The sequence below is a fragment of the Pristiophorus japonicus genome, chromosome 15 (genome assembly GCF_044704955.1).
Source record: "Pristiophorus japonicus isolate sPriJap1 chromosome 15, sPriJap1.hap1, whole genome shotgun sequence".
NCBI classification, from domain to species: domain Eukaryota; kingdom Metazoa; phylum Chordata; class Chondrichthyes; family Pristiophoridae; genus Pristiophorus; species Pristiophorus japonicus.
Genome location: NC_091991.1, coordinates 57546845 through 57691023, shown reverse-complemented (window position 1 = coordinate 57691023; position 144179 = coordinate 57546845). Strand labels below are relative to the sequence as shown.

The 144179-nt window shown below is 46.0% G+C and overlaps 1 protein-coding gene and 1 long non-coding RNA gene across 4 annotated transcripts; one reads left to right on the top strand and one right to left on the bottom strand.

Annotated features, from left to right (window-relative positions):
- Positions 1-33495: 33495 nt before the first annotated feature.
- On the bottom strand, positions 33496-128307 carry ttc38 (tetratricopeptide repeat domain 38). Of its 3 annotated transcripts, XM_070900498.1 has the most exons (14): positions 128182-128307; positions 124495-124572; positions 121201-121282; positions 109366-109537; positions 94458-94631; positions 79411-79486; positions 74473-74592; positions 73773-73832; positions 71417-71455; positions 69983-70064; positions 60556-60721; positions 58161-58320; positions 48741-48814; positions 33496-33794 (listed from the first exon to the last, which is right to left on the bottom strand). In XM_070900498.1, exons 1-14 carry the CDS (start codon positions 128209-128211, stop codon positions 33701-33703), a joined length of 1407 nt encoding a protein of 468 aa, XP_070756599.1. In that variant the 5' UTR covers positions 128212-128307; the 3' UTR covers positions 33496-33700. The 3 variants fall into 3 exon arrangements, with proteins under 3 accessions (XP_070756599.1, XP_070756601.1, XP_070756600.1); XM_070900500.1 differs by lacking the exon at positions 48741-48814; XM_070900499.1 differs by lacking the exon at positions 74473-74592.
- On the top strand, positions 43474-79774 carry LOC139280798 (uncharacterized). The gene is made up of 4 exons (XR_011596768.1): positions 43474-43594; positions 43749-43881; positions 79435-79505; positions 79632-79774. It is a non-coding gene; the product is annotated as an uncharacterized lncRNA (long non-coding RNA).
- Positions 128308-144179: the final 15872 nt, after the last annotated feature.

Below are 144179 nucleotides of genomic sequence, written 5' to 3'. Positions count from 1 at the left end.
ACCAACAGTAGATCTGCAGGTTGAGGCGTCTCCACTTCAGGTGTGGGCAACAGCAGACGACTCACTGCATTGGCACAATTCTCAGTGCCAGGTCTATGACGAATAAAATAATCATAGGCAGACAATGTCAATGCCCATCTCTAGATATGGGACGATGCATTGGTATTAATACCTTTGATTTCTGAAAAGAATAAAAGGAGTGGCTTGTGATCCGTTTCGAGTTCAAAACGAAGATCAAACAGGTACTGATGCATCTTTTTGACCCCATACATGTAGGCCAAAGCTTCTTTTTCTACCATGCTGTAAGCTCTTTCCGCCGATGACAAATTTTTCGAAGCATATGCAACAGGTTGTAGCTTACCCGACTCATTTGCTTGCTGTAGTACACAGCCAACCCCATATAATGAAGCATCACAGGCCAATACAAGATGCTTACACGGATCATAGTGAACAAACAACTTGTTCGTACAGAGCAGATTCTTGGCTTTCTCAAAAGCTCTATCTTGAGATACACCCCAGACCCCGTTGTCACCTTTTCTGAGCAGCATGTGCAGTGGCTCTAATAAAGTGCTCAATCTGGGTAAGAAATTATCGAAGTAGTTGAGTAGCCTAAGGAATGAATGCAGTTCCATCACATTCTGAGGTCTGGGTGCATTTTTGATGGCCTTGGTTTTCGAATCAGTAGGCCTGATACCATCATCAGCAATCTTCCTCCCCAGGAATTCAACTTTAGGTGCCATGAAGACACACTTCCAATGTTTCAGCCTGAGTCCCAGACGATGTAGGACTTCTTCAAGATTGTTCAGATGTTCAGCAGTGTCGCGGCCTGTGACCAGAATGTCATCTTGAAACACGACGATTCTAGGAACGGACTTCAGTAGACTCTCTATGTTCCTCTGAAATATGGCTGCAGCCGAACGGATTCCAAAAGGATACCTGTTGTAGATAAACAGTCCTTTATGGGTGTTGATGCAGTTGAGTTTCTTCGAAGTGTCAACAAGCTCCTCTGTCATATAGGCCGACGTCAGATCCAGTTTAGTGAACGACTTTCCACCAGCTAGCATGGCGAACAGGTCATCAGCCTTCGGTAGCGGATACTGATCATGTTTCAAAAATCGGTTAATCATAACCTTGTAGTCTCCACAGATCCTGACAGTGCCATCACTCTTTAACACAGGAACGATAGGACTGGCCCATTCGTTAAATTTGATTGGTGATATGACCCCTTCATGTTGGAGTCTGGCAAGCTCAATTTCAACCTTCTCGCTCATCATGTACGGAACAGACTGAGCTTTATGATAGACAGGTCTTACATCAGAATCCAGGTGAATCTGCACCTTAGCTCCAGTAAAATTGCCAATGTCCAGTTCAAACAAAAAATAAACTTCTACAGCACTTGAGCACACAAAGTGTCATCCACCGAGGACAACGCTTTGATATCATTCCACTTCCATTTGATTTTCTTGAGCCAATTCCTGCCGATAAGCATTGGACCATTGCCTGGGATGATCCATAGTGGTAAGTCGTGAACTACAACATCATACGACAGCTTGACTTCTGCACTGCCAATCACCAGTATGAATTCCTTACTCAGCTTAGGCTTCACAGCCTCAATGTCCCACAGCTTGTCGAATGTCTTTTGGCTCATTATTGACTGACTCATACTCGTGTCCAGTTCCATTGCTACGGGCACGCCATTTAGCTTAACATTAATGATTATCGGCTGGCTCTTTCCCAAGAACGAATACAAACCATACACTTCCTCCTTGGGTTGTGTATCTGGGCTAGCACTGGATTGGTCATCATAAGCAATTTGATGAGCGGCAGCACGCTTGCTCAGTTGTGGGCACATTCTCTGAAGATGCCCCACTTTCGAACAGCCTTTACAGATGTACTGTTTAAACTGACTCTGATGAGGCTGATGATTGCCCCCACAACGCCAACAGGGTGAAATCGGATTCGTACCAGTTGGCAGACTTTGAGCAGCTACAGGTTTCACATAAGCAGTCGAGTCGGCCCTGCCATAAGCAGCTCTGCCAGACGACGACACGATCTTGATTACAGTACTTGCCGTGGAGCTCCGATTCTTTGATGATATCTGCCTTAAATTATCATCAGTCGCCATGCTTGCATGGGCAGTTGCGATGGCCTTGCTCAAATCCAGCATTTCTGCAGCCAATAATTTCCGAAGGATCACATCTTGGTTGATGCCTATCACGAAGAAATCTCGCAGCATGTCTTCCAACGCATTTCCGAACTTACACGGCTCAGCCAGACGTCTTTGGTCGGCGACGAATCCCGACACATCCTGGCCCTCAGCACGAACATGTGTGTAGAAGCGATAGCGTGAGATGATGATCCCCTCTTTTGACTTGAGATGTTCACACACCACAGTGCACAAATCCACATACTCTTTGTTCGTTGGACGTGCAGGCGAGAGAAGATTCTTTATGAGGCCATAAATTTTTTGACCACAAACGGTGAGGAAAACCACCCTGCACCTAACCGCGTTACCAGCTTCCTCCATTTTGTTGGCCACAAAATACTGATCCAGGCGATCGATAAAATCCAGCCAATCCTCGCCATCCACGAATCTCTCCAGAATTCCAATGGTGCCCATTGTGCATGCGAAGGTTCTTAAGTTACCTTGTCGTCAAATGTAATGTATATAATGACTCGAAAGATTTGTTACTGTAAACTCACTCAGGTGCAATCCTGGTTCAACTTTATTCGCACCCAAAGTGCCCACATGACATGGTACTTGCTCTTATATACCAGGGCCTGCGCACACGCGCGTACAGCCTGATGACCTCCGACAGTGGCGCCCCCTGGTGTCTAGTGACCCCAAGCATCAATACATAACATCCACCGAGATGGAAATGGAGCCTTATCCAGTGGAACAGTCCCCTGATTGCTATGATTAGCCAACAGTTTCATTAACATTGATCATGCAACTACCAAGATAATAGAAGGTGAACTAGATGGACCTTGGTCTTTTTCATCTAGCAATTCCTATGTTTCTATGTTGTCCCCTCTTCTTACCCACTTCTCACCCCTCCCTCCCCACTATGAAGAAAATGGACTCCTTCCTCGTTCCTCATTGCCTCCTCCTCCAGGAACAATTATCCCCACTCTCTAACCTTACCTGTCCTGAACACTGCATTTAGTCTTCACAGGACACATGCAGACACACCACTGCATCTCCCAAGGCATTTCATGTAGTAACTTGGAGTCTCCCTTACCAGTATCTGTTACCTTCATTTTCCTGTTTTTCTGTTTTTTTCGTCCTGTGTTTGTGTTTTCTCTTCTGTTCGCTTCTCTCTGTATTCTCACTCTCGTCTTCTGTTTCTGTCTTTTTCTTTGAGCTAGGATATATTATGACATGGTGGGAAAGGGAGACAGCAAGCAGCATCTTCTGGTGGCAGGAGCAGTGAAAACATTGGCTGTAGCTATTGGCAGCTCCATTTCCATTCACTGTCCCTGCCACTTGACCGTTCCTCACCATATTCTGTAATTTTATACAAGTTCATGAAAGTTCATCGCTGTAATCTTCACTATACAGAAATACACAGCTCCAGCTTCAGAAGGAATAGATTTTCTTTGACCAACTTAAGACTTTAAAAAATTTTTGCTGCATCCCAAATCAGTAGGGGTTACCGTAGGGCAAAATTGGGCTCATTAGCACCCGTTTTTTGGGTGCTATGGGTGCCTTTAGTGTTCCAAAATGGCGTCTGCAACATGCGCACACACTTCTGATGCAAAGCGTGCCAGACGACATCTTGGTAAAAGGGATAGCTCACGCGCACTTAATGTCTGCTGGAAGTATGCAAAGCAGACAGACCATGACATCAATCAGCATGCAATGCTGATTTGAAGCCACACTGCCATTTTGGAGCTCCACGCTCCAGCCAGCGCCTTCTCTTAACAACGCACAGCTGAACATATGTTAAGCAGCATGAAGGACCCACCCCCCACCAGCACTATTTAAAGGAATCATCAACTACTTACAGTTTAGTTGCTGGTTTATATTTTCTGGGTGTTGCTAAAATTCTACATATTTTTGGTGCTTTCCATGGTTGTTTCAAGTTTGAGAAGTATACCGGGTATGGCATGGCAGGTGCTGAAGTACTTTTTGCTGACATCAAGACTTCTGCACAGACCAGTTGCTCCCAGACATGGATACACTAATAGTTCTTCCTCTTGGAATCGAGCATGACTGGGAGAATGAGCAGTGGCCATGCAGAGCAGGACAAGCTGCTGCAGGAGGGAGAAGAAAGAGGGGAAGAATGGCTCTCAGCAGAATTCTTCTATCTTAACTTCAGCGACGACAAATGTTTGAGATGTCTGCGTTTCACTAAGGAGGTCATCACTGAAAACTGCTGCAATCACAACTGCAACCTCAGAGCAGGGCAAGGTATTGCCAGTGGCTGTGAAAATGGCCTTGGCTATGAACTTTTATACATCTGGTTTATTCCAGGCTGGTGCTTGAGATATTAACAACATGTCACAGTTTGCAGTGTACTGTTGTATAAGGGAGGTCACTAAGGCTCTGTATTCAAAGAGAGATAACGTAATTTCATTCCCTTTTGCCAGAGAGAAGCAAGCAGAGCAAGTACAAGGGTTTGCAAGGCTTGCAGGCTTCCCCATGGAGCAGGATGTCATTGAGTGCATGCACATTGCTTTGCGGGTGCCACTTGTCAACTCTGCCATGTACCGGAACCAAAAGGTATTCTACTCTCTTAAGGTGCAGCAGGTGTGTGACCATAGGCAGCACATCATACAGGTCAATGCCCAGTTTCCTGGCAACAGTCATTCTGTGCCAGCTGTATTTCAAACTAAAGGGTGCCTACTGTGCGATAAGGGATATCCGCTGACAACATGGCTCATCTTTCCGGTTTGCAACCCATGCACACGCGCGCAGCATATATACAATAAGAACCATGCTGTCACATAAAATGTGATGGAGCAGACCATTGGCCTGCTGAAGCAACGGTTCCACTCCCTGGACCGCTCTGGAGGAGCCATGCAGTACTCGGCTGAGCGGGTTTCAAGATTTGTGGTGGTATTCTGACAGATTCAGATTTCCACTACCCTTTGTGTGAAAATTCCAAAAGGTATTTAGAAAATGAATACTTAGAAGTGAATTTAGCATTGCCTGTACAATAAAATACCCAGTGTCTGACTGAAACTATGCCACTGCCTGAGATTGTCAGTGCTCTGTACTTTCAATATACCAATATTATTTTTCTACATCCACCTCCATAACATTGCCAACTCCGCCCCTTCCTCAGCTCATCTGCAGCTGAATGCCTCATCCATGCCTTTGTTACCTCTAGACTTGACTATTACAATGCTCTCCTGGTTGGTCTCCCATCATCATCCCTGCATAAACTTGAGCTCATCCAAAGCTCTGCTGCCCGTATGTTAACTCACATCAAGTCCTATTCACTTATCATCCCTGTGCTTGCTGACCTACATTGGCTCCCAGTCTGGCAATGCCTCAATTTTGAAATTCTCATCTATGTTTTGAAATCCCTCCATGGCCTCACCCCTCTCTATCTCTGTAACCTCCTCCAGCCTACAACCCTCCGAGATTTCTGCGCTCCTCCAATTCTGGCCTCTTGACAGCCGTGCCTTCAGCTGCCTTGGCCCTAGGCCTGGAATACCCTCCCTAAATCTCTCCATCTCTCTACCTCCTACTTTAAGATGCTCCTTAAAACCGACCTAATCTGTCCTAATATCTCCTTATGTGGCTCAGTATCAAATTTTGTTTGATAATGCTTCTGTAAAGTACCTTGAGACATTTTACTATATTAAAGGTGCTATGTAAATGCAAGTTGTAGTTGTTGTACTTATACATGACAAGATTACCTTCAAACAGCAGAAACAATGCCATCCTGGTGGATGACCCAATCAATATAAATAGTTTACTCCATTTTAGGAGGTCACTTTGACAATTATTTCCAGAGAGGGCAAAGAGACTGCCCCCGAGTTTGTGACCAGTATCATGATGTTAATGTTACGCAATGTTGTCCCACTGAAAAACTGTCACACAGGCACAAACTGAATTTGAGTAATGTCATAGATAATTCATGCAATGATGGTGATGCTGAAACATATTTATCTGAACAGATACATTGACAGATTGCTCTCAATTCTTTTCACGGAATAGAATGAAGCAAGAACCAAAGTCAGTGAGGATCCCTGCACACTTATTGTACCCGGCATCAAAATCACCATCTCCCTTGAGCACTGGTACAGCTACATGCACTCAGGAGGATCTATATTGAGAGGTTCAGGAGGAGCACAGTGTGAGTTAAAGTTTATATTTGAGGAACAGTAAATATTGTTGGCTAGACAATGCCTGCTGGTCAGAAGGCACATATGGTTACTGGTTCTGCAGCAATACCTGGGATTCAGTTCTCACAGAGCCTGTTTACAAAGTGAAATTGCTGCTTCAGCAGGATCAGGAGTTACTTGTGTTTGGAACATGGAGCTGGAACCACCACTTTTGTGCTCATCGCCCAAAAATGGGTGTTATTTCCGGCATGGTCGGTAAGAAAGGGTTTTCAGATCGCCGGCTTCTCGCCCATTCTCAAAGCACGTAGTCTCCATTTTTGAAAATGGCCGTTACCGCGAGTGATATGAAATGGGCGGTAGCGTTAAATTTTTGATGACCTTCTGCCGTAAAGTGTGGCCGTCCTTAGCAACTGCATGTCAACGTTCGATTCCCGCGATTCAGCATGTCAAAGGTCATCATGGCATGCACAGAAGAGGAGACAGAGAGAGAAGAAGCTCAGAGGCACTGAAAGCGTGTGTGGCTGTGGTGTGTGCTTCTCTGGCTGTTGTGGGAGGCACGAGCAAAAAGCCAAGAACATAGTTGGCACCGAATTTTTGTCCAACAAAGAAGATATAACATGGAAGGGATTGTAGGAAGCCCTGGAGCTGGTAGCCAGGAACACTGGTGGCAGAGGACCCCAAGGTGCCGTACCCCCATTGCCAACCACACATGAGAACCTGCAACAACATCTTGCATCTGGCTCGGAGCACATTCCCACCTCGGGACCGTCTTCTCTCATATCCATCCAAGCAGTGTTTCGGCCATCACCCCCACCCCCCCGCCACCCCAATGAAGCATCGCCTGAGGAGCTCCTCAGCCAGGCAGCTTGGAGTTATGAGGGGAAGGGGTAGAGATGGGGAGGAGAAGGGGGGGGGGTGTTGTTTTGTACAGAAATACTGATGATTTCAGACCAATGTTCGGTTTAAATGTTTTTTATTTAGCAAAACCTTGTAGCGCATTGGCTCAGATAGCTTCACCGTTACACGTTGATGATTCCTTAACATCAAAGGGTATAATGACACTTAACTTCAATCAATTTAAACTTTAACTGTCACCAAGGTGATGCCCACTATTGATATATCACCTGCACACCTAGCAGTGTGACAGCCTTGTAAATAACACCAACATTCTTTTAGGCAAAGCGATCATTGATGAGCTCCTGACGTAAATCTCTTGCAGCTATCAAGCCACCATGGACCCTTTCATGCGGTCTATAGAGGGGTGGGGGCAATGCTTCAGTGTTAGCCTGATTGTCTGGGCCAAAGTCAGCGTCCGCCTCCTCGACCTCCTCTTCCTCTCTCTGGTGAGGTGGACTGTCAGGCTCATCAGGCAATTCTTGTCCCCTCCTGATAGCCAAGTTGTGCAGCATGGAGCACACCATCACAAATTGAGCTACCTGCTCAGGGTGGTATTGGAGCTCGCCTCCTGAATGGTCCAGGCATCTAAAGCGCTGCGTCAGCACCCCAATGGTTTTCTCCACGATATTGCGAGTTGCTCTGTGGCTCTCATTGTATCGCCTCTCGGCTTCGGTGTGGGTGTCACGCAGGGGGGTCATCAGCCAGGTGGAGAGGCCATATTCTTTGTCACAAGCATCTAACATTGACCTTGTGGCTGATTGTTAAACAAATCAGATACAGTGCTCTCACGCAGGATGTGAGCATCATGGATGCTGCCCAGAAATTGAGCATTCACTGCCAGTATAATTTGCTGGTGGTCGACAACCAGTTGGACATTCAGGGAGTGGAATCCCTTGCAGTTCCTGAAAACCTCTGCATCTTGAAAAGGTGCCCGCATCGCGATGTGCTTACAGTCTATTGCTCCCTGCACCTTGGGGAAGTTTGCAATTCTGGAGAATCCTAGAGCCCTCTCACTCTGTGCTTCCCGGGTCATAGGGAAGCTGATCAAGTCCCTCCTGCGTGCGTACAGGGTTTCAGTGACCTGTCTAATGCAGCGATGTGTGGCATGCTGAAAAAGTCCGCAAATGTCTCCATCTGTGGCCTGAAAAGAACTTGAGGCATAGAACGACAGTGCCGCGGTGACTTTGACCTCAACGGACAATGCAGTACTGATGGTGCTGGCAGGCTGCAGATCTGTCCTTATCAGCTGGCATACCTTAGTGATAATCTCTTTGTGGAAGCGCAGTCTCTGAAGGCAGGAGGTGTCGGGCAAGTTGAGGTAAGAATGCTTCTCCTTGTACTTGCGGGGGGTGTAACGTCTGGTCCTCCTCATCAGTCTGTCACATCTTTCATTGGGCACATAATGCAGTGGAGCGTTCCTTCGGCGATGTCGAGTCTGCTGCATGTAATTGGTCACCAAGAGAGGGTGAGAAAGGACAGGCCCCATTGCAATAGTTCTCTGATTTCCACTGATTGGTCACAAACAAGGAATGTCCCGACTGTAGTGTATGAATAAAGAGTCTGACCAGATACTGTGAGCTCAAAGTAAAGTGTGACCATAGTGTTTTATTGCAGGTCTCCAGAGTGCCTCTCCAGCCTGTGAGGCCTCCATAAGTACAGGTGCTCCCAAGAGATTGTGGGATCCCTTGGGACTCCAGGGGATGAGCCATCTGGTGGTTAAACAAGGTATTTACAGATTTACATATATAACAACACTCCCCCCTAAAGTCAATCGTGTATCTATTTACAAGGTGAGTCGATCTGGGGCCTTTTTTTCCCTGGTTGATCGTCTCGGTGCAAATGCTGGTTTTGGTGAGTTGTTTGTTGGGCCCTCGCTGGGCTGCTGTGCAGCTGGCCTTGCTGGGCTGCCTGGTGTGGTGAGTCCCGCTGGGCTGCTGCGGGTGATGGGTTTTGCTTCGTGGGCAACCGCTGTGTTGGTTGCCACTGGTGTGTGTGTTGGGGGGTCAAAAAAGGTAGGCTCTAATGTGGGTTGCTCTGGATAGTCCGTGAATCTGAGTTTGGTTTGGTCCAAGTGGTTCCTGTAGATGAGTCCATTTGAAAGTTTGACCTGAAACACCCTACTCCCCTCTTTGGCCACGACAGTGCCGGGAAGCCCCTTGGGACCTTGTCCATGGTTCAACACAAATACAGGATCATTAATCTCAATTTTGCGTGACACATTTGCGCTATCGTGATATGTACTTTGTTGAAGCCGCCTGCTCTCTACCTGTTTGTGTAGATCAGGGTGGACTAACGAGAGCCTTGTCTTAAGTGCCCTTTCCATGAGCAGTTCAGCGGGTGGAATCCCAGTGAGCGAGTGGGGTCTCGTGCGGTAACTAAGCAGGACTTGGGATAGGTGAGTCTGCAATGAGCCTTCAGTTACCCACTTCAAGTTCTGCTTGATTGTTTGCACTGCTCTCTCTGCCTGACCATTGGATGCTGGCTTGAACAGGGCAGATGTGACATGTATGATCCCATTGCGGGTCATGAACTCTTTGAACTCGGCACTGGTGAAACACAGCCCATTGTCACTCACAAGGACATCAGGCAGGCCATGCGTGGCAAACATGGCCCGCAGGCTTTCAGTGGTGGCTGCGGATGTTCTTGCCGACATTATCTCACATTCAATCCATTTGGAGTACACATCTACAACCACTAGGAACATTTTTCCCAAGAACGGGTCTGCATAGTCGACATGGACCCTAGACCACGGTTTGGAGGGTCAAGACCATAAACTTAGTTGCGTCTCCCTGGGTGCATTGCTTAACTGTGAACATGTGTTACATTTGTGCGATACCGGGCCACCACACATGGGATCTGGCTATTGCTTTCATCATTACAATGCCTGGGTGGGTACTGTGGAGATCACTAATGAAAGTGTCCCTGCCCTTTTTTGGTACCACTACCCAATTACCCCACAGAAGGCAGTCTGCCTGTATAGACATTTCATCTCTGCGCCGCTGGTACGGCTTTATTTCTTCTTGCATTTCTAATGAGACACTGGACCAGCTCCCGTGAAGCACACAGTTTTTTACTAAGGACAGTAAGGGGTCCTGGCTCATCCAGGTTCTAATCTGTCAGGTCTCGAATGCTTCCATTACCATAACTAAATCTGCGGGCTGTGCCATTTCCAGCCCCGTGGTGGGCAATGGCAGCCTACTGAGATCATCGGCACAATTTTCTGTGCCTGCCCTGCGGCGGATGGCGTAGTTGTATGCGGACAATGTGAGCGTCCATCTCTGGATGCGGGCCGATGAATTCGTATTTATCCCCTTACTTTCAGAAATGAGGGATATCAGTGGCTTATGGTCAGTTTCCAATTCAAATTTGAGCCCAAACAGATATTAATGCATTTTCTTTACCCCATAAACACACGCTAACGCTTCTTTTTCAATTATGCTGTCGGCCCGCTCAGCCTTTGACAGACTTCTGGATGCATAAGCAACCGGTTGCAATTTCCCAGATTCATTAGCTTGTTGCAATACACACCCGACACCATATGACGACGCATCACATGCTAGTACCAAACGCTTACATGGATCATACAACACAAGCAATTAGAAACTAGGGTCCTGAACTTAAGGAAAGGTAACTTTGACGGTATGAGGCGCGAATTGGCTAAATTAGACTGGCAAATGATACTTAAAGGATTGACGGTGGATAGGCAATGGCAAACCTTTAAAGATCATATGGATGATCTTCAACAATTGTACATCCCTGTCTGGAGTAAAAATAAACCGGGAAAGGTGGCTCAACCATGGCTAACAAAGGAAATTAAGGATAGTGTCAAGTCCAAGGAAGAGGCATACAAATTAGCCAGAAAAAGCAGCAAACCGGAGGACTGGGAGAAATTTAGGATTCAGCAGAGGAGGACAAAGGGTTTAATTAAGAGGGGGAAAATAGAGTACGAGAGGAAGCTTGCCGGAAACATAAAAACTGACTGCAAAAGCTTCTATAGATATGTGAAGAGAAAAAGATTAGTGAAGACAAACGTAGGTCCCTTGCAGTCAGATTCGGGTGAATTTATAATGGGGAACAAAGAAATGGCAGACCAATTGAACAAGTACTTTGGTTCTGTCTTCACAAATGAAGACACAAATAACCTTCCGGATGTACTACGGGACCGAGGGTGTAGTGAGGAGGAGGAACTGAAGGATATCCTTATTAGGCGGGAAATTGTGTTAGGGAAATTAATGGGATTGAAGGCCGATAAATCCTCAGGGCCTGATAGTCTACATCCTAGGGTACTTAAGGAAGTGGCCCTAGAAATAGTGGATGCATTGGTGATAATTTTCCAGCAGTCTATCGACTCTGGATCAGTTCCCATGGACTGGAAGGTTGCTAATGCTAATGTAACACCACTGTTTAAAAAAGGAGGGAGAGAGAAAACAGGTAATTATAGACCGGTTAGCCTGACATTAGTAGTGGAGTAAATGTTGAAATCAATATTAAGGATGAAATAGCAGCGCATTTGGAAAGCAGTGATAGGATTGGTCCAAGTCAGCATGGATTTATGAAAGGGAAATCATGCATGACAAATCTTCTGGAATTTTTTGAGGATGTAACTAGCAGAGTGGACAAGGGAGAACCAGTGGTTGTGGTGTATTTGGACTTTCAAAAGGCTTTTCCCACACAAGAGATTGGTGTACAAAATCAAAGCATGTGGTATTGGGGGTAATATTCTGTCGTGGATAGAGAACTGGCTGGCAGATAGGAAGCAGAGATTCGGGATAAACGGGTCCTTTTCAGAATGGCAGGCAATGACTAGTGGAGTGCCGCAGGGCTCGGTGCTGGGACCCTAGTTCTTTACAATATATATTAATGATTTAGATGATGGAATTGAGTGTAATATCTCCAAGTTTTGCAGATGACACTAAACTGGGTGGCGGTGTGAGCTGTGAGGAGGACGCTAAGAGGCTGCAGGGTGACTTAGACAGGTTAGGCGAATGGGCAAATACATGGCAGATGCAGTATAATGTGGATAAATGTGAGGTTATCCACTTTGGGGGCAAAAACACGAAGACAGAATATTATCTGAATGGCGGCAGATTAGGAAAAGGGGAGGTGCAACGGGACCTGGGTGTCATGGTTCATCAGTCCTTGAAAGTTGGCATGCAGGTACAGCAGGCGGTGAAGAAGGCAAATGGTATGTTGGCCTTCATAGCAAGGGGATTTGAGTATAGGAGCAGGGAAGTCTTACTACAGTTGTATAGGGTCTTGGTGAGGCCCCACCTGGAATATTGTGTTCAGTTTTGGTCTCCTAATCTGAGGAAGGACGTTCTTGCTATTGAGGGAGTGCAGCTAAGGTTCACCAGACTGATTCCAGGGATGGCAGGACTGACATATGAGGAGAGACTGGAGCAACTGTGCCTTTATACACTGGAGTTTAGAAGGATGAGAGGGGATCTCATAGAAACATATAAAGTTCTGACGGGACTGGACAGGTTAGATGTGGGAAGAATGTTCCTGATGTTGGGGAAGTCCAGAACCAGGGGACACAGTCTTAGGATAAGGGGCAGGCCATTTAGGACTGAGATGAAGAGAAACTTCTTCACTCAAAGAGTTGTTAACCTGTGGAATTCCCTGCCGCAGAGCGTTGTTGATGCCAGTTCATTGGATATATTGAAGAGGGAGTTAGATATGGCTCTTACGGCTAAAGGGATCAAGGGGTATGGAGAGAAAGCAGGAAAGGGATACTGAAGGAACGATCAGCCATGATCTTATTGAATGGTGGTGCAGGCTCAAGGGCCGAATGGCCTATTCCTGCACCTATTTTCTATGTTTCTATGTTTGAACATAACAGTTTTCTAGCTTTTACAAAGGCATTTTCTGGGCTTTTACCTCATACCCATTCGTCTCCTTTACGCAGTAAAGAGTGCAGTGGTTCTAACAGTGTGCTGAGACCTGGTAAGAAGTTACCAAAGTAGTTCAGGAGTCCTAGAAACGACCGCAGCTTCGTCAGGTTCTGTGGCCTCGGTGCGTTCTCCATTGCCTCCGTCTTCGAATCGGTGAGCCTGATGCTGTCCGCCGCGATTCTTCTCTCCAGGAACTCCACTTCAGGCACTAGGAAAACGTACTTTGAGCATTTTAACCTGAGCCCCACGCGATTAAGCCGACTAAGAACCTCTTCCAGGTTCTGCAGATGCTCGACTGTGTCCCGACCTGTAACCAAGATGTTGTCCTGGAAGACCACCGTGTGTGGGACCGACTTCAGTAAGCTTTCCATGTTTCTCTGGAATATCGCCACAGCTGATCGAATCCCAAATGGGCATTTGTTGTAAATGAAGAGACCTTTGTATGTATTGGTGCAGGTGAGGCCCTTCGATGATTCCTCCAGCTCCTGCGTCATGTAGGCCGAGGTCAAATCCAGCTTCATGAGTGTCTTTCCTCCTGCCAGCAAAAAGGTAGTGGGTATTGATCCTGCAGGGAGAAACGATTGATAGTTACTTTGTAATCTCCACAGATTCTGACGTTGCCGTCTCCCTTGAGGACTGGAACAATCGGACTGGCCCACTTGTTAAATTCGATCGGCGAAATGATGTCCTCTCGTTGCAGCTGGTCCAGCTCGATCTCCACCCTCTCTCTCATCATGTACGATATGCTCTCGCCTTGTGATGGATGGGTCACACCCCCGGAATTAGATGGATCTGCACGTTTGCTCCTTGGAACTTCCCGATGCCTGGTTCGAACAGCAAGGGGAACTTGTTTAGGACCTGGGCACACGAAGTGTCGTCGATGGGCGAGAGTGCTCGGATGTCATCCCAGTTCCAGCATATCTTCCCCAGCCAGCTCCTGCCGAGCAGCGTGGGACCATCGCCCAGTACCACCCAAAATGGTAACTTGTGCACCGCTCCATCGTGGGAGACCTTTACAATAGCACTGCCGATTAAGGGAATCAGTTCCTTTGTGTAAGTTCTCAGTTTAGTGTGAATGGGAGTCAGGACTGGCCTTGAGGCCTTGCTGCACCACAATTTATCGGAAGTCTTTTTGCTCATAATGGACTGGCTCGTGTCCGTGTCCAGCTCCATTGACACCACGAATCCATTTAATTCAACCTTCAGCATTATCGGGGGACAATTTCTGGTAAATGTGTGCACCCCATATACCTCTGCCTTCTCGGTCTGAGGCTCTGGTTCATCATGATCTGCTGTGGATCTGTCCTCCTCTGCAACATGGTAGTTTGCAGGATTAGCACGGTTTGCAGCTCGCCTGCACATACGTTGGAGATGTCCCATTGTTCCACAGCCCTTGCAAACGTATCCTTTGAAGCAGCATGAATGGAAACGATGATCACCCTCGCAGCGGCAACAAGGTGTTAATGGCCTAGCATTCAGCACCCTTGATGGTGGACTCTGAGACATCTGCGGACATACAGCTGCAGGCATGTGAGGCCTGCCCTGTACGTTACGATTTGAAAACAACATTACTTTATTCACAGTATTTGTAGCAGCACTCGTGTGCTGAGAGATTTGCTTGGTATTGTCACTGGTGGCGATGAACACCTGGGCTATCGCTGTGGCTTTACTCAAGGTTGGGGGTCTCTACAGTCAAAAGTTTGCGAAGTATTACTTCATGGTCAATGCCAAGTACAAAGAAGTCCCTGAGCATGTGCTCCAAATGTCCTTCAAATTCATAATGTCCTGCAAGGCGTCTTAGCTCGGCAACATAGCTCGCCACTTCCTGGCCTTCAGACTTCTTGCACGTGTAGAACCGGTACCTCGCCATCAGAACGCTTTCCTTCGGGTTAAGATGCTCCCGGACCAGTGTGCACAAATCATCATACGATTTCTCTGTGGGTTTCGTTGGAGCAAGCATATTTTTCATGAGGCCATACGTTAGTGCCCCGCAAACGGTGAGGAGAATCGCCCTTTGTTTGGCAGCGTTCGCTTCTCCTTCCAGCTCATTGGCCATGAAGTATTGGTTGAGTCACTCCATGAAGGTTTCCCAATCATCTCCCTCCGAAAATTTCTCCAGGATGCCCACTGTTCTCTGCATCATTGCGGTGGGGTTCGTTATCTGTATCTCGTCGCCAGTTGTAGTGTATGAGTAAAGAATCTGACCAGATACTGTGAACTCAAAGTAAAGTGTGACTTTAGTCTCTTATTGCAGGGCTCCAGAGTGCCTCGCCAGCCTGTGAGGCCTCCTTATGTACAGGTGCTCCCAAGAGATTGTGGGATCCGTTGGGACTCCAGGGGATGAGCCTTCTGGTGGTTAAACAAGGAATTTACAGGTTTACATATATAACACTGACAAAGACACCTATTCAATTCCAATCGGTCACTGTATGGTCAAGATGTTTTTAGAGATGTTCACTTCAACTCCAATGACCTGCAGAGTACATCCGAACTCCGCCGAGGTTCGAAGCACAGCAGCCTTTTAAAGGATGCGACATGTGATCTAGAACATGGCGTCCATAACGCTGTGATTACTTCCGGTTACTTCCACTTTTTCTGGGCATTTTTTTGGGCGAGCGATATTGTGGGCGATATGTGCGCGAGGTGGTGAAATTGACGCTGGGCGATCTCATGGCCGCTAGTTTCAGTAAATATGCTCTTTACGACAAAAAAAAGTGGTCGGGCGTTAATATTGAATCTCGGCGTTAAATCAGTGCGGAAAGTAACGCTGGGCGATATTATGGGTGTTGATTTTGCCCATTCTGATGATTCCGCCCAAATAAAGTGGGCGGGCGGTAATATTTTTTCCCGGCGTTAAATACATGGGGAAAGTAACACTAAGTTTCCTAAAAATGCCCATCAGTTTCCATTTTGTGCCAAAATGGGTGATATATGGACGTTACACGTTATTTCAGTGGTAAAGTGGGCGTTAAGCATGCAAAAAAATTGGAGGTTCTAGCCCATACACTGCAACGTCTTGGGATAGCGTTTCTCTACATAGATCTGTGCAATCATGGATGAATAATTGTATGCATTGCTGTCCACCTTGAAGAGCATGGTAGCTCCACTTGTAGTGAAGACCATTGTAATGCCAATCTAAAGCACAAATGGAACATTAATGTTCTCACTGCTATTATAGAGGGGTTAAATGTTAACCTCAAAGATGTAGACCGAGAAATTGGCCTCCTTAACCTATCCCGTTACCGCCTTCGGGGGGGCGATAACAGTCGCCAACTGGGTTCTGACCAGGCACGGCGATGACAACAACTCCCTCCATATTCAGCAAGAGGTTTGCAGCGGAATTGCACCACGATCTCCTTCGCCCGGAGATCATATGAATATAAGAAATAGAAGCAGGAGTAGGCCGTTTGTCTCATCGTGCCTGCTCCCCATTCAATGAGATCATAGCTGATCTTCTACCTCAACTTGACTTGCCTGCACTATCCCCATATCCCTTGATTTCCTTAATATCCAAAAATCTATCAATCTCTGTCTTGAATATACACAATGACTAAACTTCCACAGCCCTCTGGGGTAGAGAATTCCAAAGATTCACAACCTTCTGAGTGAAGAAATTTCTACTCATCTCAGTCTTAAATGGCCGACACCTTATTCCAAGCCTGTGACCCCAGGTTCTAGACTCCCCAGCCAGGAGAAATATCCTCCCTGCATCAACCCTGTCAAGCCCTTTACAAATTTTATATGTTTTAATGAGATTACTTCTCATTCTTCTAAACAAGAGCGAATATAGGCCTAATCTACTCAATCTCTCATCATAGGACAATCCCCCCATCCCAGGAATCAGTCTGGTAAACCTTCGTTGCACTCTATCTATGGCAAGTATATCCTTCCTTAGGTAAGGAGACCAAAACTGTACACAATACTCCAGGTGTGGTCTCACCAGGCCTCTATATAAGTGCAGTAAGATGTCTTTACTAGCAAACTCAAATCCTCTTGTAATAAAGGTCAACATACCATTTGCTTTCTTAATTGCTTGCTGTATGTCATGTATTTCACCATCTTGCAATGACAATAGTTATGTAACTGTAACTCATGTACACCGTACCTGTACCCTTGTAATGCACACCCTGACCACAGGGGATGAGCTTGCAGGAGACACTCCTCACCTGGGCTCCCAGGTATAAAAGAGGAGGTCCCACCCAGGATCAACACTCTTTAGTCCTGGGAATAAAGTGAAGGTCACAGAGTGACCGTGTCTGATATATCCATGCCTCGTGTGAGTTTGTAACAAAGTGCAGAGACACTACATTTGCCGACGAGAAACGGAAATCACCGAACCACGAGGATGGCCACCGGCCGCACAGAGGAACGCTACTGTTTGGGTGAGGACTAGGATGACTTTGTGGAAAGACTCCAGCAGAGCTTTGTCACAAAGGACTGGCTGGAAGAGACAGCGGCTGATAAGCGGAGGGCGCATCTACTGACCAGCTGTGGTCCACAGACGTATGCGCTAATGAAAGACCTGCTCGCACCCCAAAAGCCAGCGGACAAGTCCTTCGAAGAGTTCAGCCAGCTAATCAGTGAGTATCTCAAGCCGGCAAGCAACGTACACGTGGCCCGGCACCGGTTCTACTCTCACTGGCGTCGGGAGGGTCAAAACATCTCGGACTTCGTGACAGAACTGCGGCGTTTGGCCAGTCTCTGTATGTTCTCCGATGCCTGCAGGGGGGAGATGTTAAGGGACTTTTTCATCGAAGGCATCAATCATGCCGGCATTTTCAGGAAGCCTCATAAAGACTAAGAACTTGACTTTAGAAGGGGCGGCGTTGATAGCTCAGACCTTTATGGCAGGGGAAGAGGAGACCAAGCTAATTTACGGCACACAGCCCTGGTTTCAACGTTGCGATGAACCAGGGAGTTAATGTTGTAAAAATGACACAGAATCCCATAGGCAGGCAAGGGCAATTCGACACCGTCCAGGCAGGCAGGCAAGGGCAAATTCAACACCGCCCAGGCAGCAACAAGCTCCAGGGTGGGCCCGCAACAGGGACAATGGAAAGGGGATCGGCAATTCACGCCATCACGAGGAACAATGCATCCTGTGATGGGACAATTAACACCCTCCATCAGAGTGCTTAGAAACAGCCAAACGGGCCATCAGAGAGGAATGCCTAGGAATAGTCCGTTTGTTAACAGCAATGCTGGAGGTGTGGGGGGTAGACACACTGCCAAAAGCTGCAGGTTCCAACTTTACACCTGTAGGATTTGTAATGTCAGTGGACACTTGGCCAGGATGTGCAAAAAGCGAGGCTAGTCTGCGAGACAGAGGAACCAGATGAAGGGTCTGAAATGCAGGATGAGGCCTGGGGAACAACCATGGATGCTGAAGTTCAGAGAGTTCATGTGGCTGACGTCCACGGCTCATACACTAAAACGCCACCCATGATGATGAAAGTCTTACTGAATGGCATCCCGGTGCCCATGGAGCTGGATACCAGAGCTAACCAGTCACTCATGAGCGCCCAACAGTTTGAGAGACTATGGCCACACAGAGCTAGCAGGCCCAAACTGGAACGCATTGAGATGCAGCTACGTACGTACACCAAAGAGATCATCCCAGTGCTGGGCAGTGCAAACTTGGTGGTAACGCATAATGGATTACAGAACCGGCTGCCACTCTGTATTGTTTCGGGAAATGGCCCCGCGCTTTTGGGAAGGAATTGGATAGCTGAGATGAATTGGAAATGGGGGGATTGCACGCCATTTCATCCGTGGAGCGAAGTTCATGCTCGCAGGTCTTGCAAAAAATTCGAGTCACTCTTTCAACCCGGTGTCGGAACGTTCAAGGGCACTAAAGTAGTGATACACATCACTCCAGATGCCAGACAGTGCACTACAAAGCCAGAGCGGTGCCGTACGTGATGCGTGAGAAAATTGAAAGTGAATTGGACAGGCTGCTCAGAGAGGGCATAATTTCGGCCGTTGAATTCAGCGACTGGGCAAGTCCCATCGTTCCCGTCCTCAAAACAGATGGCTCGGTTAGGATTTGTGGCGACTACAAAGCCACCATCAACCGAGTGTCGATGCAAGACCAATACCCGCTTCCGAGAGCGGAGGACTTCTTTGCCACGCTGGCAGGTGGCAAGCTGTTCACCAAGTTGGACCTCACTTCAGCCTACTTGACTCAGGAACTGGCGGAAGATTCAAAGCTTCTGACCACCATCACGATGCACAAAGGATTATTTGTCTACAACAGGTGCCCGTTTGGCATTCGTTCGGCAGCGGCTATCTTTCAGCGAAACATGGAAAGCTTGCTCAAGTCCATCCCTGGAACGATCGTGTTCCAAGACGACATCCTGATAACGGGTCGAGACACTGAGGAACACCTCCGCAACCTGGAGGAGGTGCTACGCCGATTGGAATGGATAGGCCTGCGGCTGAAAAAGGCCAAGTGCGTGTTTTTGGCCCCAGAGGTCGAGTTCCTGGGCAGGAGGGTTGCCGCAGACGGGATCCGGCCCACTGAATCAAAAACTGAGGCAATTCGCCAGGCGCCCAGGCCCGGCAACACATCAGAGTTGCAATAATTCCTGGGACTTTTGAACTATTTTGGGAACTTACTGCCGAACCTAAGCACATTGTTGGAGCCGTTACACATGCTCCTCCGTAAAGGTTGTGAATAGTTTTGGGGGGATTGTCAAGAACGGGCTTTCAATAAGGCGAGGAACCTGCTGTGTTCCAACAAACTGTTGACTTTGTATGACCCCTGTAAAAAACTGGTTTTAACATGCGATGCGTCATCCTACGGGGTTGGGTGTGTGTTGCAGCAGACCAACTCCAACTGGTGGCTTACGCCTCCAAGTCGCTCTCCCAGGCAGAGCGTGAATACGGCATGGTCGAGAAGGAGGCACTCGCGTGTGTGTATGGTGTGATAAAGATGCACCAGTACCTTTTCGGTAGACGGTTCGAGCTCGAGACGGACCACAAGCCGTTAACATCCCTGTTGTCCGACAGCAAGGCTGTCAACGCTAACACGTCAGCTCGCATACAGCAATGGGCCCTCACGCTGGCTGCATATGACTACACCATACGGCACCGGCCAGGCACCGAAAATTGCGCTGACGCGCTCATCAGGCTCCCACTGGCCACCACCGAGGGGGCGTTGGAGCAGAGCGCCGAGATGGTCATGGCCTTTGAGGCTTTTGACACTGCGGGCTCCTCCATTACAGCCCGACAGATCAAACTCTGGACCAACAGGGACCCCCTCCTATCCATGATAAAGAAATGTGTCCTGACTGGGAATTGGGCGCCCGCACACAAGGCGTGCCCCGAGGAGGTCAGACCGTTTCAGAGTCTCCAAGCCGACTGCCTGTTATGGGGCAGCTGGGTAGTCATGCCCCAGAAAGGAAGGGAAGCGTTCATCAGGGAACTCAACAGCGAGCACCCTGGCATCATGTTAATGAAGGCCATTGCCCGGTCACACGTGTGGTGGCCGGGGATTGACTCAGACCTGGAACACTGGGTTCGCAGGTGCACGACGTGTGCTCAGCTAGGCAATGCCCCCAGGGAGGTGCCACTCAGCCCGTGACCCTGGTCCACCAGGCTATGGTCAAGTGGACTATGCGGGCCCGTTCATGGGGAGAATGTTCCTGATCGTTGTCGATGCATACTCGAAGTGGATCGAGTGCATCATATTGAACTCGTGCACGACATCCATCACTGTGGAGAGTCTGCGTACGGTTTTCGCGACCCACGGCTTGCCGGACATCTTGGTCAGCGATAATGGCCCGTGTTTTTTCAGCCATAAAATCCAGGAGTTTATGTCGGGCAATGGGATCAAGCACGTCCGGACAGCGACGTTCAAGCCGGCCTCCAATGGCCAGGTGGAACGGGCGGTCCAAGTCATAAAACAGGGCATGCTACGCATCCAAGGACCTTCCCTTCAATAGTGCCTGTTGCGCCTCCTGCTGGCCTACAGGTCCCGGCCGCACTCACGGGAGTCCCGCCAGCGGAACTCCTCATGAAACGCACGCTCAAGACGCGACTGTCCCTCATCCACCCAGCCCTGGCAGACATTGTTGAGGGCAAGCGTCAGTCCCAAACCGAGCTCCATGATCAAGGCTCAAGGGGGAGGTGTATAGAAATAGATGACCCGGTATTTGTTCTTAACCATGCTTTGGGACCCAAATGGTTTGAGGGCACCGTAATTGGCAAAGAAGGAAACAGGGTCATGGTGGTCAGACTAAACACTGGGCAGATATGCCACAAACACTTGGACCAAGTAAAGACTAGGTTCAGCATAGACACGGAGGAACCGGAAGAAGAGCATGATGAAATAGCACCCACACCATTGCCAGCATACGAGCAACAAAGACAGCCCTCAGCATGCACAGTCCCTGCGGCCAGCCCGGACAGGCTGGAATCACCTCAAGTGACAGAGATGCGTGCTGAGGCTCAGCCACCAGAGCCACAACTGCGGCGCTCCACGAGAGAGCGTTGACCACCCGATAGACTTAACCTCTGAAAGTAGAAGACTTAAGGGGGGAGGTGATGTCATGTATTTCAACATCTTGCAATGACAATTGTTATGTAACTGTAACTCATGTACACCGTATCTGTACCCTTATAATGCACACCCTGACCACAGGGGGTGAGCTTGCGGGAGACACTCCTCACCTGGGCTCCCAGGTATAAAAGGTCCTACCCAGGATCAACACTCTTTAGTCCTGGGAATAAAGTGAAGGTCACAGAGTGACCGTGTCTGATATATCCATGCCTTGTGTGAGTTTGTAACAAGGTGCAGAGACACTACACTGTACCTGCATGTTAACTTTCAGTGATTCGTGTACAAGGACACACAGGTCCCACTGAACACCAAATTTTCCCAATCACTCACCATTTAAAAAATACTCTGCTTTTCTATTTTTCCTACCAAAGTGGTCGGCCCGACAATGGCAGCCTCTGCATCGACCGGGCTGCCATCATGCAGCCCAGCACTCTGTTATGGGTGCCGGGCTGCTGGCCCAGTCGATTGCCTCCCTGTTGGCCCGTTGACGTCCAACAAAGGGCCATCAGATTGTGCATCAGCCCTCCCCTTTAAATGACATTGTTCTTAACCATGCTTTGGGACCCAAATGGTTTGAGGGCACCGTAATTGGCAAAGAAGGAAACAGGGTCTAAACTTCCCCAAGTCCCAGCCCTAGTCCTAATAGACTCCAATAAGGGGTCTTAAAGAGTTAAATCCCCACCCTAACCCCAACCCTGCGATTCCCAAAAGTTCGGGCCTACCTCAGGCCTTCCGCCACACCGCGTTTCCCGGTTGGACCTCCTGCTGACTCGATGTGACATGGGCCTCCCAGCTGGGCCTCCTGTGGCAGTGGGACGACTTGACACAACCCGGATCTCCCGGCTGGACCTCCTGCTGACTCGACGTAACCTGGACCTCCCGGCTGGACCTCCTGCGGCTCCGCGGCTGGACCTGGCTATTGGGCCTCCACCTCCTCCCCACCCCTCCCATCTGGACCTCTCCTTCCCCACTGATGGCCTGGCCTCCTCTCCCCTCCAGCACGTGGTGAGTACAATGGCTGTGACCCCCCTGCCCCCCCATTCTGAACCCCAGTGCACCGCTGGCCCCCACAACGCCTGCCCCCAAACAAACCTTGGACCACCTACCATCAAAGGCGCTACCCAGCACCGAGCCTGCGGCTAACACCTCGCTGCAGGCAATTAGACCCATATAGCAGTGCCTGGTCTCCAGTCGTCCTGGACTCACTTGCTACTGGACCAAGACCTCGCTCAGCTAAGCCCGTGTAGTAGCCGACGTGCAACGATCGCCCCACGTTAAAAGAAATCACGCACAGGCATTTTCCACTCCTCTAACATGAAGTTCGGGATCTGGAACGTCAGGACCCTCATGGACAACCCCAACAGCGACAGACCAGAACGCCGCACCACCATAGTTTCCCAGGAGCTTAGACGCTTTGATATCGACATTGCAGCCCTAAGTGAGACCCGGTGGGCAGGGGAAGGCCAGCTCAAGGAACAAGGTGGAGGTTACACCTTCTTCTGGAAAGGGAAACCAGAGGCAGAACGCTGCCTCCACGGAATCGGCTTCACCATCAAAAACGAGCTGGTCGACCACCTCAAAGACTCCCCCTGCCGGACTAATGAACGCCTCATGACACTTCGACTCACCCTATCCCGGTACCAGTGCGCCACAGTCATCGGTGCTTATGTCCCAACACTCGATGCAACAGATGAGGCCAAAGAGGGTTTTTACTCCAACCTCGAAAAATCCCTGATCTGCGTCCCTGCGGGCGACAAACTGATCCTCCTCGACGACTTCAACGCCAGGGTCGGCAAGGACACAGAACTCTGGGGAGGCGTGATTGGCAGAGAGGGAAAGCCAACTCCAGTGGCACCCCACTCCTGACAAAATGTCCAGAGCATGAACTTGTCATCACCAACACCTTGTTCCGCCAGAGAGACAAATACAAGGCATCGTGGCAACACACTCGCTCCAAGCACTGGCACCTGCTCGACTATGTCATCGTCCGAGCCAGGAATCGCAAGGATGTGCTCATCACCCATGCCATGACAGGAGCTGACGACTGCTGGACAGACCACTGCCTAGTCCCATCCATCATTGATATCAACATAGCCCCAAAGTGAAGGGGGCAGCAGAAGCAGTGTCGCAAAATAGTCAATGCCGGGGCACTTAAGGACCCAGCTAAGAAAGCCCTTTACAGTCAGCACCTCACAGCTAACCTGGCGTGACTTGATGACCCCGAGACGCAGAATGCCCACAGCGCTTGCTCTGCCCTCCAGGCCTCCATAACCAGTGTCTGCAAGGAGACGCTCAGTCACTCAATCAGGAAACACCAGGACTGATTTGATGAGAATGATCAACAGATTCAAGAACTAATAGACTGCAAGCACAGGGCATTTCTGAGCCTTAAACAGCAATCCAACTCGGGAACAGCAAAGCAGCATTACAGACGGCTAAAGGCTAAGGTTCCAACAAAAAACCCGGGACCTAAAGAACAGGTGGTGGATGGAGAAAGCACAGGAGATACAGCAGCTGGCCGACAGCCATGATGTGCGAGGATTCTTCACCGCAGTCAAGGCCACATACGGACCAAACTCCCAAGACCCCACCCCACTCCTGGCCAAGAACAGGGAAATACTAAGGACACCGAGGCAGTCAGGGCCCGCTGAAAGGAACACTTCGAGGATCTCCTCAACTGAGACTCTGCCTTTGACTCGAGTGTTCTCGACTCCATATGCTACCTGCCACCACCTCAGTGAGGCCCCAACATTGCATGAGGTAGAAAAGGCCATAAGACAGCTAAAAAACAAGGCTACAGGAGCGGATGGAATCCCTGCTGAGGCACTGAAATATGGCGGAGAGGCACTACTGGTGCGAATATTCAACCTCATCTCTCTCATCTGGAGGGAGAAAAGCATGTCGGGAGATCTTAGAGATGCAGTGATTGTGACCATCTTTAAAAAAGGGGACAAGTTCGACTGCGGCAACTACAGAGGAATCTCCCTGCTGTCAACCACTGGGAAAGTCGTCGTAGAGTCTTCCTCAACTGTCTTCTCCCCGTGGCCGAGGAGCTCCTCGCGGAGTCGCGGTGCGGATTTCGTCCCCTCCGGGGCACAATGGACACGATATTTGCAGCGCGACAGCTGCAAGAAAAATGCAGGGAACATACATGGCCTTCTTCGACCTTACAAAGGCCTTCGACACTGTCAACCGCGAGGGTCTATGGAGCGTCCTCCTCCGTTTTGGATGCCCCCAAAAGTACATCACCATACTCCGCCTGCTCCACGACGGCATGCAAGCCGTGATCCTTACCAACGGATCCACCACAGACCCAATTCATGTCCGGACCAGGGTCAAGCAGGACTGCGTCATCGCCCAACCCTCTTAATCTTCCTCGCTGCAATGCTCCACCTCACAGTTGATAAGTTCCCCACTGGAGTGGAACTAAACTACAGAACCAGTGGGAAGTTGTTCAGCCTTCGTCGTCTCCAGGCCAGGTCCAAGACCACTCCAACCTCTGTCGTCGAGCTACAGTACGCGGATGACACCTGTGTCTGCACACACACAGAGGCTGAACTCCAGGACATAGTCGACGTATTTACCGAGGCGTATGAAAGCATGGGTCTTACGTTAAACATTATTAAGACAAAGGTCCTCCACCAGCCTGTCCTCGCCGCACAGTACTACCCCACAAACATAAAGATCCAAGGCATGGCCTTGGACAACGTGGACCGCTTCCCCTATCACGGGAGCCTCCTATCAACAAGAGGAGGCATTGATGATGAGATCCAACACCGCCTCCAGTGCGCCAGTGCAGCTTTCGGCCGCCTGAGGAAAAGAGTGTTTGAAGATCAGTCCCTCAAAACTGTCACCAAGCTCCTGGTCTACAGGACCGTAGTAATATCCGCCCTCCTGTATGTCTCAGAGATGTGGACCATGTACAGTAGATACCTCAAGTCGCTGGAAAAATACCACCAGCGATGTCTCCGCAAGATCCTGCAAATCCCCTGGTAGGACAGATGCACGAACATTAGCGTCCTCGTCCAGGCCAACATCCCCAGCATTGAAGCACTGACCACACTTGATCAGCTCCACTGGGCAGGCCACATAGTTCGCATGCCAGACACAAGACTCCCACAGCAAGCGCTCTACTCTGAATTCGTCCACGGCAAACGAGCCAAAGGCAGGCAGAGGAAACGCTACAAGGACACCCTCAAAGCCTCCCTGATAAAGTGCGACATCCCCACTGACATCTGGGAGTCCTTGGCCATAGACCGCCCTAAGAGGAGGAAGTGCATTCAGGAGGGTGCTGAGCTCCTCGAGTATCGTCGCCGAGAGCATGCAGAAATCAAGCGCAGGCAGCGGAAGGAGCGTGCGGCAAACCAGGCTCCCTGCCCACCCTTTCCCTCAACAACTATCTGTCCCACCTGTGACAGAGACTGTGGTTCTCGTATTGGACTGTACAGCCACCTAAGAGCTCATGCTAAGACTGGAAGCAAGTCTTCCTCGATTCCGAGGGACTGCCTATGATGATGACCGTCATACCTTTTAATGTAGTTTCGCAATCTACCTAAGCCAACTCGCCCCTCGTACCTACGTAGTTTGCTTCGATTAGATATAAGACCCTAGTTTTGGATTCAACTAAATCATTTTCAAACTCAATATAAAATTCTATCATAGTATGGTCACTCTTCCCCTAAGGCTCCTTTACTACAAGCTTATTAATTAATCGTTTCTCATTGCACAATACTAGATCTAAAATAGCTTATTCCTTAGTTGATTTCTCAACATACTGATCTAGAAAACTATCGTGTATCCATTAATTTGTCCTCTGCACTATTACTGCAAATTTGGTTTGATCAATCTATATGTAGATTAAAGTTCCCCATGATTACTGTATTACCATTATTTCTAATTTCTTGATTTTACTCTGCCCTACATTACAACTAGTTTTTGGGGGCCTATAAACAACTCCCACTAATATTTTCTGCCCCTTGCTGTTTCTTAGCTCCACCCAAGCTGATTCTATTTCTTGATTTTCAGAGCAAGGATCCTTTCTACTGTCTTTATCCCTTCCTTTATTATCAGGGCTACCCCTCCTCCTTTTCCATTTTGTCTATCTCTTCTAAAAGTTAAGTATCCTGGAATTTTTAAGAACATAAGAAACAGGAGCAGGAGTAGGCCATTTGGCCCCTTGAGCCTGCTCCACCATTTAATAAGATCGTGGCTGATCTGATCATGGACTCAGCTCCACTTCCCTGCCCGCTCCCTATAACCCTTTATTCCCTTATCGCTCAAAAATCTGTCTATCTCCGCCTTAAATATAGCAGGCTTGAGGGACTGAATGACCTACTCCTGTTCCTAATGTTGCTATTACTTGCACAGTCTAATCTCAGGGCTAAAGTCTGTTTAGTTTGATATCAGAGCCTGATTTCAGCTGAAGTAGGTCATTCTGAAAAGATATTATAAATACCTGTGCACTGCTGCCCTCAATGTTCTGGATCTGGTAGCGAAATGAATTTAACAGTATACCAGCAGGCACACCAACAAAACATTCGTGTAGATGATCTATACCCAATTCCTACATTTGCCATCGCTGTTTCCTGTCCCTACAGCTGCACACTGATATTCACTGGCATTTTACTTTTCAAAGCCTTATAAGTGATTATGTGTGAATGATCGTAAAGATAGCTTTAAAAAAACTAAAAGGCTCATTAGCTGAAAAGTGCTTTTTAGGTTGCAAATGCACAAACAACTAATAATATCTATTTATATAGTATAATAGTTAACTGCTTCAAGTAAAAAATCTTGCTCCCAAACTTCATTGGTGGCTTAGCCACTATGAAAAATAGTTGCTGCGAACAAGCCTCCCAGAACAAAAGAATGGTACAGGTTAATAGCAGAAGGATGGGTAAAGTTTATGGTAACGGTATATAGGTTTGAGGTATGGGAAAGCATCACAGAGAGAACAGTGGTCAAAGAGTTGAGGTCATCATGAGTCAAGGAAAATGAGGTCAGAAATTTAAAGTTTTCATATGGAGGGGCGTGGTGGGGTGGGGAGAGGGGGGGGAGGAGGGTAGAACCAGAGATCTATGGTGGTAGTCTCGAAGTCAGCCACTATACCGCCTCGGAAAACGAGGCCTCAGCCATAAATTGGATGCTGATGGCAGAGGGAGGCCTGCAAAAGGGAAGAGGATCCCAGATCTTCTGTTTATTGGATGAAAACCACCCAAATCAGATTTCAAACACGCTAAAAATGGATGAAAAAAATGCACAAAATTGGAAATAAATTGGTGGCTGGAGTTCAGAAACTCACAGTACCACCCAGAGCCTATATCATGTCAGCAAGTGAATACATGCCTATGCAAAGATTTTAATATCTAGGTGCAGCATACCTATTAATAGTTTTGTGTTGTTCTTTTAAAATAGCCCTCAGAAACTGCTTTCTAGAAGAGAATATACAATCTATTGGTTTATACTGAATTGTGGTGAGAGTTCATATTTTTGACCATATACTTCAGATATGTTTATATCCACACATAGCATCTTTTCTCGCAGTGGCAAAGTTATAACAAAAAAAGCATTGTTTTTGAAAAGCTAGCTGAGTATGATTTGTCTCAGAATTAGCAATTCTTCATTATAGCAGACTGTAAAGGACGGTAAAGTACTTCAGGAGGACACATGCAGGATAGCAAAATTGGCAGACAGATGGCAAATGCAATTTAACGTGGAGAAGAGTAAGGTAATATATTTTGGAGGAAAAGCAAGCAATATGCACTGAATGGAAAGATGCTGAAGGATGTGGATGAATACAGAAACCTAGTGGTTTAAACACATAAATTGCTGAAAATGTGATTACATAAAGATAGAGCCATAAAAAGTCAGGTTTGCTAAACTGGAACATAGACTACAAGAGAAAGCAGTAATGCTAAATTTGTACAAGTCAGTGGTTAAACCACAGTTGGAGTACTGTGCGCAGTTTTGGGTGCAGAGGAAGATATGGGAATTTAACTGCAGGGCTTCTTTAAGTAGGGTTCCTGCCCACAGGCAGCCTGATTGACAGGGGCCTTTCAGGTGGGAAGCCTGCTTCATACTGCGAGAGCAAGTAGGTGTATTGGGGGAGTGAGAGAGATCGTGGTGGTGGGGGGGATGTTCAGATCGCAGGTGGAGGCGATGTCTGGATAGCTGGGGGGGGGGGGGGGGTTCGGATTGCCGGTGGGAAGGGGGGAGGGGCATTCAATGGTGGTCTGGGGGTCCTGATTTTGTGCTGGGGGGGGGTTGTCCGATGAGGGTCTGGGTGGTGGGGTCTGATGGTGGTCGAGGGAAGGCAGACAGATTGCAGGGGTGGGGGATATACTGGGTAGCTTGTTGGGCATGGAGAAAGCACTCCTGCTCCTCCTGGCCCACCAGCAGTGCTGTAAAGGTACTCACGGATTCACCTGCCGAGTTTCCTGAGGCTTGGGAAACCAGGCCGCCTATGGTTCAAAATAAAATCACTGTTAAAATGAAGGCAGGCAGCCACAGTATAATATTTAAATGACCAACCCGCTTCCCGCGAGTCGATTGGTCGCCCACCCCTCATCCCGCCTCCGTTAACACTGGAAGTGGGCGGGTTCGGTTCCTTTCCAGATATTTTGCAAATTAACCTCTGACACGACCCCAACCCACCCGTTTTTGGAGAGTTAAGATTCAGCCCAATGGGTCAAATGGTCTTCTATGATTATGGTCTTTTAGCACCAAGCTATTTATACTGCTCAAAAAGTGTGGGAAGGTGCAAACCATCTAGCTGATAAAACAGTTTAAAATTAGCTTGTTAATGACCTATTTTTCAGCCTATTCCAGGTGACTTTGAAATCTATGCTTGACTGATAGTTTTTAATTATCTGTGAATGAAAGCTTCCTATCTTCCTTTATACTAGCTTGGAGCATATGAAAGGGGGACAAATAACGGATTGGCAGTTTATGTTATTTGGTTCCATTCTCATTGCATTACTATATGGGCTGGAGACTATAAGGATTCAATAAAGTGTCTTTCTTACAAGTTTTTATCATGGCCACATCATCCAAGTTATGAAAGTTATTGCAGAGAACTGAAAAGGTTATAGGAATTTTATTCTTTTGGAACAGTTTTAAGGTACCAGTGAGAAATCAAGTACTCTATTACTATCATCAATCTGCAGTTTGATCCATTTTACTTTGGTATTATTTCAATATTTTAATAAATCGTAATTAGCAGTTTTGAGCCTGAACTGTATCCTTTATCAGCATGTTTTCTGCCACTTTCGCAGGGATCAGGGCTTAAGAGGTGAAGGGTTAACCCAACTGTTTCATGTATATCAATGGAAAGGGGTTTATTATTCATTCTGGACACCGTACATCCTAGATATCTTATGTGTTCTGATTATAAGCAGTGCATATTCAAATATGGTAGCCAACCTATTTTTCCCCATTCAGCATATTTGGAAAGAATGGGGAGAAAGCTTGATTTGTAACATTGTAAACAGAGAAATGACCATTGACACTGTCTTGCTCACCAATCATGATACAAAAGTAAACATTGGACTAAGGTGTTGAAAGCAATGTTTCAATCTGAAGTCTGTTGGCATACCTGGCATAGAGGTATTTTCCTGTAGAAGTCATCATTTTTAAGGGGACTACTATCAGGTCTTAGTTTGTTGCTTACACCAGCTGCGCAGAGACCCATGAATGCAGCCTGAGATGGAGAATGACCTTCTGATTGCCTCTGCCAAGGGAGGGGCATCTAGCCTATGCATGGCAACTTACACCCCTTGTGAATTAAGTCACCATATGAGGAAACTATACCCACCTCCACATCGTAGCACCTGGGACTATTTTGAATTAATGCTTAGTAACAATGCATAGAGATGAATGCAAGCATCAGTTAATGGCAGGTTGGATTTGAACCCAGGATCCCCCATTGACTAGGCAGATGCTTTAACCCCAGTGACCCCATCAGTGTGGTGCATAGGTAAGTCTACATGCCGAGCCACATCGACTTTTTAAAACAAATCACAGTGCATTGAAGAGAAAGACTTTTAAAATAGTTTTAATGCGAATGGCTTAGCAAAGAGAGTTATCTTACTTTTGAAGGTTATATTGTTCAATTGTTACTGATACAAAAAAACAACTTACAGTTGGTAAATTTAAAGTATATTTTTATCCATTCATTAATTTTAACGTAAAAGCAAATTGAGTATAAAGCTGGAACCCCAGAGAGCATATAAAAAGATACATATTGGTATTAATGATTGTAATCATTAGCACGTTGATTTTACAATGCTATGTGAACCATAATAATCAGAAGAAACTTTTAATATGGCACATAAAATATTGCAAGATCCTTACACAGTTTCATAGACTGTTATTTGGTGAGTGGACACAGGCAAAGAGAGTCCCAATTTTCACCAAGTAATTGCATTAGGGCCCCAAAACACATTACTATAAGTTAAAACTTAAATTTGAACTGGACAGCAAAAGTGAACACAAACAGCATAACAGAATTTACGATTGTAACTGGACACTGAGAATGAAAGGGCACAGTATAATTAAATTCTTGATTGGAACTGGATACCAAAATGAATGAAAAATACAATGAAATTCATGATAGGAACTGGAGAGCATGACTAAATGGGAATGGTACATCCATAATTGGATCTGGATAGAGGAGGGATGCAAATGATAGACTGGAATTTCATATTTTGGACCAGGACTATGTTGCTGCTGAGCAGATTCCTCTCCATGCCACAGAAATGACCAGTACTGCTGCAACATACTCTGAATGGTCATCGACCTGAAACGCTAACTATGTTTCTCTCCCCACAGATGCGGCCTGACCTGCTGAGTATTTCCAGAATTTTTGTTTTTATTTCAGATTTCCAGCATCTGCAGTATTTTGCTTTTGTACTCTGAATCGAAGTTGATTGAAGGCACTTAGCAACCCAAGGAATGATTCTTAGACAAGAGTGCATCTGTTATATTTTACCAGCAAGAGTACTGATCTTTCATACTACACTTGCATCATTACTTAAATGTGAAATGAATAGGTGAGTGTAGGTAAGTAATCATTTATTTGCTAAATTCATAATAATCCATTAATGAATTGTTTTGCTACTCAATAATAACAAAATATCCCATCACTGGAACTCTGATTCCTCTTTCAATTAGAGCTTCCATGGCCTCGGAGATGGAATGTGAAATGACTCGCATGATTTGTGTGTGTTTGTTATATGTCAAGTAGTCAGAGCTGTAAAGGTTAAAGAAGAAGATATTTTCTTGTGGGCATTGCCTGCTAATTAAGATTCTTAAGGAATCAATACTAGTATTGGATAGTAGGGCTGATGAGCATGGGGAAATCAGGAAATGTGAACAGTTGATTATATGTGGTTGATGTTGCTCAATAGGTAAGACAGATGAGAAAACAGACCAGCATGAAGCACCAATTAGGGAAATGATAGGGGATGAAGAGGCAAATAAAGTGTACAGTGAGGTTTAAGCAGGAAAAATAATGGTCAGAGAAGCTTCAGGTATTGAATAATATGGAGGAAGATGGAGAGAAAGTAGTGCTGTGAGAAAGAAAAAGGAAGTTACAGCTGCAAGGTGATTATTTGCCTGCTAGGTGCACAGGAATATTAAACAGAGTATGAATAATGCATGGAGTGGGAGATGAATAGTTGCACATATGGGAACTGACAACACTAGAGGAAGACAGTCAGAGGTGCTCAATAGGAGGATTAAGCACCTTGCATGTCTTTCTTGTTTTCACTGCACTCTGGTAAATGTAAGGAATCCCTGAGTATAATTGTATAATTTTGGTAGTAAATGAGATTGTTTGGGATAAACCAGGGTGCTTTACAAAGAAAGACCTGTATTGATATAATGTCTTTCACAACCTTAGGACATCCAATATTGTTTTACAGCAATGAAATATTTTTAAAGTGTAGTTACAGTTGTAATGTAGGAAATGTGGCAGCCAATGTACGCACATCAAGGTCCCACAAGCAGCAATGTGATAATGACAAGATGATCTGTTTTAGTGATGTTGGTTGTGGGACAACTATTGATCATTTAGAGCTGCACCTTAAATAGGCAGGAGGTCGACTGTGCACTATCTATAATATATCAATAGAGGTAGGTAGAACACCACATTCCATTTCAAAATGCATGAAAACTCCCGTGTCACATGTACTCAGAAAATCTATTGCAATATGTTATGCATGTTGGTGCCACTGTGATAGACCTATATAATCGTCACACATCTGGTCCAAAATACAGCAACACCTACTATATATCATTTATACCAAGATACATGTGCAACAGAGTGGTTTCTAAGAATATGAAGTGAAATAATTAACAGGGCAGTTTATAAAAGCACCTGTGAGATACATAAATTGTGCTTTGTAAGCTAACTAATTTTTGCCTTTGGTATCTCAACCAAACCTCCCATCTTCTCCTGCCCCTATTGAAAGCATTTAGCAGCTCAGCTTACCAAACCCCATTCCAAGTTAAAAACCCATTTACAGAAATTACCAGCCACCCCAAATCCATTAAGAGATTTTGGTACCCCAGATTTCTCTCTCCCCCCCACTGAGAGCATTTGGAAGTCTGGGCTCCCACCCCTCCTCTGAGAGAATTTCCCTGTTTTTTCTCCCCCCCATTCCCCCATCTACTCTTTTTTCCACTGCTCTCTCCATCCCCCTTTCCGTTCCCACTCACACCCCTTTTTGTATCCCCCTCCCCATCGCCTCTCACTCTTCTCCATCCCTTTGTCCCATTCCCCTATCTCCTGTCACTCCTTTTCCTTCCCTGCCCATGCCCCATCCCTCTCTTCCATCTTCTCTCCCCCTCCCCTAATAATAAGCAGAATCATTATTAGCAGATCTCTATTAAACTGAGTTTTTTTTTTAATTTTTCGTTGCCAATCTTTCCAATTCTTTGTCAAATCACAAACGCCAGAGGTCACCTTGCACACATCAAGGATCACTCTGCGCCAATGCTCTTAGAAGTAATCCATCCCATTTCTAATTACATGTGTCTTTGTCTTGATTTAGTCCACATTATGCAGTGCTGTGGCTTTGCGAATAAGCCTTTCAGTCATTGTGGAGTTAGGCCGCAAAGTGTCTCGCTCCACTAGTAAGCTTCTGATGGTAAAAGAAAAATTTAAAAGTTAGCAAATCACACAGTAAGCAATCATGAAGCTCAGCGAAAATCAGTAGGGATACAAGTTCCATTTGCTTATAATATATGCGAAGGCTCTGAAATTAAACTGTGGAATAATTCAGTATAAATACTTAGTATATTCATCTGAAATGCACCAACACCTCTGCTAAAATAGGAAGAAGAATTTCAAATATGTTAATTATTGAATGTTACTTTTAATTTAAGGACCCAGGTGCTTCATCTCCTGCACTTTCTGAAAATTACATCGTTTTCAGGATGTAAGGATGTGTCAGCTGTTGCTCATTGGGTAGCGCACTCGCCTCTGAGTCAGAAGGCTGTGGGTTCAAGACCCACTCCAGGACCTTGAGTACATGAATCTAGTCTGACACGCCAAGTGCAGTGCTGAGGGAATGCTGCACAGTTCGAGGTACCATCTTTCGGATGAGCCGTTAAACCGAGGCACTATCTGCCCTCTCAGATGGACGTAAAAGATCCCATGCCACTATTTCGAGGAAGAGCAGGGGAGTTATCCCTGGTGTCCTGGCCAATATTTATCCCTCAACTAACATAACAATCTGATCATTATCACATTGCTGTTTGTGGGAGTTTGCTGTGCGCTAGTTGGCTGCCGCGTTTCCCACATTACAAAAGTGATTACACTCCAAAAAGTACTTCATTGGCTGTAAAGCGCTTTGAGACATCCAGTGGTCATGAAAGGCGCTATATAAATGCAAGTCTTTCTGTTCTTTTTTTATGGGCACATTTTCTGTAATTCTGATGTTAGATGTTACTGTTGGCTTGCAGCCATTACATCACATAACCATTGCTCAGCTGGTCTGCTTGCCTATGTAATCAGCAGATCCTGGAATAACAATCATTTTTGCAATAGAAGCATACTGTTCAACGTGCAAAATGGGCAATCTAAATCAAGTACAATGGTTATGCAGTGACTTTCTATAATTCGCATATGATGATTGTCTGCTATTTTATATTTTGTTACGTTTGGAAATTTTCAAAAAATTCTAAAATGGTTAGAGGCAACAAGGAAAAGAGTCTTTGAATGAAAAAAAAAATCCACATTTCCAGTATTCAGGCACAGTGGGAGGGCTTTCCCCCATTATGAGAGCATGCTTCAAGACTTGGAGTTGATTGAAATTATGGAAATTGCAGAGCTGTTACCATCAAGAAAATGTTAAAAAAATTATATTCATCATGGGGAAGAGTGATACGTATTAAAAACACAGCTAAATGCAAGTAATCAGCATTCCTAATGTGTGATGTTTAACTGGCCTAATAAACTATGTCAAGCACTTCAAGTTCCTGTGAAATAATCCTCTCCTGACTTGTGATCTGATTTATTACTTAAATATTGTAGCTTTGCTCCAGGAATATAAAAAGTAGAGAATAAAACAACAGTAATTAAAGAAAGAAAAGTAGGCTGAATGAATGCTGATGTTGATCACACATTGATTTTATTAATTCTCGGGATATGGGTGTCGCTGACAAGGCCAACATTTTTTGCCCATCACTAGTTGTGCTGAGAAGGTGATGGTGGGCCTCCTTTTTCAATCACTGGTAGTGGTTTGATAAAACTGAGGGCTTTACTAGGCCACTGCTCATCCCCCAACCGTGCCTGCTATCTGCTTTTCTCATTGAGCTCCTGGAGCTTTTCTCAAATTTGGCTTCCAAATACCTGGACTTCGCTGGACATCAAGACTATTCTTCTGCACTGGACTCATCTGTTGTGTCTCTGATCTGTTGCTTAAATTTTAAAGTAACTTTGATCAGCTAACAGCCCTTCCCCGAATGCTGCTGCTCCCCACTGAGCCTGTAACTGGCCGAGTGGCATTTTGGCTGCCGCCCCGGACCCGAGCCTATCACCTTTATTTCCACTTTTTTCACCCCCCATTTTTTTACTTATTTTCTCTTTATTCCTGCTAGACCCCTCTCTGCTGTTATCATGCTTCTTTTAATTTCTCCACTCTCGGATACTGTGCTCTCCCAAATCCCTACCCCAACCCTCCCGGTTAAGCAATGCCTCGATTTTAAAATTCTCATCCATGTTTTCATCCCCCCATGACCTCGTCCCTCCCTATCTCTGTAATCTCCTCCAACCCCACAACTCTCCAAGATATCTGCACTCCTCTAATTCTGGCCTCGATTTTAATTGCCCCACTATTGGTGGCTGTCTTCAGCTACTAAGGCCCTAAGCTCTGGACTTCCCTTCTTAAGCCTCTCTGCCTCGCTTTCCTCCTTTAAGACGGTCCTGGAAACCCTTAAGACGGTCCTGGAAACCTACCTCTTTGACCAAGCTTTTGTTCTATTAGCTCCTTATGAAGCTCGGTGTCAAATTTTGTTTTATAACACTCCTGCGAAGTGCCTTGGGATGTTTTACTTTGTTAAAAGGCACTATATAAATACAACTTGTTGTTCAGTACTCCTCGACCTTCCTACTCTCCTGCCACCGTCCCAGACTTAACTCGCTCTTAGATATGCCTACAGCTTCCCTCTGTGCCTGTCTTGGCATCCTCCAAAGTGCCCATCGAGGCACACATCATTGCCTCTTTACGAGCAGCAACACCAACTGCCCCATCCTACTCTCTCACCGACCTTCCCAGCCAGTGCGCCCACTGAGGGCTAATCTTGTCAATCTCCTCACGATCCAACTCACCCTTCCTAGTACCGACCCTGTGCTTATTGTGGATGATTGTATCAACATCATGGCCTTGACAGAAACCTGGCTGAGGGATGATGACACCTTCCCCTAAATGAAGCCTCGCCACCTGGCTATACCTGCCATCATTTGCCCCGCCCAGGTCATCACGGTGGCGGTGTGGCTCTTATCACTAAATCACACCTTGGTCTGTCCCCCGACTCCTCTGGCATTATTAACTCTTTTGAGCATCTCAACTTGTTCCAACCCTCTCACCTCATTTAAAATGCTCGTCCTCTACCGCCTATCCAAGTACCATAAACATGTTCTCACTAAGATATCTTCACTGCTTTCCGCCCTCAGCCTCTGCTCTGAGCAACTTGTCATTTTGTGATTTCAACCACCATCTCAATTCATCATGTGCTCTCTCTCCCTTAAATTACAGAATACTGGTGAGGGCAATAGCCAGAGCCAAGTCCATGGCACCACAGATGGCTCAGCTGTACAAGGGGGAGGAGGAAGACAAGGAAAGCAATAGTGGTAGGGGATTCTATAGTTAGAGAAGCAGACAGACATTTCTGCGGCCGCAGACATGCCTCCCTGGTGCCAGGATGTCCCTGGGCAGCTGCAGAACATTCTGTGAGGGGAGGGTGAACAGCCAGAGGTCGTGGTCCATATCAATACCAACGACAAAGGTAGAAAGAGGGATGAGGTCCTGCAGGCAGATTTTAAAGAGCTAGGAAAGAGATTAAAAAGCAGGACCTCCAAGGTAGTAATCTCTGGATTATTCCCGGTGTCACGAGCTAGTGAGCATAGAAATAGGAGGATGGAGTGGATGAATGAGTGGATGGAGAGATGGTGCAACAGGGAGGACTTCAGATTCCTGGGTCATTGGAACAGGATCCGGGGAGGTGGGACCGCTACAGGCCGGACGAGATGCACCTGAACAGAGCAGGAACCAATGTCCTCACAGGGGGCGGTGGGGCTGGTGGGGGTTGCTATTGCTGCTGGGGAGTGTTTAAATTAATTTGGCAGGGGGATGGGAACCAGGATGTAGCATTAGAAAGGAGAAACAAAGTGCTCAAAGGATTGAGAGAGACAAACAGCACTAGAGTAAGAAATAGTACGGTATTAGTTGGAGTCAGGATAAGCGAGAATACAAGAAGGTATAAGATAGCTTTACAGTGCATGTGTGTTAGTGCAAGAAGTGTGATAAATAAAGTTGGTGAGCTGCAGGTGCAAATAGTCACATGGGAATATGATATCATGGCTCTAAAAAGGACAGGATTGGATTTTTTTATATTCCTGGATATAAGATGTTCAAGAAAAATACAGAAGGAATGAAAGGAGGTGGCGTGGCAGTACTGGTTAAGAAGAATGTTACAGTACTGGAGAGAGAGGATGTCCTGGAGGGGTCAAGGACATAATCTATTTGGTTAGAGTTAAGAAAGACTAGAGATGCCATTACACTAATAGATATATTCTGTAGGCCATCAACTAGTGGGAAAGATATAGAGGAGAGCATGAACTATAGAGTAGTGATAATGGGGGTCTTCAACTATTCCTCATATAGACTGGGATAGTAATAGTATAAAAGGCAGAGAGGGGGAAGAATTTTTAAAGTGTGTTCAGGAGAACTTTCTCGATAAGTACGTTTCCGGCCCAACGAGGAAGAAGGCATTACTGGATATGGTTCTGGGGAATGAGGTGGATCAAGTGGAGCAAGTGTCAGTGGGGGAAGATATAGGGAGCAGTGATCATAGTGTCAATGTTTAGATTCTCTATGGAAAAGGACAGGGAGCAATCTAGAGCAAAAATACTTTATTGGAGGTATGGATCTGGGCGGGTATATTGTAATCAAAGATTGGCAGGAAAAACTGTAATGGAACAATGGGCTGCCTTTAAAGAGGAGATGGTTCGGGTACAGTCGAGGTACATTCCCACGAGGGGGAAAGGTAGGGCAACTAAAGCCAGAGCTCCCTGCATGACGAAAGAGATAGAGAGAAAGATGAAGCAGAAAAAGAGCGCATATGACAGATGTCAGGTTGAGAATACGTGAGAATCAGGCTGAATGTAGAAAGTTCAGAGGAGAAGGTAAAAAGAAAGTAAGAGGGGCAAAGAGAGAGTATGAGAATAGATTGGCAGCTAACATAAAAGGGAATTCAAAAGTCGTCTATATGCATATAAATAGTAAATGGTAGTAAGAGGAGAGGTGGGGCCTGATTAGGGACCAAAAAGGAGATCTATGTATGGAGGCAGAGGGCGTATGAGGTACTTTGCATTTGTTTTCACCAAGAAGATGCTGCCAAAGTCACAGTGAAAGAGGAGGTAGTGGAGATACTGGATGAGATAAAAATTGATAAAGAGGAGACACTAGAAAGGCTGCCCGTAGTTAAAGTAGATAAGTCATCAGGACCAGATGGGATGCATCCTTGGATGCTGAGGGAAGGTAAGGACGAAATCACAGAGGTACTGGCCATAATCTTCCAATCCTCCTTAGATATGGGGATGCTGTCAGAGGACTGGAGAATTGCAAATGTTACACCCTTGTTTAAAAAAGGGTGCAAGGATAAACCTAGCAACTACAGGCCAGTCAGTTCAACTCGGTAGTTGGGAGGCTTTTAGAAACAATAATCAGGGACAAAGTTAAGTCACAAGTGTGGATTAATTAAGGAAAGCCAGCACGGATTTGTTAAAGGCAAATTATGTTTAACTAACTTGATCGAGTTTTTTGATGAGGTAACCGAGAGGGTTGATGAGGGCAATGCAGTTGACGTGGTGTACATGAACTGCCAAAAGGCGTTTGATAAAGTGCAACATAATAGATTTGTCAGCAAAGTTGAAGCTCGTCAAATAAAAGGGTCAGTGGCAGCATGGATACAAAATTAGTTAAGTGACAGGAAACAGAGAGTAGTGGTGAATGGTTGTTTTTCGGACTGGAGGAAGTGGTGTTCCCCAGGGATGGGTACTAGGACCACTGCTTTTTTTGATATATATTAATGACTTGGATTTGGGTGTACAAGGCACAATTCCACCATTTGCAGATGACACAAAACTTACAAGTATAGTGAAAATTGAGGAGGATAATTATAGACTTCTAGAAGACAGATAGGCTGGTGAAATGGGCGGACACATGGCAGATGAAATTTAACACAGAAAAGTGAGAAGTGATACATTTTGGTAAGAAGAACGAGGAGAAGCTATATAAACTAAAGGGTATAAGTCTATAGGAGGTGCATGAAGAGAGAGACATGGGGGTATATGTGCACAAATCGTTGACGGTGGCAGGGCAGGTTGAGAAAGTGGTTTAAAAAGCTTACGGGATCCTGGGCTTCATAAATAGAGGCGTGGGGGGCGAAATTCGGTAGTTTGAAAAGTTAGCACCAGGTGAAAACGATTGCGAACTTCTGCTAAATTGGGCTTTCGTGCCCCAGGAAGGAAGGGGCAGTAAAGGAGGCGCTAATGATCTCAGTGGGGTGCTGCAGGGACATTAATGGCAGAATGCTACCCAATTTCAGGTGACTTGAATTCAGCAATCATCCTTCAATCTTTTACACTGGCTGATTCCAGCTCTTAAAGGGGAGGTTATAATCAAGCTGCACCTGCTCATTATCAGCAGTGCTGCATTTGAGAGAGAGAGAGCTGTGAGCTACTGAAACAACATTCTGGGATGGCTGCTGGAAATGCTGCTGCAAGGAAGAGGGCAAGACAATTCATTGATGTGGCATTGATGGGGACAGTGGAAAGAAGGAGGGATGCGCTGTTCCCCGCATCTGGAAGGAGGCCATTGTCATAGGTCTTCAGGGTGATGTGGAGAGAAGTGGCTGAGGAGGTGTTGGCCAGCACTGTAGTCAATCGAACCCTGACACAGTGCCGGAAGAAGTAGGTAAATCAGTGTCGGAACAGTGGGAGATATTCAAGGAAGAGATCCTGAGGACTCAGGCCAAACATGTGCCCTTAAAGAAAAAGGATGGGAATAATAATTCTAGAGCCCCCCAGGATGTCTTGGGACTTACAGGGAAGGATAAAGAAAAAAAAGGAAGCTTATGTCATATACCGACAGCTAAATACTGTAGAATCTTTGGAAGACTATAGAAAGATCGGAGGTAAAATTAAAAAGGATATTAGGAATGCTAAGAGAAAGCATAACAAATTCTTGGCAAGTAAAATTAAGGAAAACCCAAAGATGTTCTATAAATATATTAAGAGCAAGAGGATAACTAAAGAAAGGGACCATGAGGGTAATCTCTGTGTGGAGGCAGAAGATGTTGGTTCTTAATGAATATTTTGCGACTGTTTTCACAAAGGAATGGGGCAATGCAGATGCTGCTATTGAGGAGGAGGTTGAAATTCTGGATGAAATAAACATAGTGAGAGAGGAGGTATTAAGGGGTTTAGCAGCTTTGAAAGTATATAAGTCCCCAGGCCCAAATGAAATGCATCCCAGGCTGTCGAGCGAAGTAAAAGAGGAAATAGCAGAGACCTTGACCATCATTTTCCAGTCCTCTTTGGATTTGGGTTGGTGCCAGAAGACTGGAGGACTGCTAATGTGGTACCCTTTTTTAAGGGAGAAAGGGATTTTAAAGGTAATTACAGGCCTGTCAGCCTAACCTCAGTGGTGGGAAAATTATTGGAAAAATATCCTGAAGGACAGGATAAATCTACATTTAGAAAGGCAAGGATTAATTAGGGACAGTCAGCACGGATTTGTTAAGGGAAGATCGTGTTTGGCTAACCTGATTGAATTTTTCGAGGAGGTAACAAGGAGGGTCGATGGGGGTAGTGCATACGATGTAGTGTATATAAACTTTAGCAGAGCTTTTGATAAGGTCCCACATGGTAGACTGGTCACAAAGGTTAAATCCCATGGGATCCAGGGCAAAGTGGCAAGTTGGATCCAAAATTGGCTTGGAGGCAGGAAGCAAAGGGTAATGATTGATGGATGTTTTTGTGACTGGAAGGATGTTTCCAGTAGGATTCTGCAGGGCTCAGTACTGGGTCCCTTGGTTTTTGTGGTATACATCAATGATCTAGATTTGAATATAGTAGTATGATTAAGAAGTTTGCAGATGACACTAAAATTGGCTGTGGTTGATAATGAAGAGGACTGCAGGAGGATATCAATCTACTGGTTAGGTGGGCAGAGCAGTGGCAAATGGAATTTAATTTGAAGAAGTGTGAGGTAATGCACTTGGGGAGGGCTAATAAGGAAAGGGTATACACATGAAACAGTAGGCCACTTAGAAGTGTAGATGAACAAAGGGACCTTGGATTGCTTGTCCACAGATCCCTGAAAGTAGACACGGTGGACAAGGTGGTTAAGAAGGCATATAGAATGCTTGCCTTTATTGGCCAAGGCATAGAGCAGGGAGGTTATGATTAAATTGTATAATACTCTGGTTAGGCCACAGCTGGAATACTGCGTGCAGTTCTGGTCACCGTATTATAGGAAGTGATTGCACTAGAGAGGGTGCAGAAGAGATTTACTAGGATGTTGCCTGGAATGGAGAACCTTAGCTATGAGGACAGATTGGATAGGCTGGGTTTGTTCTCATTGGAACACAGGAGGCTAAGAGGAGACCTCAGTGGGATATATAAAATTTTGAGGGGCCTGGTTATAGTGGATAGCAAGGGCCTATTTCCCTTGGTGGAGGGGTCAATTACGAGGGGGCATAGTTTTAAGGTGGTTGGTGGAAGGTTCAGAGGGGATTTGAGGGGAAGCTTCTTGACACAGAGGGTAGTGGGGGTCTGGAACTCACTGCCTAGAAGTGTGGTGAATGTAGAAACCCTCACCACATTTAAAAGGTGCATGGATGGGCACTTGAATCTGAGGAAGGAATTTCTTATTACTGAGGGAGTGCAGCGAAGGTTCACCAGACTGATTCCAGGGATGGCTGGACTGTCATATGAGGAGAGACTGGATCAACTGGCCTTTATTCACTGGAGTTTAGAAGGATGAGAGGGGATCTCATAGAAATGTATAAGATTCTGACAGGACTGGACAGGTTAGATGCGGGAAGAACGTTCCCGATGTTGGGGAAGTCCAGAACCAGGGAACATAATCTTAGGATAAGAGGTAGGCCATTTAGGATTGAGATGAGGAGAAACTTCTTCACTCAGAGTTGTTAACCTGTGGAATTCCCTGCCGCAGAGAGTTGTTGATGCCAGTTCATTGGATGTATTCAAGAGGGAGTTAGATATGGTCCTTACGGCTAAAGGGATCAAGGGGTATGGAGAGAAAGCAGGAAAGGGGTACTGAGGGAATGATCAGCCATGATCATATTGAATGGCCTACTCCTGCACCTATTTTCTATGTTTCTATTGAAGTACCGTAACCTGCAGGGTTATGGACCTAGAGCTGGTAAGTGGGATTAGACTGGATAACTTCTTGATGGTTAGCGCAAATACGATGGTAAGTACTGCAGGGAGTCGAATACGGCCAGGTTGATCTCCTGGACTAGTTTCGATCGCCTGGATGGGTTGGAGAGGAATTTTCCCAGATTTTTTTTTTCCTCAATTGGCCTGACTTTTTATCTTTTTTTGCCTCTCCCAGAAGATCGCATGGCTCCAGTTAGGGTGAAGTGTAGAATGTTGCGATGCAAGGGGTGTAGCAGTTGTCTGGGGCGGACTGGTTGGGCCGGATGCTCTTTACCTTTCCGCCATTGTTCATAGGTTTATATGTAACCTTCAGAGCTGCTGACCGAAGGCCGTGTGACTCTTTGGGCCTCCTTCTGCGCTGTGTTTCTATGTTTCAACGACCTCAGTCGGGTGGTCAAGTTGAGTACATGCTTCAACACCTCCTACATACCAGCCTCTGTACCTCTGTATGTGCACACTGAGCAAAGCACCACTCCCTCACCACTCAACCACCAAATATGTGTAACTACTTAAACTCACATCTTCATCTCACGCCTTGCCTACATTGACAGCTATTCAACGATAGCAGGCATATCTCCCACATACATAGCTGGACTCTTACTCACACAAGTTCCTTCTTTTCCAGGCTACCTAATAGGAAGGAGCAGCAGAGGACTGGTGGGGGTGAACCTCAACTGCAGGAGCTGTCTGACCTGGAGGAGTTAGTGCTGTAGGCCGACGAAGAGTTCGACGCCGCTGGGGGCAACAACGGTATCTTTAACTCCTCTCCTTTTCTTAACCCACTTCCCAGTCACACCAGAAGGCTTTATCAATTTCCAGCTCCTGATACTTTCTGCCTTCCTTGTTCCATTCCTGCATTCCCGCCCTCAACTTAAGACGAGTCTTGTGCCATTTATGTTTTCAGATAATTAGCAAACAGATGTGCAACCTGTACCTGAGCCCCCCCCATCACACTGAAGAGGAGAAGGAGGAAGACCCAAGCACTCGATCATTGCATATCTCACTCACAGGAGACTGGCACTACGCGGTCCTTAAAGGTTAGCTCAGCAGAGGGGTCGGCACTGGGTGATGTACCGGGGCCTAGCGAGCTGCAACAAGGTCAAGGGGCAAGGGTACCTCGGGATCCAGCTCCCCGGGAGGGAGAGTTCGCGCATGAGTTCTGCTGCACAGGACTCGGATGAGGACCTCGATGGGGAGGCATTCACAAGAAGGGTGATGGCCATGCATTCCGACATGATGGGTGTAATGGGAAGGGTGCTCGAGAGCCCCTCCGCTGTGGTAAGGAGCAACGCCAGGGAGCATAGATTTAAAGTCATTGGTAGGAGGTTTAGAGGGGATTGAAGGGGAAATTTCTTCATCCAGAGGGTGTTGGGGTCTGGAACTCACTGCCTGAATGAATGGTAGAGGCAGAAACCCTCACCACATTTAAAAAGTACTTGTATGTGCACCTGAAGTGCCATAACCTACAGGGCTACGGACCAAGAGCTGGAAAGTGGGATTAGGTCGGATAGCTCTTTGTTGGCCGACGCTGACATGATGGGCCGAAATGTTCTCCTTCCGCGCTGTAAACTTTTATGATTCTAAGGCCATCTCTGATCACTTCCTTGTATCGCTCTCCACCCACATCCCCCTCCTCCAACCCTTAAAACTGTTAACAAGTCACCTGTGCAAATAAATAACTGCCAATTTATGTAAACTTGTATAATGAGCCGATCCCTGTGTTGTATTAAGTAGAGCCCAGCTGACAGAGTTATTGTGGTATACCTGGAGTTTGCAAATATTGAACTCGATCAGTTAATATTTACTCATGTACTCCTTAATGCTCAATTTGATGGTGGATTAATCATGTTATTATACAAGTGTTAAGTTCATGTATCTACATCTGATTTCATTTTTGATGACTCTGGCAAGTGAGTGATTTTGCCAATTTACTCAGTAGTGTGCAGTGTTCCAGCTGTAACTGAATTGGGCAACTTAATAATATAAGTTGAGCTGATTAGTTCAAGACTGTTCAAATGAGCCAAGCTTCAGGCATCTAATAATGCTTACACATTGAATCTCCAAGCCTGTTCTCTGATGTGGAGTTATGGATAAGAGGTTAAAGACTCATCTGATTAATACTCTTTATATGGTTTATGGATTTACTGACCACCATTGTTCTTACAGTACTGTAGTACAGCAATTACCAGGTAAAGCATGCCTAAGCTATTTTCAGTCAGAAGAAGTATTCAATAGTATCTTTCAAAAGGAAATTGGATATATACTAGAAAAGGAAAAACTTGCTGGGCTACGGGGAAAGAGCAGGGGAATGGGACTAATTAGATAGCTCTTTCAAAGAGCCGATATAAGCACAACAGGCCGAATGACCTTCTATGCTGCAAGATTCTATGCTTCTATTTAATAGCCATCCAATGTTAGCCTGAAATACACATCTCAAATTCTAGCTCAGTATCCATTTAATGAGATCAGGTGTGAAGTCCTTACTCTACAGTATGAAACCACATGAGGCACATTCTGGGGACAAGGTCACTCTGTGACCTTAACTCTTTATACACAGGACTCCAAAGACGATGCTACAGTTGTACAGGGCCTTGGTGAAGCCACACCTGGAGTATTGTGTACAGTTTTGGTCTCCTAACTTGAGGAAGGACATTCTTGCTATTGAGGGAGTGCAGCGAAGATTCACCAAACTGATTCCCGGGATGGTGGGACTGACCTATCAAGAAAGACTGGATCAACTGGGCTTGTATTCACTGGAGTTCAGAAGAATGAGAGGGGACCTCCTAGAAACGTTTAAAATTCTGACGGGTTTAGACAGGTTAGATGCAGGAAGAATGTTCCCAATGTTGGGGAAGTCCAGAACCAGGGGTCATAGTCTAAGGATAAGGGGTAAGCCATTTAGGACCGAGATGAGGAGAAACTTCTTCACCCAGAGAGTGGTGAACCTGTGGAATTCTCTACCACAGAAAGTAGTTGAGGCCAATTCACTAAATATATTCAAAAGGGAGTTAGATGAAGTCCTTGCTACTAGGGGGATCAAGGGTTATGGCGAGAAAGCAGGAAGGGGGTACTGAAGTTGTATGTTCAGCCATGAACTCATTGAATGGCGGTGCAGGCTAGAAGGGCTGAATGGCCTACTCCTGCACCTATTTTCTATGTTTCTATGACCCTCTGTGGGACCTCCCTTTTTATACCTGTGTAATCAGGTAAGGAGTGTCTCCCACAAGTTCACCCCTTGTGGTCAAGGTGTGCATCTAGGTTGAGTGTATACAATAATACAGTAGTGTTACATTGTGGTTACATACATGACATCACCTCCCCCCCCCCCCTCCCCCTCCCCACCAAAGTCTTATTGGGATCATAGGTTTAGTCTTTCAGGTGGTCTACGCTCCCTTGGGGCTCTGGTTGTTGGACACTGATGTGAGTGTCTGTCACCTGTGGTGATTCCGGCCTGTCCGGGCTGACCGCAGGGACTGCATTCTTCTGATTGCTCGTGTTGCTCGTTCACTGGTGGTATTGTGAGCGCCATCTCATGGTCTTCTTCAGGTTCCTCCGTGTCGATGCTGAACCTTTTTTTTTTACTTGGTCCAGATGCTTACGGCCTATCTGACCATTGTTGAGTTTTACCACGATGACCCTATTCCCCTCCTTGTCAATTACAGTGCCCTCAAGCCATTTGGACCCCATGGCGTGATTGAGGACGAACACAGCATCATTTATTTCTCTACATCTCCCCCTCGAATTACGGTCATGGTACTCGTTTTGTGACTTGCGCTTGCCCTCAACTATGTCGGTCAGGACTGGGTGAATGAGGGACAACCGAGTTTTGAGTGTCCATTTCATTAGTAGCTCTGTGGGCGGGACCCCCGTGAGCGAGTGCTCTATATCGAGTCGGGATCTATAGGCCAGCAGGAGACGCGATAGGCGGCATTGTAGGGAGGGTCCTTGAATCCTGAGCATACCTTGCTTAATGATTTGGACCGCACGTTCCGCCTGGCCATTGGAGGCCGGCTTGAACGGCGCAGTCTTGACGTGGTTGATGCCATTGCCCGACATAAACTCTCGGAATTCGGAGCTTGTGAAACATGGGCCATTATCACTAACCAGGATGTCCGGCAAGCCATGGGTTGCAAAGATCGCACATAGGCTTTCCACGGTGGTGGATGACGTGCATGAATTCAGAATGATGCACTCGATCCATTTCTACCACAATAAGGAACATCTTACCCATGAACAGGCCCGCGTAGTCAACATGAATGCGTGACCATGGCCTGGTGGGCCAGGGCCACAGGCTGAGTAGGGGCATTAGCCAGCTGGGCACACGTTGTGCACCTGCGAACACAGTGTTCCAGGTCTGAATCAATTCCAGGCCACCAAACGTGTGACCGGGCAATGGCCTTCATCAGCATAATGCCTGGGTGCTCGCTGTGGAGTTCCCTGATGAATGCCTCCCTGCCCTTCTGGGGCATAACTACCCGGCTGCCCCATAGTAGGCAGTCAGCTTGGATGGAGAGCTCATCCATCCATCTGTGGAATGGTCTGACCTCCTCAGGGCATGCTCCGTGTGCAGGCACTCAATCCCCAGTCAGGACACATTTCTTAATCAGGGATAGGAGGGGATCTCTGTTGAAGTCCTACTCTGGAGTCTATTGCTGCCTGGGGAGTATCGGACTGCCCCTGCCTACCTGCGGGGCTCTGAGTCGCATTGATGATGTTGACTCCCTGATCCATCGCCGCGTTAAGAGGCAGAATTGCACGCGTATATTACTTTTGTCTCTTCCTCCCCCGCCATGAATGTTTGAGCCATCAACGTCACTGCTTCCAAATCCTTGGTCTCAATTAATTTGCAGAAAATTCCCGCATGACCGATGCCCTCGATCAAGAAGTCCCTTAGCATCTCCCCCCCTGCAGGCATCTGTGAACTTGGAGGCTGGCCAAACGCCGAAGGTCCGCTGCAAAGTCCGGTATGCTCTGTCCTTCACGGCGTCTGTGGGTGTAGAATCTGTGTCGGGCCATATATATGCTACTCGCTGGTTTGAGGTGCTCCCCGATCAATTGGCTAAGTTCTTCAAAGGTTTTGTCCGCCGGCTTTTCGGGTGCTAGTAAGTCCTTCATGAGCGCGTAAGTCTTTGGTCCGCAGCTGGTCAAAAGATGAGCCCTTTGCTTGTCGGCCACTGCATCCCCCAGCCTTTCATAACGAAGCTTTGCTGAAGCCTCTCGACAAAATCGTCCCAGTCTTCCCCAACACAGTATCGTTCCTCTGTGCTACCGGTGGCCATTCTCGTGGGTCGTGAATGCCCGTTTCTCGTCGCCAATGTAAAGTCCTTACTCTATAGTATGAAACCACACGAGGCACATTCTGGGACAAGGTCACTCTGTGACCTTAACTCTTTATTCACAGGACTCCAAAGACGATGACCCTGCGTGGGACCTCCTTTTTTATACCTGTGTAATCAGGTAAGGAGTGTCTCCCACAAGTTCACCCCTTGTGGTCAAGGTGTGCATCTAGGTTGAGTGTATACAGTAATGGTGGTGTTACATACACGATAAGGTGCTTCAAATTAACAATGTTTCTACTGTCGCTCTGTGCAAGCACAGTGAATGCCTTTTTGAATATTATATCACAGAACAAAGAGTCTATTTTTACTGCCCTGGGAGACAAACCGGGTCAATGAACATCAGAATTAAACATACAGCCAAACTGCTATTTGCTATTGTAAATGTATTAAAGTGAATACATATTGATCCAACTAGCTGGGCTGGTTAGAAATCCAGATACCAAAAGTGACATCCAATTGCATCAGTCCACCTTGACAATGGTGTGGTTATGTCACCCCTCCCCAATCCCGTCCTTTAAAAAGACAACATATAGTTGAGCAAAAACTTTACCACATACCTGGCTAGTTTCTGGTGAGATCTGCTATCTGATTTTAAAGCAGCATTGATCAGCAACAGGTTAAAGACATCTCTCTGCAAGAAACAGTTATTTTAAAGGAATGCGATTACATGCAGTGAAATAAATCCCACTATCACAGCTGTTCAAATTACATGGTACAATATCATATATCTAAGTAACATAATTTGGTCACAGAAGCCTACCATCCATTCCTGTTTGGGAAGTACCCTAGCAACAAAATAAGTAAAATGTTTGTTGAAATAGTTAGAAAAAAACCATTGTTCACAAACTTCAATATTTTCTCTAGAAGAGTACAGGATGAACTAGCTCATCTTGATTTCAGCTGATATTAGCAAACCGCTCAAATGGGCTTTCAAGGTTTACAGTGGCATTTCAACCAGCCCTGCATTCCAGCATTATTGTCTTGGGACATACTCCAGCCTGTGCGTTGTTCAATATTTTTTTGTTTTAAGTGTGCCTCAACTTTGCGTCCAATGCCTCTTGGATAGAGGCACTGCTGGTAAGCCATACAGACCGCATGGTCTTAGCATCCATTCCCAGACTGATTTGAAATAGGTCATCTCAACTGAGGCAGGACCGTACGCTGAAAATTAATTTAGAATGATATATAACTCATTGTAAATGCTGCCCCCTGGGTGTACTGCCTCATGAATTGGGATTGGGGGGGGGGGGGGGCGGCGGCAAAAGGGTGTGGAAACTAAGGGTATTCTCCTTGGAAAATGTTCAAGGTTTACATAAAAAATGGTTCCTTACAGTTCATTTTGAAACATTTAACTTCATAATGGGTTCAATCTAAATAATTGTAGGGAAAATAAATGATGTTTGGCGTTGTTACGAACCAGACCATCACTTCCCCTGAAGCTACGTGAACAGTCATGTACCTCCCCTTCACAAGGCATTCTTTTCCCTCTAATCCCCAGTTCTCAGAGGTACTGTTTCCCCTTCAGTGCATAATGGCATTCTTCCCAATTAATAGAGGCACTCTACCCCCTTCAATGCCCCCAGTGTACAGATGTATTCTCCATTCCTGAAGACCTTACCATTGCCTTCTCCAGCTGTAACATAGCTGACACTGCTATTTTGCTCTTTGGAAACAGTCTTTGTGCTCAGGAAGGAATTCCATATTTAAGGTTAAACCAGGAATTCCCACACAGCATACAGTCTGTTCCTGAAGTGAAGCTGCAGAATCAGCTACAAGCTGCAGCCAGAACCAATTCATCAAGGTACAGAACAGCATGAATTTTCAGTCAAATCCCTTGGGTCAGCTAATATGCCACTCTCAAAGGTAAAAAGCATGCAGCTGTGTGTATAGTGCATATACCTGGTTGCATCCATGTAGAAAGCTACAATTGGCTTCAGTGCCTGTGGGCTAGGGAGAAGAGCGGCCAGCTGGTCTTTGCACTCCTGTGATTTCTATCCAGTGACTTTTGCTCCAAAGTGATCATGTGTAGACATGACTATAATTGCCTCCAAATACCCTGCCATTACACAATGGGGGTGAAATTCTACTTCGGCAGCAGCGCCGAATGGGCAATGGTCAGGCCAATTTGAAAACCGGGCGGGGTGTAAAATAAACTGCTGTTTGCTATCGCCTGTTTTATGCAACCGCCAAAATTGAAAATTACATCCCAATACTCGGGGTCATACATGAAGACTACTGACTGGAGCAAAAGACTGATAACTTGAGAAAGGCATGGGAAGGCTACAGTATGAAACAGCAGTTTAAGCCCCTTCAGGAGAAATGGGGCAAAAAAAAAGAAAAAAAGGAAAAATATATTTTTTTTTAAACGGAACGAATGGATATAAAAAGGTAATGGAAATTTGTGAGTGTTTTATTCCATCACAATTTGAAGGGCATTCTCCACAACTCCAATGTACAGTCTGCATTTTGGGATATGGTTTCCACTTCAATCAATGCACACACTATTAAAGAAGATGAATGCTATAATTGGACTAATGAAGGCTTAATAAAGGAAATTTCTGGAATGACACTGTGCAGAATGACATTTATTTCTAAAAGAACTATATAGATTAAGAGGGAGAAATTCGGTATAGCCCTGTTTGGGGTTGTAACTTTTCACTTAGAAAATTTAGCGCCTGGAGAGATGCCTTGCCAAATTGTGTGAAATTTAGCGTTTTCACCACAGTGAAGGGGGCGGTAAATGAGGAGCTAATAGCCTCACAGTTGGGCGCTGCAGGGGTGCTATTCACAGAGTTCCATTCAGCAATAAGCCTTCAATCCTTGACTTCAGCTCGATCTGGCTTGTAAATGGGAGGTCATTTGAACCTGCTGCTGGCTCATTTTCAGCATTGCTGAACTTGAGTCAGTGATCTGTGGAACATTCTGAAATGGCTGCTGCTAATCCCCCTTAAATGGTGTGGCCCACTCCCTTGAACGATGTGGTTCTGGAGGCATTGGTGGGGACAAGGAGGGAGTCGCTGTTCCCTATATCGGGAACCATCTTTAAAAAAAGGGGACAAGTCCGGCTGCGGCAACTACAGAGGAATCTCCCTGCTATCAGCCACTGGGAAAGTCGTCGCTAGAGTCCTCCTCAACTGTCTTCTCCCTGTGACTGAGGAACTCCTCCCGGAGTCGCAGTGTGGATTTCGTCTCCTACGGGGCACAATGGACATGATTTTTGCAGCGCGACAGTTGCAGGAAAAATGCAGGGAACAGCGCCAGCCCTTATACATGATCTTCTTGGACCTTACAAAGGCCTTTGACACTGTCAACCACGAGGGTCTATGGAGCGTCCTCCTCCATTTCGGATGCCCCCAAAAGTACATCACCATCCTCCACCTGCTTCATGACAACATGCAGGCCGTGATCCTTACCAATGTATCCATCACAGACCCAATCCACGTCCAGACCGGGGTCAAGCCGGTAACTGCGTCATCGCCCCAACCCTCTTCTCAATCTTCCTCGCTGCCATGCTCCACCTCACAGTCGACAAACTCCCCCACTGGAGTGGAACTAAACTGCAGAACCAGTGGGAAGCTGTTCAACTTTCGCCGTCTCCAGGCCAGGTCCAAGACCACCCCAACGCCTGTCGTCGAGCTACAGTACGCGGACGATGCCTGCGTCTGCGCACATACAGAGGCTGAACTCCAGGACATAGGCGATGTATTTATTGAGGCGGACGAAAGCATGGGCCTTACACTAAACATCAGTAAGACAAAGTTCCTCCAGCACAGCCTTGTCCTTGCCGCACAGCACTGCCCCCCAGTCATCAAGATCCACGGCACGGCCCTGGACACCGTGGACCACTTCCCTTATAAGAACATAAGAAATAGGAACAGGAGTAGGCCATACGGCCCCTCAAGCCTGCTCCGCCATTCAATAAGATCATGGCCGATCTGATCATGGACTCAGCTCCACTTCCCCGCCCGCGCCCCATAACCCCTTATATCCCCTTATCGTTTAAGAAACTGTTTCTGTCTTAAATTTATTCAATGTCCCAGTTTCCACAGTTCTCTGAGGCAGCAAATTCCACAGAATTACAACCCTCAGAAGAAATTTCTCCTCATCTCTGTTTTAAATGGGCGGCCTCTTATTCTAAGATCATGCCCTCTAGTTCTAGCCTCCCACATCAGTGGGAACATCCTCTCTGCATCCACCTTGTCAAGCCCCCTCATAATCTTATATGTTTCGACAAGATCACCTCTCATTCTTCTAAATTCCAATGAGTAGAGGCCAAACCTACTCAACTTTTCCTCATAAGTCAACCCCCTCATCCCCGGAATCAACCTAGTGAACCTTCTCTGAACTGCCTCCAAAGCAAGTATATCCTTTCGTAAATATGGAAACCAAAACTGCACACAGTATTCCAGGTGTGGCTTCACCAATACCTTGTATAGCTGTAGCAAGACTTCCCTGCTTTTATATCCCATCCCCTTTGCAATAAAGGCCAAGATACCATTGGCCTTCCTGATCACTTGCTGTACCTGCATACTATCCTTTTGTATTTCATGCACAAGTACCCCCAGGTCCCGCTGTACTGAGGCACTTTGCAATCTTTCTCCATTTAAGTAATAACTTGCTGTTTGATTTTTTTCTGCCAACGTGCATGACTTCACACTTTCCAACATTATACTCCATCTACCAAATTTTGCCCACTCATTTAGCCTGTCTATGTCCGTTGCAGATTTTTTGTGACATCCTCACACATTGCTTTTCCTACCATCTTTGTATTGTCAGCAAACTTCCTCCCAGCTTTGTATTGTCAGCAAACTTGGCTATGTTACACTCAGTCCCTTCTTCCAAGTCATTAATATAGATTGTAAATAGTTGGGGTCCCAGCACTAATCCCTGCGGCACCCCACTAGTTACTGGTTGCCAACCAGAGAATGAACCATTTATCCCGACTCTCTGTTCTCTGTTAGTTAGCCAATCCTCTATCCATGCTAATATATTACCCCCAACTCCGTGTATCTCGGGAGCCTCCTATCAACAAGAGCAGGCATTGACAATGAGATCCAACATCGCCTCCAGTGCGCCAGCGCAGTCTTTGGCCACTTGAGGAAAAGAGTGTTTGAAGACCAGGCCCTCAAAACTGTCACCAGGTTCATGGTCTACAGGGCTGTAGTAATACCCGCCCTCCTGTATGGCTCAGAAACATGGACCATGTACAGTAGACACCTCAAGTCGCTGGAGAAATACCACCAACGATGTCTCCGCAAGATCCTACAAATCCTCTGGGAGCATAGACGCACAAACGTTAGCGTCCTCGACCAGGCCAACATCCCCAGCATTGAAGCACTGACCACACTTGATCAGCTCCGCTGTGCAGGCCACATAGTTCGCATGCCAGACACGAGACTCCAAAAGCAAGCGCTCTACTCGGAACTCCTTCATGGCAAACGAGCCAAAGGTGGGTAGCGGAAACATTACAATGACACCCGCAAAGCCTCCCTGATAAAGTGCAACATCCCCACTGACACCTGGGAGTGCCTGGCCAAAGACCGCCCCAAGTGGAGGAAGTGCATCCGGGAGGGCGCTGAGCACCTCGAGTCTCATTGCCGAGAGCATGCAGAAATCAAGCGCAGGCTGTGGAAAGAACGTGCGGCAAACCAATCCCATCCACCGCTTCCCTCAACGACTATCTGTCCCATCTGTGACAGAGACTGTGGTTCTCATATTGGACTGTTCAACCACCTAAGAACTCCTGTTAAGAGTGGAAGCAAGTCTTCCTCGATTCCGAGGGACTGCTTATGTGATGATGATATCGGGAAGGAGGCCACCTCCGCAGATTTTCCGGGCCATGTGGCAAGAGGTGGCCCAGGAGGTGTCGGACAGCACAGTGGTGCAGAGCAGCCTCATCCAGTGCAGGAAAACATTCAACGACCTCTGTCGGGTGATGAAGGTGAGTACATGCTTCCACACCTCCACGACACCATATGCACACTCTTGCTGCTTCCCCCTGCTCAGGGGGAAGGAAATGTTGTCCCTCCTCCTTCCGTATAGGGCATCTGTGACCTTGTGGATGGAGCAATGGATGGCAAACTGGGATATAAGGGAATAGTTAGGAGGCAGATCAGTCGTTGAAGACAAAATAGCTGAAATCTGTCCACCAGCCACTCTGCCTATGTGTTCGCAAGCTGCAAAGAATAATGACCGACAAAAATTGTTTTTCAAGATGGCGCCTTTAAATAGTGCTCTTCCAGCCGACTCCATCTCGAAGCAGCCATTGTCACTGGCAAGTGGTAAGAGAGGGGGCGCGGCCGAATGTTACTTCGAGTGATAACGGGGCATGCGCACAGCAATGACATCATCATCGCCAGGCGCAGCCGAGCTGGGTGCTTCCGGCAGGAGTGAGGCACTACCTCTTAGCGCTTCCGTAAAACCCCCAGCCAATTCCGCGGGGAACGCTGTCCTCGCTGAACCCCTGCGATAAACCTCCCGGAGGCGCTAATGGCAGGGGGACAAGAGGCCAATTTCAGATCCTAGGTTTTTTTTATAATGAAAAAGGTTACTGTAGCACTACATTAAATGCATGTTGCAATACCTCAAGCTGCTCAGAGCCCCAAAACACAAGGGAGAAAGCAAATAATAAAACAGATTTAAAAAATATCTACTGGAATTAAAAATAAATTGTGTTCAATTTAAAACAACTCATTCCTTTAACTTAGGTTGCCAGACAAATATGGGTATTAAATTACTAAAGTAGTGATTTTAATTCTAGCCAATTTTGGTTTTGAATTACTAGATATGTTGTGATAATAGATAGGTAAGCCCTTTCAGCACATATACTCAGAAGCACTAATGGCAATAGCCGGGTATGTTTACAACATGTTTAGTTGCCTTTAGTCTGTATAATGCAAGTTCTAAAACACAATAAACTGAGCAGTGGAGTGAAAAGGTGACTTAGTCACCGTATGGTTTGTATCCACGATTTCCCACATGCACTTTCCCAAAAGTGAGGAAGAGCATATAACAGAGTTTCACCATGTCCTTATTTAACCCGTGACTTTCTAGGGGACTATTAATTTCATCTGGTATTATGCCTCTAGAACCTTACCATTACCATTGTCTTTGGTCCTTGCCACAAACTCAGTTCCATAGCCACCAACTCCATCCCTCTCCCTAGCAACTGTCTTTGAGTCTGAACCAGACCATTTGCAACCATGGTGTTGTATTTGAACCCGCGATGAGCTACCGAGCACATATCAACTCCATCACCAATAGCGCCTACTTTTACCTCCGTAATATCACCCGACTCCACACTTGCCTCAGCTCATCAGCTGCTGAAATCCTAATCCATACCTTTGTTACTTCTAGACTGGACTATTCCAATGCTCTACTGGGCGGCCTCCCATCTTTCACCCTACATACACTTAAGCTCATCCATAACTCTGCTGCCCGTATTCTATCTCGCACCAAGTCCCGTTCACCTATCACCCCTGTGCTCGCTGACCTACTTTGGCTCCAGGTTAAGCAACCCCTCCAGTTTAAAACTCTCGTGCTTGTTTTGAAATCCCTCGATGGCCGCGCTCCTCCCTACCTAGGCCCTAAACTCTGGAATTCCCTCCCTTAACCTCTCTGCTTCTCTACTTTCTCCTACTTTAATACGCTCCTTAAAACCTCCCTCTTTGACCAAGCTTTTGGTCATCTGTTCTAATATCCTTATGTGGCTCAGTTAAATTTTGTTTGATAACACTCCTGTGAAGCACCTTGGGGTGTTTTCCTATGTTAAACGGTGCTATATAAATGTAAGTTGTTGTTGTTTAGTTACTATTGTGCATAACTAAACGCCCAGCTGTAAAGCTTCTTTCCTGAAAGCCTTGAAGCAGGACACCTTGCTGCCCTCTTGGCTAGAAGAATCGCCTGTGATGATGGCCCGAATGGGTTGTAACATAGCCCAAAAGATCCATGGGCTAGAAATTCGTTGGCTTCGCGCCACCCATTAGCACCCAAGAGGGGCAATAACGGGCCGCCAAGCACCAAACTTGTGGTCTACAGGGCTGTAGTGATACCCGCCCTCCTGTATGGCTCAGAGATGTGGACCATATACAGTAGACACCTCAAGTTGCTGGAGAAATACCACCAGCGATGCCTCCGCAAGATCCTGCAAATCCCCTGGGATGACAGACGCACCAACGCCAGTGTCCTCGATCAAGCTAATATCCCCAGCATCGAAACACTGACCACACTTGACCAGCTCCATTGGGCGGGCCACATTGTCCACATGCCTGACACACGACTCTCAAAGCAAGCGCTCTAGTCGGAACTCCTACACAGCAAGCGAGCCCCACGTAGGCAGAGGAAACGTTTCAAGGACACCCTCAAAGCCTCCTTGATAAAATGCAACATCTCCACTGACACCTGGGAGTCCCTGGCTAAAGACCGAGGGGAAGAGCATCCGGAAGGGCACTGAGCACCCCGAGTCTCGTCACCGAGAGCATGCAGAAAGCAAGCGCAGGCAGAGGAAGGAGCATGTGGCAAACCAGACCCACCTCCCACCCTTTCCTCCAACGACTGTCCCACCTGCGACAGAGACTGTAATTCCCGTATTGGACTGTTCGGTCACCTGAGAACTCACTTTTGGAGTGGATGCAAGTCTTCCTCGATTTCGAGGGACTGCCTATGATGATCGCCCAAGCTCCGCGTTATGCCAGCCTGCCGCGAACTTCATTAGTGGTTTAGCAGCGGCGCTGTCATTTAGCACCATTTGGTGACGTCACGCGTGTGCAACGCCCTCTTAGAACCGCGTTCACCAACTTGACTGCTTTTGCATGCTGTAGCGCCTGGAGCTTCTCCCGACAGGGAAAGCAGGTGCTGCAAAGAAGATCCCGGGGCGGTATCTGAAGGACTGGCCAGGTAAGTGTTCAGATTGCACTTTATTTACAGTTACTTACCTTTCTGACCTCATGAAGACTGTTGCCAACCTTTCTTCCATTTCTTTGCAGTTTTTTCCTGGTCCACCTCGTTAGCGCCCTAAGAGGAGCGTGGAATGCTTCAGTTAACACTCCCCTCCCCTCTTGGGGTGCTAAAAATTAATATCCCGGTTGGAAGCGGTAAACATCGGCCAACGCTAAAGTTAGCGACCGGTGGTGTCACCGCCTCAAACCGGGTCATACTGAACTTTTAGTCCTTGGTTTGTACCTGTTCAAGCTTCATAAATCCCGTAATACACTATACTGCGAAGAAGAAAGCAAATTGCAGGGGCTCTGACCACAATCTTTCAAACATCCTTAGACATGGAAGCTGGGGCAGAGCTTCCATATTCAAAAAGGGAAAAAAGAATAAACCAGCAGTAATGGTAAGCTTCTAGAGGCCATAATACAGGACAAAATTAATACTCACCTAGAAAGTCATGGGTCAATTAAGGACAGCTGACATGGATTTATAAAAAGTAAAGCGCGTCTGACAAATTTAATAGCATTCTTTGAGTAAATAATGGAATGTATTAATAAAGGAAATGCAGTGGATGCTGTGTATGTGGATTTTCAAACATCGCTGCATGGGAGGCTTGGTGATAAAATTAAAACACAAGGTATTAAAAGGCATGCAGCTGCAAGGATAGGGAGTTGGTTGAAGTCCATTTAGAAGGGAAATCACAAAGAACTTCCTCACACAAAGGGTAGTACAAATCTGGAATTCTCTCCCTCCAAGCAGCTGTGGATGATAGGACAATTGGAACTTTCAAGACTGAGCAATAGATTTTTGTTAGGTAGAAGTATCAAAGGATATGGAGAAAAGGCAGCGAAATGGAGTTCGGTACAGATCAGCTATGATCTCATCGAATGGCGGTGCAGGCTCAAGGGGCTGATTGGTCTACTCCTGTGCCTAATGATGCTGTTGCTCGCACAGTCTTTCCTCAGGGCCAAAGCCTGTTTAGTATTACATCAGAGTCTGATTTCAACTGATACAGGTCATTCTGAAAATATATTGCAACTTACTTGTGCATCGCTGCCCCCAATGTTCTTGATCTGGTAACGAACTGGATTTAACAGATCCACAGTGTGACTATAATTTCCATTTGCAAACTCGGTTATTGCCTGACAGATAGGAAGTCCCAAATCTCGAGCAAGCTGGTGTTGAGAGTTCTCACCAGGAGTTCTGAAAAATAAAAAATAAAACGAACAACATTCTACAATCTGAGACACTGCATAATGTCTGATGTGAATTGAATTCATAATTTTATTTCCATAAAGATCACCTTGCATTTTTTTTCAGACATGGATTAAAGCAGATTTGTTATTATAGATGAACAGAACTCAATGGAAAAACAGGAAGTCCTGACCCAAGATCTCATCACAGATTTTCCTCACAAAGGAAGAAATTTACTTTCTACATTTTCTCAGCACTAATGTGATACCCTGTACCACCAGAACAAAAGGTTTTTTCACAAGATTGGCTTCCACTGTTTTTAAGATTTACCTCATGACCAGGTAATTACCATCACCTTCATTCCAATTTTGGGAAACTGAATAAAAACAAATCATTGAACTAAAAAATAAACACAAGCAGTAGGGATGTTCCAATACACTTCAGCACACGAAAACTTGGTTTAAACCTTGAATTTTCCCTCTGATTATTTTCCCCTTTACCCCTTCTCTCTTGAAGTCAGTGCATCAGTTCCATGGGTAGTGGTTGGTGTTCTATACCTCAATTGACTGATCTGGACTGTTATTTGGCTGTGTAGGTCAGCATAACAGTTTAACCTTGTCTCCATGTGATGTCCACATATGCATTTCCAAAATATATCACTGGAGAGGGACATTGGCCAAAACGGATCCCAAGATTAACTACAACATAGCTGAGATTGGCTAATTCAGCACAATTCATGATCAATATGGTTCAATAATGTACTTCATACTTAACCAGTGAGCCATCAGGGGCTTCTAAAAACAACTTACAAAACTAATTAAAATGTATTATTGTTCATTATTTAATAATCAGAGGATTAAGAGAGCTAGCTCTCTCTGCTGTGTAGAAATGAACTGCTGCTATTTTAGCAAAGCTAAAGATGTGCATTCACTACACTGCATTGGCTGCAAATACAAGTTATTGCAACACTGGGCTACAAGGTTTTATCTCCCTGACTCAAAATGCAGGAAACAGGAGAAAGTAATTTTATGAATTTGGTTGAATGTCTGAAATTAAAATTCACAGCTAAAACTGGTTGAGCAACATCAGGAATAGCACACTGTAATTCAGTACAGTGGCTTAATTCCCAATTTCAATACTTTTTTGATTTATTGGTGGGTGGGACAAAATTTGCGCTTGTTAAAGCGAGGATAGTCAACATTGGTTAGTGGAATGTTTGTGGCTCCCAATGTTAGCATTATGTCCACTGGGAACTGAATTGAAATTGCTAAAACTCTTTTTATTACTGACCCTCCGGGTAGCACTGTAAGGAGACCGCCGAGCCATCAGCTCGGGATTCAATTCGATCCCAGGCCTTGAGCTGGAATGATGACATCTATGCACAATGCCACCTAGAACACGAGAGAAAGTGTAAGATGGACTCATCATCAGTGAAATACTTTTAAAAATAAATAAAACTCTCAGTAACAGCATCACTGTTCATCAATATCCTGCAAATCCATTGGCAGGATAGGCGCACCAACGTCAGTGTTCTCGCTCAGGCCAACATCCTCAGCATCGAAGCACTGACAAGTTTGATCAGCTCCGATGGATGGGCCACATTGTCTGCATGCCCGATACGAGACTCCCAAAACAAGTGCTCTACTCGGAGCTCTGATGTGGCAAGCGAGCCCCAGGTGGGCAGAGGAAACACTTGAAGGACACCTTCAAAGCCTCCTCGAAGAAGTTAAACATCCCCACCGACACTTGGGAATCCCTGGCACAAGATCACTCAAAGTGGAAGAGAATAATCCAGGAAGGTGCCGAACACCTCGCATCTCTTCGCCGGGAGCAAGCGGAGACCAAGCGCAAACATCGGAAGGAGCGCATGACAATTCAAGCACTTCAACCAACCGGCCCTTCAACCAACGTCCTTTCAACCACCATCTGCCCAACCTGTGACAGAGACTGTAGTTCCCGTATCAGATTCATTAGTCACCTTCATCCTCGACTCCGAGGGACTGCCTAAGAAGTACCTCAATAAGCTAAGCATCACATCTTTGCATCCTGAATCTGAAATACACTGCAACAGCCCGAGCGGGTCAAGATAGCAAGGGTGGTGTTGTTTAATTTGTACATTTTAAAATTATTTTCCCTTTCCATCTTTTAATATGCTTGTAGTATACCCATCCTGAGAGAGTAGGTAGGGAACCTACTTTCAGACCTTTAGATGGCTAGAAGTATAAAACTTGCAGGCATGCTTACTGGGAGAGTTCTTGCAGTGATGTGACCAACTGATTTGCGCTCTCAGCATCTTTAGCTCCAAGCAGGGACATCAGTATATGGGCATCATTGAAGATAAGAATGTGATCTTTGGCATGATTCTTGGTGATTCTGAGAAGTTCCTTCCAGCGGTTGTCAACATTAATACCTGTGGGAGACTGTACTGTCAGTAAAATAAGGATCTGACTTGTTCTTTCAATCCTTATAATTATCATCTAATTATGTGATCAGCAATAAAATCACAGGGCATAATGGAAACAGCAAAATGCATTTAAAAAACAAACACTGTCCACTTCTGGGTACAAGTGATACTGATCTCCGGGTCTCATTAGTCTCTCTAAAATTCTGCAAAACACTTCCCAAATTTAAATACTTCACTCTCTGCAACCTTCCACATCTCTTTTACAAAATCCTGATTGTTTACAGATCTCACCCCCACCCCCCCCCCCCCAAACCACCCTCCAAAATCAGCGGCTAGATTTTCCACTTTTGTGCATATCGCCCAAAAATGGGTGTTATTTCTGGCGTGGGCGGTAAAAATGGGTTTTCAGATCGCCGGCTTCTCACCCATTCTCAAAGCACCTAGTCTCCAGTTTTTAAATTGGGCATTACCGCGAGCGATATGAAATGGGTGGTAGCGTTAAATCTCGCTGGCCTTCTGCCGTAAAGTGTCGCCATCCTTAGCAACGGCATGGCAATGCTCAATTCCCGCGATTCAGGAGGTCAAGGGTCATCATGACATGCGCAGAAAAAGAGACAGAGAGAGAGGGAGCTCAGAGGGACTGAAGGTGTGTCTGGGTGTGGTGTGGTGGCTTTGGGAGGAAGGAGGGAGATTTTAGAGCTTCACTGCAACTAGGGAAACAAAAATTAGCTGTTAACAGCCACATATTTGCCCTAATTTGGCCTATAATGGAGGGAGAGGAGGAGGCATCACAGCACACTGTGGAGACTGACGCTGGAGAGAGCAGTGAGGTGGGAGAGGAGCACATTGGAAGGTGCAAAAGAGCGAGGAGGTTCTCGGATGAGGCAAATGCCTCCCTCCTGCAGGAGTCGAGTTACGCTGGGGTGATTTGACACAGGGAGGGCGTGGGAAGCCCACCCCAAAGGCCTACCAGAGGATATGGATCGAGATAGCAGAGGTGGTCTCGTTGGCGACCAACGAGGTGCGTGAGGGCAACCAATGTCGCAAACGATGGAACGACCTTGTGGGATCCGCAAGAGTAAGTATTACATTGATTTTCATGTACTTCTGTATTTATATGATTTGATTTGTAACAGTCATGAGTGACTATCAGCAGATGTGAGGTCTTCCACTTTCACCGGGAATGTTTTACTCAAAGCCTGCGGTCATGCTGCACGTCTAGATAAAAAATGATAATTATCATAATAAGCATGATTACATCTGTCGGTTATGTGTTGTATCAGTCTCTGTGACAGTACCTAGAAATGATATCACGCAATGATCTCATGCCATGTCGTCCTGTTACCTTTTACAGAAGAAGCTATCGACGATGAGGTCGGTGCAGAGGCGAACGGGTGGGGGGGGGGTGGGCCACCAGTCTGCAGTGACATCACTGAGATGGAGGAGCAGGTGCTCGCACTCGTGGGGAAGCACCCCTGGACAGCCACGGATGCATCTGCAGACCCTGAAGCGATGCCACGTGACTAAAGCTTACGCCATTGCGTGATGTAAAGTCAATAGATGCCACAGCCACTCATATCCGAACAATCATATATGATAGATGATTTCTAAAATTGTCTTAGAAATAATGCTGGCCTAATGAAAATCATTGCAATGCAAATGTGTTGGTCATGAAATGTAGTGTCTGCGATGATTTTGAGAGCGGTGGTGCTTTTGTTGTGCATATACTGTGTGTAGTGCTGGACTGACCTTGTGACCCTAGCACCCCCTTCTCCTCTAATAATCTCATTTGTGTTTTGCAGCTCAGCCAGCAGTACGGCCCCAGGCAAGACCACAGAGGCCAGAAGGTGGGGACGTGGGGCCCGACTCTCCGAACGTTCCTACATCTGCTGCTGAGGAGCTCCGATTCTCGCCCATCAATCCGCTGGGTCTGTTCTACACGGATGAGAGCGTGGACTTCGAGGAACCTACATCGCCACGCTCCAGAAGTCATTTCACCCCAAGGCCTAGTGGTCCTCCGATCATTCCCGCCTCCATTCTGGAGTTCCTGGCTCCGAGCACCTCATCACAAGGCACCCCATTTGTCCCCAGGACGGCCTCATGGATGCGGCAGGTCTATTCCATGAGCGCCACATGAGAGCAGAGAGATGGTACAGTTGTCCAGGAGGACTGTAGACATTGGTGACCAGCTCATCGAAGTATTGGGGGGCATATCCCGACAGCTGGCCACCTTAACGGAGTACATTCCACGGATGGCAGAGGCCCTGGATGCAATAGCCAAGAACACTGCTGGCACAGGCCTCCCAGTGGTCCCAGAGCACGGCACTGCACCCCTAGGTTCCGCAACACCACTGCGAATGACAGATGAGAGCAAGGACTAAGAAAGATCCTGCTTCTGCATCAGAGAATGTTGCCCCCTCGGAAACCCCCGCTCCTGTACCCGTACAACCACCGCCTCTGCCTTCATTCCCCCCCCCCAGTGAGGCACCGCCTGAGGAGTTCCTCGGCTGGGCGCCGTGGAGCAAGAAGGGGAAGGGTTAGAGTTGGAGAGAAGGAGGGGAGGGGGGGGAAGGAAAGTGAGGTGCATGTCCGCAGGTGATGGCTGTGTTATATCTCCATCTGGGTGTATGCAATTTGTGGTAATGTATGGGGGCTGGGGACCACCCTCCTGCTTTGCCTTTGTATTCTGTGTTGCTGGACATGTTGAACATTTGATTGATGTCAATGGTGGAAAAAGTGGGGCGTGGGCAGGTGTTGGGTGTTATTGCCTGTGATACTTATGATTTCAGACCAATGTTGGTATAAAACATTTTTTATTGAACATAACCTTGTTGCGCATTGTCTCAGATAGCTGGACCGTTACACACTGGTTATTCCTTAACATTTAAAGGGGTAAATAAAACTTAACTTCAATCAACGTAAACTTTAACTGGCACCAAGGTGATGGGCACCACTGATGTCTGAGCTGCACACACACAACAGTGTGTCAGCGTTATCACTCACATCAACATTCTTTCAGGCAAATTGTTCAGATATCAGCTCCTCACGTAAGAGTCTTCCAGCTATGTAGCCACCACGGGCCCTTTCCTGCGGTCTGGAGGGGGTCGTGGGCATGCTTGCATAGCCAGCCTGATTGTCTGGCCCTAGGTCAGCGTCCAGCCTCTCGTCGTCCTCTTCCTCTCTCTCCTGAGGTGGAGCATCAATCCCTTCTGGCAATTCTTGGCCCCTCCTGATAGCCAGGTTGTGCAGCATGGAGCACACGACCATGAATTTACCTACTTGCTCAGTGTTGTATTGTAGCTCCCCTCTTGAGTGGTCCCGACATCTGAAGAACTGCTTAAGCACAGTTACTGTTTTCTGGACTCCATTGCATCTGTCTCTGTGGCTCCGGTTGTATTGCTTCTCGGCCTCGGTGTGGGTGTCACGCGGCGGGGGAGGTCATCAGCCAGGTGGCTAGGCCATATCAGTTATCACCAAGCATCCAGCATTGTCCTTGCGGTTGACTCTTAAAGATGTCAGAGACAGCGCTCTCTCGTAGGATGTGAGCTTCATCAAAGTTGCCTGGACATTTGGCACGCACTGACAGTATAATCTGGTTGTGGTCGACAACTAGTTGGACCTTCCTTTTCTGTTAAGAAAACACTCCAGGTCCTGAGAAGGTGGCCGTATGGCGATGTGAGTACACTGTATAGCTCCCTGCACCCTGTCGAACGTAGCAATGCGGTAGAATGCTCCAGCCCTGTCAGTCTGAGCCTCCGTGGTCATGGGGAAGCTGATAAAGTCCATTCTTCTCGCGTACAGGGCCTCCGTGACCTGTCTAATGCAGCGATGGGTTGCATGGTGAGACAGAGGGCAAATCTCGACCATGGAGGCCCGAAAGGAACCGGACACGTAGAAAGACAGTGCCACGGGTGACCTTAACCTCGACCGACACTGATGTCTGATAGCAGGCTGCATATGTGGCCTGATGAGCTTACATATTTCATTGATCACCAACTTGTGGAAGCGCAGTCTCCGAAGGCAGGTGTGGTCGGAGATGTCGAAGTCAGACCTCTTTTCCCTTTACGTGCGGAGTGTGTATGGTCTGGCCCTCCTCATTCTTGCATGTCTTAAATTGGGGACATAATGATGTGCAACACACATTGAACCATTTGCACTCTGCAGCATCTGCATATTAATCGATGCAGGCTCAGAAATGGCTGGCCCCATTGCAATGAAAGTATAATAGCGATTGATCAGAAGCAATAATACACCTAGAGTAAACCCCCAATAGTCCAGAGTCTGAAAATATGTCTGCTGAGATGGTCACTTCACCTGAGAAGAACTCCAGAGTCAATCCAAACTCCCCCAAAATTGAAGCAGCCGTTTGAATGAAGCGACCTGCAATTTAAAAAATGGCAGCCACACCGCTGGCTTTAGTTCAGAACAGTTACGCTTTTTCTGGGCGTTTTTTTCGACGAGCGATATTGTGGGTTATAGGTGTGCGAGATGGTGAAAGTGACGGTGGGTGATCTCCTGGGCGTTAGTTTTTCCAAATCTGCTCTTTACAACAAAAAAAAATGGGTAGGCGGTATTATTGAATCTCGGCATTAATTCCGTGTGGAAAGTAACGCTGGGCGATATTATGGTCGTTGATTTCACCCATTCTGATGATTCCGCCCCCAAAAAGTGGGCGGGCAGTAATATTTTTTCCCGGCGTTAAGCGCATGGGTGCAGTTTTTGTCACCTTACTTAAGAAAGGATATACTAGCTTTGGAGGGGGTACAGAGACAATTCACTAGGCTGATTCCGGAGATGAGGGGGTTACCTTATGATGATAGATTGAGTAGACTGGGTCTTTACTCGTTGGAGTTCAGAAGGATGAGGGGTGATCTTATAGAAACATTTAAAATAATGAAAGGGATAGACAAGATAGAGGCAGAGAGGTTGTTTCCACTGGTCGGGGAGACTAGAACTAGGGAGCACAGCCTCAAAATACAGGGGAGCTAATTTAAAACCGAGTTGAGAAGGAATTTCTTCTCCCAGAGGGTTGTGAATCTGTGGAATTCTCTGCCCAAGGAAGCAGTTGAGGCTAGCTCATTGAATGTATTCAAATCACAGATAGATAGATTTTTAACCAATAAGGGAATTAAGGGTTACGGGGAGCGGGCGGGTAAGTGGAGCTGAGTCCACGGCCAGATCAGCCATGATCTTGTTGAATGGCGGAGCAGGCTCGAGGGGCTAGATGGCCTACTCCTGTTCCTAATTCTTATGTAAGTAACGCTCTGCAATAAGTTTCCTAAAAAGGCCCGTCAGTTTCCATTTTGTGCCAAAATGGGCGATATATGGGCGTTATACGTCATTTCAGCGGTAAAATGGGCATTAAGCATGTAAAAAAAGTGGAGGTTCTAGCCCCAGGTCCCTTGACAACTTCCATCCTGAAATCTCCCTTCTGTCCTGACTGAGTCTTTACATTGACAAACTCCTCCTCCTTGGGGCTTTTAACCAGGCCTGACTAATTTGAAGATTTTGATCATCAACATAACAGCTTTTGATTATTTCTTAATTTCCTTCTCCCTAAATATCCCTTTAGTCATCTTTCTGTCGCCACTATAAAATCTATCTCTGAACTCCTCACCAGCACAATCTCCAACTTCCAACCTTTAGCTCATCACGCACGCTGGCACTGACACATACATCAAATTGTTCCATAGTTGCTTCTCTTGCACTTTTGCCTTCCTTTGCCACACAGCTCCCAGATAGTCCACCATTCCCATCATTGCCCCCATTACAACAGCCACCTCCATGGACTCAAGCCCAGTTTCTACATTCGAGTACAAGGGGCATATGACTGACCTGGCCGTTGATCACCAGATTTGCCTCAAACACCTGAAGAAGATCCCCTCTCTGCAGCTCCAGAGTCATCCTGGAGAGCAAGAACAACTGCAATCCTCTTCTCCATCACAAGTGGTTCCTCAAACCAAATGTCATCTTTAACAGTAAAGGTGAGTGAGGAGCTTGTAGAACCGCAGTTGTTGACAGCACAAAAGGAGGCTATTCAGCCCTTTGTGTCTGTAACAGCTCTTTGCAAGAGCAATCCAAAACTATCCCACTGCCCTAGTGTCTTCTCTGTTTCAAATATTTATCCACTTTCCCCCTAAAAGATGCAAAAGTCTGTGTCTCAACTATACCCTGAGCTGAACATTACAGACTCCAATAAAGGAGATATTTCACAACTCTCAAGAAAAATATATTCCAGTGAGGAGGAAAGGTTGTAATAGAAAATAAATAAATCTGTGGCTAAGAAATAAAGGACGGTATCCAATTAAAACCAAGGGCATACAAAGTGGCCAAAACTACTGGAAGGACAGAAGACTGGGAAGCTTTTAAAAGCCAGCAAAGAACGACTAAAAAAATGATTAAGAAAGGGAAGATAGACTATGAAAGTAAACTAGCACAAAATATAAAAACAGATAGCAAGAGTTTCTATAAGTATATAAAAAGGAAAAGAGTGGCTAAAGTAAATGTTGGTCCCTTAGAGGACGAGACCGGGGAACTAGTAATGGGGAACATGGAGATGGCAGAAACTCTGAACAAATATTTTGTATCAGTCTTTATGGTAGAGGACACTAACAGTATTCCAACAATGGAAAGTTAAGGGGCTATAGGGAGGGGGGGGGTGGGGGGGAGGAGGAACTTAACACAATCACAAAGGAGATGGTACTCAGTAAGATAATGGGACTAAAGGCAGATAAATCCCCTGGACCTGATGGCTTGCATCCTAGAGTCTTAAGAGAAGTAGCAGCAGAGATTGTGGATGCATTGGTTGTAATTTACCAAAATTCCCTGGAGTCTGGGGAGGTCCCAGCAGATTGGAAAACTGCAAATGTAACGCCCCTATTTAAAAAAGGAGGCAGACAAAAAGAAGGAAACTATAGACCAGTTAGCCTAACATCGGTGGTTGGAAAATGTTGGAGTCCATTATTAAAGAAGCAGTAGCAGCACATTTGGATAAGCAAATTCCAGTCAGGCAGAGCCAGCATGGATTTATGAAGGGGAAGTCATGTTTGACAAATTTGCTGGAGTTCTTCGAGGATGTAACGAACAGAGTGGATAAAGGGGAATCAGTGGATGTGATGTATTTGGATTTCCAGAAGGCATTTGACAAGGTGCCACATAAAAGGTTACTGCACAAGAAAAAAGTTCACGAGGTTGGGGGTAATATATTAGCATGGATAGAGGATTGAATAACGAACAGAAAACAGAGAGTCGGGATAAATGGTTCATTCTCTGGTTGGCAATCAGAAACTAGTGGGGTGCCGCAAGGATCAGTGCTGGGACCCCAACTATTTACAATCTATATTAACGACTTGGAAGAAGGGACTGAGTGTAACGTAGCCAAGTTTGCTGATGACACAAAGATGGGAGGAAAAGCAATGTGTGAGGAGGACACAAAACATCTGCAAAAGAACATAGACAGGCTAAGTGAGTGGGCAAAAATTTGGCAGATGGAGTATAATGTTGGAAAGTGAGAGGTCATGCACTTTGGCAGAAAAAAATCAAAGAGCAAGTTATTATTTAAACGGAGAAAGATTGCAAAGTGCCGCAGTACAGCGGGACCTGGAGGTGCTTGTGCATGAAACTCAAAAGGTTAGTATGCCGGTACAGCAAGTGATCAGGAAGGCCAATGGTATCTTGGCCTTTATTGCAAAGGGGATGGAGTATAAAAGCAGGGAAGTCTTGCTAAAGCTATACAAAGTATTGGTGAGGCCACACCTGGAATACTGCGTGCAGTTTTGGTTTCCATATTTACGAAAGGATATACTTGCGTTGGAGGCAGTTCAGAGAAGGTTCACTAGGTTGATTCTGGGGATGAGGGCGTTGACTTATGAGGAAAGGTTGAGTAGGTTGGGCCTTTACTCATCGGAGTTTAGAAGAATGAGAGCTGATCTTATCGAAACGTGTAAGATTATGAGGGGGCTTGACAAGGTGGATGCAGAGAGAATGTTTCCACTGATGGGGGAGACTAGAACTAGAGGGCATGATCTTAGAATAAGGGACCGCCCATTTAAAACAGAGATGAGGAGGAATTTCTTCTCTTAGAGGGTTGTAAATCTGTGGAATTTGCTGCCTCGGAGAACTGTGGAAGCGGGGACATTGAATAAATTTAAGACAGAGATAGACAGTTTCTTGAGCAATAAGGGGATAAGGGGTTATGGGGAGCGGGCGGGGAAGTGGATCCGAGTCCATGATCAGATCAGCCATGATCTTATTGAATGGCAGAGCAGGCTTGAGGGGCCATATGGCCTACTCCTGTTCCTATTTCTTATGTTCTTATAACCCTCTGCATAATGAAATTTCACCTAACCTCTTTCCCCACTCTCTGACAATTTTACATTGATGAGTCCTTGTCACTAACCCCCCCTCCCCCCACCCAGAGGAATTAGTCTTTCTCTATTAATCTTATCAAAACCCTTTTAATTTTAAAAACCTAAATTTAAGCTCCTTTTAGCCTTTTCTGTTCTGGGGAAATAGCGCCAATAGCTCAAATCTCTACGCATAACTATCGATAAAATAACCAGAGTGAATCTATGCTGTTTGGTATGGTTTTATGTCCTTTCTATAATGGGATGTCCAAAACGGCACACAGTACTCCAACCTATGGTCTAAAACAGACCAACAGAAGTTGCAATAAATAGAGTTTAACACATACAATTAACAGGTAAGAAAGGTATGTGAGGCCCGATTAAGAATGGTAATTTATTTTCCGTTCTCACTGTAGACTGGAGTTTACTTGGCTTCCTCCCCACCCTCGACACTGCAATTTATTAACAATATGTGTTTCTTTGTGTATTGTGTGTGATAACTATATCCAAAATTGTTTCAACAATAACTTTCATTTATATAGCAGCTTTAATGCAGAAAACGTCCCAAAGCGTTCCATAGAATTGTAATCAAAAAGCGGCCAGGCCAAAGGAGGAGATATTAAAAGGGGTGACCAAGAGTTTAGTCAGAGGTGGACTTTGTGGGCAGTCTTAAAGGAGAAGAGAGAGGTGCAGAGGTATAAGGAGCAAATCCAGAAAATGGGACCTAGGTGACGGAAGGCACAGCTGCCAATGGTGGGCTGAAGGGGTGTGGAGGGCGTGCACCAGAGACTAGAGTCAGAGGAACAGAGGGGGGGTTTTAGGGCTGGAGGAAGTTAGCAGTAAGGACGGGCAAGGCCATGAATAGATTTAAACAAGAATTAGAATTTTTATTTTGAGGTGTTGGATAAGGACAAGTATTTACCTTCCATTTGGAGTCGATACAACATAGAACATGCATCCACTAAATCCAGCATTGTTCCAGAGTTGAAACAACTTGGGGAAACCTGCATATGTTACAGATAAAATAACAGTAAGAGACAACAGAAAACAAGGGAAAGGAAACAGTGAAAAACACATGCATTCGACAGAAATAATAAAATAAAAAAGCAAAAGCAAAATACTGCAGATGCTGCAAATCTGAAATATAAACAGAGAATGCTGGAAATACTCAGCAGGTCAGGCAGCATCTGTGCAGAGAGAAACAGAGTTAACATTTCAGCTCGATGATCTTTTATAATAAAATACTTGTATTTACATAAGACCTTCCACATTGAAACATCTGAAAGTGTTTGAAATAAAATGGTATAAACAAAGCAGAAACCATTCAGTGCCAATATCAGCACTGCCCCCTACACACCCCCCCCCCCTGCCCCGCCCCCCCAAAAGCCAAAATAGACATTTCACTTTCACAGGAAGATGAAAGGAAGTGGGGGAAGGCAGGGGGCACAGAATCCGAGAGTGAGAGAAAGATAGAGATAGAAACAGCCATTTACATTCATAGAAGAGCAAAAGATTGACACTGAAGAAAGCTACAGGATTAGTTCAACAATGCCAGTGGAATTTCCCTACAGGCATGGTGGAAAACAAAATGTGAGCAAGTCATTCTGAACTGGTTTCTGGTGGCAGACTGATTTTTACAGCCATTGGCAGTGCCAGCCTCTGGTAGAGTTTAGCTGCAGGTCTGCTTGTAGCAGATAGAAACATAGAAAATAGGTGGAGTAGGCCATTCGGCCCTTTGAGCCTGCACCACCATTCAATATGATCATGGCTGATCATGCAACTTCAATACCCCATTCCTGCTTTATCTCCATACCCCTTGATCCCTTTAGCCATAAGGGCCAGATCTAACTCCCTTTTGAATATATCTAACGAACTTGCATCAACAACTTTCTGTGGTAGAGAATTCCACAGGTTCACAATTCTCTGAGTGAAAAAGTTTCTCCTCGTCTCGGTCCTAAATGGCTTACCCCTTATCCTTAGTTCCCTGGTTCTGGATTTCCCCAACATTGGTAACATTCTTCCTGCATCTAACCCTGTCCAATCCCGTCAGAATTTTATATGTTTCTATGAGATAATTGTCACAGTTTCTTGATAAATTAAAGAACTCATGAGGCACTGCTCTTTGGACTAGTGGAATAAGGTGCCACCCTGCTGAAGACTCGATGTGTGAGTACCAACAGCAGGATGCACAGTGCTTCAGGTAAAGCTTTATCTTTCTGGCAATCCTCCATTGATTCTCCTCATCCATCACAAAACAGAAATTTGGAAATTCCGAGAGAAACTCATTGTGGCACTCTGTAAAATGGATGTCTGTTATGAAGTATTTTTTCAAACATTTCAGCTAGTTTATACTCACATGAGTATCATAGATTGAGAGTGCTGTTTCATATTCACCCTGTGTGAGAAGAACACTATCAATAAGAAGCAAACATTGTCTAAGAATAAGGATGTAAATACAGTTGAGGGGTTATGGGTAATCACTGCTGATATCAAGAACTCCAAGGTAAGGTGAAGTATGCTCAGATTAGATAAAGTACAATCCAGCTACGAATGAATCTCTGTCCACTTGATCTCAACAACACATCTAAAACTCAGCTTCAGAAAGCATTCCTTACTTCACCAGTGTGACATTCTTATCTCTTCTGCCCCTCTATGTGAGCTGCGCATACCAGATAGATTTGTGCTGTGCTTTTGTATCCACTCACTGGGAAACTGATCACATCTGGCCCAAATCCATTTCCTTTTGATAGATTTCATTGAATGCATAAAATTTTGTAAAACCCTGCTCTGCCAGTGGGAGCTTGCACACAGCTGGCAGAGATCGCAAGATCACAGGCACTTTGCCTGTATCCTTCCATCCATTATAATCAATGGACAAAAAGTCATGAGCTCTCTCCCCGTCGGCCATCAGTGTGCGAGGCCCTGCCAGCTAAATTTGTCCTCGAGTGAGACCGACTTCATAAGTCATCATAATTTAGAACCAACAAATCTGGGACCAGCCAACTGGATCCCCATAGCCCTTTCCAGTCCTCAATATTCGTATATTCCTATTACCTGGAGAAGATTTTGTATTAGTAAGCAGTATCTTGTTCATTTTGCTTTTATTTCAGATTGACTCCTGTTCATGTTTGAGTTCAAGGACAGTAAGTGATTTCCACAGAGGGCGGAGTCAGAAGGACACTGCCCCAGCGGTTATGCAAACAAAAATTTGTAATTTATTTTTTTAACACCTCATGTTGAAGCATTTTCTGCACTTTTAAAAAAAATCAGGGGCTGAATATCCACAGCCATTCCAGCACACTGGTACTCCAGCAGGAGGGGCCTCAAATTATCTCAGAACTGAAATATATCGGGTCCCAGCCTTACATTGGGGATTCAATGGAGCCTCTACCTACCTCAACCAAGACCAGTGGAAGGAGGGCAGTTGCTGGGATGGGGCCTTAATGCTTGGATGTCTTGTCCCTGGCTTCTGACTCACCAGGAAGAACAATAACAGCCAGTATGTCAAGTGAGATCAGGCACACCAGTCGCTTCAGCTGCATAAGTTCCTCGAATTTTCCCCCAACATTAAACTCAAAGAGCACCCCCATCTGCATCAGTGTGATAATTTTCCATTTCCCACACTAGCCATGCTGAGGCCAATTAGTGCCACTTTAGGGGCAATTCTTTTTGCTGTGATTCCATGCTCGTTACGAGCTGGTTTTGAGGCAGACCAAACTCATTGCGTGCATGTGCCTTATAACCGACAGATTGATGAGATTATTATCCAATTTGAGTTGGATTTAAACCCAGGTATAGAAATAAACAGTTAAGGGCCCAATTCCCTCTTGGCTACACTGCTAAACTGGAAAGGCAGGGAAGAAAAATTGGACGATGAATTATTCCACTTGGTCCCCACCCGCCACCACCTACATCTGAGATTTCCTGCAAGACACCCTAATATGGGCAGGCGTACTGAAATTATAAATAAAATGACCAAGAATACGTAATGTGATGTATTTACCATCATTTGTCCCATAGCAGCACTGGGTGCTTGGAACACTTGTTTCTGGAGCACAATGCTGTTGTAGCATGGGATGACGAGTGTCTTAAATTTTTTAATCGGCAAGGAAGTGATTTAAAAAATATCATTCATAAAAAATTAACGTTCCTCTTCAGCTGCCGTGGAAGCAACCAACCCAGAAACATTGTAGTAGGCACCCAAGATTGCCACAGCATTTACCCCCCGCCACTGCCGCCCCGCCGCCCCCCCCCACCCCCGCAAGGAGGCAGTCTCCCTCCCCAATGCAGGTGGGAATTCCGCTGGGAGGCTGACTAAAATATTGAAATTGACACTGTCCCCATGAAATCAACTGGGTTCAAGTACAGCCACTGAGATGTGCAGAGATTCAGCCCCACTAACCTCATGCTGACTTTCCACCCGGGGGAAAACTGCCCTTCAGCAGAACCCACTGCACCACTCGATCCCCTTTTGTAAAAATATTGTCAAGATGTATTCATATTCCTAGATCATTTCTGTTCCTGTCAGTGACAGTATGACGTGTTCACTGGTGTAGATTCCAGTATGGAGGGAGTACAGGATCCTTCTATCCAGTGGAACAGCTTGCAAAGTCTTTATGCTTGAAGGTCGGGCTGTGCAAATAACTGTAACATGATGATTAACAGATGCAAGCAAGCATGGGAAGGTGCAAGTGTCCAAATCACTTACAAACCTTTTCAATGTGGTAGAGTGCCCAGTGCCAGTAATTATGACAGGCGAGCATGTCAGAACCCTGTGAATAGATTGAAAAGACAATCATTTATTTTCTGCCCTTTTGCACTGACAGACAGCAGACAGGCCAACTATTCCCATCCCTCTGGCAGAGCTAATCTTGAGCTAGCAGTTGTTCAAAATTGGTACTGGTTAACTTCATCTCAGATTTTCCATATCTCATCTATTCTTGTTAGTTATTGTACTGAAAACAGAATCAAGAAATCACAACAGTAAAGTTTATCACTCATCCAAATGCTAAGAGATGGTTATTTAGTTACTTAGCACCTTTTTTAAAAAAAACTACAAATGGGGAACAAAGTCCCCTCCCCTATTTATTTCCCGCCAAGACATCAGCAATTAAAGCTGCAAAAAAAGGCGGGAAATCTACTTTGCAGTCTGTCTCCATCTAGTATAGAAGTACATAACAGAAACTCAGTGATGATAGTTTCCCCTCCAATGTTCCCCTGCCTGTGTGAAGACTGAATTGAGACAAGCAACCTCCCTTCAGCAAATCAGAAATCAGTGGAGTTCAACCTATACCCTTCAATTCCTGTGGTGTTGTGTGTTGCTGAACCAGTCCACTGCCATAATTATATTTATGGCCTTTAACAGGGCTGGATCAGGAAACACTTATCTTCGCTTGGCTTTGTTAGGTTTACCTTCCAGTTGTTTTCCGTCTGCTTCATAAACTTTAATCCACGATCCACATCTGCACGCATCTCATGCACATGTGCAAGGGAATGAACAGACCAGGTATCACTTGGGTTCAGAGCCAAGCTCTGGGGAGGGGAAAAAAAAAAAGAGGACAAAAAAGTTTACACTGTGAATGTTAAAAAAACATTATGTCCCTGAATTCATATGGGGCACCATCCCAGCAGTTACACCTGGATCTCCAGTACCCTTCAGTGTATGTGGGGTCAGTGGGAGTGCATTGGGACTGCTTGGGGCTGGCAAGCACCTGTAGCACTGCAGGCACACCTCAGGTGCCCACTTGCCCCATGCTTCTGCAAAATCTGGAGTCTGCCGACTATCCGCGGAGGGGAATGAGAAGCCTGGTGTCCCCTTCCGCCCAGAGCCACGATGTAGGTCTCTCTTTGCCTCCTTGGGTAAAGGAGTAAAGGGGCCAACACGAACATTTTTTAAAATTCTATTACTGTTCAGGGCTCCATGTCATTCCCCTGGCCTGGAAAAGAAAGAAGGAAAAAGGGAGCAGAAAGAAAGCAACCATTTACCAACCAAACAGCAAAGAAACATGTTATTACGGCAGGCAGGCAAAGGTCCCTGGGTCCAAACACACTGTAAGCAACACTAGAGTAGGTATGAAAAGTCTTCCATTTGTGCACTCCTGTAAGTGTAATACACTTACTTCCTGTGATCATTGTAATGCATGCACTCGTGTATGCTCACAGGTTTGTAGAGCTGTTGCATTATGAGTGGCTTAGCCAGTCACGTGATGTTCACAAGACTCAATAAAATCCCAGTCAGTTGGGTCTAGATCATCCACGATGAGGTATGCAGTTGTGAGCCCGGTGAATGTGCAGTAATGTGTAGTGTGATTGTTAAACCTTTGTTAATAAACCAACTAGTTCTTAATAGCAATGTGTTGCTATGAATTCTTAAGCAGAGAATCCATGAGGCAAATACATTACAATTATCACATCTATTTCTGCTATGCTTTTATTGTCTGGAGGGAATTCCCGAGAGGAAATTCGCATATTATTTAAACTACACTATTTGCCATTTAAATTAAACAGCTTTCAGTGCAGTGTGGGAAAGCTCTTTAGAGTTTTACATCTTCTAAAGAGATAAATAATTTCCCTTCATCCCTCTGCACCCTTCATTTCTCATCCATGCCTCCCTCTCTCCCTTTTCAACCTGCTCACTCCTATCTTTGACCGCCCAACCACCCATGCCTTTCCTCTTCCCCACTCTTCTAATGTGATTAATGTTGAGTAACCTGTGGCATAGTTTGAGCATTTCTCAGAAAGGGAAGTATCTGGTCAAAATTTGAAGTTACAAAGCACAACTGAGTATATCACCAGACAGTACCTTGGTTTATAATCTTGATAATGGTCCAATAGTCCACATTATATGGGTATTGACTTCTGGTTGATCTTAGTCCCACATTCTCACAATACCCTTTAATGCCCTCTTTCTCCAAAACCACATCTAGTTGTCCTTCAAAGCCATTTATATTACAATACTGTCGTGCTGAATCTCCAATCTATGCTCTCTTGGAACATGCTCTTCACTGCAAGCAGAGTTTCTGTAAACTAATCCTGGTGTCACATAGACGTTTAACCCAATGTCAGTGTGAATATTTTTTATTTATCAATCCACTTCATCATTTTGAAAACTTCTCTTAGGTCACCTTGAAGTGATACCAAATACCAATTTTTTAACCGTTCCTCATAACACCGACTTTCTAAGACCGGGTATCATTTCATCCATGTGAATGCTTCAATGGCAAAACACCCTTCTAATGGCATAGTGACCAATATGCAGAGTTTTACACAGATGCTTCTTTTTGGTAGGAGGGAATTAGGTGGGATTGATCAATCTTGATGTTTACTGAACTGGATGTTAGGATTTTGCACTAGAGTAATCCTGTTGCATGGAGCAGAATAAGCCAGTTATACATGGGACTGACCTATCAAGAAAGACTGGATCAACTGGGCTTGTATTCACTGGAGTTCAGAAGAATGAGAGGGGACCTCATAGAAACGTTTAAAATTCTGACGGGGTTAGACAGGTTAGATGCAGGAAGAATGTTCCCAATGTTGGGGAAGTCCAGAACCAGGGGACACAGTCTAAGGATAAGGGGGAAGCCATTTAGGACCGAGATGAGGAGGAATTTCTTCACCCAGAGAGTGGTGAACCTGTGGAATTCTCTACCACAGAAAGTAGTTGAGGCCAATTCACTAAATATATTCAAAAAGGAGTTAGATGAAGTCCTTACTACTAGGGGAATCAAGGGGTATGGTGAGAAAGCAGGAATGGGGTACTGAAGTTGCATGTTCAGCCATGAACTCATTGAATGGCGGTGCAGGCTAGAAGGGCCGAATGGCCTACTCCTGCACCTATTTTCTATGTTTCTATGCAACAGGATTACTCTAGTTAGACCAATATGTCGAGGAACCAACTAGAGGGCTGGCCATCCTAGACTGGGTGATGTGTAATGAGAAAGGACTAATTAGCAATCTTGTTGTGTGAGGCCCCTTGGGGAAGAGTGACCATAATATGGTAGAATTCTTTATTAAGATGGAGAGTGACACAGTTAATTCAGAGACTAGGGTCCGAACTTAAGGAAAGGTAACTTCGATGGTATGAGATGTGAATTGGCTAGATTAGACTGACGAATGATACTTAAAGGGTTGACGGTGGATAGGCATTGGCAAACATTTAAAGATCACATGGATGAACTTCAACAATTGTACATCCCTGTCTGGAATAAAAATAAAATGGGGAAGGTGGCTCAACCGTGGCTAACAAGGGAAATTAAGGATAGTGTTAAATCCAAGGCATATAAGTTGGCCAGAAAAAGCAGCAAACCTGAGGACTGGGAGAAATTTAGAATTCAGCAGAGGAGGACAAAGGGTTTAATTAGGAGGGGGAAAATAGAGTAGGAGAGGAAGCTTGCTGGGAACATAAAAACTGACTGCAAAAGCTTCTATAGACATGTGAAGAGAAAAAGATTAGTGAAGACAAACATAGGTCCCTTGCAGTCAGATTCAGGTGAATTTATAATGGGGAACAAAGAAATGGCAGACCAGTTGAACAAATACTTTGGTTCTGTCTTCACGAAGGAAGATACAAATAACCTTCCGGAAATACTAGGGGACCGAAGGTCTAGTGAGAAGGAAGACTGAAGGAAATCCTTATTAGGCGGGAAATTGTGTTAGGGAAATTGATGGGATTGAAGGCTGATAAATCCCCGGGGCCTGATAGTCTGCATCCCAGAGTACTTAAGGAAGTGGCCCTAGAAATAGTGGATGCATTGGTGATCATTTTCCAACAGTCTATCGACTCTGGATCAGTTCCTATGGACTGGAGGGTAGCTACTGTAACACCACTTTTTTAAAAAAGGAGGGAGAGAAGGTGGGTAATTATAGACCGGTTAGCCTGACATTAGTAGTGGGGAAAATGTTGGAATCAATTATTAAAGACGAAATAGCAGTGCATTTGGAAAGCAGTGACAGGATCTGTCCAAGTCAGCATGGATTTATGAAAGGGAAATCATGCTTGACAAATCTTCTGGAATTTTTTGAGGATGTAACTAGTAGAGTGGACAAGGGAGAACCAGTGGATGTGGTGTATTTGGACTTTCAAAAGGCTTTTGACTAGGTCCCACACAAGAGATTGGTGTGCAAAATTAAAGCACATGGTATTGGAGGTAATGTACTGACGTGGATAGAGAACTAGTTGACAGACAGGAAGCAGAGAGTCGGGATAAACGGGTCTTTTTCAGAATGGCAGGCAGTGACTAGTGGGGTCAGTGCTGGGACCCCAGCTATTTACAATATACATCAATGATTTAGATGAAGGAATTGAGTGTAATATCTCCAAGTTTGCAGATGACACTAAGCTGGGTGGCGGTGTGAGCTGTGAGGAGGATGTTAAGAGGCTGCAGGGTGACTTGGACAGGTTAAGTGAGTGGGCAAATGCATGGCAGATGCAGTATAATGTGGATAAATGTGAGGTTATCCATTTTGGTGGCAAAAACAGGAAAGCAGAATATTATCTGAATGGCATAGATTAGGAAAAGGGGAGGTCCAACGAGACCTGGGTGTCGTGGTACATCAGTCATTGAAAGTTGGTATGCAGGTACAGCAGTCAGTGAAGGCGGCAAATGGTATGTTGGCCTTCATAGCTAGGGGATTTGAGTATAGGAGCAAGGAGGGCTTACTGCAGTTGTACAGGGCCTTGGTGAGGCCTCATCTGGAATATTGTGTTCAGTTTTGGTCTCCTAATCTGAGGAAGGACGTTCTTGCTATTGAGGGAGTGCAGCGAAGGTTCACCAGACTGATTCCCGGGATGGCAGGACTGACATATGAGGAGAGACTAAATCAACCGGGCCTGTATTCACTGGAGTTTAGAAGGATGAGAGAGGATCTCAGAGACAGATAAAATTCTGACAGGACTGGACAGGTTAGATGCAGGAAGAATGTTCCCGATGTTGGGGAAGTCCAGAAGCACGGGTCACAGTCTAAGGATAAGGGGTAAGCCATTTAGGACTGAGATGAGGAGAAAATTCTTCATTCAGAGAGTTGTTAACCTGTGGAATTCTCTATTGCAGAGAATTGTTGATGCCAGTTCATTGGATATATTCAAGCAGGAGTTAGATATGGCCCTTACGGCTAAAGGGATCAAGAGGTATGGGGAGAAAGCGGGAAACGGGAACTGAGGTGAATGATCAGCCATGATCTTATTGAATGGTGGTGCAGGCTCGAAGGGCCGAATGGCCTACTCCTGCACCTATTTTCTATGTTTCTATGTTACAACAGATAGTCACCATCACCGATGTGATGAATATAACATGACACCAAAATAACACCCTGCTGACTTACTTATAGCGATATGTTTTAATTATCACTTACCTCTTTGGCTGTTTTTTCTGCCAGGTCATAAAAGTTTGTCTCCATCAATCCGAATGAGTACATGCCTTTCAAGTAACTACACAGGAGAACACAAGGTAATCAAGACAAATCAGTGGCTTTTAATTGTGATGTACGGTCTCTTTAATAATCACTGATTATGTTGCACATGGCTGCTCTTCAGCTGGTTCCCAGTAATGACTCTCAAAAATTTCCTTCCCCAGGTGTGCTGAATGGAAGCCACTGATGGAAATAAAAGTCAGGAGAGATGTAAAGTAGGCTGCCGATTCGCTATTACCCATTTTACACCATTGCACAAAGTCCATTTCTAGCCCAACATGTTTGAAGCCCTCATCTACAACAACAATCAATGTATCTAGCGTCTTTAATGGAGTAAAACATTCCGAGACACTTCACAGGACTGTTATCAAACAAAATTTGACACCAAGCCACATAATGAGACATTAAGACAGGTGACCGAAAGCTTGGTCAAAGACGTCAATTTTAAGGAATGTCTTAAAAAAGGAGGGAAAGGGATGGAGAGGTTTAGAGAGAGAATTCCTGAGCTTTGGGACTGGGCATCTGAAAGCACAGCCGCCACTGGTGGAGCAATGAAAATTGGGGATGCACAAGAGACCAGAATTGGAGGAGCACAGAGATCTCAGAGGGTTGCAAGGCCGGAGGAGGCTACAGAGATAGGGAGGGACAAGACCACGGAGGGATTTGAAAAAAAGGATGAGAATTTCAAAAATCGAGGCATTGCTGGATCAGGAGCCAATGTAGGTTAGCGAGTACATAGGTGATGGGCGAATGGGACTAGGTGCGAGTTAGGATATGGTCAAATTAGTTTAAATCTGTCTGGGCAGAGAAAGAGGAAAGTCCAGTTGTCAAGTGATGAATGGGAAACATTAAAATACTAAGTAGCCTAAAATACTTTCAAAGGGACAAAGACTGTAATGAACTGTTAGAACCCAAACAAATGCCCCTATTTTTGCCACAATTGTGCACCGTTATTTTGGTGTGCGCCATTTTTTGGCATGAAATCCTCAGTTTCCAACTTTCGACAACATTTGTACACCAGTGCCGACCATGTGCGCCAGTTTAAACATTTTTGGCGCAGACATGAGTGAAAACGGGATCGGGCGCGTTTTTGTGCAGTTTGGCGATTTTGGCTGTCCACGATTTTTTTTCAGTGCGCACACAGCCCAAAAGCCCCGAAAGAAAAAACCTTCTGTGAACTTGGCACGGCGCACAAAATGACATTGGGGCCAGGCAAAAGAAGACAAAATAAAGTACAAATGCATGGATTTTTTTTTGACAGGGTACTCTGAAATTTCCGAGTTTTTTGGAGCGAGGCAATGTAAAATACAAATATATAATTTTTTCGGCCAGAACTGAAATAACTCAGTCCAGCTGGGTTCTTTTTCACCCAAATTGCGATTGTCCACCCCAACACAATTGTTGCTGACCAAGCTCCAGGCATGGGTCGATGGAGTGCCAGCCGGGCAGGATCGCAAGCTCGGATGGGCACGAGCACCACATCCCGGGCTGCTTGTGAAGCAGAGCGTCGAGTTGTTGTGCCTTTGTCTGGCCGAGTTTGCGATCCTGCCCGGCTGGCACTCCTTCGACCCGTGCCTCGAGCTTGGTCAGCATCCAAAACGGGACATTTTGTGCACAGGCACAGAAGCAAGCTATAAATCACCATTCGTCACAGGTGACCCAAGAAAATCACTGTACAAACAAACAAACGCATGCGCAGATCAGGGTGTGGTCCGATCAAGGGCGTCACCCAGCCTTGTGGTGGGAAACATAGAGGAAAGGTGTCAGTGATTTAACTATTTATCTGCACAATAACAATAATAATGGGTGCAATTTTTAGCATGCCTGATGTGATAAGGGCATTGGCCATACATGCCATGCAGAGGTGACGAATAATTTGATGGCGATACCGGGGAGACAGACTGATGAGGAGGAGCCCTTGCCCTCAGCGAGTCTATAGGGAGAGTGCTGATACCAGTGAGGCAGACTGTGTTCACAGGCTGCGATTCAGAAAGGAGGTCATCACTGAGATCTGCCAACTAATCAGGGCAGACATACGGCCAAGAAGTGAAAGGACTGCCCTACCTGTAGAAGTAAAGGCAACACCGGCACTTGCCTTCTATGCTACGAGATAATTTCAAGCTTCAACTGGGGACATATGCTCAATCTTGCAGCACGCCACCCATTGCTGCACTGTATGCCAAAAGGAACCAGTTCATCACTTTTCCTATGACCACACAAGCAATGAGAGACAGGGTTGTGGGGTTCTCCAGAATTACTGGCTTCCCCAAGGTACAGAATGCAATTGACTGTACCCACATAGCCTTGAGAGCACCCTTGGAAGATTCCAAAGTTTACTGCAACAGGAAAGGGTTTCACTCCCTAAACGTGCAGCTGGTGTGCGATGATCTGCAGCAGATCGTGGCAGTGGAATGCCAAATATCCCGGTAGCATCCATAATGCTTTCATCCTACATGAGAGTGTTATATCTGCGATGTTTCAGGAGCTGCCAGAAGGGCAGAACTGGTTGCTCGGGGACAAAGGTTACGGGCTTGCCACTTGGCTTATGACCCCCCTACGCAAACCCCGTACGGAGGAAGAGCGTCAGTACAATATGTCCCACGTAACGAAACGAAACATCATAGAGAAGACAATTGGCATTTTAAAGCAGCGTTTCCGATTCCTGGACCACTCTGGAGGCTACCTGCAATACTCCCTTCACCACGTCGCTCAGTTCACTGTCGTGTGCTGCATGCTGCACAACTTGGCCATCGTGAGGGGACAGGTACTGGACATTGAAGATCTTCCTGAGGGGAGAAGGAGGGATGAGGATTTGGAGGAGACCGACGAGGAGGAGGAGGACCAGCAGCAGGAGAAGGAACCACTTCAAGCCGCAGGACGACGGCGGAGGGGGACGGGGCGAGCAAGGGCACCTATAGCCATTGCTAGAGACTTGTGTCAGCGGCTAATCCGTGAACATTTTTCTGCCTGAGTGTTCACTTCAATAAAATATTTTGTATCAAACTTAACTTTTCAATGAAGAAATATCAAACTTTAAAATTTTCAATTAACATGTATCAAACTTAAACTTCTCGCAAACTAACATTTTCAATTAACAAAACTTTATTGTATCAAACTTTTCAATTAACAAAACAAGTAACAGCAAGAAACAAATATCTCTCCTCCCCTTATTCAACGAATACGAGGGCATAGTGCCCCTCTTGTCCGCCCTGATGCCTCTACCCTTAGCCCTGTCTGTTCACGGCCCCCCGGTGACTGACTGACTGACTGACACACACACACACACACACACACACACCATACTTTAACTACCTGTCCTAGATCCTGCCACTTCTTTTTCAGCTCCCCACCGATTCTCCGGGTGATGGCTACTGCATTGTACTCTACAGCAACATCATCCCACGTTGAGCCATTGTAGCAGGTTTTACTTTTTTTTGCTTTTCCCCTTGAGTTGCCAGCAGATCACATTTCCTCTAAATGATATCTACCAGGGATACCACTTCATGTGGGAGAAATCAAACAGCCCTTCCTTCTCCTTGTCCTTTGAATTCCTCTTCCACTTCTCTCTCAGCAGGCTTTAATGCTAAAAATTAAATTGCAGAAAGATCCAGCCAGCACGATCCAATCACAACAGGAAAAACAATCTGATCACAAAGAGGTGATCTTTTTTCGCGCATGCACAGAGAGTTTTTAGAGCAGACTTGAAGCTCCGCTCCCCACCTCCCCCCAGACAACTTTGGAGAGCACGGCGCCAAATTCAAATATTTGTTTGGCGAAAGTCTCAATTTTCTTTTCTGGCGCGAACGTATACAAAAAAAAAATCGTACATTAACATGCGCGGGTGCCAAAAATCCAACAAGTGGAAAATAGGGGCCAAAGGCCGTGAGTTAGCGGCAGTATGACGGTGAACTGTCTCTATGCTAGAAGTTCCAAATTTGCGGTCTGTCAATGACAGCTCTGAAACAGGCTGTACTGTGCCTCCGCCCCCGCCCCCCCAGCCCACACCACCCCCACCCCCACCCCACAGAGCTGGCAATCAGTGAAATCTTGTAAAACATTGAAGGTGACAAAAAATTTGGCTCTTCTGCAGTAAATACGCTGCTAAATTCCCCACTAAAAGTTAGACCCAAAGGGATTAGGTGTAACTGGGGATTTAACAGCGTATTGACTGCTAAATAAATGTAAGGGCCTGGAAAACTAATTTTACTTTTTGTGCAGTGTGAAATTGTCCACTTTAATAAAAATTACAATTTTTAAGAATCTTTTCAAAAATGTTTTTAACAAGTTTTTTTTTAAGTTTGTGCATTTTTAGTTCAGGGTTGCCTTTTCCCCATGTGGGAACCCCAGTCTTTCTTTTGCTCTCTCTAACCATTTAAAAAAGTTAGAATTTTAAGGGCTTACTTATTTCCTTGTTCGCTGTTTGTGAGAATTCTATCTTTTGATTGGTTGCTTAGACTGCCTGTTACAGCAGCTTGTACAAGGGGATTCCTATTAAATTCTGTTGAATTGAATTCAAGGTCAGAAAACCCGAAGTTCTTAACATAGGGATTGCGAGATCCTTGTGTGGAGCGTACTTCAGAGCCAGCAGCCTTCACTTTTCTGCTGCTTGCAAATTCTGGGCCAAAATGTGAGCATTTCGAAATGCAAGGGTTAATCAAAGACAGGCAGGTTTATTAAAGGCATGTCAAATGTAATAGTTTTTTTGGAGAAGTGACCAATTGTATAGAAAAAGTCAGTACTGAGGGGTCATCAATTTAAAATTGCCATTAAGGAGAGCAGATAGGAGAAATGTCTTTACACAGATGAGTGTTGTTGAGCATGAAATGCACAGACCATTGCATCTTTTAAGGGAGATTTGGATTAAATATTTGAAGCAAAGGAAGATTAAGGGCAATGGGGAGAGACCGGGATAAATTTTGGATTGTTCTAACATAGAGACAGCACAGACACAATAGGTCAAGTGGCCTCCGCTGTGCTGTAAACTTCCACGGTACAATATGAAATGGATTATTGGATAATCTGATCCAGAGACTGGTATTTTTCACAGCTAATTGGTTAAATTCAGATGGTTATTTTCTTCCAGCAGCAGTGGAGATCCAAATCTTGATTGAAGCAGTATTCACTGGTGTGCGATAGCAGGTATTATATTCTATAAGCAGGAAGCCAGTTGCAGAGCTTTGTCATCTGCTGCAATAACACCATCACCCAATTTGCAACATAAGCATCGCACTACCCAATGGCAGTCAAGGTCACTACTACCCTCAACTTTTCTGCCTTTGGCTCATTCCAAGTTAACATTGATGTATAAGCTAATGCAGTAGCCACACATGTATCAAATACTTGACTGCTGCATTTCCTACTGAAGAGCAACAGGAGCATGACAGTGGCTGCCTAATATCACTACATTGCTGCCTTTGATAAAGTACAGCGACCATTCATGATAACCATGTGCCATCCTGTTTTTGCTTCTCCTCTATTACCAACACGTGCTCCTTCTCACCTAAGCATGGTAACTCACCCAATGCTACCTTCTCAAATTCACTAAATGGTTATTCTTGGGAATGTGCAGATATGCTAATGATGGCAAACATTGAAGAAAGTGACCCCAAGAACTGTGTACTGCTTCTTGGCAGTGCTGCCAGACTGCTCTTCAAGAGCTAAAAAGACAGAATACTGGCTGGAGAAGACACCTTCAAACATAACTTGCCTTGTAATATACTACATGTGCTGACTATACACCTGTGTGGTAGTGAGTGTGGCGTGGGACAGGAGCAGGGTGGTATTTGTCGTGCTGATTCACCTTCCCTATTCCATAATCCTATATTTAAAGGATGTTCAGGGTGGTCTATTCCACGGAGTCAAGGGCTTGCAATTTCTGATCCCTTCTTCAGTTCAGGTCTGTTTTCTTGTATTGAGTGTCATAGAAATACACAGAAGTTACAACATGGAAACATCACATTTGTCCCAACCAGTCCATGTGAGTATTTACCCTACATTTGAGCAAATAGTCCTAATCCCATTTGCCTGCCCTAATCCCATATCTCCTCTTCCTTCCTCCACTTCTCCAATCTGATCTTCAATGTTGATATAGTTTCTGCCTCAACCACTAACTCTTCCAAGCCTCAACTCGTCTGTAAAGAAATTTCACTTGCTCTGCATTCGAAATCTCTTACATTTCAACCTGTACATCACCGCCCATTCTGGACCCTTCAACGATTGGAAAAATTATTTTGCTTCTATCTACCCTGTTCTATCTTTTCATAATTTTAAATTCCATCATATTGCTCCATAATCTGTATTGTTCTGATTAAAAAAGCCCTAAGTTGTTAAGTCTGCATATTTCTATATCCTCGTACGCATGAACAGAAAGACGTACAGCTTACAGCCCATCTTGAATGTCATTAACTGACCATGCATCATGCACCTAAGTTGTACTACAATTTGATGCGTGAAAGTCTTAAAAAACACTTTCACTTGTGAGTTGCAGCTTGACTCTGTGCTATGCTGGAACATGGCTAGGTTTGAGAAGCAACAAACGATTTGGAAGGCTGTGATAGGGCTTGGCATGGCCAGCAGTAAACATAGATTCGGTTAACATGCAACTCTTTGTGGCATGGAATCTTGGACCATCTACCTGGTATATAATACTGTTGGATAGTCTTAGCTTTCCAAAATTATTAAAGGTTGCAGTCTTCTCACACATCTTTTACTAGGTCCAATGAGTAATGTACATAGCACTGTGTCTGGCTACCACATCCTGCAAGGTCTGATGCACTGGAGCACTAAAAAGGGAAAATAATTGTAACACAACCGCCTTGTAACCATATCATACAGCAGCACATCTACTTTGCCAATGGGTCAGGATTTGCCTAGAGATGCCTTTTGTGCCTCCATAGTTGTTTTTAAATTTACCACTTACGGTGACAGATAGATGCACAAAGATCCAGTCCGTGTGGCACTGTGCCAAGAATGGAATATTTACACAAAGGACATCCTCCATCATGTCATGTGGCATCGCCAAGTGAGACAGATTAAGAATAGAACTAGCAGCTCAAAACTGGGCCTCTATCAGACAATGTCAATTTCAGACAAGAGAAAACTTTTCTGCTTACTGCATTTTAAAATCAACATACCAATTATATCTAAGATCACAATAACCATCTACTTCTTCAGTTATAAATAAAACAAAGCAAAGAAATTCAAATTTGTTGCATGATGTTCATGATGAATGGAGGTCATTGATGTGAAGAAGGAACAGAATGGAACATAGGAACAGGGCTAGGCCATTCTACTCCCCAAGCTTGTTCCACACGAGGGCTGAATGGAAAGAGGACAGAGCCTGAAGAAAAAATAAACTGTTGGGAACACTCAGCAGGTCGGGCCGCATCTGTAGAGAAAGGAAGGAAAGATTAGCGTTTCAGGTCACTGACTTTCTGTCAGAACTACTGAAATGTTAACCCTATACCTTCCTTTCTACACAGATGCTACTTGACCTGCTGAGTGTTTCGAGCATTTTTTGTTTTCATTTCAAAATTCCCAGAACCTGCATTTTGCTTTTTGTTTTAGAGCCTGAGAAAACCCCAAGTTAATTCAAAAGTCAGAAGATGGACCACCAACTACAGTACAGACAGTAGTGACCTGATGGACTGTAAGAGAAATGATAACCATCGGTGGCTAACTAAGAAAATAAGGGATGGTATCAAATTGAAAACAAGGGCATACAATATGGCCAAGACTAGTGGGAGGCCAGAGGATTGGGAAACTTTTAAAAGCCAGCAAAGAATGGCTAAAAAAATGATAAAGATTGGTAAAGATAGATTATGAAAGTAAACTAGCACAAAATATACAGATAGTGAGTTTCTATAGGTACATAAAAAGGAAAAAAGAGTGGCTAAAGTAAATGTTGGTCCCCTAGAGGATGAGACTGGGGAATTAATAATGGGGAAAACAGGGAAATGGCAAAGACTTTGAACAAATATTTTGTATCAGTCTTGATGGTAGAAGATACTAAAAACATTCCAATAGTGGATAATCAAAGGGCTATAGGTAGGGAGGATACAATCACTATCACTAAAGAGGCAGTACTCGGTAAAATAATGGGACCAGAGGCGGACAAGTCCCCTGGACCTGATGGCTTACATCCTAGGGTCTTAAAAGAAGTGGCTGCAGAGATAGTGGATGCCTTGGTTGTAATCTACCAAAATTCCCTGGATCCTGGGGTGGTCCCAGCAGATTGGAAAACCGCAAATGTAACGCCCCTATTTTAAAAAAAAGGCAGACAATAAGCAGGAAACTACAGACCAGTTAGTCTAACATCTGTCGTTGGGAAAATGCTGGAGTCCATTATTAAGGAAGCAGCAGCAGGACATTTGGAAAAGCATAATTCAATAAAGCAGAGTCAGCATGGTTTTCTGAAAGGGAAATTATGTTTGACAAATTTGCTGGAGTTCTTTGAGGATGTAACGAACAGGGTAGATAAGGGGGAACCAATGGATGTGGTGTATTTGGATTTCCAGAAGGCATTCGATAAGGTGCCACATAAAAGGTTACTGCACAAGATAAAAGTTTGCGGGGTTGGGGGTAATATATTAACATGGATATCCATCATCATAGGCAGTCCCTCGAAGCGAGGATGACTTGCTTCCACGCCAAAATAGGATGAGTTCACAGGTGTTTCAATGTTCCAGATCCCGAACTATTATTCCAGATCCCGAACTACATCTTGAAGGTTGTGGATTACCTGTGCGTGGATTTTTTTAACATGCGGTGGCCGTTATAAAACAGCCACCACATGGGCTTGACAGAGCTAGGTCTTGGTCCAGTGGCAAGGATTAACCAAAACAACTGGAGATCAGCTCTGCTGCACGGACCCAGCGCGCACTGGAGACCAGCTCTGCTGCACGGACCCAGCTTGCACACATATCGCAGTGTGGGCTGGCCCATTCTCTAACCTTGGGCCCTTGCCTCCTCTGAGCCCCAAACTCACACCTCTCCTGGGTCCTGATCACATCCCTCGACGAACTCTTGTCGCTCCTTCGCTCCTCCTGCTGTGCGTGCCCGCACTGCAATCAGCGACCTGACTTCGCAGCCTTCGCCCTCCTGCTGATGGTCTTGCAGGCTGGGACCGCGCCGATTTCCGAGGCGGGCCGCTGCACGCTGCTCCCTCCAATGGCCCTGGCCTGCTGAACAATTCAAGGATTGGTTAACTAACAGAAAACAGAGAATCGGGATAAATGGGTCATTTTCCGGTTGGCAAACAGTGACTAGTAGGGTGCCGCAGGGATCGGTGCTGGGTCCTCAAATATTTACAATTTATATTAATGACTTAGATGAAGGGACCAAGTTTAATGTAGCCAAGTTTGCTGATGATACAAAGATGGGTGAAAAAGCAAATTGTGAGGAGGACACAAAACATCTGCAAAGGGATATAGAGAGGCTAAGTGAGTGGACAAAAATTTGGCAGATGGAATATAACATGGGAAAATGCGAGGTTATCCACTTTGGCTCCTTGTGCATGAAACACAAGTATGCAGGTACAGCAAGTAATCAGGAAGGCAAATGGAATGTTGGCCTTTATTGCAAGGGGGATAGAGTATAAAAGCAGAGAAGTCCTGCTACAACTGTACAGGGTATTGATGAGGCCACATCTGGAGTACTGCGTACAGTTTTGATCTCTGTATTTAAGGAAGGATATACTTGCATTGGAGGCTGTTCAGAGAAGGTTCATTAGGTTGATTCTGGAGATGAGCGGGTTGACTTAGGAAGATAGGTTGCGCCTATATACATTAGAGTTCAAATGAATGAGAGGTGATCTTATCAAAACATATAAGATAATGAGGGGGCTCGACAAGGTGGATGCAGAGAGGGTAGGTATTTCCACTCATAGGGGAAACTAAAACAAGGAGACATAGTCTCAGAATAAGGGGCCGCCTTATTTAAAATTGAGATGAGGAGGAATTTCTTCTCTGAGGATTGTAAATCTATGGAATTCTCTGCCCCAGAGAGCTGTGGAAGCTGTGTCTTTAAATATATTTAAGGCGGAGATAGACAGATTTTTGAGTGATAAGAGAATAAAGGTGCTATGTATGCAATAACTGTTAGACTGAGTACTGTTTAACTCCAAAAGGTATGACTTTGGCTCTGCTTTATTAAGGCTCAAAGTGACTGATATACAAAATGGCTGGTCTTTTATACTTGGGCTGCACACATATGCTTACAGCCCAATGGCCTCCAACAGTGACGCCAAAAGTACATTCATGACATATCCCCCTCTGAGATATTAACACAGTCTTTTACAAATTGAGACGATCCGGCGTTTTACGCTCCCGGGTTGACTGTCTCAGTTCAACTCCAGCCTTGGGTGAATGTTCAGAGTCTGTTGTGACTGGTGGCTGGGTGGCTGACCTGGTGGGAGTGGCAATGGCCATGTCATGGATTGAAAGTCCATTTTCATTGAACATGTCAGTGATTGAAAGTCCCGATTCACTGATGGCCACTGAGTCCTCTGATGACTGGGGGTAGGTTGGTTGGTCGTCGATTGTCTCTTCCGCCAACTGTTCCGGTTCGTCTGTTTGCCGCAGCTTTGTCTGATCCATATATTTCCTGCATGTTTGCCCATTTTTGAGCTTGACAATATATACTCATGGCCAAGGAGGGCAACAGATAGTACCAACGATCCACTTGGGACCCTGACTATAATTCAGAACATATACAGGATCATTTACAGAAATATTACGTGACACAGCTGCGTGATCGTGATACCCTTGCTGACTTTGTCTTCTATATTCAACATGATTATTCAAGTCAGGGTGTACAAGAGATAGCTTGGTCTTAAGACCTCTCTTCATCATTAGTTCAGCAGGCGAGACCCCGGTAAGCATGTGGTCTTGTCCTGTAACTAAGCAGTATGCATGACAGGCGGGTCTGCAGTGACCCTTGGGTTATTCGCTTCATACTCTGCTTTATGATTTGGACAGTACATTCTGTTTGCCCATTGGATGCAGGTTTGAATGGTGCTGTGACCTTACATGTTTGATACCACTGAGTTTCATGAACTCTTGAAACTCCTGACTGGTGAAGCACGATCCGTTGTCGCTAACAACGATGTCAGGCAGACCATGTGTCGCGAACATGACACAGATTCTCAATGGTAGCTGTGGATGTGCTGGATGACATGATTATACACTCTATCCACTTTGAATATGTATCCACCACAACTAAAAACATCTTCCCCAGGAAGGGACCTGCAAAGACTATGTGGATCCTGAACCATGGTTTAGACAGCCACAACCACAGACTCAGTGGCGATTCTGCTGGTGCTTTGCTGAGCTGCATGCAAGTGTTGCACTGATGCACACATGATTCCAGCTGAGTCAATTCCCGGCCACCATACAGGAGACCTGGCGATGGCTTTCATCATTACAATGCCGGGATGTGTGCTATGTAGTTCACGTACAAATTTCTCTCTCCCTTTCTTGGGCATAACAATACGATTGCCCCACAGTGTATAATCCGACTGAATAGACAGTTCGTCTTTGTGACGAATGTAAGGTTTGGTCTCCTCGCACATTTGCTTGGGTATGGCAGACAAATCACCTTTGAGGATGCAACTCTTCACCACCGATAAAATCGGGTCCTGGCTGGTCCAGGTTTCAGCTTGTTGAGCCGTGACAGGGGTTCCTTCACTCTCAAAAGCATCCATAACTAACAATAGGTCTGCCGGTTGTGGCGTTTCCACCTCCGGTGTGGGCAACGGCAGACGGCTCAAAGCATCGGCATAATTCTCGGTGCCAGGTCTATGGCGAATGACATAATCATAAGCGGATAATGTCAGCGCCCACCTCTGGATGCAGGATGAAGCACTGGTATTGATACCTTTGTTTTCAGAGAACAGTGAAATGAGCGGCCTGTGATTTGTCTCCAGTTAAAACCGAAGACCAAACAGGTACTGATGCATCTTTTTTACCCCATACACACAGGCTAGTGCTTCTTTCTCTACCATGCTGTAGGCTCTTTCCACTTTAGACAAACTTTTTGAAGCATACACGACTGGTTGAAGTTTACCCGACTCATTAACTTGTTGGAGTACACAACCAATTCCATATGACGAAGCATCACAGGCCAATACTAAATGTTTACGAGTCATAATGTACCAGCAGCTTGTTAGAGCAAAGCAGATTAGTGGCTTTCTCAAAAACTTTGTCTTGAGACGCACCCCACACCCAGTTGTCCCCTTTTCTTAGCAGCATGTGCAGTGGTTCTAATAAGGTGCTCAATTTAGGCAGGAAGTTACCGAAGTAGTTGAGTAGACCCAGGAACGAACGCAGCTCTGTCACATTCTGTGGCTTGGGTGCATTCTTGATGGCCTTCGTTTTCGCGTCCATGGGCCTGATGCAGTCAGCAGCGACATTCCTCCCCAGGAATTCGACCTCTGGTGCCATGAAGACGCATTTCGAGCGTTTCAGTCGGAGTCCTACTTTGTCCAGACGATGTCGATCCTCTTCCAGGTTGTTCAGATGTTCCTCGAAGTCACGACTTGTGATCAAGATCTCATCTTGGAACACAACGGTTCTGGGAACGGACTTCAGTAGACTCTCCATGTTCCTCTGAAATATTGCTGCAGCCGAGCGAATTCCAAAAGGGCACCTGTGATAAATAAACAGCTCCTGTGTCATGTAGGCCGACGTCAAGTCCAGTTTGGTGAATGACTTCCCCCTGGCTAGAATTGCAAACAAGTCATCAGCCTTCGGTAATGGGTACTGATCCTGTTTCGAAATCCTGTTGATCGTAGCCTTGTAGTCTCCACAGATTCTGACTGTGCCATCACTTTTCAGCACAGGAACAATGGGGCTGGCCCATTCATTAAATTCAACCGGTGATATGATCCTTCCACGCTGGAATCTGTCCAGTTCGATTTCGACCTTCTCCCACATCATATACTGAACTGCCCAAGCTTTATGATGGACGGGTTTTGCATCCAAGTCCACGTGGATCTGCACCTTGGCTCCCGTGAAATTGCCGATGCCTGGTTTGAACAGCGAGGGGAACTTGCTCAATACTTGGGCACTTGTAGCTTCCTCCGACGACAATGCTTTGATGTCGTTCCAATCGCATCTGATTTTTTCAAGCCAGTTCCTGCCGAGTAGCGTTCCATTGATACCGGCACCCCATTAAATTTCATGTTGATCATTATCGGTTTGCTCTTAGTTAGGAACGAGTACCGTCCCTACACTTCCTCCTCTGGTATCTCGGATTGCATATCCGGATCCGCGCTAGTCTGATCATCATCCTCCATGTGGTGTGTTGCAGCACGCTTGCTCATCTGCAGACACTCGCACTGGAGATGCCCCACTATCAGACAGCCTTTGCAACTATATTGCTTAAATCGGCACTGCTGGTGCCGGTGATTTCCCCCACAATGCTAACATGGAGAAATCGGATGACTTTGGGCAGCCACAGGTTTCGCGTACGCAGTCGGGTAGACCCTGCCATGTGCCGCTCTGCCGAACCAATCATATTTACAGTACTTACCGAGTTTCGATTTTTCACTGATATCTGCTTTAGACTTCTATCCGTTGTCATGCATGACTGAGCGATCGTGATGGCCCTGTTCAAGTCCAACGTCTCCACCGCCAGTAGTTTACGCAGGATCACCTCGTGGCTGATGCCGATTACAAAGAAGTCCCGCAGCATGTCTGCCAACACAGCCCCGAACTTACACAGTCCCACTAGATGTCTCAGGTCGGCAACAAATTCCACTGCATTCTGGCCTCTGGGCGAACGTGCTTGTAAAATCTGTATCTCGAGATGATGATGCCTTCGTCTGGCTTAAGGTGGTCTCGTACCAGTGTACACAATTCTTCATATGTCTTCTCTGTTGGACTCACAGGCAGGAGTAGATTCTTTATCAGACCATAAATTTTTGGACGCAAACCGTGAGGATTACCGCCCGGCGCCGATCTGCGTCGCCGACCTCCTCCATTTTGTTACAGTCTAAGGATAAGGGGTAAGCCATTTAGGACCGAGATGAGGAGAAACTTCTTCACCCAGAGAGTGGTGAACCTGTGGAATTCTCTACCACAGAAAGTTGTTGAGGCCAATTCACTAAATATATTCAAAAAGGAGTTAGATGTAGTCCTTACTACTAGGGGGATCAAGGGGTATGGCGAGAAAGCAGGACTGGGGTACTGAAGTTGCATGTTCAGCCATGAACTCATTGAATGGGGGTGCAAGCTCGAAGGGCCGAATGGCCTACACCTGCACCTATTTTCTTTGTTTCTATGTTGGCCACGAAGAACTGGCTCAAACAGCTCACAAAATCTGCCCAATCTTCTCCTTCCACAAATCGCTCCAACAATCCAATTGTGCTAATTTTTGCATGCAAAGTTGCCTTGTCACCAAACGTTGTGTATGCAATAACTGTTGGACTGAGTACTGTTTAACTCCAAGAGGTATGACCTTGGCTTTGCTTTATTAAGGCCCAAAGTGATTAATATACAAAATGGCTGGCCTTTTATACTTGGACTGCACACACGTGCGTGCAGCCCAATGGCCTCCAACAGTGACCAGTGATCCCAAAAGTACATACATGACAAAAGGGTTATGGGGAGAGGGCGGGGAAGTGGAGCTGAATCCATGATCAGATCAGCCATGATCTTATTAAATGGCGGAGCAGGCTCGAGGGTCAAGGTGGCCTACTCCTGCTCCTTTTTCTTATGTTCTTAAAACAGTTTTGATGGAAACCATATGATGGTGTGATTGATAGATTTCCTTGTAGCGTACTGACGATAGCTGTGGAACAACAAGGCTAATCAAAAGAACATCTCCCTCTGGGGAAGGCCAAAGAAGTAGTTACTGAATTTCAAATCCAACATCACGGATAGTGGAGACTTATTTATATCCTTCTTCCCTACTTAATCAAGCCACAGGATTAAGTAGCTACTAAAAAATTGCTGGTGGCATATTTTCTGATACCAAGACAGAGTACCTACCCATAGAAAGGAATTTGTGATGTCCAGTGAGGAAGAACCCGTGCAACGCAGTCTCTTAATTGTCGCTGCTGTCCCAAATAGAAGTAGGAATCGTATGCCAGCTTCAATGCCAGCAGATCAGTTGGTTTGGACAAAAGGATCTGTTCCCATATGTCACAAGCTTTTGGAAGAGACCTAAAGAATTCAAAAGGATGTTAGTATGAACCTTATCAAAATGTATAAATTATTTTCCTTGATGAATTCAAGATGCTAAATGCATTTTGAATCAGTTTTTAACAACTGAAACTGGACAGCCTTGTTCAATTTCACATTTTACAGATCACATGATTTTGACTCTACATCCCTCCTTCAGCTGAATATAGAAACAGTGGGGGTGAATTTACCCGGGGATTCTCTTGCTCCCTGTTTTTCCAGGGTTTTCACAGCTCTTTCGCCAGTTACAGTGGATGAACAGGAGCACCCTTACAGAAATTCACCCCTAGTCTGTAGTATTTTTTTATGGCTTTGCCGGGTACACCATGGAAGATAAATCAGTCAGTTTACAATTATATATATTTATTTCTATAATATATTTTAAAATTTACAAGTGGTATTTAATTACTGTCCCAAAACCATCACTTGTTATTTTTCAGTAACTGAGTAACGTTCGATATCAACATTTCAAGGTCAACGTGTATAATGGAATTTCCCATGTTAACAAGGGAAGGCTCGATAAACATATGAGGGAGAAAGGAATAGAAGGTTATGCTGATAGTGTTAGATGAAGAGGGATGGGAGGACACTTGTGTAAAGCATAAACACTGGCATGAACCAACTGGGCCGAGCGGCTTATTTCGGTGCTGTGTATTCTATGTAATCAGCAATCCTAATTCTGGCCTCCACCCAAAAAGAAAAGACTTGGATTTATGTAGCGCCTTTCACGACCAATGGACGCCTCAAAGCGCTTTACAGCCAATTATGCATTTTTGGAGTGTAGTCAGTGTTGTAATGTAGGAAATGTGGCACCCAATGTGCGCAAAGCAAGCTCCCACAAACAGCAACTTGATAATGAGCAGATAATCTATTCTTGTTATCCAGTAGAGGGTGATGTGGTAGCTCCTCTGTTCACATTCCGAGCTGCCCATACCACTCAATCCCCTGCTGCAGCCTAGGGTTACCAACCCTACAGGATTATCCTGGAGTTTCCAGGAATTAACATATAATCTCCCGAATAATGCGGTGAGTAACCCAGGAGAAAAATCATACGGGCATTCAGAAAAAGTGTTTTTTGCATTTTCTTTGAACACTTGTTTAGTAGTTATAAAAATATTGGAGATGGGGAAAAAAAGTTGGTTTGACTGGGTGGGGCAGCGGGTCATATGATGAAATTTCCAGTAATGTGTCCAACCAGAGCTGGTCACTGCAGTCTGTGTTTTGGGGCCTTTTTGTTATTTTCTCTGGGCCCATCCCAGCCCTCTCTGAACCTTGTTTTCCTTCTTCCACTCGAGTTTTGGACCTTGAGCTCCAGTCCCAGGCCAGTGTATCCTGAATTTTTTTTTAATAAACAGCGCACTTTTTCAACCTCTTACATTCATTCCTAACATACTTTAAGCCCCTGGTTGTAGCTCTTTTAAAACTGAATTTTCACCTGTTCTAACTCTCCTCTCCCACAATTTTCCCCTTTGCTTTAAATCGTAGCCACTTCTTTAACGTGCCCCCACCCCCCCACCATTCTACCTTTTCTTTCCAGTTTTGGCCCCTGTTCTGCCTCTATTTCTATTTTGTTTTTTATTTTGGGCCCATGACTTTTATTAAATCCCTTTCTGCACTGTATTGCTATTAGAGTTACTTACAATTCTTTCTTCCCCTTAGTCCTTTTCGTTCCCAAATTCCAGTTCCCCACTCTTATTCTTCCCAAACATCTCTCCCAATCTTTGTTCCCCAATGCCTTTTCTACATTATTCTATTCGTCCTCGACACCTGTTCCCCACTACTTCTTTGTTCCTGAATTACAATTCCCACTGTCTTTTCTCCACAACCAATTGCCCACAACTTTTTTAAAAATTACTTGTTATTTGCCTTCCTTGGATTGCTGCCTGCCTCGGCATCATCTTACCTCTGCCCCCACTGCTGCCGTTCTGCTTCTTACATCCACCACCAGACTCCCAGGCCTTCCTGCCTGTTTCCTGGTATCACGGTGCCTTGCCACCCACTTTGCATCAGCACCAGGATCCCCAAGGCATTTGGGTCTTCCTTCCTACTTTTCATCACCACCGCCCCAGGCCTTCTCGCTGCTGTTAAGTCTCCCCAGCTGACTGGACCTACCTGCCCACATCTAGCTGCTGCAGGGTTTCAGCTACTTTCCATTATTGCACTACAAAACCAGCAGTTAGCCAGTTAGAGAGGGAGGGAGAAGAAGAGTAAAGGGAGTTGGGATGGGGTAAGGGACAGAAAGTTTAGGGAATTAGAGCGAAGAGTGCGGGGGGGAGGGCGGGCAGAGGAAGAGATAAAAAGGTAAATTGGCAAAGATGAGAAGTGGAGAGTGGGAAGGGAAAGGACAAGGAGAGAGGGAAAAAGGAGAGGGGGGAAGGAAATGGGAATGGAGGAGAAAGAGCAACGATAGAAAGGAAGCCTTTTTCAAGGAGTGGAGGAAGGGAAATAACAGGATGGGACGGGGAAGAAACAAGATAAAGGAGTTTAAGGCAACAAGGCGTATTAACACTACGAGTTGGTCATAAAAGTGATGTAACAGGCAAATGGTCCCACGAAAATCTTTCCACCCTGCTGTCAGTCCCTCCGTGCCCCCCTCCCCCCCACATTGCCTCACCCCCTTTAATTACCGACTTCTGGCTCAGCACAGCGGGGGAAGTGCTGGATTTTTCCACCCTGACCCATTTGACAAGCTGCCCTCCAGAAATATTGAAATGAGCCCGGACCATGAAAATTGGTTAGGCCTCCTTTTAACAGCATCAGGCAGGCATAGCAAATGCCTGCCCACTGCCCGCCTGATATACACAGAACTCAAAAATTACCTGTTACACTTCACAATGTCCAAAGTATGTAAAAAAATAAAGAAAGGCAGTTTTATTCATGGATTTTTTTCCTAACCTGGAGCCAGAAACTTACAAGCATCTTCCAATCTGTAAACTTCCCTTACTGAACACTGATTGAAACACATGACTGTATTTACTTTAGCCTTTATGGCCTTAAAGGGACCACCCCTTAAACATAGCTTCATCTCATTTGTGAATTAATACATTTTGCTCCTGTTGTTAAATGTCATTATAAAGCAGTGCATCATTTCACTTACCAAGCAGAATACTTTTTTATTAATTCATGGGATGTGGGCATCGCCAGCATGGCTAGCATTTATTGCCCATCCCTAATTGCCTTTGAAAAGGTGGTGGTGAGCCACCTTCTTGAACCACAGCAGTCCGTGTGGTGGAAGGTACTCCCATGGTGACTTTGCGGCCATTTAAGAATCAACCACATTGCTATGGGTCTGGAGTGAGGTGAGGATGAAAGGTTTCCTTCCCTAAAAGGACACTTAGTGAACCAGATGGTTTTTAAATGACAATCCGGTAGTTAGAACCGATACTAGCTTTTTAAAAAAAATTCCAGATTTATTTAATTCATTGAATTTAAATTCCCCAGCTGCCATGGTGGGATTTGAACTTATGTTTCTGCATTATTAGACCAGGCCTCTGGATTACGAATAAAGGTGCAGCAGTTATAATGGGTGACTTTAATATGCACATAGATTGGGCTAACCAAACTGGAAGCAATACGGTGGAGGAGGATTTCCTGGAGTGCATAAGGGATGGTTTTTTAGACCAATATGTCGAGAAACCAACTAGGGGGTGGCCATCTTAGACTGGGTGTTGTGTAATGAGAGAGGATTAATTAGCAATCTCGTTGTGCGAGGCCCCTTGGGGAAGAGTGACCATAATATGGTGGAATTCTGCATTAGGATGGAGAATGAAACAGTTAATTCAGAGACCATGGTCCAGAACTTAAAAAAGGGTAACTTTGAAGGTATGAGGCGTGAATTGGCTCGGATAGATTGGCGAATGATACTGAAGGGGTTGACTATGAATGGGCAATGGCAGACATTTAGAGACCGCATGGATGAACTACAACAATTATACATTCCTGTCTGGCGTAAAAATAAAAAAGGGAAGGTGGCTCAACCGTGGCGATCAAAGGAAATCAGGGATAGTATTAAAGCCAAGGAAGTGGCATACAAATTGGCCAGAAATAGCAGCGAACCTGGGGACTGGGAGAAATTTAGAACTCAGCAGAGGAGGACAAAGGGTTTGATTAGGGCAGGGAAAAGAGAGTGCGAGATGAAGATTGCAGGGAACATTAAAACGGATTGCAAAAGTTTCTATAGATATGTAAAGAGAAAAAGGTTAGTAAAGACAAACGTAGGTCCCCTGCAGTCAGAATCAGGGGAAGTCATAACGGGGAACAAAGAAATGGCGGACCAATTGAACAAGTACTTTGGTTCGGTATTCACTGAGGAGGACACAAACAACCTTCCGGATATAAAAGGGGTCAGAGGGTCTAGTAAGGAGGAGGAACTGAGGGAAATCCTTATTAGTCAGGAAATTGTGTTGGGGAAATTGATGGGATTGAAGGCCGATAAATCCCCAGGGCCTGATGGACTGCATCCCAGAGTACTTAAGGAGCTGGCCTTGGAAATAGTGGATGCATTGACAGTCATTTTCCAACATTCCATTGACTCTGGATCAGTTCCTATGGAGTGGAGGGTAGCCAATGTAACCCCACTTTTTAAAAAAGGAGGGAGAGAGATAACAGGGAATTATAGACCGGTCAGCCTGACATCGGTAGTGGGTAAAATGATGGAATCAATTATTAAGGATGTCATAGCAGTGCATTTGGAAAGAGGTAATATGATAGGTCCAAGTCAGCATGGATTTGTGAAAGGGAAATCATGCTTGACAAATCTTCTGGAATTTTTTGAGGATGTTTCCAGTAGAGTGGACAAGGGAGAACCAGTTGACGTGGTATATTTGGACTTTCAGAAGGCTTTCGACAAGATCCCACACAAGAGATTAATGTGCAAAGTTAAAGCACATGGGATTGGGGGTAGTGTGCTGACATGGATTGAGAACTGGTTGTCAGACAGGAAGCAAAGAGTAGGAGTAAATGGGGACTTTTCAGAATGGCAGGCAGTGACTAGTGAGGTACCGCAAGGTTCTGTGCTGGGGCCCCAGCTGTTTACACTGTACATTAATGATTTAGACGAGGGGATTAAATGTAGTATCTCCAAATTTGCGGATGACACTAAGTTGGGTGGCAGTGTGAGCTGCGAGGAGGATGCTATGAGGCTGCAGAGCGACTTGGATAGGTTAGGTGAGTGGGCAAATGCATGGCAGATGAAGTATAATGTGGATAAATGTGAGGTTATCCGCTTTGGTGGTAAAAATAGAGAGACAGACTATTATCTGAATGGTGACAGATTAGGAAAAGGGGAGGTGCAAAGAGACCTGGGTGTCATGGTACATCAGTCATTGAAGGTTGGCATGCAGGTACAGCAGGCGGTTAAGAAAGCAAATGGCATGTTGGCCTTCATAGCGAGGGGATTTGAGTACAGGGGCAGGGAGGTGTTGCTACAGTTGTACAGGGCCTTGGTGAGGCCACACCTGGAGTATTGTGTACAGTTTTGGTCTCCTAACCTGAGGAAGGACATTCTTGCTCTTGAGGGAGTGCAGCGAAGGTTCGCCAGACTGATTCCCGGGATGGCGGGACTGACCTATCAAGAAAGACTGGATCAACTGGGCTTGTATTCACTGGAGTTCAGAAGAATGAGAGAGGACCTCATAGAAACGTTTAAAATTCTGACGGGGTTAGACAGATTAGATGCAGGAAGAATGTTCCCAATGTTGGGGAAATCCAGAACCAGGGGACACCGTCTAAGGATAAGGGGTAAGCCATTTAGGACTGAGATGAGGAGGAATTTCTTCACCCAGAGAGTGGTGAACCTGTGAAATTCTCTAACACAGAAAGTTGTTGAGGCCAATTCACTAAATATGTTCAAAAAGGAGTTAGATGAAGTCCTTACTACTAGGGGGATCAAGGGGTATGGTGAGAAAGCAGGAATGGGGTACTGAAGTTGCATGTTCAGCCATGAACTCATTGAATGGCGGTGCAGGCTAGAAGGGCCGAATGGCCTACTCCTGCACCTATTTTCTATGTTTCTATGTTTCTATGTTTCTCCAGTAACATAACCACTATGCTACCATTCCCAGGACATCTACTGATTTTATTTTAAATTATACTTTTATTTATATCTTATTCCTCTCCATGTGATTGGAACTTGTTGGATGCCCAATTTCTCTGCAGAAATTCAGTCCTTCCACAGTGTTTTCTCATTCTTCCCAGTCTCTCCCTCATTTCCCCTCGCCTCTTCTCAGTCTCCTGATCTCTTTAGATATCAGTTGTATCCCTGTCTTGCTGTTCCCTGGCAAGTCTATCCAAAGCTCAAACTTATTTTTAGTGCTCCCAAGACCACTTGGGTTTGAAACCCTGATCCAGCATGGGAAGAACTGGGATCTATAAAAATAACACATTTAAAATAAGCTGCTCATGATAATTAAATGAAATATTTGATTAAATTGTTGTATTCTACTTTTATTTAATATTATAATCAGTATAAGTCAAATCTCAATATGCTCAGGATTTTACTGATTTCTTTTAACACTGAATTTTCCCCTAATTTCCATTATAATAAATGTCCCAGAATTTTTCCTATTAATTTTCACCTGGATTTTTTGTTAAATATAAAATGAGCAACTCCAGAATCATTTAAAACAAAACAAAAGCTGAAAATGAAAAATCCTATGAAGAGGATATACAATTTGAACTTGCATCTGTGCACATTACAATCCCCACTGTTTATAGTAGGGGTGTTGGTGTTCACAATTTTCAGCTGCGCCTTGTTCATGTCTACTATGTGTGCAGGAAGTGTGTCCAGCTGCAGCTCCTGACAGACTGCATTGCGGCACTGGAACTGCGCATGGACTCACTCTGGAGCATCTGCGATGCTGAGGATGTCGTGAATAGCACGTTTAGTGAGTTGGTCACATGCAGGTAAAGGTTACTCAGGCAGATAGGGAATGGGTGACTATCAGACAGGGCAGTGGAAGGAAGGTAGTGCAGGGGTCACCTGCGGTCATCGCCGTCCAAAACAGATATACCGTTTTAGATACTGTGGGAGGTGATGACTCATCAGGGGAAGGCAGCAGCAGGCAAGTTCATGGCACCATGGGTGGTTCTGCTGCACAGGAGGGCAGGAAGAAGAGTGGGCGAGCTATAGCGATAGGGGATTCTATTGTAAGAGGAATAGTTAGACATTTCTGCGGCCGCAATCGAGACTCCAGGATAGTATGCTGCCTCCCTGGTGCAAGGGTCAAGGATGTCTCGGAGTGGCTGCAGAGCATTTTGGAGGGGGAGGGTGAACAGCCAGTTGTCGTGGTGCATATAGGTAAAAAATGGGATGAGGTCCTACAAGCTGAATTTAGGGAGCTAGGAGTTAAATTTAAAAGTAGGACCTCAAAGGTAGTAATCTCAGGATTGCTACCAGTGCCATGTGCTAGTCAAAGTAAAAATAGCAAGATAGTTAAGATGAATACGTGGCTTGAGGAATGGTGCAAGAGGGAGGGATTCAAATTCCTGGGGCATTGGAACCGGTTCTGGGGGAGGTAGGACCAGTACAAACCGGACATTCTGCATCTGGGCAGGACCAAAACCAATGTCCTTGGGGGAGTGTTTGCTAGTGCTGTTGGGATGGGAATCTATGCAGGGAGACAGATGGAAGTAAAATGGGGGCAGAAGCAAAAGGTAGAAAGGAGATAAGGAAAGGCGGAGGGCAGAGAAATCAAAGCCAACAATCAAAAAGGGTGACACTACAACATAATTCTAAAAAGAAAAAGATAGTTTAAAAAAAAACAAGCCTGAAGGCTCTGTGTCTCAATGCGAGGAGCATTCGTAATAAGGTGGATGAATTAATTGCGCAGATAGCTGTTAAAGGATATGATGTCATTGGGATTACGGAGACATGGCTCCAGGGTGACCAAGGCTAGGAACTCAACATCCAGGGGTATTCAATATTCAAGAAGGATAGACAGCAGGGAAAAGGAGGTGGGGTAGCGTTGCTGGTTAAAGAGGAGATTAACGCAATAGTAAGGAAGGACATTAGCTTGGATGATGTAGAATCTGTATGGGTAGAGCTGCGTAACACCAAAGGGCAGAAAACGCTAGTGGGAGTTGTGTACAGACCACCAAACAGTGCTACTGAGGTTGGGGATGGCATCAAACAGGAAATTAGGGATGCATGCAATAAAGGTGACTTTAATCTACTTATAGATTGGGCTAACCAAACTGGTAGCAATACGGTGGAGGAGGATTTCCTGGAGTGTATAAGGGATGGTTTTCTAGACCAATATGTCGAGGAGCCAACTAGAGAGCAGGCCATCCTAGACTGGTTCTTGTGTAATGAGAGAGGATTAATTGGCAGTCTTGTTGTGCGAGGCCCCTTGGGGAAGAGTGACCATAATATGGTAGAATTCTTCATTAAGATGGAGAGTGACACACTTAATTCGGAGACTAGGGTCCTGAACGTAAAGAAAGGTAACTTCGATGGTATGAGACGTGAATTGGCTAGGATAGACTGGCAAATGATATTTACCCAAGGGTTGACGGTGGATATGCAATGGCAAACATTTAAAGATCACATGAATGAACTTCAACAATTGTACATCCCTGTCTGGCGTAAAAATAAAATGGGGAAGTTGGCACAACCGTGGCTAACAAGGGAAATTAGGGATAGTGTTAAATCCAAGGAAGAGGCATATAAATTGGCCAGAAAAAGCAGCAAACCTGAGGACTGGGAGAAATTTAGAATTCAGCAGAGGGGGACAAAGGGTTTAATTAGGAGGGGGAAAATAGAGTACGAGAGTAAACTTGCAGAGAACATAAAAACTGACTGCAAAAGCTTCTATAGATATGTGAAGAGAAAACGATTAGTGAAGACAAATGTAGGTCCCTTGCAGTCAGAATCAGGTGAATTTATAATGGGGAACAAAGAAATGGCAGACCAACTGAACAAATACTTTGGTTCTGTCTTCACTAAGGAAGACCTTCTGGAAATACTAGGGGACCGAGGGTCTCGTGAAAGAAGGAACTGAAAGAAATCCTTATTAGTCAGGAAATTGTGTTAGGGAAATTGATGGGATTGAAAGCTGATAAATCCCCAGGGCCTGATAGTCTGCATCCCAGAGTACTTAAGGAAATGGCCCTAAAAATAGTGGATGCATTGGTGATCATTTTCCAACATTCTATGGACTCTGGATCCGTTCCTATGGATTGGAGGGTAGCTAATGTAACCCCACTTTTTAAAAGAGGGAGAAAGAAAACAGGGAATTATAGATCGGTTAGCCTGACATCGGTAGTGGGAAAAATCTTGGAATCAATTATTAAAGATGTAATAGCAGCACATTTGGAAAGCAGTGACAAGATCAGTCCAATTCAGCACGGATTCATGAAAGGGAAACCATGCTTGACAAATCTTCCAGAATTTTTTGAGGATGCAACAAGTAGAATGGACAAGGGAGAACCAGTGGATGTGGTGTATTTGGACTTTCAAAAGGCTTTTGACAAAATCCCACACAAGAGATTAGTGTGCAAAATTAAAGCACATGGTATTGGGGGTAATATATTGATGTGGATAGAGAACTGGTTGGCAGACAGGAAGCAAAGAGTAAGAATAAACGGGTCCTTTTCAGAATGGCAGGCAGTGACTAGTGGGGTACCGCAAGGTTCAATGCTCGGCACCCAGCTATTTACAATATACATCAATGATTTAGATGAAGGAATTGAATGTAATATCTCCAAGTTTGCAGATGACACTAAGCTGGGTGGCACTGTGAGCTGTGAGGAGGATGCTAAGAGGCTGCAGGGTGACCAGGACAGGTTACGTGAGTGGGCAAATGCATGGCAGATGAAGTATAATGTAGATAAATGTGAGGTTATCCACTTTGGTGGCAAAAACAGGGAGGCGGAATATTATCTGAATGGTGACAGATTAGGAAAAGGGGAGGTGCAACGAGACCTGGGTGTCATGGTACATCAGTCATTGAAAGTTGGCATGCAGGTACAGCAGGCGGTGACGAAGGCAAATGGCATCTTGGCCTTCATAACGAGAGGATTTGAGTATAGGAGCAGGGAGGTCTTACTGCAGTTGTACAGGGCCTTGGTACAGTTGTGTACAGTTTTGGTCTCCTAATCTGAGGAAGAACATTCTTGCTATTGAAGTGCAGCGAAGGTTCACCACACTGATGCCCGGGATGGCAGTACTGACATATGAAGAAAGATTGGATCGACTTGGCTTATATTCACTGGAATTTAGAAGAATGAGAGGGGATCTCATAGAAACATATAAAATTCTGACAGGATTGGACAGGTTAGATGCAGGAAGAATGTTCCCGATCTTGGGGAAGTACAGAACCAGGGGTCACAGTCTAAGGATAAGGGGTAAGCCATTTAGGACCGAGATGAGGAGAAACTTCTTCACTCAGAGTTGTGAACCTGTAGAATTCTCTACCACAGAAAGTTGTTGAGGCCAGTTCGATAGATATATTCAAAAGGGAGTTAGATGTGGCCCTTACGGATAAAGGGATCGGGGTATGGAGAGAAAGCAGGAATGGGGTACTGAAGTTGCATGATCATATTGAATGGTGGTGCAGGCTCGAAGGGCCAAATGGCCTACTTCTGCACCTATTCTCTATGTTTCTATGTAGGAGTCAACATCCTAAAGAGGAGAGAGTCAGGATAATAATACCCACATTCCTAAAATAAGTAAATGTATGTAATCCCATCACTCAGCCACTATTTCATCACGCTCGTGATACTGCAGTGTAGTCAGACAGTGCCACTGTTTGTAACAGATTTCAAGATGGCTCCTGGGCTGGCAACTCCCGAGTGAGCTCCTCTGCTGCGCAGTTCTATCCTTGGCCAACCATTGCCCTTTCTTCCCTCAATCTCCTCTCTTCCATTGTTTAAGTTCCCCTGGCCCTAATAGTAGGTGAATTTTAGACCTATTTACAAGTTAACTGTTAGTTTAAAGTTACCTGGCCCACAGCCCATCTCCTGATCATGCCTGCTCTTTTTTTCCATCAGTGAGCATTGGATCATTGCTCAAATTTGGCTTCCAAATTCCTGGACTTCTCTGGACATCAAGACTATGCTTCTACACTGGACTACTCTAAGATTCAGCTGCTTTGTCTATGTTCTTCTCTTCAGTTGCTTTACTTTTACGGTAACTTTGTCTAGCCTTCAGCCCATCCCCCACCACTGCTGTTACCTGTTAAGCTTATTGGTTTTACAGCTTCATCTGCAGTGTGGTTCCTGGCCAGAAACTCAGTCACATGGGCCATAGTCCACTTCTTCACTGCCTCTGGATCTATGGTGCCCTCCAACTTCATCGTTTTTGTGCCCTGCGATCGATTCTGAACTCATTCTCACGGAAGTACCTCCAGTAGTGCATCCTCCAATACTCTACCCTTTAAATAGCTTCTGGACTCACTCGCCCTCCACACCTGTCTCCGAAACTGGACATCAATTCATCGATACTCCAAGCTAATGCCACTCTATCTTTGTCATCTTTATCCCATCACTTTAACTCTGGACTCCCTCCTATTGTCTCCTCTCTATTCCACGTTTAATACCTGGACCTAGTTATCCTAATCTGCTTGTCCGACATCCAGTACTGGACGAGCAGAAACGTCCTCCAACTAAATATTGGGAAGACTGAAGCCATTGTCTTTGGTCCCCATCATAAACTCTGTTCCCTAATCACCGACTCCATCTCTGTCCCTGGAAACTGTCTGAGGCTGAACCAGACAGTTCACAACCTTGATGTTGAATTTGACCCAAAATGAGCATCCGACAACATATTCACCCCATCGCCAAGACTGCCTATTTCCATCTCCATGACATCGCCCGACTCCGCCCCTGTCTCAGCTCATCTGCTGCTGAAACCCTCATCAATGCCTTTGCTACCTCTAGACTATTACAATGATCTCCTGGTCAGTCTCCCATTTGTCACCCTACATTACAAGCTCATCAGAAAACTCTGCTGCCCATATCTTAACTGCCCATATCTTAACTCACACCAAGTCCCATTCACCCGTGCTTTTCCATCTTTTCAATGCAAAAACTGCGCATATTGAATGGGCTGTGCAGCTCCTTAAAGGACCACGTGGCGCCCCCAAAAAATGACAGGGAACATTGCCCACCATCCCTCTGCTCACTGACCTCCATTGGCTCCCAGTCCAGCAACACCTCAATTTTAAAATTCACATTCTTGTTTTTAAATCCCGCCATAGCCTCACCCCTCCCTACCTCTGTAACCTCATCCAGCCCTACAACCCTCAGATCTCTGCACTCCCCCAATTCTGGCCTCTTGCACATCAGATTTTTAATTGCTCCACCATTGATGGCCGTGCTTTCAGCTGCTTAGGCCCCAAGCTCTGGAATTACCTGCCTAAACTCTCTCTCTTTCTCGCTTTCTCTCTCCTTTAAGACACTCCTGAAAACCTACCTCACATTGTCAGCTGTGGTGGCTCAGTAGGTAGCACTCTCACCTCTGAGTCAGAAGGTTATGGATTCAACTCCCAATCCAGGGACTTGAGCACAAAAAATCTAGGCTGACACTCCAGTGCAGCACTGCGAGAGTACTGCACTGTCTTTTGGATGAGAGGTTAAACCAAGGTCCCGTTTGCTCTCTCAACTGGATGTAAAAGATTCCATGGTATTATGTTGAAGAAGAGCAGAGGAGTTATCCTCGGTGTTCTGGCCAACATTTATCCCTCAATCAACATAACACAAAAGAGATTATCGGGTCATTATCACATTGCTGTTTGTGGGAGCTGGCTTGTGCTCAAAATGGCTGCCGTGTTTCCTACATTACAACAGTGACTGCACTCCAAAAGTACTTCATTGGCTGTAAAGGGCATTGAGAAGTCCAGTGGCTGTGAAAGGTGTTATATAAATACAAGTCTTTCTTTCTCTTTGACCAAGCTTTTGGTCATCTGCCTTAATATTTCCTTATGTGGTTCAGTGTCAAAATTTGTTAGATAACACTGCTGTGAAACAACTTGGAACATTTGGACACTATATGAATGTAAGTCGTTGTTGCTGTCATGAGGCACTCAGCTCCTACATACCGTGAATAGTTAGCAGTACGAGCTGAAAGACATTTAATTAATCAAGTTGCCTAAATTCAGTAGAGTTTTTAAAAACCTACCTGTAAATCTGGTGCTGGGGACGGGCCCTGCCTGAAGTCTCGGGCCCAGCCCGTTCAGCCTCCCTGCCCCTTCTCCTTCCCCCCCGCCCCCGCAAACTCCTTCCCCCCCCCCATTTCCTTCCCCCCCCCATCTCCTTTCCGCCCCCTCCTCCTTTCCCCCCCCCTCTCCTTCCCCCCCCATCTCCTTCCCCCCATCTCCTTTCTCCCCCTGTTCCCCTTTTCCCCCCCCTCTCCCCCTCCTCCCCCCCTCCCCCATCCCTCCCCTTCCCTCCCTCTGCTCCCTCTAACCCCCTCCTCCCCCTCCCCTCGCTGTCAGAAACAGACACTGACAGACAGAGAATGAGAGACACACAGACAGACAGAGAGATAGAGACACTGACAGGGGCACACTGAGGGGGGGGGGGCATCCCAGCACGCTGTTGGAGGGCTCCCGGTGCTGCAGTCGGTAAGTAGAAAATGTTTTATTTATTGATTTAAAAAAAAAATTATTTCTTATTAATTTTTTTTGATTGATTTATTGATGTATTTATCATTTATTATTGATGATGGCTCTTTATTTGTAAAACTGAAGTGTTTAATGTTTGTAAACTTCCCTTTAAACCCACCCCCACCATTCCCTACGCCTGATTTGTAACCTACGCCTGATTTTCTAAAGTGTAGACAAGGTTTTTTCGAGCGTACAAAAATCTTCATTTACTCCATTCTAAGTTAGTTTGGAGTAAGTTTTCACTGACGAAACTTTGAAAACAGGCGTAAGTGGCCGGAGACGCCCCCGTTTGAAAAAAAAATTCTGTTCCAAAGTGAAACTGTTCTAACTGACTAGAACTGGGGCAAACTAAATGACGAGAATTTCGATTTCTAAGATACTCCGTTCTACATCAGTTGCTCCTAAAAATCAGGAGCAAATCATGTGGAAACTTGGGGCCATAATCTTATACGTTTCAATAAGATCACCTCTCATTCTTCTGAATTCCAATGAGTAGAGGCCCAACCTACTCAACCTTTCCTCATAAGTCAACCCCCTCATCTCCGAAATCAACCTAGTGAATCTTCTCTGAACTGCCCCCAATGCAAGTATATCATTTCGTAAATATGGAAACCAAAACTGCACGCAGTATTCTAGGTGTGGCCTCACCAATACCCTGTACAACTGTAGCAAGACTTCCCTGCTTTTATACTCCATCCCCTTTGCAATAAAAGCCAAGATTCCATTGGCCTTCCTGATCACTTGCTGTACCTGCATACTAACCTTTTGTGTTTCATGCACAAGTACCCACAGGTCCCGCTGTACTGCAGCACTTTGCAATCTTTCTCCATTTAAATAATAACTTGCTCTTTGATTTTTTTTCTGCCAAAGTGCATGACCTCACACTTTCCAACATTATACTCCATCTGCCAAATTTTTGCCCACTCAGTTAGCCTATGTCTTTTTGCAGATTTTGTGTCCCCACCTCACACATTGCTTTTCCTCCCATCTTTGTATTGTCAGCAAACTTGGCTATGTTACACTGGGTCCCTTCTTCCAAGTCGATAATATAGATTGTAAATAGTTGGGGTCCCAGCACAGACTGTAAACAGTCTTGCGGTAACTCTCCTTACCCTTTTGCAAACATGTCCACTGCCTCCACATGGAGACGTTCCCGCTCAGTGATCTCTTGTGTCTTTGAAAGTCCAACCATCCTCTTAATCGCAGCATCCAAATCCTTATCCAGCCAAACAGAGCGTCCTGTGCCAATCAGTTCAAGTCCGTTTATGACCACCTGTCCCATCACTGAGAGAGAAAGGCAGGAAGTCAAACAGAGATAGGCAACAAAGAGGTGTGAGAAATTACACAGGATATACGACACAGAAACCGGCATTTATGCTCCATCCGAGCCTCCTCCCATCTTTCCTCATCGAAATCTATCAGTATAACCCTCTATTCCCTTCTTCCATATGCTTGCCGAACCTCCCCTTAAATGCATCTATACTATTCGCTTCAACCACTCCCTGTGGTAGCGAGTTCTGCATTCTCACCCCTCTTCGGGTAAAGAATTTATTTTTGAATTCCCGATTGGATTTCTTGGTGACTATCTTATATTGATGGCCTCTAGTTATGCTCTTCCCCACAAGTAGCAACATTCTCTCTCTGTATCCACTCTATCAAAACCTTTCATAATTTTAAAGACCTCGATTAGGTCACTCCTCAGCTTCTTTTTTCTTCTTTTAGAATTCAACAGGGGGACTGAAGGTTTAAGTAAGAGGGGGGAAATAGAGTACGAGAGGAAGCTTGCAGGGAACATAAAAACTGACTGCAAAAGCTTCTATAAATATGTGAAGGGAAAGAGATTAGTGCAGTCGGATTCAGGTTAATTTATAATGGTGAACAAAGAAATGGCAGACCAAATACTTCGGTTCTGTCTTCACGAAGGAAGACACAAATAACCTTCCGAATGTACTAGGAGACAGTAGGTCTAGTGAGGAGGAGGAACTGAAGGATATCCTTATTCGGCGGGAAAGTGTGTTAGGGAAATTGATGGGATTGAAGGCCGATAAATCCTCGGGGCCTGATAGTCTGCATCCCAGAGTACTTAAGGAAGTGGCCCTAGAAATAGTGGATGCATTGGTGATCATTTTCCAACAGTCTATCGACTCTGGATCAGTTCCTATGGACTGGAGGGTAGCTAATGTAACACCACTTTTTAAAAAAGGAGGGAGAGAGAAAACGGGTAATTATAGACCAGTTAGCCTGACATCAGTAGTTGGGAAAATGTTGGAATCAATCATTAAGGATGAAATAGCAGCGCATTTGGAAAGCAGTGACAGGATCGGACCAAGTCAGCATGGATTTATGAAAGGGAAGTCATGCTTGACAAATCTTCTGGAATTTTTTGAGGATGTAACTAGCAGAGTGGACAAGGGAGAACCAGTGGATGTGGTGTATTTGGACTTTCAAAAGGCTTTTGACAAGGTCCCGCACAAGAGATTGGTGTACAAAATCAAAGCGCATGATATTGGGGGTAATGTACTGATGTGGATAGAGAACTGGTTGGCAGACAGGAAGCAGAGAGTCGGGATAAACGGGTCCTTTTCAGAATGGCAGGCAGTGACTAGTGGAGTGCCGCAGGGCTCAGTGCTGGGATCCCAGCTCTTTACAATATACATTAACGATTTAGATGAAGGAATTGAGTGTAATATGTCCAAGTTTGCGATGACACTAAACTGGGTGGCGGTGAGAGCTGTGAGGAGGACGCTAAGAGGCTGCAGGGTGATTTGGACAGGTTAGGTGAGTGGGCAAATGCATGGCAGATGCAGTATAATGTGGATAAATGTGAGGTTATCCATTTTGGGGGCAAAAACACAAAGGCAGAATATTATCTGAATGGCGGCAGATTAGGAAAAGGGGAGTGCAACGAGACCTGGGTGTCATGGTTCATCAGTCACTGAAAGTGGGCATGCAGGTACAGCAAGCGGTGAAGAAGGCAAATGGTATGTTGGCCTTCATAGCTAGGGAATTTGAATATAGGAGCAGGGAGGTTTTACTGCAGTTGTACAGGGCCTTGGTGAGGCCTCACCTGGAATATTGTGTTCAGTTTTGGTCTCCTAATCTGAGGAAGGACGTTCTTGCTATTGAGGGAGTGCAGCGAAGGTTCACCAGACTGATTCCAGGGATGGCTGGACTGTCATATGAGGAGAGACTGGATCAACTGGGCCTTTATTCACTGGAGTTTAGAAGGATGAGAGGGGATCTCATAGAAACGTATAAGATTCTGATGGGACTGGACAGGTTAGATGCGGGAAGAATGTTCCTGATGTTGAGGAAGTCTAGAACCAGGGGACATAGTCTTAGGATAAGGGGTAGGCCATTTAGGACTGAGATGAGGAGAAATTTCTTCACTCAGAGAGTTGTTAACCTATGGAATTCCCTGCTGCAGAGAGTTGTTGATGCCAGCTCATTGGATATATTCAAGAGGGAGTTAGAGATGACCCTTACGGCTAAGGGGATCAAGGGGTATGGAGAGAAAGCAGGAAAGGGGTACTTAGGGAATGATCAGCCATGATCTTATTGAATGGCGGTGCAGACTCGAAGGGCCAAATAGCCTACTCCTGCACCTATTTTCTATGTTTCTATTTGAATTGTAATGTTTTTTAAGTTTCATATTTTACAGCTAACCTTCTCTGAGCACTAGGATGCCATTACGTTAGTGCCAGAATTTCACTAGCGCTACCGGCTTCGTGCCCTTACAGAAGTGTGAAACGCTTCCCTTAGCGCCCCACTCCACTCTTTGGGCGCTAAAAATCAATATTGCTACCTCCAGCGCTAAATATTGCCTGCCGCTAAAATTAGCACTCAGGCGCTGTTAACACCTTAAAATGGTCAATTTCCCCCCCTCGGAATTATTGGTAATCAGAGGGACCTGGGTGTCTGTGTAATGAATCACAGAAAGTTAACACACAACATAATGCAAGCAATTAGGAATGCAAATGGTATGTAAGCCTTTATTACAAAAAGGAGTGGATTACAAGAGTAAATAAGTCTTGCTGCAATTATCTAGGGTTTTGGTAAGATCATTCCTGTACTGTGTACAGTTTTGGTCTCCTTACACAAGGAAGGATTTACTTGTCTTCGAGGGAATGCAACAAGGATTCACTAGATTGATTCCTGGGATGAGGGGATTATCCTGTGAGGAGAGATTGAGTAGACTAGGCCTATATTCCCTAGAGTTTAGAACAATGAGAAGTGATCTCATTGAAACACACAAAATTCTTAAGGGGTTTGACAGGGTAGATGTTAGGAGGGTGTTTCCCCTGGCTGGGGAGTATAGAACTAGGGAATCTGTCTCATAAGGAGGAGTCAGCAAGTTAGGACTGAGATAAGGAGAAATTTCTTCACTCAGAGGGTTGTGAATCTTTGGATTTCTCTACTCCAAGAGGGCTGTAAATGCTCAGTTGTTGTGTATATTCAAGGCAGAGATCGATATATTTGGGGGCATTAAGGGAATCAAGGGATATGGGGATAGAGCGGGAAAGTGGAGTTGAGGTAGAAGATCAGCTATGATCTTTTTAATGATGGAGAAAATGGACTACTCCTCCTCTTATGTTCTTAAAAAGCAAAATGAGAGTTAAAAACCTTTAAGTGGGGGGGAAAATGAGCAACAATTTTATTGAGTACTGTGGCCAATATCCATAATTTTTTCTGGACTAATTTATTGAATTCACCTCACCTCATTTTCTTCATTGTTTTCTCTCCTGTGGGTGCCCTCCTACCACACATCATTCCCTCAGTGGGGACACTAACTGGAAACCTGTTCCAAGACCTTTAGCCAATCCCACACTGTAATCAGCCACCACTGTGTGAGAACTGCACTATCCTTGGGCAGTAGCAGAGTTCTTATCCTCTGCTCAGTCCCTTCTCTGAACTTTTCAGCACAAAAGATTCACAGATTTCAGGATTACAGAATCATAGGGCTTGAAATCGGTGAAACCCAAGGCCCGCCCAAAGGACCACCAATGGCCGCTGAGAGACCGAACTGGTACTTTGCCAGGAAGATTCCACTAAAATAGGTGGCAGTACCAGCCGGCGGCCAAACGACGGCTTACACCATCAATCTGGGCGACAGCGGGCGGGAGCTCTCAATCTCGGCGGCAAAGGCTCTTGCCGCCCAAGTGCCGCCAAGGATGGAGTCGGGCCCAGGGAGGGTGGAAGATTTGAAAATAAAAATCATTACTGTTGTGTATTTGTAAAGCATGCATTCCCATGTTCCGCCACCAGGGAGTGCATCCTCTGACGTGCCAAGGGATCCCAGCAGCCCGTGGGAGCACTGTATATAAGCCGGCCCCTAAGGCCTGTTCCTCATTCTGGAGTGTCTTAATAAAGACTGAGGTCACTGTTACTTTAACCTCCCTGTGTGCAGTCTCATCTGTGTTAGGAACACAATAACTGGCAACAAGTATACGAATCCAACGCAAAGATGCAGCAAACTGTGGGCATCCTGGAGAAGTTCTCGGAGGGTGAGGTCCTGGAAGTCTATGTCGAATGGCTAGACCAGTACTTTGTAGCCAACGAGCTGGACGGAGAAGGAAGTGCTGCAAAAAGGAGAGCGGTCCTCCTCACAGTCTGCGGGGCACCGACCTACAGCCTCATGAAGAACCTTCTGGCTCCGGTGAAACCCACAGATAAGTCATATGAGGAGCTGTGTACACTGGTTTGGGAGCATCTTAACCTGAGGCGAGGTACCGGTTCTACACGTGCCAGCGATCTGAAGGTCAGGAAGTGGTGAGCTACGTTGCCGAGCTAAGGCAACTTGCAGGACAATGTGAGCTTGATGGCTACCTGGAGCAGATGCTCAGAGACTTTTTTGTACTGGGCATTGGCCACGAGACCATCCTACGAAAACTTTTGACTGTAGAGACACCGACCCTCAGTAAGGCCATTGCGATAGCACAGACGTTTATGTCCACCAGTGATAACACCAAACAAATCTCTCAGCACACAAATGCTAGCAATGTTCATAAATTAACTGGAACTGCATTTGCGAGCAGAAATGTACAGGGCAGAAACCACGAATCTGCAACTGCCAGCAGGCCTCAGGTGACCCAGATGACTCAGAATCTGCAACAAAATATGAATGCAAGGCAATTCACACCTTGTTGGCGTTGTGGAGGCTTCTATTCAGCCTATTCATGCCGCTTCAAAGGGTATGTTTGCAAGAGCTGTGGAACAATGGGGCACCTCCAATGAGCTTGCAGACGAGCTGTTAACCTGCTAACCACCACGTGGCAGAGGAAGATCGGTCCATGGTGGATCAAAGCAATTTCGAGCCTCAGAGAGAGGAGGCAGATGCTGAAGTAAACGGGGTGCACACATTTTCGACAAAATGTCCACCTATAATGCTAAATGTAAAATTGAATGGCTTATCCGTAGTCATGGAACTGGACACTGGCGCTAGCCAATCCATCATGAGTAAAAAGATGTTTGAGAGACTGTGGTGCAACAAGGCACTCAGACCAGCCCTGAGCCCCATCCACACAAAACTGAGAACGTACACCAAAGAGCTCATCACTGTCCTGGGCAGCGCCATGGTCAAGGTCACCAACGAGGGCACGGTGCACGAACTTCCACTCTGGATTGTCCCGGGCTTGGAAGGGGCTGGCTGGTCAAAATCCGCTGGAACTGGGATGACATCCGAGTGCTATCACATGTCGATGAGGTCTCATGCACCCAGGTTCTTAACAAATTTCCTTCCCTTTTTGAGCCAGGCATTGGAAACTTTTCCGGGGCGAAGGTGCGGATCCATTTGGTCCCAGAGGCACGACCCATTCGCCACAAGGCGCGCGGTACCTCACATGATGAGGGAGAGAGTGGAAATCGAATTGGACAGGCTACAACGCGAGGGCATCATCTCCCCAGTGGAATTCAGCAAGTAGGCCAGCCCAATTCTTCCATTACTCAAAAGTGATGGCACGGTCAGGATTTGCGGCGATTATAAAGTAACTATTAATCGTTTCTCGCTACAGGACCAATACCCACTACCTATTTGGGATGCTGGCAGGAGGCAAGACATTCACCAAGCTCAACCTGACTTCGGTCTACATGACCCAGGAGCTGGAGGAGTCTTCGAAGGGCCTCACCTGCATCAACACGCACAAGGGACTGTTCATCTACAACAGATGCCCGTTTGGAATTCGGTCGGCTGCAGCGATCTTCCAGAGAAATATGGAGAGCCTACTCAAGTCGGTACCACGCATGGTGGTTTTTCAGGACGACATATTGGTCACGGGTCGGGACACCATCGAGCACCGACAAAACCTGGAGGAACTCCTCCAGCGACTGGATCGCGTGAGGCTGCAGCTGAAGAGGTCGAAATGCGTCTTCACGGCAACAGAAGGGGAGTTTTTGGGGAGAAAGATCACGGCGGATGGCATTCGGCCCACAGACACCAAGACAGAGGCTATCAGGAACGCGCCCAGGCCACAGAACGTCACGGAGCTGCGGTCGTTCCTGGGACTCCTCAACTATTTTGGTAACTTCCTACTGGGTTTAAGCACCCACTTAGAGCCCCTACATGTGTTATTGCGTAAAGGTGAGAACTGGGTATGGGCAAAAAACCAAGTAATTGCTTTTGAGAAAGCCAGAAACATTTTATGCTCCAACAAGCTGCTTGTATTGTATAACCGTGTAAAAGACTTGTGCTAGCATGTGATGCATCGTCGTACGGAGTTGGGTGTGTATTACAACAAGCTAATGTTGCGGGGAAGTTGCAACCCCTGTCGCCTCTGCCTCCAGGAGCTTGTCTAAGGCCGAGAGGGCCGACAGCATGATCGGGAAAGTGGCATTAGCGGGTGTGTTGGGGTAAAGAAAATGCATCAGTACCTGTTTGGCCTCAAATTTGAGCTGGAAACCGATCACAAGCCCCTCATATCCCTGTTCGCTGAAAACAAGGGGATAAATACTAATGCCTCAGCCCGCATACAAAGGTTGGCACTCACGCTATCAGCGTATAACTATACCATCCGCCAGAGGCCAGGCACCGTGCGGATGCTCTCAGTCGGCTACCATTGCCCACCACGGGGGTGGAAATGGGGCAGTCTGCAAACTTGTTGATGGTGGTGCAGCCCGCAGACTTGTTGATGGTCATGGAAGCGTTTGAAAATAATAAATCACCTGTCACGGCCCGCCAGGTTAAGACTTGGACCAGCCAAGATCCTCTGCTGTCCGTAGTAAAAATCTGTGTACTGCATGGGAGCTGGGCCAACATCCCCGTTGAAATGCAAGAGCTAATCAAGCCGTTCCAGCGGCGAAAGGATGAGCTGTCCATTCAGGCAGACTGCCTGTTGTGGGGTAACTGTGTAGTGCTACCCAAAAAGGGCGGGAGACGTTCATCTCGGATCTCCACAGCACACACCCGGGTATATAATGATGACGGCGATAGCCAGATCCCACTTGTGGTGGCCCTGTATCGACTCTGACTTAGAGTCCTGTGTACGGCAATACAGTGTGTGTGCTCAGTTGAGCAACGCGCCCAGAGAGGCACCACGCTGTTTGTGGTCCTGGCCCTCCAGACCATGGTCAAGGATCCATGTCAACTATGCGGGCCCGTTTCTCAGTAAAATGTTCCTCGTGGTGTTGGATGCTTTTTCAAAATGGATTGAATGTGAAATAATGTCTGGAAGCACCGCCACCCCCACCATTGAAAGCCTGAGGGCCATGTTTGCCTGACATACTGGTCAGTGACAACGGGCCATGTTTCACCAGTGCCAAATTTAAAGAATTCATGACCCGCAATGGGATCAAACATGTCACCTCAGCCTCCGTTTAAACCAGCCTCCAATGGGCAGGCAGAGCGGGCAGTACAAACAATCAAACAGAGCCTTAAACGAGTCACAGAAGCTCACTCCAAACCCACCTGTCCCGAGTACTGCTCAGCTACTGCACGAGACCCCACTCGCTCACAGGGGTGCCGCCGGCTGAGCTACTCATGAAAAGGACACTTAAAACCAGACTCTCGCTGGTTCACCCCAACCTGCATGATCAGGTAGAGAGCAGGCGGCAGCAACAAAATGTAAATGATGGTCGTGCCACTGTGTCACGGGAAATTGATCTGAATGACCCCGTGTGTGTGCTAAACTATGGACATGGTCCCAAGTGGATCGCGGGCACGGTGATTGCTAAAGAAGGGAGTCGGGTGTTCGTAGTCAAACTAGACAATTGGCAAATTTGCAGAAAGCACCTGACGGCGGGCGGGAAGGAGACAGTGAGAAGGCTGCAGGAAGCCTCAGTGCTGATGTGCTGATGGCAATGTGGTTTTATTAAAAAATGTTCAAAAATTAAACAGCTACAAAGAACTACAAAAATGGCTGAGTGCCAATGTTTCCTTCACACTGCGCGTGCGCGAACGCTCCAACGCGCACGCGCAGGGTTGCCGGCAGGAAAAAAACTAATTTAAATAGTAACCGCCCCCTCCCACTTACAAAATCGGTGTGAGTGTAGGCTCCGCCCCCCCTGGGCGCCGCGCCAAACAGACAAGGAGCTGCAGGGCTCTCCAGAATCGCGAGTTTTTTTTCCGGCACGTTTTAGGCGCGAAATACGGGCGCCCAGCTCGGAGGGGCGCCCGTTTTTTATCGTGTGGAAACTTGGGTCTATATCTCAGCTTGTGCTTGAGTAAATAAATATGCATAATGCATGCGGGTTATGTTATAAGGTTGGGTCGTAGAATTACCAAATGATAATGCAACAGCAGCTCCAGTTGTAAGTGGCAGGAATAAAATTGGATATAGCCACGAAATGGGCAGTGTTAAGGCCAAACGATTTTAAGCTGCGCCATCTGAAAATGGTCTACCTAGCACGCAAAATTTATGATCATGATTATAGTCATGATTTCAGCACTAAAATTGCTGCTCATTGGCTTAACGCTGAACAGATGTACTAATATCGGGGCCAGTCTAATTCAGTCAAGTTTGGCATAGGCTTTTTCCACTACTTAAAGGAGAGATGCATTGATGCTACTGCTCCTCATGGTCAGGGCAGTTGGGTTTGCAACTGCCCCAACAGCAGAAGCAGCAGCTCAAGGACAAGCAAGAGTTCTGTACACATGACAGATCGTTGCACCAGGGAGAGCGCCTGGACGTTCTCCGATGAAGCTCTGGCGGTACTCAGTCAGCGAGAAGAAGCGGGCTGTCCTCTACCCACAAACTGGCAGGAAGCCTTTGCCCTATACATCCCAAACAATGTGGCAGGAGATTGCAGACCATGTGACAGCCAGCACTGTGCTCCCCAGGACTGCCATCCAGTGCAGGAAGAAGTTTAATGACCTCACAGGGTTGGTCAAGGTGAGTGAAGGCTTCAGCAAATGCCACATACCACCTGTGGGAGCGAAATACCTTGTTTTTGACGCAGTCTGAGATGGCACATGCTGGGTTAAACATTGAAGCAGCTTTCTGATGAACATGGAGTGTATTGAAGTTTGGACCAAAGCAGAGGATGTCTCCACAAAACACAAGGTGCTAGACGATGTGAGAGTCATTCAGCCATTCAAATCTGTCAATCTGGTTAACTGTGTGTTTACAATAATTCATGGCAAGAATCAATTGAGGCAATAAGAAATGATTTCAGGATAATGGGTAAGCTGGTCGTTTAGTCTACATTGTCGGTTTGTTATTTATTTGTATGTACTTTTGAGGTACCATTGATAGTATGCATGGAATGTAGTTAAAAGAGCTGATTTTGTATAAAGAGTTGAGAGAGAAGACTGCTTGGGAGAGTCACTAGAATGGGAGTGTGTTTCCCACAAGCAAGGGAGCATGCACTAGTTTTGTGAAGTGTACCTCAGTAACTTTCATACTGATTTTTGTGTAGTATGAAGTTTTGAATAACGACCTGGTCCTGCCATTACTACAACTGAGTATGTGTGTAATCTTACGGTTAAAGCAACGAAACAAAAAAGAGCAAGAAAGCAATCCAATACCACCATCTGCACCACTAGCCTCACACACTGCTCAATGTACCACACCCCCAGCACTCACACCTCACAATCAGAGCTTCACTTCACCCCCACAGCCTTACCACTGCTGCAACCACCCACATCTTACACCTTGCACACACTGACAGCTATTCAACTATGGCAGGCACATAACCCAAACACATTGCACTAAACTCATTCACACACTTCTCTTTCCCTTGCAGGCCAAGCTGGCACATAATCGCCTGGAGCTGCAGCAGACAGGCCAGGCAGACATGCTGGACTTCAGCCAGTTGAAGGAGCAAGTACTCCAATAATTGTGTGGCATGTGGTCTACACCATGGCAACCGGCAAGGGTGAACTCCATGGGGACCACAGTATGTTCACTCTTAATCCTTCTTCTCATATCCCACTGCCTCATCAGCCCACAGTAGTTTCTCACTGACAAGCTACTCCTGCTGTATGCATGTATTTCTGGCTTCCGCCCCCCCTCCCCCCCCCCCATTCACTATAACCGGACTCTTATGCCTTTTGCTTTCAGATAATCAACAAGTATCTGAACAACCAATCCCCGAAGTTATTGCAGAGAGCGAGGGGAGAGAAGAGGAGGAAGAAGACGCCGCGTCACTGCATCTTTAGAGGCTCGTGTAGAAACAGGATCGGCACAGGTTGAGGCACCAGACACAAGGGTAGCTCAGGGGCCAACTCCCTGGAGGGCGAGTTCTGCTGCACAAGACTCAGATGAGACCTCGATGGGGAGGCCTTCAGAAGAAAGGTGATGGGCAGGTGCACCAAATTGATGGGTGCAATGACAAACCTGCCAGAGAGCCTCTCGGCAATGCCCAGGAGCGTGGAGGAGTCCGGCTCTAACACTGCATTGGGCTCTACGCAGAGCATGGAGCCCAGGATTTCCAGCGTGGAAATGATGGTACACCCCCAAAAAGGCCATGGCGACCAAGGCGTGATGGTGCGCAAGATGGGCAATGTCACAGCTTCAAGCAGCACAGGCTGAAGCGACCCAACATCTTAGTGCTGTAGCGGAAGCGCAGACTGCTCTCCTACAGTCGGAGCTTGAAGCCACCCAAACTCTGACTTCCGCCATCATGGCTGGGTTTACCACAGTCGAGTGGGGCTCTCAGGATGTCGCAGCAGCCAACAGATTGCTAGGAATGCTGAGGCGCCAGCCCAGGGGAGTGGCAGTGGGTCAATGGAGAAGGACCCTGCTGTCCTCTCTCAAGATGACAGTATTCCTGTTCCCACCTCTGCCACTTCACCATTACACTTGCTGCTGCCTGTCAGCCAGCCAGCCCAGACTGCTGCCACCCCTGCAGAGGTGGTACAGTCCGCAGTCGGGCCTTCTAGAGCCAGAGCTGCTCAAGGTCGTCCTGCAAGACCACCTGAAGTTTCTCGTACGGAAACTCAGCAGCCTTCCATCAGCCTTGCTGCAGTCACTGGGGACTTAGCATGGACCATTGAGAGATTTTCATTTTCATAATAACCATCCTAATGATATTAACATTGATAACTTAACATCAGTTAATGCTGAATTATGATTAATTTTCTGTTATGGGCTTGCAACTAACAGGTTGCTAGTTTACAATCGTCTAACCTCGTATCACGGAGTCTCTGGAGTCAGCTATTGAGATTTTCATCTCATGAGCCAGGGCTGAATTCAAACTAAGTCCGAGAAGGAGCATTGGATTAGGAAAAGCCCAACAAACGACAGGCACTAAGGGATTGCACAGGATGATGAATTAAAATTTTTCATGTAAATGTGTGAATTGATTTGCAATAAATTTATTAATTTTGTTTTGTGGTGTCTCACATTTCAGCTCATGCGCATTGCGCGCTGAAAACCAGCTTTTCCGATGCCTTCCCGTTATGATATTCCGTGAGACAGAGATGGTATGATGGGGATGTGGTGAGCAACGGGAATCTGTGGTTTCATTCATTCGAATCGGAGTCTGATGAGCCAGTCACATAATTCTCTACTCACCGAAGTCTGGATCTGCAGCTTTTAGCCGAGTCATACAACCCTCAATTCCTCCGAGACTTGGGTCATTAGACCAACTCGCCCACTGTGAAATTAGTAAAACACTTGTTGAAACATGTGCAGCAGCAGTTCAGTAGCCAAAGTGGGCTCATTTTGTTCAGGATTAATTAATGGTAGCAATTGTGGAATTACTAGGATTCCCTTGTGATCAATTCTTAGTTGGAGTTTCTGTCAGCTGGGACTGGCCCCATGTAAACAAGCATTTCCCAACGTGGTCGTACTCTGGTGATGCACAGTGCTCAGTCGAATGAAAACCCCAAATTGCAAAATACGGGAAGGTAGCACTGAACTTGCTCCTTTGGAACTGGAGACAAGTGTTAATGAATCACAATGCAGCCTATTTGTGAACAACAGCCTGCTGTTAATCAGTGTATTCAGCAAGGCCATGAAGGAAGCTTCCAGTTGGTCCAGTAACCCTGTCAGTGCTCCATTCACGCAATATCTGGTGCACCGAGCCAAGTTTAAAAGTCCTATAATAATTCTTCCACAGAAAAAAAAATTAGAAATTGATTTTTTTAAATCCTGGCTATAAATAAAAACTAAGACTGCCTGCTGCTCTTAATTCTGTTTCTCCGATTATTTTGCTTTAAAACAACACTGTCCCTGCCTCCAAGAGATTTAATAGCATCGTGGACATTGGCTCAGATTTCAGGCCAGAATCATGGGTTGAAACTCTTCTCCCACTACTGGTTTTAACGTTTCCATGTTAAAAATCTTTGTTTTCATTTGCAAATCCCTCCATGATCTCCTCCCATCCTACCTCTGCAATCACTGCCAGCCCAAGCTATTCAGGACTTCGGACTCTGGATTCTTGTAAATCCTTCCTTTTTCTGTTCCACCATCAGTAGCGCAGCCACTGACCATCTTGGCCCTACTCTCCCCAAACCACTGTTATAAATCAAGCCAACACCCAATACTCTGCAAAAGGTAGCTTCAACAAGTAGGGCTGCACTGCATCGGGACAGAAACTTAACCTTTTGTTTGTACCGAAGTCAGTAGTTCTCCCTATATCTGCCGTAACTTCAGCGGAAGAGCCACGGAAACCTGGGAAAAACAAAGACTGTTTGCTCCAATTTTCTGTTATTTTGGTGCCTCTTCTGCCTCAGTTGTCAGACGGTCAGAAAATGCTGTGGAAATTCACCCCCAGTGTGTCTCGGGAACAACAATCTGCCTTTTACCACTAGGGTACTGGAAATATGCACAGAAACAAGTTTTTATTTGTTCCCAGGATGTAGGTGATCCTGGCAAGGCTTCATTTACTGCTCATCCTTAGTTGCTGTGAGAAAGTGGTGGTTGGCTTCAACTTGAAGTAATTGTTTTTACAACTGTGTGGCTTGCTAAACATCAATAACATTGGGAGACTGGAGGCACCTGTAGGCCAAGTCTGTTAGGGGCAGCAGGTTCCTTTACAAAAAGCACATTGGTGAACCACTTGGGTTTTAATGGCAGTGATATTTTTCTGGTGCTAGCTCGCTTGGATATATTTAACCGTTTTCTGTGACCAAATTATTAAACTTCCTCAAGAGTAGCCTCTTGGTTATGGTACTGGATGAGCAACCCTGAGATTATGACTCCAAAAATCCCCCCATGACAAGTTGTGAAACTGAATTCAATACAATCTGGTAATTTGTGGCTTTGCACCAGAAAATGACTGTAAAAACCCAACTGTTTTACTAATGTCTTTCATCAAAGAGAACCTGCCACCTGTAGCTGCGTCTGGTCTACATGTGACTCCAGCCCCACATTATGTGGTTGACTTCTAATCTGTCAGGGTAACAGAAATAGGGTAATAAATAATCCCTTGCCAGTCTCACCTACATCACAAGAACAAATTGGGGCAAACAGAGATCTGTGTTTTTATGTTCCCCTCACTCCTGTTTGGCCAATTAGCATGGATTCCAATTCTGGGCCCTGCTCCACTCGTCTGCCTCTTCGTTTAGTATTTCCACTACTGCCGTGGCTCTCTTCACTCAGTGTTTGTTAAATGGCTACCCCAGCACTGGATCATTTGGCCTGCCCTTGCTTGCAGCTTAGTTACCTTTGCTCAATTGCTCGCTGGCTGGCCCAACCATCTGCTCACCTCGATGGCCTTGCAGTAATGGAGGCCTGTCGCTTGCTGCCACTGCCCCAATAGCATTGTGATAAGCAAGGGAAAAGCTGCTTGTTCATGCTGCTTCTCCCCATCCCTGTTGAGTGGCCTTGTATTTAATTCATTCAAGTTCTGATTGCTCCCTTGGAGGATAAGACCCCCGCAGTTTCCCTTTGCAAAGTATAATTTGGTCCATTCTGACTGCCGACTCCAGACAGAACAGAGCTCACTTGGAACAGACAGGGCTCACTCTCATGGGGTAAGACCCCCAGGTTCTTGACCTTCTCCCCCTGCCCATATTCCTCCCCCACAGATTCATGACCATCTATCCCCAACAAGTTCCTGACCTAATCCCCCCCTCCCTCTCCCCGCGCCATAGATGGGGCATTGTGTGTAGGTCACGGATCGTGAAGAGATTTATTGGGTATGAAGTGAAGTGACGGTGTCGTGATTTCTGGATTTGATCCTGTCTTACCACCTGGACCACATTCTTGCACTCAACCCCACCCCACCCCCCGCCCTTAGACCTGGATCACGTTCTTCCGCCATTCCCACTGTGCTCTCTGTACTCTTTACCTCCCACACCCCCTTCCCCACACCGAGTTCCTGACCTCCTCTCTACACCCTCTGATTCCCCTGTTCTTATCTCTTTCCTCACCTCTCCAATCTGCCCCCATCTGTCTCTCTCTCTCAGATCTCCCCTCCCTCCGATCCCCCCTTTCTCTCTCCGTCTCCCCAGTCTCTCCCCTTTCAATCCAAGCTTCTCCAGGGCCTTGATCCATGAACCTGAACAAAACGTGGGCCACACTGCACTGCGAGATACTGCGCATGCGTAGCCGGACCTCTGCCAGCGTGCAAGGGGTGCGCATGCGCAAAAAGGGTTGGGTTCGACCGCGTGCATGCGCAGAAGGACACGAATATGTTCCTGCAGATAATCACTTTTCATAAAAATCTCAAGCATTGCAACACGAGATGAGGAGGCTCTCGAGCAGGTAGGGTGGAAGAAAGGTAGGTCATGTGGAGTGTAAATACCAGCACAGACCAGTTGGGCTGAATAACCAATTTCTGTGCAGTCTTAGATGTGACGATGCCTTGTGATGGTTGGGGATCAATGGATTTAATACATTTTATTGGCACAGAAGCCTCACCTGGGTCAGAATAGCATCATACATTTTGCAGGCCTCATTGCTGGTTGTGGAAAGGGAAAGACCAACATCCTGCCAAGCCTGGGAACAAATCAGAGTACAGCATTACTGAATCTCTTTTAATGCATCAAATGAAGAGGATCTACTGAAGCAAAACTAAAGATCAGAATTGTTTGTGTGCAAAACAGTGGATACCTGGGAATGATTACAAAATACTCGGGCTGACTTTACTCTTCAGACCTATGCTGGGCACCCGACAGACACCTGGGTGTGTCCCTAACACAATCACGCACCCTGGCAGGACTTTGAGCGGCGATCAAGGAGCAGAAACAGCAGCAGAGTTACAGTCCCTAGAACTTGCAGCTACATTTCTAGTGGCCGGCATCAGGGCTCTCTGGCTGCTAACCACCCACCCCCAAGATAAACCCGAGAGGAAATCTTTTGCCTCCAATTGTCTGGGCTGCACCAGGACCCCTGAAATTCCTGCAGACTCTGGAGGGTCCCAGTGTAAGCCCCAACACCAGGTTTTGTCAGGCATCCCTTTTTTTGGGACAGCCCCCTGGCAGACTAAAAGTAAAGTGATGTTGTAGGCTGGGAACATCTCCTCCTACTTCATTAATATTCTTACACTGGGTCTGCATCTACTCTAATTGAAGGCCCAATTACATTATTTTGGGGAATCCCAGGGCAGTGTTGTGTGTGCGGAGATCTGACACAATGGTCCTCACTGCACCAGGAAACAGGGCATTCTCCAGGTGCAATAAAGAGGAAAATCTGACCTAATAATTTCAAACACTCTATAGAATGCAGCAACTGCAAGACAGTAGGCTATTCAAGGAGTTCAGGCAGCTTGTGTCTAGAATAATGAAACTCTTTTGAGTTTACCTGAAAATAAACATAAACATTAAACCGTGCCACCCGCCTGGGTGACACAGCAGACATTTTCAAGGCCCCTTTTTTTTTTTTCCTTTTTTTTTTGGGGCGCTAAAATCAAATTTTTTCCAGTGCCCCCTATAAAAGGGGAGGGGGACACTAAAAGCACCGGCAATTAAAACAAATTAAACTTTAAAACGTAAAATCAAATTAAAATTTGGTTGCCGGGCGTGATGATGCACTCCAGTCCCTCCGGTGCCCACCTCTCGCGGAAGGCCGCGAGCGTACCGGTGGACACCGCGTGCTCCATCTCCAAGGACACCCTGGACCGGATGTAAGAGCGGAAGAGAGGCAGGCAGTCAGGTTGAACGACCCCCTCGACTGCCCGCTGCCTGGACCGGCTGATGGCACCCTTGGCCGTGCCCAGGAGCAGTCCTACGAGGAGGCCTTCGGACCTACCCGCTCCCCTCCGCACAGGGTGCCCAAAGATCAGGAGAGTGGGACTGAAGTGCAGCCAGAATTTCAGGAGCAGCCCCTTCAAATAATGGAACAGGGGCTGCAACCTCGTGCACTCAATAAAAACATGGAACACGGACTCCTCCAGACCGCAGAAATTGCAGGCGGCCTGGGAGTCCGTGAACCGGCTTAAAAATTTATTGCACGGCACTGCTCCTTGCACCACCCTCCAGGCCAAGTCCCCGATGAATAGTGGGAGGACCCCTGCGTAGAGTGCCCTCCATCGGGGACCCCCGCCTCCTCCGGACGGCAAGATGGTACGCCATGGCGTGTCCGGACGGCCGGCGAGGATGGCAAAGTTGAGGGTGTGCAGGAGCAGCCCGTACAGGAAACCCCTCCGCGCGGAACTGAAAGGCACGGAGGGGATTTCCCCGAGGCGGCTCAAGTTGTGAGGCGCCGGCCCCCGAGGGAGGTTCCGGGGTTTGGCGCCGATGAGGAATTCCGTCCGGACGGGGGTCAGTTCGGACGGGATCTCCCCACGTGCTTGAGCCTCCTCGATGCACCTAACGGAGTCAGGGCCCAGAGCTGTTTTTAGCGACTCGATGGCATCGGCCGCGTGGCGGACGTTGGCAGAGTTTAGGCGCCGCGCCAGCGTGTCTGGCGCCATCCAGCCCGCTCCTCCGCCATCGAGCAGGTCCCTGACCCTGGTCACCTCACCAGCCACAGCCCTCTCTTCCGACCGCCACATAAACCCTCGGTCGTGGAGGTACGGATTCCCGAGCAGCGGCTCCTGCAGGACGGCCGCCACTCCAGCCGGCGGAGAGCTGCGCTTGGTGGAGACTTTGTTCCAGACCCTGGTGAGTTCCCTGTAAAAGACAGGCAGCTCCCGGAGGGCGGTCCTGGCACCCCCCAAGTTCACAAACAGGAGCTGCGTGTCATAATTGAGGTCGCGCTGCTGGCGGAAGCCTAGAATAATGAATACCCTGGAATTGTTAGAAGGCTGGAAAGTAATCAAGGGGTTCAATGATTTACACACAGAATAGTCAATACCCGAGAGTGATTTCAAAGCCATAATTAAATGAAGGACTTTAATTATCATAAACCAGGAGAACAAGAGATTTATGATTTTATCTGAAGCTCTCCATTAATGAATTTACCGTACTGGGATGATTCTGTTTTGGGCCTGTTTTCTTTTACTTTTGTAAGAGCACATGCCCACAGCCGGTAAATTGCTGACATGTGGCAATATACAATGAAGAATAATGATTCTCGGCTTATTACATTTTAATGCAGTTTATTACTGCAAAATAATAGTCACTTTATATAACTCACTTAAAAATAAATTCTACTATTGCAGTTTGGCAGAATGCCACGATTCCTCATTCCAGTAATTTCTCAATCGCAACCAGAGCATGTGAGCCTTTGTACCCAGAGAAACAGAGGACTCATGTAGGATAATTACCTAACTGGCCTTTACACAGCATCTCACTGGAGGGAAGTTTCTGCTTCTATAGAATCAAGGCCAACTGGACATGCTATACCAGCAAAGGCAGGGGGAAATCATTCAGGTTAACAGAGAAGGAGCAGAAAAGGATTCAGTAAGGAAGGGTTTTAGATTAACGAAGGAAACAGGCTAGAAGGGAGATCAGAACTGAACAGCACATGGGAGCAGATTTGCTGATCCGAGTTGTAAAATACCTTTAGAAGGGTTAACCATTTTGCTATCTCAATGAACCAAAATCATTTCCTTCGAGAATGTTTCTCCGTAACAGATTTTATTTGTGTAACTGCGTTAAAGACTTTCCACTCCTCCTTCGGCATACATTTAAGAAGATATTCAGAACACCCATGTAAAAGGACTAGAAGGCAACAAGTACTATAATATTCCAGAATGCTGAGGCATGAGCCCTCACTTGGATCTGCAGACCCAGAAATCTGGTCTAGGAGCACGGAGTAGTTGAAAAATAGACATTTCTTTTCCCGCCCAGTTATGATAATTAGTTGCTTGTAGTGTAAAGGCACACAAAAAGTAAACCAAAACAATGGTTCTGGAAAATTGCCAGCAACATAAAGGATATTTAAATGCTTGAACTATTTTACTGCACACCTATTTAAATAATTGCCTTTGAAATATGCTCTACTGCTTTGTCCCCGGCTGTGTGGAAGTGCCACAGTTTACTCTTAAACACATCATTTTTTCTTCTAAGCTTGCAGCCTTTCGTTAATGGGATACTTTCGTCTGCGTTCCTCGGACGCTGTACACAGCCACTGACTTTCCGTTGTGATGCAGTGTTCTATAGCGTTCTGGCTTTATTTACTAGCAGTCCCTGAATTTGTCAGCACACTTTGTCTACAGTTTACCTTGCAATCTCTTAGATTGAAATGCAACATCTTCCGTCCTTTTTTGCTAATTTCTTCGGCTTTCCTTTAAGGGTGTGATTTTCTATCACGGCCTACTCGCTACTGTCGGCTCCCAGAAAACCCAAGTATTTGTACGCAAGCCTGGCAAGCTGTCAGAAATAGATTACTCTTCTCGCGTTAGTTGGTGCTATTTATCAAGAACTCAGTAAGCTGATAGGTCTAACGCTCTGTTGAAATATTGAATTCAATGTGTCTATCAGCAACATCGTGTATTGGCGAAGGACTTCATAGAAACATAGAAAATAGGTGGAGTAGTAGGCCATTCAGCCCTTCGAGCCTGCACCGCCATTCAATAAGATCATGGCTGATCATTCACCTCAGTACCCCTTTCCTGCTTTCTCTCCATACCCCTTGATTCCTTTAGCCATAAAGGCCATATCTAACTCCCCCTGGAATATATCCAATGAACTGGCATCAACAACTCTCTGCAGTAGGGAATTCCACAGGTTAACAACTCTCTTTTGAGTGAAGTAGTTTCTCCTAATCTGAATGGCTTACCCCTTATCCTTAGACTGTGTCCCCTGGTTCTGGACTTCCCCAACATTGGGAACATTCTTCCTGCATCTAACCTGTCCAGTCCCGTCAGAATTTTATATGTTTCTATGAGATCCCCTCTCATCCTTCTACACTCCAGTGAATACAGGCCCAGTTGATCCAGTCTCCCCTCATATGTCAGTCCAGCCATCCCGTGAATCAGTCTGGTGAACCTTCGCTGCACTCCCTCAATAGCAAGAATGTCCTTCCTCAGATTAGGAGATCAAAACTGAACACAATATTCCAGGTGAGGCCTCACCAAGGCCCTGTACAACTGCAGTAAGACCTCCCTGCTCCTATACTCAAAACTCTTAGCTATGAAGGTCAACATACCATTTGCCTTCTTCACCACCTGCTGTACCTGCATGCCAACTTTCAATGACTGATGAACCATGACACCCAGGTCTTGTTGCACTTCCCATTTTTCTAATCTGCCGCCATTCAGATAATATTCTGCCTTCGTGTTTTTGCCCCCAAAGTGGATAACCTCACATTTATCCACATTATACTGCATCTGCCATGCATTTGCCCACTCACCTAACCTGTCCAAGTCACACTGCAGCCTCTTAGTGTCCTCCTCACAGCTCACACCGCCACCCAGCTTAGTGTCATCTGCAAACTTGGCGATATTACACTCAATTCCTTCATCCAAATCATTAATGTATATTGTAAATAGTTGGGGTCCCAGCACAGAGCCCTGCAGCACCCCACTAGTCACTGCCTGCCATTCTGAAAAGGACCCGTTTATCCCGACTCTCTGCTTCCTGTCTGCCAACCAGTTCTCTATCCACACCAGTACATTGCCCCCAATACCATGTGCTTTAATTTTGCACACCAATCTCTTGTGTGGGACCTTGTCAAAAGCCTTTTGAAAGTCCAAATGCACCACATCCACTGGTTCTCCCTTGTCCACTCTACTAGTTACATCCTCAAAAAATTCCAGAAGATTTGTCAAGCATGATGTCCCTTTCATAAATCCATGCTGACTTGGACCGATCCTGTCACTGCTTTCCAAATGCGCTGTTATTTCATCTTTAATAATTGATTCCAACATTTTCCCCACTACTGATGTCAGGCTAACCAGTCTATAATTCCCCGTTTTCTCTCTCCTTCCTTTTTTAAAAAGTGGTGTTACAGCTCTTGGTCCGTAACCCTGCAGGTTATGGCACTTCAAGTGCACATCCAAGTACTTTTTAAATGTGGTGAGGGTTTCTATCTATCTCCATAATCTCCTCCAGCCCTACAAGCCTTTAAGATCTCTGCGCTCCTCCAATTCCGGCCTCTTGCGCAACCACGATTTTAATCGCTCCACCGTGGGTGGCCATGCCTTCAGCTGCCTGGGCCCTACACTCTGGAATTCCCTCCCTAAAACTCTCTCTCCTCCTTTAGGACGTGACTTAAAACCTACCTCTTTGACCCAAGCTGTCCTGATATCTGCTCAAGTGGCTGGGGTCAAATTATATTTGATGATCAGTACTGTGAAGCACCTTGGGAGGTTTCACTAGGCTAGAGGCGCTATATCAATGCAGGTTCAGCTGCCTGGGCCCCAAGCTCTGGAACTCCCTGCCTAAACCTCTCCGCCTCGCTACCTCTCTTTCCTCCTTTAAGACGCTCCTTTCGGATAAGACGTTAAACCGAGGCCCCGTCTGCCCTCTCTGGTGGATGTAAAAGATCCCAAGGCACTATTTCGAAGAAGAGCAGGGGAGTTATCCCCGGTGTCCTGGGCCAATATTATCCCTCAATCATCATAACTAAAACAGATTATCTGGTCATTATCACTTTGCTGTTTGTGGGAGCTTGCTGTGCACAAGTTGGCTGCTGGGTTTCCCACATTACAACAGTGACTGCACTCCAAAAGTACTTCATTGACTGTAAAGCGTTTTGAGATGTCCGGTGGTCATGAAAGGCGCTATATCAATGCAAGTCTTTCTTTTCTTAAAATTTACCTCTTTGACCAAGCTTTTGGTTACCTGTCGTAAGTTCCATCTTATGTGGCTCGGTGTCAAATTTATTTCTTTCATCTTAAAACACTCCTGTGGAGCGCCTTGGGACGTTTTGCTATGTTGAAGGTGCTATATTACTGTCAACCGCGAGGGATTATGGAGCGTCCTCCTCCGTTTCGGCTGTCCCCAAAAGTTTGTTATCATCCTCCGCCTGCTCCACGATGACATGCAGGCCGTGATCGTGACCAACGGATCTATCACAGACCCAATCCACGTCCAGGCCGGGGTCAAGCAGGGCTGCATCTTCGCGCCAACCCTCTTCTCGATCTTCCTCACTGCAATACTCCACCTCACACGCAACAAGCTCCCCGGTGGAGTGGAACTAAACTACAGAACCAGTGGGAACCTGTTCAACCTTCGTCGTCTCCAGGCCAGATCCAAGACCATCCCAACCTCTGTCGTCGAGCTACAGTACGCGGACGATGCCTGCATCTGCGCAAATTCAGAGACTGAACTCCAAGTCATAGTCAACATCTTCACTGAGGCGTACAAAAGCATGGACCTTACACTAAACATCCGTAAGACAAAGATCCTCCACCAACCTGACCCCGCCACACAGCACTGCCTCCCAGTCATCAAGATCCATGGCATGGCCCTGGACAAAGTGGACCTATTATCAGCAAGGGCAGGCATCGATGACAAGGTTCAACACCACCTCCAGTGCGCCAGTGCAGCCTTCGGCCGCCTGAGAAAGAGAGTGTTCGAAGATCAGTCCCTCAAATTTGCCACAAACTCATGGACGACAGGGCTGTAGTGATACCTGCCCTCCTGTATGGCTCAGAGACATGGACCATGTACAGTAGGCACCTCAAATCGCTGGAGAAATACCACCAACGATGTCTCTGCAAGATCCTGCAAATCCCCTGGGAGGACAGACGCACCAACGTTAGTGTCCTTGATCAGACCAACACCCCAGCATCGAAGCACTGACCACACTCAACCAGCTCCGTTGGGCGGGCCACATTGTTTGCATGCCTGACACAAGACTCCCAAAGCAAGCGCTCGACTCGGAACTCCTACACAGCAAGTGAGCCCCAGGTGGGCAGAGGAAAAGTTACAAGGACACCCTCAAAGCCTCTTTGATAAAAATGCAACATCCCCACCAACTCCTGGGAGTCCCTGGCCAAAGACCGCACTAAGTGGAGGAAGATTATCCAGGAGGGTGCTGAGCACCTCAAGTCTCATCGCCAAGAGCATGCAGAAAGCAAGCGCAGGCAGCGGAAGGAGCGTACGGCAAACCTGTCCCACGCATCCCTTCCCTCAACGACGATCTGTCCCACCTGTGACAGGGCCTGTATTGGACTGTTCAGTCACCTGAGAATTCACTTTTAGAGTGGAAGCAAATCTTGAGGATAATCTATAGAGGGACTGCCTACGATGAGGATAATCTGTAGAGGGACTGCCTACGATGAGGATAATCTATAGAGGGACTGCCTACAATGAGGATAATCTATAGAGGGACTGCCTGTGATGGGGATAATCTATAGAGGGACGGCCTGTGATGAGGATAATCTATAGAGGGACTGCCTGTGATGAGGATAATCTATAGAGGGACTGCCTACGATGAGGATAATCTATAGAGGGACTGCCTGGGATGAGGATAATCTATAGAGGGACTGCCTACGATGAGGATAATCTATAGAGGGACTGCCTGGGATGAGGATAATCTATAGAGGGACTGCCTGTGATGAGGATAATCTATAGAGGGACTGCCTGGGATGAGGATAATCTATAGAGGGACTGCCTGTGATGAGGATAATCTATAGAGGGACTGCCTACGATGAGGATAATCTATAGAGGGACTGCCTGTGATGAGGATAATCTATAGAGGGACTGCCTACGATGAGGATAATCTATAGAGGGACTGCCTGTGATGAGGATAATCTATAGAGGGACTGCCTACAATGAGGATAATCTATAGCGGGACTGCCGGGATGAGGATAATCGATAGAGGGACTGCCTGTGATGAGGATAATCTATAGAGGGACTGCCTACGATGAGGATAATCTATAGAGGGACTGCCTGTGATGAGGATGATCTACAGAGGGACGGCCTGTGATGAGGATAATCTATAGAGGGACTGCCTACGATGAGGATAATCTATAGCGGGACTGCCTGGGATGAGGATAATCTATAGAGGGACTGCCTGTGATGAGGATAATCTACAGAGGGACTGCCTGGGATGAGGATAATCTATAGAGGGACTGCCTACAATGAGGATAATCTATAGAGGGACTGCCTGTGATGAGGATAATCTATAGAGGGACTGCCTGTGATGAGGATAATCTATAGAGGGACTGCCTGTGATGAGGATAATCTATAGAGGGACTGCCTGGGATGAGGATAATCTATAGAGGGACTGCCTGTGATGAGGATAATCAATAGAGGGACTGCCTACGATGAGGATAATCTGTAGAGGGACTGCCTGTGATGGGGATAATCTATAGAGGGACTGCCTGTGATGAGGATAATCAATAGAGGGACTGCCTACGATGGGGATAATCTATAGAGGGACTGCCTGTGATGAGGATAATCTATAGAGGGACTGCCTGTGATGAGGATGATCTATAGAGGGACTGCCTGTGATGAGGATAATCTATAGAGGGACTGCCTGTGATGGGGATAATCTATAGAGGGACTGCCTGTGATGGGGATAATCTATAGAGGGACTGCCTGTGATGGGGATAATCTATAGAGGGACTGCCTACGATGAGGATAATCTGTAGAGGGACTGCCTGTGATGGGGATAATCTATAGAGGGACTGCCTGTGATGGGGATAATCTATAGAGGGACTGCCTGTGATGGGGATAATCTATAGAGGGACTGCCTGTGATGAGGATGATCTATAGAGGGACTGCCTGTGATGAGGATAATCTATAGAGGGACTGCCTGTGATGGGGATGATCTATAGAGGGACTGCCTGTGATGGGGATAATCTATAGAGCGACTGCCTGTGATGGGGATAATCTATAGAGGGACTGCCTGTGATGAGGATAATCTATAGAGGGACTGCCTACGATGAGGATAATCTACAGAGGGACTGCCTACAATGAGGATAATCTATAGAGGGACTGCCTGGGATGAGGGTAATCTATAGAGGGACTGCATACGATGAGGATAATCTATAGAGGGACTGCCTGTGATGGGGATAATCTACAGAGGGACTGCCTGGGATGAGGATAATCTATAGAGGGACCGCCTACAATGAGGATAATCTATAGAGGGACGGCTTATGATGAGGATAATCTATAGAGGGACTGCCTACAATGAGGATAATCTATAGAGGGACTGCCTGTGATGAGGATAATCTATAGAGGGACTGCCTGGGATGGGGATAATCTACAGAGGGACTGCCTGGGATGAGGATAATCTATAGAGGGACTGCCTGTGATGAGGATAATCTATAGAGGGACTGCCTACGATGAGGATAATCTATAGAGGGACTGCCTGTGATGGGGATGATCTATAGAGGGACTGCCTGTGATGAGGATAATCTATAGAGGGACTGCCTGGGATGAGGATAATCTATAGAGGGACTGCCTACGATGAGGATAATCTATAGAGGGACTGCCTGTGATGGGGATAATCTACAGAGGGACTGCCTGGGATGAGGATAATCTATAGAGGGACCGCCTACAATGAGGATAATCTATAGAGGGACTGCCTGTGATGAGGATGATCTATAGAGGGACTGCCTGTGATGAGGATGATCTATAGAGGGACTGCCTGTGATGAGGATGATCTATAGAGGGACTGTCTGTGATGGGGATAATCTATAGAGGGACTGCCTGTGATGAGGATGATCTATAGAGGGACTGCCTGTGATGAGGATGATCTATAGAGGGACTGCCTACGATGAGGATAATCTATAGAGGGACTGCCTGTGATGAGGATAATCTATAGAGGGACTGCCTGTGATGAGGATAATCTATAGATGGACAGCCTGTGATGAGGATAATCTATAGAGGGACTGCCTGGGATGAGGATAATCTATAGAGGGACTGCCTGGGATGAGGATAATCTATAGAGGGACTGCCTACGATGAGGATAATCTATAGAGGGACTGCCTACGATGAGGATAATCTACAGAGGGACTGCCTACAATGAGGATAATCTACAGAGGGACTGCCTGTGATGAGGATAATCTATAGAGGGACTGCCTGTGATGAGGATAATCTATAGAGGGACTGCCTGTGATGAGGATAATCTATAGAGGGACTGCCTGTGATGAGGATAATCTATAGAGGGACTGCCTGTGATGAGGATAATCTATAGAGGGACTGCCTGTGATGGGGATAATCTATAGAGGGACTGCCTGTGATGAGGATAATCTATAGAGGGACTGCCTGTGATGGGGATAATCTATAGCGGGACTGCCTACGATGGGGATAATCTATAGAGGGACTGCCTGTGATGGGGATAATCGAAAGAGGGACTGCCTGTGATGGGGATAATTTATAGAGGGACTGCCTGTGATGAGGATAATCTATAGAGGGACTGCCTGCGATGAGGATAATCTATAGAGGGACTGCCTGTGATGGGGATAATCGAAAGAGGGACTGCCTGTGATGAGGATGATCTACAGAGGGACGGCCTGTGATGAGGATAATCTATAGAGGGACTGCCTGTGATGGGGATGATCTATAGAGGGACTGCCTGTGATGGGGATGATCTATAGAGGGACTGCCTGTGATGAGGATAATCTATAGAGGGACTGCCTGTGATGAGGATAATCTATAGAGGGACTGCCTGGGATGAGGATAATCTATAGAGGGACTGCCTGGGATGAGGATAATCTATAGAGGGACGGCTTGTGATGAGGACAATCTATAGAGGGACTGCCTGTGATGAGGATAATCTATAGAGGGACGGCTTATGATGAGGATAATCTATAGAGGGACTGCCTGTGATGGGGATAATCTATAGAGGTACGGCCTGTGATGGGGATAATCTATAGAGGGACTGCCTATGATGAGGATGATCTATAGAGGGACTGCCTGTGATGAGGATAATCTATAGAGGGACTGTCTGTGATGAGGATGATGTATAGAGGGACTGCCTGTGATGGGGATGATCTATAGAGGGACTGCCTGTGATGAGGATAATCTATAGAGGGACTGCCTGGGATGAGGATAATCTATAGAGGGACTGCCTGTGATGAGGATAATCTATAGAGGGACTGCCTGGGATGAGGATAATCTATAGAGGGACTGCCTGTGATGGGGATGATCTACAGAGGGACTGCCTGGGATGAGGATAATCTATAGAGGGACTGCCTACGATGAGGATGATCTGCAGAGGGACGGCCTGTGATGAGGATAATCGATAGAGGGACTGCCTGTGATGAGGATAATCTATAGAGGGACTGCCTGTGATGAGGATAATCTATAGAGGGACTGCCTGTGATGAGGATAATCTATAGAGGGACTGCCTGTGATGAGGATAATCTATCGAGGGACTGCCTGTGATGAGGATAATCTATAGAGGGACTGCCTACGATGAGGATGATCTGCAGAGGGACGGCCTGTGATGAGGATAATCGATAGAGGGACTGCCTGTGATGAGGATAATCTATAGCGGGACTGCCTGGGATGAGGATAATCTATAGAGGGACTGCCTGTGATGGGGATAATCTATAGAGGGACTGCCTGTGATGAGGATAATCTATAGAGGGACTGCCTGTGATGGGGATAATCTATAGAGGGACTGCCTGGGATGAGGATAATCTATAGAGGGACTGCCTACGATGAGGATAATCTATAGAGGGACTGCCTGTGATGAGGCTAATCGATAGAGGGACTGCCTGTGATGAGGATAATCTATAGAGGGACTGCCTACGATGAGGATAATCTATAGAGGGACAGCCTGTGATGAGGATAATCTATAGAGGGACAGCCTGGGATGAGAATAATCTATAGAGGGACTGCCTGTGATGAGGATAATCTGTAGAGGGACTGCCTGGGATGAGGATAATCTATAGAGGGACTACCTGGGATGAGGATAATCTATAGAGGGACTGCCTGTGATGAGGATAATCTATAGAGGGACTGCCTGTGATGAGGATAATCTATAGAGGGACTGCCTGCGATGAGGATAATCTATAGAGGGACTGCCTGCGATGAGGATAATCTATAGAGGGACTGCCTACGATGAGGATGATCTACAGAGGGACTGCCTGTGATAAGGATAATCTATAGAGGGACTGCCTGTGATGAGGATAATCTATAGAGGGACTGCCTGTGATGAGGATAATCTACAGAGGGACTGCCTGTGATGAGGATAATCTATAGAGGGACTGCCTACGATGAGGATAATCTACAGAGGGACTGCCTGTGATGGGGATAATCTATAGAGGGACTGCCTGGGATGAGGATAATCTATAGAGGGACTGCCTGTGATGAGGATAATCTATAGAGGGACTGCCTGTGATGAGGATAATCTATAGAGGGACTGCCTACGATGAGGATGATCTACAGAGGGACTGCCTGTGATAAGGATAATCTATAGAGGGACTGCCTGTGATGAGGATAATCTATAGAGGGACTGCCTGTGATGAGGATAATCTATAGAGGGACTGCCTGTCATGAGGATAATCTATAGAGGGACTGCCTACGATGAGGATGATCTACAGAGGGACGGCCTGTGATGAGGATAATCTATAGAGGGACTGCCTACGATGAGGATAATCTATAGAGGGAGTGCCTACGATGAGGATGATCTATAGAGGGACGGCCTGTGATGAGGATAATCTATAGAGGGACTGCCTACGATGAGGATAATGTATAGAGGGACTGCCTACGATGAGGATAATCTACAGAGGGACTGCCTACGATGAGGATAATCTATAGCGGGACTGCCTGGGATGAGGATAATCTATAGAGGGACTGCCTGGGATGAGGATAATCTATAGAGGGACTGCCTACGATGAGGATAATCTATAGAGGGACTGCCTGTGATGGGGATAATCTATAGAGGGACTGCCTGGGATGAGGATAATCTATAGAGGGACTGCCTACGATGAGGATAATCTATAGAGGGACTGCCTGTGATGAGGATAATCTATCGAGGGACTGCCTGTGATGAGGATAATCTATAGAGGGACTGCCAACGATGAGGATAATCTATAGAGGGACAGCCTGTGATGAGGATAATCTATAGAGGGACAGCCTGGGATGAGGATAATCTATAGAGGGACTGCCTGGGATGAGGATAATCTATAGAGGGACTGCCTACGATGAGGATAATCTATAGAGGGACTGCCTGTGATGAGGATAATCTATAGAGGGACTGCCTGTGATGAGGATAATCTATAGAGGGACTGCCTGGGATGAGGGTAATCTATAGAGGGACTGCCTACGATGAGGATAATCTATAGAGGGACTGCCTGGGATGGGGATAATCTACAGAGGGACTGCCTGGGATGAGGATAATCTATAGAGGGACTGCCTGTGATGAGGATAATCTATAGAGGGACTGCCTACGATGAGGATAATCTATAGAGGGACTGCCTGTGATGGGGATGATCTATAGAGGGACTGCCTGGGATGAGGATAATCTATAGAGGGACTGCCTGGGATGAGGATAATCTATAGAGGGACTGCCTACGATGAGGATAATCTATAGAGGGACTGCCTGTGATGAGGATAATCTATAGAGGGACTGCCTACGATGAGGATAATCTATAGAGGGACTGCCTGTGATGAGGATAATCTATAGAGGGACTGCCTGTGATGAGGATAATCTATAGAGGGACTGCCTGGGATGAGGATAATCTATAGAGGGACAGCCTGTGATGAGGATAATCTATAGAGGGACTGCCTGGGATGAGGATAATCTATAGAGGGACTGCCTGGGATGAGGATAATCTATCGAGGGACTGCCTACGATGAGGATAATCTATAGAGGGACTGCCTACGATGAGGATAATCTACAGAGGGACTGCCTACAATGAGGATAATCTACAGAGGGACTGCCTGTGATGAGGATAATCTATAGAGGGACTGCCTGTGATGAGGATAATCTATAGAGGGACTGCCTGTGATGAGGATAATCTATAGAGGGACTGCCTGTGATGAGGATAATCTATAGAGGGACTGCCTGTGATGAGGATAATCTATAGAGGGACTGCCTGTGATGGGGATAATCTATAGAGGGACTGCCTGTGATGAGGATAATCTATAGAGGGACTGCCTGTGATGAGGATAATCTATAGAGGGACTGCCTGTGATGAGGATAATCTATAGAGGGACTGCCTGTGATGAGGATAATCTATAGAGGGACGGCCTGTGATGAGGATAATCTATAGAGGGACTGCCTGTGATGAGGATAATCTATAGAGGGACTGCCTACGATGAGGATAATCGATAGAGGGACTGCCTGGGATGAGGATAATCGATAGAGGGACTGCCTGTGATGAGGATAATCTGTAGAGGGACTGCCTGTGATGGGGATAATTTATAGAGGGACTGCCTGTGATGAGGATAATCTATAGAGGGACTGCCTGGGATGAGGATAATCTATAGAGGGACTGCCTACGATGAGGATAATCTATAGAGGGACTGCCTGTGATGGGGATAATCTATAGAGGGACTGCCTGGGATGAGGATAATCTATAGAGGGACCGCCTACAATGAGGATAATCCATAGAGGGACTGCCTGTGATGAGGATGATCTATAGAGGGACTGCCTGTGATGAGGATGATCCATAGAGGGACTGTCTGTGATGGGGATAATCTATAGAGGGACTGCCTGTGATGAGGATGATCTATAGAGGGACTGCCTGTGATGAGGATAATCTATAGAGGGACTGCCTCTGATGAGGATGATCTATAGAGGGGCTGTCTGTGATGGGGATAATCTATAGAGGGACTGCCTGTGATGAGGATAATCTATAGAGGGACTGCCTACGATGGGGATAATCGATAGAGGGACTGCCTGGGATGAAGATAATCTATAGAGGGACTGCCTGTGATGAGGATAATCTATAGAGGGACTGCCTGTGATGAGGATAATCTATAGAGGGACTGCCTGGGATGAGGATAATCGAAAGAGGGACTGCCTGTGATGGGGATAATTTATAGAGGGACTGCCTGTGATGGGGATAATCGAAAGAGGGACTGCCTGTGATGGGGATAATTTATAGAGGGACTGCCTGTGATGAGGATAATCTATAGAGGGACTGCCTGCGATGAGGATAATCTATAGAGGGACTGCCTGTGATGGGGATAATCGAAAGAGGGACTGCCTGTGATGAGGATGATCTATAGAGGGACGGCCTGTGATGAGGATAATCTATAGAGGGACTGCCTGTGATGGGGATGATCTATAGAGGGACTGCCTGTGATGGGGATGATCTATAGAGGGACTGCCTGTGATGAGGATAATCTATAGAGGGACTGCCTGTGATGAGGATAATCTATAGAGGGACTGCCTGGGATGAGGATAATCTATAGAGGGACTGCCTGGGATGAGGATAATCTATAGAGGGACGGCTTGTGATGAGGACAATCTATAGAGGGACTGCCTGTGATGAGGATAATCTATAGAGGGACGGCTTGTGATGAGGATAATCTATAGAGGGACTGCCTGTGATGGGGATAATCTATAGAGGTACGGCCTGTGATGGGGATAATCTATAGAGGGACTGCCTATGATGAGGATGATCTATAGAGGGACTGCCTGTGATGAGGATAATCTATAGAGGGACTGTCTGTGATGAGGATGATGTATAGAGGGACTGCCTGTGATGGGGATGATCTATAGAGGGACTGCCTGTGATGAGGATAATCTATAGAGGGACTGCCTGGGATGAGGATAATCTATAGAGGGACTGCCTGTGATGAGGATAATCTATAGAGGGACTGCCTGGGATGAGGATAATCTATAGAGGGACTGCCTGTGATGGGGATGATCTACAGAGGGACTGCCTGTGATGAGGATAATCTATGGAGGGACTGCCTACGATGAGGATAATCTACAGATGGACTGCCTGTGATGAGGATAATCTATAGAGGGACTGCCTGTGATGAGGATGATCTATAGAGGGACGGCCTGTGATGGGGATAATCTATAGAGGGACTGCCTGTGATGAGGATAATCTATAGAGGGACTGCCTGTGATGAGGATAATCTATAGAGGGACTGCCTGTGATGAGGATAATCTATCGAGGGACTGCCTGTGATGAGGATAATCTATAGAGGGACTGCCTACGATGAGGATGATTTGCAGAGGGACGGCCTGTGATGAGGATAATCGATAGAGGGACTGCCTACGATGAGGATAATCTACAGAGGGACTGCCTACGATGAGGATGATCTATAGAGGGACGGCCTGTGATGAGGATAATCTATAGAGAGACTGCCTACGATGAGGATAATCTACAGAGGGACTGCCTACGATGAGGATAATCTACAGAGGGATTGCCTACGATGAAAATGGTCTATAGAAGGACGGCCTGTTATGAGGATAATCTATAGAGGGACTGCCTAGGTGAGGATAATCTATAGAGGGACTGCCTACGATGAGGATAATCTATAGCGGGACTGCCTGGGATGAGGATAATCTATCGAGGGACTGCCTGTGATGAGGATAATCTATAGAGGGACTGCCTGTGATGGGGATAATCTATAGAGGGACTGCCTGGGATGAGGATAATCTATAGAGGGACTGCCTACGATGAGGATAATCTATAGAGGGACTGCCTGTGATGAGGATAATCTATAGAGGGACTGCCTGTGATGAGGATAATCTATAGAGGGACTGCCTACGATGAGGATAATCTATAGAGGGACTGCCTGTGATGAGGATAATCTATAGAGGGACTGCCTACGATGAGGATAATCTATAGAGGGACTGCCTGTGATGAGGATAATCTATAGAGGGACAGCCTGTGATGAGGATAATCTATAGAGGGACAGCCTGGGATGAGGATAATCTATAGAGGGACTGCCTGTGATGAGGATAGTCTATAGAGGGACTGCCTGGGATGAGGATAATCTATAGAGGGACTGCCTACGATGAGGATAATCTACAGAGGGACTGCCTGTGATGGGGATAATCTATAGAGGGACTGCCTGGGATGAGGATAATCTATAGAGGGACCGCCTACAATGAGGATAATCTATAGAGGGACTGCCTGTGATGAGGATGATCTATAGAGGGACTGCCTGTGATGAGGATAATCTATAGAGGGACTGCCTGTGATGAGGATAATCTATAGAGGGACTGCCTACGATGAGGATGATCTACAGAGGGACTGCCTGTGATAAGGATAATCTATAGAGGGACTGCCTATGATGAGGATGATCTATAGAGGGACGGCCTGTGACTGATGATAATCTATAGAGGGACTGCCTACGATGAGGATAATTTAGAGAGGGACTGCCTACGATGAAAATGGTCTATAGAAGGACGGCCTGTTATGAGGATAATCTATAGAGGGACTGCCTACGATGAGGATAATCTATAGAGGGACTGCCTACGATGAGGATAATCTATAGCGGGACTGCCTGGGATGAGGATAATCTATCGAGGGACTGCCTGTGATGAGGATAATCTATAGAGGGACTGCCTGGGATGAGGATAATCTATAGAGGGACTGCCTACGATGAGGATAATCTATAGAGGGACAGCCTGTGATGAGGATAATCTATAGAGGGACAGCCTGGGATGAGGATAATCTATAGAGGGACTGCCTGTGATGAGGATAGTCTGTAGAGGGACTGCCTGGAATGAGGATAATCTATAGAGGGACTGCCTGGGATGAGGATAATCTATAGAGGGACTGCCTGTGATGAGGATAATCTATAGAGGGACTGCCTACGATGAGGATGATCTGCAGAGGGACGGCCTGTGATGAGGATAATCGATAGAGGGACTGCCTACGATGAGGATAATCTACAGAGGGACTGCCTACGATGAGGATGATCCATAGAGGGACGGCCTGTGAGGAGGATAATCTATAGAGAGACTGCCTACGATGAGGATAATCTACAGAGGGATTGCCTACGATGAAAATGGTCTATAGAAGGACGGCCTGTTATGAGGATAATCTATAGAGGGACTGCCTACGATGAGGATAATCTATAGAGGGACTGCCTACGATGAGGATAATCTATAGCGGGACTGCCTGGGATGAGGATAATCTATCGAGGGACTGCCTGTGATGAGGATAATCTATAGAGGGACTGCCTGTGATGGGGATAATCTATAGAGGGACTGCCTGGGATGAGGATAATCTATAGAGGGACTGCCTACGATGAGGATAATCTATAGAGGGACTGCCTGTGATGAGGATAATCTATAGAGGGACTGCATGTGATGAGGATAATCTATAGAGGGACTGCCTACGATGAGGATAATCTATAGAGGGACAGCCTGTGATGAGGATAATCTATAGAGGGACAGCCTGGGATGAGGATAATCTATAGAGGGACTGCCTGTGATGAGGATAATCTGTAGAGGGACTGCCTGGGATGAGGATAATCTATAGAGGGACTACCTGGGATGAGGATAATCTATAGAGGGACTGCCTGTGATGAGGATAATCTATAGAGGGACTGCCTGTGATGAGGATAATCTATAGAGGGACTGCCTGTGATGAGGATAATCTATAGAGGGACTGCCTGGGATGAGGATAATCTATAGAGGGACTGCCTGTGATGAGGATAGTCTATAGAGGGACTGCCTGTGATGAGGATAATCTATAGAGGGACTGCCTGTGATGAGGATATTCTATAGAGGGACTGCCTACGATGAGGATAATCTATAGAGGGACAGCCTGTGATGAGGATAATCTATAGAGGGACAGCCTGGGATGAGGATAATCTATAGAGGGACTGCCTGTGATGAGGATAGTCTGTAGAGGGACTGCCTGGGATGAGGATAATCTGTAGAGGGACTGCCTGGGATGAGGATAATCTATAGAGGGACTGCCTGTGATGAGGATAATCTATAGAGGGACTGCCTGTGATGAGGATAATCTATAGAGGGACTGCCTGTGATGAGGATAATCTATAAAGGGACTGCCTGTGATGAGGATAATCTATAGAGGGACTGCCTACGATGAGGATGATCTGCAGAGGGACGGCCTGTGATGAGGATAATCGATAGAGGGACTGCCTACGATGAGGATAATCTACAGAGGGACTGCCTACGATGAGGATGATCCATAGAGGGACGGCCTGTGATGAGGATAATCTATAGAGAGACTGCCTACGATGAGGATAATCTACAGAGGGACTGCCTACGATGAGGATAATCTATAGAGGGATTGCCTACGATGAAAATGGTCTATAGAAGGATGGCCTGTTATGAGGATAATCTATAGAGGGACTGCCTACGATGAGGATAATCTATAGAGGGACTGCCTACGATGAGGATAATCTATAGCGGGACTGCCT

Excerpts from the sequence above, each read along its gene's own strand:
- ttc38 (XM_070900498.1), bottom strand. The coding sequence starts at position 128,211 with ATGTTGCATTTCAATCTAAGAGATTGCAAG. Across the intron at positions 74,593-79,410 it reads CAGAAAAAACAGCCAAAGAG|AGCTTGGCTCTGAACCCAAG; the intron begins GTAAGTGATAAT and ends TCCCCTCCCCAG. Across the intron at positions 48,815-58,160 it reads TTGGGGGCAGCGATGCACAA|AGAGATGTCTTTAACCTGTT; the intron begins GTAAGTTGCAAT and ends TGTTTCTTGCAG.